This window comes from Coturnix japonica, chromosome 3 (assembly GCF_054131305.1).
Source record: "Coturnix japonica strain WE chromosome 3, WE-NBRP24, whole genome shotgun sequence".
Classification (NCBI taxonomy): Eukaryota; Metazoa; Chordata; class Aves; order Galliformes; family Phasianidae; genus Coturnix; species Coturnix japonica.
In genome coordinates, this window is record NC_140665.1 from 61,771,955 (window position 1) to 61,916,133 (window position 144,179).

The 144,179-nt window shown below is 40.0% G+C and overlaps 2 protein-coding genes and 2 long non-coding RNA genes across 6 annotated transcripts; 2 read left to right on the forward strand and 2 right to left on the reverse strand.

Moving 5' to 3' along the window:
• The first annotated feature begins 950 nt into the window (after positions 1–950).
• Positions 951–25,159, forward strand: HDAC2 (histone deacetylase 2). 2 transcript variants are annotated; one of them, XM_085541804.1, is made up of 14 exons: positions 951–1,078; positions 9,728–9,840; positions 10,367–10,484; positions 11,389–11,463; positions 11,753–11,891; positions 14,604–14,745; positions 17,988–18,080; positions 18,181–18,289; positions 19,712–19,852; positions 21,451–21,559; positions 22,980–23,110; positions 23,572–23,727; positions 24,510–24,567; positions 24,772–25,159. In XM_085541804.1, the coding sequence occupies exons 1-14, from the start codon at positions 1,027–1,029 to the stop codon at positions 24,800–24,802; spliced, it is 1,467 nt and encodes a 488-aa protein (XP_085397930.1). In that variant the 5' UTR covers positions 951–1,026; the 3' UTR covers positions 24,803–25,159. The 2 variants fall into 2 exon arrangements, with proteins under 2 accessions (XP_085397930.1, XP_085397931.1); XM_085541805.1 differs by lacking the exon at positions 951–1,078 and adding an exon at positions 1,380–1,668.
• A 20,100-nt stretch (positions 25,160–45,259) lies between these two features.
• Positions 45,260–63,926, reverse strand: LOC107311773 (uncharacterized). Of its 2 annotated transcripts, none has more exons than XR_001554246.3 (4): positions 63,802–63,926; positions 51,709–51,810; positions 46,541–46,738; positions 45,260–45,353 (listed from the first exon to the last, which is right to left on the reverse strand). It is a non-coding gene; the product is annotated as an uncharacterized LOC107311773 (long non-coding RNA). The 2 variants fall into 2 exon arrangements; XR_014944117.1 differs by lacking the exon at positions 63,802–63,926 and adding an exon at positions 52,336–52,415.
• A 4,478-nt stretch (positions 63,927–68,404) lies between these two features.
• Positions 68,405–72,113, reverse strand: MARCKS (myristoylated alanine rich protein kinase C substrate). The gene is made up of 2 exons (XM_015858769.3): positions 71,552–72,113; positions 68,405–70,531 (listed from the first exon to the last, which is right to left on the reverse strand). Exons 1-2 carry the CDS (start codon positions 71,648–71,650, stop codon positions 69,779–69,781), a joined length of 852 nt encoding a protein of 283 aa, XP_015714255.2. The 5' UTR covers positions 71,651–72,113; the 3' UTR covers positions 68,405–69,778.
• On the forward strand, positions 70,538–75,876 carry LOC146761433 (uncharacterized). Its single transcript, XR_014944118.1, has 2 exons — positions 70,538–71,472; positions 73,854–75,876. It is a non-coding gene; the product is annotated as an uncharacterized LOC146761433 (long non-coding RNA).
• The last annotated feature ends 68,303 nt before the right edge of the window (positions 75,877–144,179 follow it).

A 144,179-nucleotide genomic window follows, 5' to 3' on the forward strand; every position in this document is an offset into this window, starting at 1 on the left:
CTCCCTCCATCTGGTATAGGCATGCTTTAATTTTGGAGGACGTAATTACTATGCACAGTGCTTTGAACTCCTTCTGGAACAGGCATCCTGAGCACCAACAGTGGCAGCTCAGGACACACTCCCAGGGTCACTGCAGGTACTTCTGCAACCTCGTATCCTGTGCACAGGGTGTACAGGGCACACACAGAATCACAGAATGACCCGGGTTGGAAGGGACCTCAAGGATCATGTAGTTCCAACCCCCCTGCCTGGCAGGGCCACCAAACATACACATTTACTAGATCAGGTTGCCCAGGGCCCCGTCCAACCTGGCCTTGAACACCTCCAAGGACGGGGCATCCACAACCTCCCTGGGCAGCCTGTTCCAGGGCCTAACCACTCTCCTAGTGAAGAACTTCCCCCTAACATCCAACCTAAATCTTCCCTCTTTTAACTTAAAACCATTTCCCCGTGTCCTGTTATTGTCAGGGCCTTTCCCCAATGAGGGGCAGCAGAAAGCGTTGGAGTGAGCAGTTTCCGGACGGGAGGGCACAACGCGCACCCCAACCATCCACCTCTGCCGCCATGCGGCGCAGGACGAGCGAGTCCCGCATGCGCCAGGGGGCTGCACTGAGGGGCGGGGCGGGCGGCGAGTCCCGCTCCCTCCCGCCGGCGGGCTGTACCACTGCGTGGGGGTGTACATGGAGGGTGTTTCATTTGGCAGTCCGCTCTCTAGGCCTCCATGCTATCTTCAGCCCGGAGTAAGTGTGAGACGAAGCGATATAGCAAGGGACAAGCGGGCGAGAGCCGATATGTTTAGCTGCGGGAGCGCTGTCTGCTTCCTCCTCCCTCCACCTCCCCCGCCTGTGGCGGGTTGGGCGCGTCCCGCTCCCCCAGCTCTCCCCGAGGCCCGGCTTCGTGAGTTCCCGCTCTCTCGCGCCCGCCTCCTCCCGCCCCCTCCCTCCTCCCTCGGTGCCGGCTCGGTGTCGCCTCGGCCTCCCGTTCCCTCCTCCCCCTGCCCCGACTCGTCCCCGGCTCGGCGGCCCTATGGCGTACAGTCAGGGCGGAGGCAAGAAGAAAGTCTGCTACTACTACGATGGTGAGCGGGGTTCGGGGCGCGTGTGAGGACAGATCGCCGTTACCGCCGCTCGGCGCGGCCTCTTCGGCCATTGCGGCCGCCCCCTGCCCCGCGTAGGCGCGGGGTCCCGGCCGCCATCCACCTGCGGCCCTGCAGCCTGCTGGGCCCCGCGGCGGGGCCGGTGGGACAGGGGAAGGAGAGGAGCGTAGGGGGATGGGGTGGGAGCTGCAGGGCCCGAGCGATCCCGGCGCTGAGCGCTGGATTTATTGTTACCCTCCCCCTTTCCCCCTTCCCAAGAGAAAAATGAAAAAGGAGAAAAGTTGGGACACTCCCCTTCATCCGCTAAACGTGAAGGCGCTGCCGAGTCTGACTCCTCCCCTGAAAAAGAAAAAAAAAAAAAAAAAAAGTTTATAAAAAAAAATAGCGGAGGCTGTGTGTGGGCTCGGCACCTGGGCCCGGTCCTCCGTCTGGGTTACGGAGGAGAAGTGCGGGTCCCCTCGGCACCGGCGGGGTGCGGCTCTGCGGTGCTGAAACCCGAGTTGCTCTCTGGCCTCCCGAGTTTGCACGCTCGTGTGTGTGATGGAGACGGAGCCGCCTGGCAGCTTCGGAAAGTACGCACGGCTTGCGCTTAGGTTCGGATATATGCAGCAACTTGTTCGTGGTTTGCTCTCGCTGCAGCAGAGAGAACTTTTCCTTATGTTCTGTTGAGTTTACGTTTGTTTTACTTTGCTTTTACTTCATTTATTTTTTCCTTTTTGTACAGTAGGTGTAAAGTCGGTGGTCAGAGTAGCTAGAAGATTCAGTTTTCTAGAATTGTCTCCTGTTTTAACCGTTGATTGAAATCGGTGTATCAGGCTCTCCTGAGGCCGAGGCTGTTGTATCCCAGCGCTTTGGAGGTCTCACCATTTTGGAAACGAAGAGCAATCACAAAACCCACGAAGATACCCACAGTGACTCTTGTAGCAAAGCTGCCATTCTTGGGAAATGGCAGAAATGGGGCCTGCCTTGGGCTTGCACTACACCGAAGGAAGCAGCGTGTGGTTGCCGCCCCCTTCTCTTTGTTGCTGGCTCTGGTTCTTTGTTCAGCCTAAAGGGGAAGGGAGGCCCCTGTTAGGGATAGTTTTGGTGAGACTGGGATCTTACTTTACCTAGGCGAGAGGAATCAATCTCTGCCTTGTTGAAGGGAATGCTGAAGCAATAGGTTAGAATCATTCTGCTTGCAAATGTTTGCACCTTTGGTTTTGGATTTTTTTTCATCGTGCTTTTTTTTTTTTAGCACCAGGTGGCTGTCGTTTACTAGACACAAATATCTTAAGTTTTGCTATGGTTTCTGGACTTGGTACTATTTAGTCTCAAGCTCCATAAGCAGCCCAAAATCTATAGTGAGGAAAGAGGTGGGAGAAAGTGGGGAAGGGAGAAGTTTTATGAGAGCAGGATAATGGTGACTTGCAAGCAGCTGGAGCTAATGTCTTGCTCAAATAAGTAGCCTACAACTATATGCAAGTAACAGGATCTGTTGTTAGATGCTTCCTCTGTAAAAGAAATAAAACACGTTGGAATGTTTTGGCTGTCCTTTTTAATTTTTATTGTCAAACAGTTATTTTATACTGATTTTGTAAGCCGAGTTGTTAGAAGAGCTTTTAGAGTTAATACCTGTGGTTAAAATTTCCAGTGCTAATTTATGATTCATCTGGTAACTTTTAGTATTTTGTAACATATTATACCAGCAAAATCTTGAGAGCATGCAGCAGAAAGCATTGAAGAGCATTAGGAGCGTATGTGTGTGTTCTTTGAGATGCAGTAGACTCCTATGTATTCTTTAAGACAATCATTATGGTCGTTGTCTCAAGTTTCTTTTCCACATTAGCCTGTCGCTTACCAAGTCTTGATTAGTGTGTTGCTATTAACATATATCAATAATTAACAGTTTTAACAGCCTTTACTCTGTGCTCACAACCAATAAACTTGTGGTAGATAGGAGCTTGATTCCATTTTTCTATCTTCCCTATAAGGAGAGACTTAGGGAACCGGGTCTGTTCAGCCTTGAGGAAAAGAAGGCTGAGAGGGGACTTGATCCAGGTTTATAAATACCTGAGGTGTGGGAGCCAGAGTGGTGAGGCTGGTCTCTTTTCAGTAGTGCGTGGGGACAGGACTAGGGGTAATGGGATGAAAGTACAGCATAGGAAGTTCTGCACGAATGTGTGGAAGAACTTCTTTACAGTGAGGGTGACGGAGCACTGGAACAGGCTGCCCAGGGAGGTGGTGGAGTCTCCTTCTCTGGAGATATTCAAGACCCACCTGGACGCCGAGATGTGTGACGTGGTGTAGGGAGCCTGCTTTGGCAGGGGGGTTGGACTTGATCTCTAGAGGTCCCTTCCAACCCCTACAATTCTGTAATTATTAGAAAGCATTAGCTAAGTCCACTTTGTGGTGTGTGGCGTGGGTACCTTAGTGACCTATTTCAAAACAGGTATGCATTGCCCACAGCAATGAGGATAGGACCCAGATGGTCTCTCCAGCTCTGTATCTTGTACAGTGGAACACAATTCTAAGGAATCACACAGCAGCTAACGCAGTTATAGTTAGTGTGTTGGTTCTATGCCAGCGGAGTAGCAGAATCACAGAATTATCAAGGTTGGAAAAGACCTAGATCACCTAGTCCAGCTATCACCAATACTTCCCAGCTAAATCATATTCATCAGTACAGCATCCAAATGTTTCTTGAAGACTCCCATGGTCGGTGACTCCACCACCTCCCTGGGCAGTTCATTCCAATGCCTGACTACCCTTTCCGAGAAGTAATACTTCCTGAATCTCCCCTGGTGCAGCTTAAAACCATTCCCTCTAGTTCTATCATTGATGACACGAGAGAAGAGGCCAACCCCCAGCTCACTACAGCCTCCCTTCAGGAAGTTATAGAGAGCAGTAAGGTCTCCCCTGAGCCTCCTCTTCTCCAGGCTGAACAATCCCAGCTCCTTCAGCCTCTCCTCATAAGGCCTGTGCTCCAGACTCCTCACCAGCTTTGTAGCCCTCCTCTGAACACGTTCTATGGCCTCAATGTCTTTCTTGCAGTGAGGGGCCCAACAGTATTGCTTAGATTGCATTTCTTGCACAGTTCAATGTGTGTTTTCAAAAGGCTTTGCCTTCAATGAGAAATTCCATGATCTGCGTAAGAATGTGGTTGGTGCCACCCATAGAGGTGGGACCAAACATGCGTTAGTAGTGCAGCATGTTAGTGTATTCAGATGCTCTTCAGGTATGTTAGTACTTCCAGATTAACTTGTGTTTCTGCAGACTTTAACTGAAGAGTGTTTCATAGAAGTGATGCTTTGAACTGCGGCGGCTAGAACTGCAGCGGTGCCCAGACTATGCTTGAGGCTCAAAAGGCAGAACTCTACCTGCTTAGTTTTAAAAACCAGAGCAGAGAAGTAAAAAACAGCCCTGAAGTCCACGGATGTAGTAGTTTTAAGTCTATTTAAATGCCTTTGTCGGACTCATCAGGCACTGATGATTATTTTCTAGATTTATCTGTGCATGATTTTTGTCTATTCACGTTGCAGCAACCAATCCAAATGTAAGTACTGCTGTTAAGATTTATTTTTCATGTGGTTTCTATTGTAGTGGTTGTGTTTCTGCACTTAAAGCACAAACAATTGTGTGATTTCATGCAAGCTGTGCTTAAAATGAGCAGAAGTATGATCAGTGTGCATAAAAATTTATATATGCCAAAGTTACAGGAGAAGTGATGTCAGAATGTCATATACTGCATCTTCCTTCAGTTTGCGAAGACCTTTTGTAATCAGTTAATTTACAGCCTTGTTTCTCTAAAACACTTGGAGAAGATGATCTTAGCATGCCTGGGGCCTTAGCTGCTTTTCACAGCCTGTTGGGAGACTCTCAGATGTAACTGAAGTTCCTTTCAAGTGTGTAGCTTCTTGTATCTCTCTGTTAGAGACTACTGAACATCTGCAGACCTTGCTGAAGTCTCTGGTAGGGAAGTGTGTCAAACACTTATGCTCAACAAAAGAATCACATGGATTTGTTTTCATTTTGATGAATTGACAGGTTATTAGTATGTTAATGTGTTTGAACCCAGGGCATGACAGCCTGTGTAACAAGTTAATCTTCAGGTAGGTTTTCTGGTCATTTGTTGTTATTGCAGTGTCTATCGTGTGATAAATTGTTCAGGCCCATGAGCTGATGCTTACATTATACTGGCATTTGGTTTGTCTCTTTTCAGTTAAGAACTCAACGTGTTTGAAATTAGGTTGTTGCCTCTCATTACAAGCCATTTAGCTGATAACGTTATTGGTGTAGAATGGTCTTTGAAGCTTTTCTTTGAGTAAAATAATAGATTTCCCTACTTTCTACATATGCTACTTCACACTTTTTCCCTCTGCTTTGTGCTTCAGTTATGTTTTCTGTTGCACTTTCCATGTGTGCCCTCACTGGTGAGTGATAGAATCACAGAATTACCCAGGTTGGAAAAGACCTTGAAGATCATCAAGTCCAACCGCAGCCTAACCAGAATCCTAACTTCAACAACCCTACACTAAATCATATCCCTCAGTACCACATCCAAACGGCTCTTAAACACAACCAGGGATGGTGATTCAACCACCTCCCTGGGGAGCCTATTCCAGTACCTAACTACCCTTTCTGTAAAGAAGTTCTTCCTAAAGAACATAGGAATTATGCTTATAACACTTGTGTATGCTGTTTGCTCTGGTATTGATCACTTTGGCATCAAGCACTCTTGTGTAGTCTGTGGTAATCGTCTTTACTCAGCTCTGCTGTATCTGCTTCTGATGTATGTACATATACGCTCACCATTGCTTTTCTCTCTCTGAGTACTTCAGACTGCAGAGTCTGAATAGAATAGAAAGGGAGAGAAATGTTCAGGATATGTGCAGGAGGTGCCTCCTTCATGGAGTGAAAGGAGGAGACACTTCTAAGCAGCCTTACATAGGATGATGTTTCCAAAATTGTGATAACAGGCTGAAAATCAAGATGCCGGTACTGAAAATGGAACCTCTTGCCAACATATACATCGTAGTAATGCCTTGAAACTTGATGGACTTTTTGTCCATATGTTTGAATATTTTTTTTGTGAGGGTAATACCAAAAATCTTTTGCTGTTAATGATGCTAAGACTTGAAAGACGCAAGAGGTTTTGCTTGTCACTGAAGTGTATGATATTGAGTTCTATTGGTAGTCATTACAGCTGACCTTTAATACAGAAGCATCAGTATGCTTCCACTAGCTATTCGCTAGCAGATCTTCTTTCTCTTAATAAGCTGTCATAAGCTTGCTGAATCTTTTAAAGTTCTACACTGTATTAAAAACATTAAACATAGCTTTTAACTTTTTAAATATGTTTATATTATATATATATATATTATTTTTTCAAGCATACTCTGTGATGTATGATATTCAGGTGATATTTGATTTTGAATGTTTAAATGTTGCTTTTATCGGAAGATATATCCCAAATATACTTGGGATACACAAGTTTTTAACAGTGTCCTTTATGTAAGATAAAATAATAGGTCTTACCTTTCATGGTATATCAATAATTTTCAGTTGTCTGTTTCCTTGTACATTAACGTTCTGAGTATAATGTTGGTGATGGTGACTATGTGGTGTGTAATTAACACTGAGTTGTACCTTAAAAAGAAAGTAAAAACTCATTATGTCACAAATGCATTTTGGGGTGAGGTTTTCTCAAAATCACCGTGTTATTTAAGGCTGTTATTATGGAATTATTGTCTTAAAAACTTCAAAAGTGTTAAGCTCTTGTTAGTTTGAAGCTTTATGAACTTAGAAGAGTAAACTGGTAAAAACAGGGTGGGGATAGTAAATGATAGTAAATGGTTGTTCTTCTTGTAGTAGTTAATTTCAAAGAGTTCTTGAAGCTCTTTGCTAAAACCAAATGTAGAAGGTATGGTTTTGTACAACGTTAGGAGATGTTTTGGTGGGAGGTATAGGAGCACTATTCTCTTTTTTTAATACCTTTTGTTCTTGGCCTGCCTGTGAAAACAGTATAGGGTTGCAGTATCAGCTAGACTCTACGTCTTATTAACTGATGTGCTGGTTACCATTTACATAGCAAAATTAGGAGTGAGTAAAATCCTTTGAAGTTCTTCAACAATAGTGTTTTTTTTCACTAATGTGAGTTGATGAAGAAAAAGACATTGAGTAGTTCTATTATGGCTGCTCCAAAAATAATACCTTGTATTTTATTATATTGGTCTGCATGACAGGGGTGGATGTTGGTGATATGGTAGTAGAGGCTGAACATTCCCATCAATATGAGGGAGCTGGGATTGTTCAGCCTGGAGAAGAGGAGGCTCAGGGGAGACCTTATTGCTCTCTATAACTTCCTGAAGGGAGGTTGTAGTGAGCTGGGGGTTGGCCTCTTCACTCGTGTAATCGGTGATAGAACTAAAGGGAATGGTTTTAAGCTGCACCAGGGGAAATTCAGGCTGAACATTAGAAAGTATTACTTCTCAGAAAGGGTGGTCAGGCATTGGAATGCACTGCCCAGGGAGGTGGTGGAGTCACCGACCATGGGAGTGTTCAAGAAACGTTTGGATGTTGTGTTGAAGAATATGATTTAGCCGGGAAGTATTGGTAATGGTTGGACTAGATGATCTTCTAGGTCTATTCCAACCTTGATAATTCTGTGATTCTGTGTAATATTCTCTTATGTGTTGCTGCCCTGTGACAGATGGCAGCAGAGGGGCTGTACGATAGAATGGCGTCTGACATGGTAGTATGGTGTATCACTAAATTCCACCATGTAGAGAAAATGGCACCCATTGACTTTCATTGCTATTTGCTGAATGTTTTGGGGTACCAAACAGTAGCTGTGAGCACCATGAGGTGGTAGGTGATGTGTTTCAACAGTGATACCATTGACATGAAAGAAAAACAAGCTACATTCCAGACAGTCACGTGCAGCTGTCACACCATGAAATGAAGAGTGCCTGAATCAGCTCATCTACATGATTTGGCTAATGCTCGTAACTGCGTTTGAAAAATGGTATTTCGTAGCTGAGAATTTGTGTTATTACAAGAATCACAGAATGACCCGGGTTGGAAGGGACCTCAAGGATCATGTAGTTCCAACCCCCCTGCCTAGCAGGGCCACCAAACATGCACCTTTACTAGATCAGGTTGCCCAGGGCCCCGTCCAACCTGGTCTTGAACACCTCCAAGGACGGGGCATCAACAACCTCCCTGGGCAGCCTGTTCCAGGGCCTAACCACTCTCCTAGTGAAGAACTTCTCCCTAACAGCCTAAATCTTCCCTCTTTCAACTTAAAACCATTTCCCTGTGTCCTGCTATTGTCAGCCCTTTGTTATTGTGCTCTTTGTATCTGTTGTTTTTTACATGGAAATTAGGGGGCATTACTTTAAGAGCAACTTACATAGATACCTTCATATTACATTATGTTAGGCCATATCTGCTTTGTGAAGTGTCCTTATTTGCCTTCAAAAACAGAAAGTTGGATTTTTAGAATCCTTCGATATTTCTAGTCTTACTTTAGTGCTTGCTCTTCTTGGTGATGCTATTGAAGGCTGGTGTTTTCCCTTCCTTGTGGCCTGGAGCTCACGTTGAAGAAGTGAAACTACAGCTGCTTTGTAGCAGTGCTACTTCTTACCCTTGCCTACCAAAATATGAAAAATTACGTTTTGAAAACAATGTTCTTTCTTTTCCAGTAGGCTGGAAAATTTTGTTGAAAAAAATGTTGAAAATTATGAAAGAAAAATAAAATGTTTTGGAAGGTAAAATCAGTAATACTACCAAGGAATTTCCTCAGAAGGAAAGAAGAGCTATTGCGAATCATTGACAATGGGATAGTTCTTGAGAACTCAATATACCTATTAGGCTTGTCCACATCTCCTGAAACACATGGAGCATAGGGCTTGTTTCTTGGAAATGTCTGTGTTTGGAGCAGAGGCAGGTGTGTTCTCCTTCTGTCCAGGATGGAGGAAAACTTAATGTCTGGTGACAGTAGCCATTCTTTCTTCCTGGAAAGAAGTGATCAATATGTTATGGTAACCATGTGTCTAGTCATTATCCAGTTTGATGAGAGTAGGGTTCATCTGGGTTGCAAGGCAATCTACTGTGGACTGGATCTCTAGCAGCAGGTGGCTTGGAAATGTTTGTGCATGTGATTACAGCAGCAGGTTTGAAGCTAACTTCTGGAATGTAACTGTTAGGATTAGCTAGGAAGGGCAGCAGGGTAAGGAAGTATCTACTTAAAATCAGTTCTTAGAAAATGGTAGGTTTTGCTACAGCTGCTGTTGTGGTATAATGTCACTGTCAGTGGTGGTTTCTGCTCCCTTCATAATTCCTATTTTGTTTCCTGTTATTCTATTCTCCAGTTCCATCCCATTGTTTTCTTCATTCATGATTTGAAACCACTCTAGGCACTTCTGCTCCCCCACTACTGTTGGCTTGTAGTAAAGGTCTTAGTTTTGGTCTTTTTTGCCATCTGCTTACAGCTTTTTTGGCTGTTTGTTTTCCTTGTGGTGTGTTTGAAAGAGCAGTTCGTTCATATCTCTTTTTGGAATCATCATATTTACTTGTCTTTTGGGAGTGATTCTTCTAAGTAGCAAAAAACTTGTTTTGTAATGTCAGTTCATTTCTGTATATTGACAGGTGATATTGGAAACTATTACTATGGACAAGGGCATCCAATGAAACCTCATAGGATCCGAATGACACACAACTTGCTCCTAAATTATGGCTTGTACAGAAAAATGGAAATTTACGTGAGTATAAGCAATGGAATGTTTACTGAAGTATAAGCAATAGATTGTCCACTGATGTATTGGAAGTTGGCTTCAAGTATTCTTACACAGATAAACAGGTAGAAGTGGGAGTAGAAATAGAAAATGCTTAGTGTATTCAGTGTACTTTTACTTCAGATTGAAGTGCCTTTTAATAAGGAATGTTTTTTTATATATGTATATAAAATGTGTGTGGGTGTATATATGTTATAAATATATATATAACCACTGCTGTCCCTTTCTGGAAGGAGTGAAAAGCAGCGCCAGTAGAGGCTTTAATGGTATTTTTATGATTATGTGGGGGTGAGATTATGGTAACTGCACAATGAATTTAGTGGGTTCAAGCTATCAGAGTAATCCTTGCTTTGTGCAAAATACCAGTAGTAGTAGTTTCACTATTCTCCCTTCAGAGCAGGTTAGATTTCTTTCAAGCTGTCTGTTTTAGTTAATTGTTAACTGGTTTTGCAGCAGTGCTCTAATTATTTCCATAACTTACTCTTCTTATCAGCGACCCCACAAAGCTACTGCTGAGGAAATGACCAAATACCATAGTGATGAATACATCAAATTCCTCAGATCAATAAGGCCTGACAATATGTCTGAGTACAGCAAGCAGATGCAAAGATGTAAGTGTCAATATTAAGTAAATTCTAAGTTTGTACGTCTGCTTCATTGGTTGTGGTGTTTAAACTTAAACATTCAGCAGTGTGATGTTACAAATAGTAGCTACATTAATTTTGTGTCTTTTAATAAAAAGCAGCTATGTTCAAATAAATATTCTTGACGTTTACGAAAGGACTTGCATGCAGAATGTCTGCTGGGTGCAAAATAATACTTTTTGTAGACCTCATGCACCGGGTTAAACTTCAGCTGTTAAGCATTTGCAAAACTGGCTTAGAAATACCTTCTAATGCAAATTCTTTCTGAAGGAAAAAAGAATGGCTTAAAGAATAGTAGTAAGATATTAAAATGTGTTGAAGTCAAGAAATCGAGTTGACTCTCTTGTTGGAGTGAGGCGGTGAAAATAGCACGTTATTCACGTTTTCTGTTAAGTAGTTTTTCAGACTTTAGGAGTAAGTTCAAATTACTGTCAGAAATACAGTTTAACACAGCTCTACCAATATATAATATGTGTTTGTAACTCTTTACAGTGCCTTATTCTCGATGTATTTTTCCAAGAAGCTGCACATTTATTAATATGATGTTAATCAACACTTGTTCTAAAGCAGACAAATGATTTAACTTATTAATGAGACAGCTTTCTATGGAAACAAAGAAACAAAACAAGCAAAAAAACCAGTTTGGAGTCATCTTAAATGGTAAAAACTGTGCCAACAGTTGTTTGATTACTAGGAGTTTGGGCAAACTTTATATTTGTTTCAGTGTTTAAAACTTAGCTTGACAGAAAAGGGGAGAGGGGGGTAAAAGTAGTTGAAATGCTAAATGAATTCTGCATTTTTATGTGCTATCCTTGCCTATAGCAATGCTATTAGGATTATGCTTTTGAAAAGTAATGTGTTTCTTGCACAGTTAATGTTGGAGAAGATTGTCCTGTTTTTGATGGCCTGTTTGAGTTCTGTCAGTTATCAACTGGAGGCTCTGTTGGTAAGTACAGGTTGTTTGCCAGATATTTTGTAGCTTTATTATGTTTATGTCAGCTACGTAAACCTTTGGTAATATAGATCCTGAAGCAAATTCAAGTTTGTTTTGCATAGCAACACAAAGATTAACAGTTATTTGATCTATCTCATATTTGATAATTTGTATATCATGAGATCTAGGATTAAGTATGAGATTTAATGACTTAAAAATGAGATACTGTTTCCTTTAACAAATTTAAAGACCTTCAGAAGTTTCTGACTGTTTTGTTTCAATTTTGTGTGTCTTTCTACAGCTGGGGCGGTAAAATTGAACAGACAGCAGACAGACATGGCTGTTAATTGGGCTGGAGGACTTCACCATGCAAAGAAGTCAGAGGCATCTGGTTTTTGTTATGTCAATGATATTGTGCTTGCCATCCTTGAGTTACTGAAGTAAGTTTTATGATAGAAAAAGACAAAAAACAAACAAACAAAAAAACTATTTAAGGTGGCAAAATTTTCAGTAGTTAGATGTTTGAAGATATGGATTGTAATGTCATTATTTGTCCGTTTTTGTAGCTGAGCTTGTACAGTTTCTTGATGAAGAAAACTCCCAACTTTGTTCATTTTGGTTTCAGCAAGAAGTCAGCTAAAATACAGGCAAGGTGGAAAAAAATAGCTATTAGGAGATAGCTTTGAAACACGTTCTTAAAGTACTTTTTAAGCACAAGGGTAGTGAACTTCTAGATATCACTATTACAGGAGCTTGAATGAAGCTGTGGGTGACAGTAGATTGAAAATTAGACATGTTCTTGGGCAGGAGATCTGTAAATGGAAGCTAAAGAGATCTCATTGCACTTAACAACTTCCTGAAGGGAAGCTGTGATGAGGAGGGGCTTGGCCTCTTCTGCCAGCCAACAAACAGGACCCGAGAAAATAGCCACAAGTTGTATCAGATGAGGTTTAGACTGAACATAAGAAGGAACTTGTTTTCTCAGAGAGTGGTCAGGCACTGGAATGGCCTGCCCAGGGAGGTGGTGGAATCACCATCCCTGGCAATGTTCAAGAGGTGTCTGGATAGGGAGCTAGGAGATATATATGGTTTAGTAGTTTTCTGTAGGTATGGTAAAGGGAGGACAGTTGGACTAGATGATCTTGCAGGTCCTTTCCAACCTTGTGATTCTATGATTCTATGAAAGAACCAAGAGGTGATTCACCCTTGAAAAATATCATATGTTGTAATTATAGATGTTGGGTAACAGGTCTTGGAAAATGGATAGGCTTGCTTTCTCCTGTAAAAGCTGTCTTCTGTTGCTACTCATGGAGACAGAATAGTGGTCGAGAGCTCTGGCCTGACTAGTGGGCACTGAACCCTCAGGTGTTTTGTTCTCAGTCATAGACCTATTTGATCTCTCAGTTATGCCCTTTTATTTTCCATCTTTCAGGACATTGCTAATAAACAGGAATTCTAAGGAAAATCATACACTGAAATGTCTTGTGTTGTTACATAAGTTAATGTAGCTGTTAAGAAAACAATGAAATAACAGCTGTGCTGCTTTGGTTGTAGAGTAATAAGTGAAGAGGGGAGTAATGCAGAATTGATCACAAAACTACCTTCAAGCAACAGTGTGTCAATAAAACCTCAAGTCGTTAATATTAGTTACAGTATTTAATGGGACTTTATCTCTTCTAATCGCATAAGGCTTATTTTTTACAAAAAACATTGGCATTTGACTGCTTGGGGGTGGAGCAGCTGAATCTGCTGGTGGCAGGCAGTAGAGGGAAATAGTTGTAACTAGGAAGTAATTTTAAAAATGGAAGAAGTTGCTGGAGGCACAGGTATTTCATATTAAAGCATTAATTTTAATATGCATATATTGAGGATATAAGGAGAAGCTGAGGGAGTTGAGGTTCTGCATTCTAGAGAAGAGTAGCCTCAGGGGGAGGCCTTGTGGTGGCCTTCCAGTACCTAAAAGCGGGCTGGAGGGAAATTCTTCATCAGGGAGTATAGCAATAGGACAAGGAGTTATTAGGAAGAAGTTATTTACTGTCTGGGTGGTGAGGTGCTGGAAGAGGTTGCCCAGAGAGGCTGTGAATGCCCCATCCCTATAAGTGTTCAAGGCAGAGTTGGATGTGGCTTTAGACAGCCTGATCTATTGGAATATGTCCCTTCCAACAGAAGTTGTAACAAGGTGGTTTCTTCCAGCCAAAACTATTGTGATTGTCTCTACCATCTAATAAAAGCAGTATGGTTTTTCTGTGGTCTAGTTTTGAATACTGGTTTTTAAATCTTAACTTGTATGTGAAGGAAGTAAACTTCAAACCAGATATGGGTTATATCACTGCAAGAAGCTATTCTATTTGGTATCTTGTTAAGAGAAAAAGATCTTAGCACACAGGAAACTGTGGCTGCACTGTAGTTTATAGCACTGAAAAATTTGGTGAAAGTGTCTTCTGATGGTGATAGACTTTATTCTTTACTGAACAGCACAGGATTTAAGGGTCGTTTACTGTAGTTTTTAGTGCTCTTGCCATGAAGCAGCTTTCTTTATTCCTCTCAAATAAAATGATCAGAAACTTGCACTATTTAAAGAACTGTTAAGCCATACTGTGGTTTTATGTTAATGGTAAGTACAGTTGGAAACAAGAACATGCTTATATCTTTTAGTCTTTGCAGAGGTGAAAAAGGAGATTTGATGGAAAATAAGTCTGCAAAAAATGATATTTTAATATTTATGGAATATGGATTATACCTGCTCCTGGCACTGGTTCTTCAAAAATTCTTGAAAGGCATACACTTCAAGTTGTTTCATTACAGAATGTTTTGGCAATCATTGAGAAACTAGACAAAAGTGTACCATGAAAGGGGTAAATTCAAAGGATCTGGACAACAGAAATTGGTATGAACAGGATTAAAAGGTAAAACTACTCCTGACTAGGACAACTCAGTTAAATATTGAATGCGTTGCGTGATAAAAATCTCTTTAAGATGAGCTTATTTTTACCATCATCCAAACTGTACTGATAATTCTGAGATTTATGGTAACTTCAAAATTATAAACTTTATCATAATCTGTGATTTATTTCTATTTTTCTTTGGTAGGTATTGATATCTTATGGACATAACAGAAGATTGTGATTTCACATGTGTAATTTTCTTTCTAGGTATCACCAAAGAGTGTTGTATATTGATATTGATATCCATCATGGTGATGGTGTTGAAGAAGCATTTTATACCACAGATCGTGTCATGACAGTATCATTCCATAAGTATGGTGAATATTTTCCAGGCACGGGGGATCTTAGGGTAAGATTGAGCATGACATTTCATTGTGATAAATTCCTTCTTATGCACTTCCGTGTGGATTGTACTGCTTTCACAATTATACTCCATAATAACATGTATTTTCTGTAAAGTTACCATGTTTGTCTGGATTAATAGTTGTGTTGAGGAACCTTAGGAAGAAATACTGGAAGCAATTATGCTTCCCTCTAGATAAGTTAAGCCAACACTTTGACTTCTGGATATATTGTCTGAGCAGTGTGCTGCACTTGTAATTACAGTCAGTACCTTTCAGTTCTGCAGATATAGAGAAAAGTAGGTCTTTGAACATCACAGGGTTTCAAATCTTAATTCAGATCTTAAAATAAATGTATACAATAGTTTTAGTAGTCACAGTATTTTTCATGCAACTTTACTGTGTTAGATTTGCTTAGTAATACAGTTGTTTTTGTTTTTTTTCTTGTTATTTCTTACGTTAATAAGGTACATTTTGAATTCTAATGCTTCCCACTGCTGTAAAACATCAGCATGCTCCACAGGTGATTTACTAACAGTACATTTAACTTGAAGAAGGGAACAACAGACTGTGAAGCATTATTATCTAAGTTGCTGGTGGATCTCAGTCACAGCTGAGAATGGAAAATAATTTGCCTGGCTCTTAAGATTTTTATTTTTTAAAGTAAGTTAAGCCATTCCTTCTATTAGACTCTGTCTCATCAGGACAGGAAGTTGTTCCACTTTGCAAATTGAAATATCATTTCACATATGAAGATTAATATATTCTTCACTTGATACTCTTGCTTTCAGCTTCTCTGTGACAGCACTCCAAGGATAAATCAATTCCTTGTTAACAGCTTTGTTACATTAGTTTGTACATGCACTTATTATATTGGTAAAGTAATAAAAACTACTAAAAAGATCTATGAAAATGTATTCAGAAGGCATTAGCTGTACTTGTTATCTTTGCACTGATACAAGTGATGCAGGTACTTGTCTTTACTGTAAAGTTTCCAGAATGTGTATTGCGCTGTGTAATGATACCCAGTGGACAAAGCAGTAAATCATAACTGAGCGTTAAGTCTGTAGGGTGTTAAGTGTATTCATTTCACTTTGTTTTTGGAGCTGACAGTTGTTATGGTTCTTAAATTTTGTTAAGCTGCTTTATAGATTGACTTAGGAAATCAGACTTGGTGGGTTTTTTAATGCATGTGATTTAACTTGACTGGCCACAAGGTGGTGGTGGTGCTTTAAACAAGAAAACAGCACAGATCAGGATGTTCATAGTGACTAGCTTTTGTTTCTGAAATTGGTTAGGTTTTGGTGTAGCTTTTTGTTTTTGTTTTTTTGTTTTTTGGGTTTTTTTGTTTTGTTTTGTTTTTTGAGGATTAGATATCTTGATGTCTTAAAAGCAGCAATTCCCATTGACAGAGGAGTTTATGGATTCTTCACCTCACCACACCCAGGACGAAGAATTAAAAGATACATGTTTGAAATAATTAGTATTGTGTATTATTGGGATTTTTTTTTTAGCATGGTGTAAGTGACGGGCAGTACCTTAGGCATTGTAACTTGTCCTAGGCTGCTCAATAGTATTTTTTTAAATGAGCATTGTCTGCATACAGACTTAAGCAGGCTTTATTACAGCTAATTGCACATGCCACCTTCCTGCCAGAGAAAAAAAAATACAGGAACGCTTTTTTTTTATATTCAGAGTTTGCAAAACTAGTTGAGCTAAGTAACTTAATTTGTTCTGGGAATCATTATTCTGTTGCTTGTTTCCATTCAACTTGATTTTTCTTTTGGTAATTTACGTCAACTTTAATAGCCAAATCTTAAACTTGTTGTCAATGGACTCTGTTCAGACTTATTTTAGTAATTTTTTGCTGGGTATAGTTTGCTGATCAAGTTATAGGTTTCTGACTTAGAAACAAATCATGCACGAACTCACAATTCTGCAATTATAAAACCACCACTGTATCTGATTTACAGACAGGTTGCCTTCTTCCATTCTAGTTCAGCTGTAATATCTTTTTTTAACTGAAGGGAAATGCACAGGCATTTAGCTTTCTGTGTTTTAGAAAAAAATGGACTTGATTTCTTTGATATCTGAAAAGCAAAGTGCTGTCACTTCAGAGAAATTGGCTTCTGAAAGCCTAGATTCAAATCAGATGTGTTTAGCAGGGGTTTTCAGTGTTGCTTGCAATACTGTGAACTCTTATAACCTGCTGGAACCTGCTTATAACCTGCGCTGGGCTATTGACCAACAGTGAAAGGTGGCTACTGAAAAGGGTACGTTGCCATTCCATTTGCTGCAGAAGATGCATTTTTCAGAAAGAAGAAAAAAATCCAAGACTATTTCAACACCTTCTGTTGATAAGTTTAGTGTTGCTAGGTCATTCTGCTAGGGACTTGCAGTTTTTCAAGGATGTGTGGCTCTTACTGCGTATTGTTATTTGATGGTAGTTTATAGCTAAACTGATTATGTTGTATCTTATTGTCTTCCCCACTACACCTTGATTAGTGGCAGAGAACTGCAGTTTGCAAACTGGATCAGATTCTGTCTAGTTTGGTGATGAGCTAAAGGGAGAAAATAGGAATGTGTGGCATGTGAGTATCTTTAGGTATTAAGCTGGTAATCAATGGAAGAATCCAGAGTTGATTCACTCAATATTTATTTATTACTATTTATATACCAAGACTTCTAATACATATGTTGTCCAGGAATGCCATTTAGATAGGCTGGTGTAGTTCCTGAATTGTTAACTGATGAAACTGAGAATAGTCTGCCTGAGTTTTGGTTGGTTTTTATTTTGTTTTTCTTAATTAGAAAGTATTTCTTGAAGGGATCCTTTAAGTGGCTTCAATTTCTTTCTCCTTTCAATCCAACAAGAGCACTCTCCTATGTTTGGACCTGAGAATACAGCTTTAAACACCCTCTCAAATTATAATCTTATGTATTGTGCATCCTACCTTGCTCTCAGTTCCCTTGCCTTTTGCTGGGCTAAGTTGATTGGTTACATGTCATCTTTTAAGTTTTTCAATTAAAAAAAAATCAAGTGTAATTCCTGCAAGTGTTGTGTTGTTATGTAATTATTATTACATTTCAAAATGGGGAAATCAGAATCAAGTGCAGTATTTTGCCTGTTGTTCCCATCATGGCATGAACAGTGATACAAAATAGCTCATTGTGGTATAGAGGTTTTTTTTCCCATGATGCCATTGTGTATTATTACAACTGTAAGAATATTTTCTGTCTTTGCTTATAGGACATTGGTGCTGGAAAAGGCAAATACTATGCTGTCAATTTTCCAATGAGGGATGGTATAGATGACGAATCATACGGACAGATATTCAAACCAGTGAGTGCTTTTCTGAGCTCTTTGGGATTATGCTTTTTTCATTTTGTGGATTTATTTTTGTAATGTGAATTCACAACATGATGTTTTATATTGATTATAGATTATATCAAAAGTAATGGAGATGTACCAGCCCAGTGCTGTAGTATTACAGTGTGGAGCGGATTCATTGTCTGGTGATAGGTTGGGATGCTTTAATCTTACTGTTAAAGGTAAGCAGAAAAGTGTTTGTTGTCTGTAACTTTTTACTCAAGAGAAACTTCTACCTGTTGTATTATTTTCCACCAAAATTGCGAGACGAGGACTGGAGTTGGAGAGATTTTGTTTGTTACCATGATTAATCACCTCTTTCTTTACTATACAGAAATAGCCAAAAGAGAGACAGAAGTTGTATCTTTCTGTCCATCTAAGAAAGTTAAGAACCCTGGTATTCCATGTTCTTCCTAGCTGATTCAACTGATTCCCTTTCTTCTATGTACAGGCTTTTCTGTAGCTTTAAAGCAGTGTCCTGGAATGACAGGATGACAACAGTAGTCCTACTGCAACACTTACTGTGATGGGCAGCTAACAAAACTAACGGGTCTCTTAGTAGGACTCCTAAACATCAAACATCTTGTTGGGCATAAAATAGGTATTGCTGAAATTAGAATACTGATTGCATTATGTTTGTACTGTTGATTTTTTTTTTTTTTTCTATATACTGAGCCTCGTGGTAGCATTTGTTTCTAATAAACTTTGTAGAATTCGTTGATTTCTTACTATTAATTACATTTCTACCCAAAAGAATGATTCTTGGAATTAAGATGAGATTAATTTAGCAAACAACATAACTTAAAAGGTTAATACTAATATTTATAAAATGTTAAATACATGTTGAATTGTTGGTAAGCCTTGAATCTAGTCTTTTTGAATCATTGATTTTTCTGTTTTTTGTGTTTTCTTAATGAGGCAATTAGAGTTTTGTAGGCAACAGTATAGTGTCTGTTGGGTCTGCAGTGTTTCAGGGTTCTTTTCTTGATTTGCACCAGGTGGCAAAGCTCCTTCAGTTGCCCATACAGATCAGATTTTTTTTCATCTTACATATCTTGGAAACCAAGAGAGCTGCTGCCTCCTACAGATGCCTTTCAGTATGCTGTATCTACCTGGACTGTGTACTGTCTTGGCACCAGTTTACTCTGTAAGCAAGACTTAGCAACCTTTTGTACAGGTTCAAATTTAGAAGTAGAAAGGAGCAAGTACTGATTTACTTTTTTTTCGTTCTTCCCACTTTGTGTTTAGCTGAGAAATTATCTCTAGATTTGTCACTGTCTTTCCATAGCTAATATCAATACAAAACACAAAATACTTGTTCTAAGAGCATTTCAGAACTACAGTGGTAGGAGGCCATCATCCAAAGTCTCTGAAAATGGGGACGGATAATGTTCAGTGTGTTTTATATGCTTCTTATCTGACTTGTGAAATTATGCTTAGCTGTAGAGGGTGACAATTCTGTTTTACTTGAATCAATTCAGTTCTTACTTGATAAGTATCACGTATAATGAACTCTAAGCATATAAGAGTATATACAAATCACTTTTTCTTCTTACTTACTGAATGTTTTGCATATATTGTCAAATATTTTTTGTTTGTCACAGGTCATGCAAAATGTGTGGAAGTTGTAAAGACTTTCAACTTGCCGTTGCTGATGTTAGGAGGAGGTGGATATACTATTCGCAATGTTGCTCGTTGCTGGACGTATGAAACTGCTGTTGCCTTAGATTGTGAAATTCCTAATGGTAAATATTCCACAAATTCATACCTTATTAAGAAATAATCATAGGAAGGTCAATGTGGAAGGATAATTATGGAGATATTTGCCAATTTCTGTGTGTCAGTTTAGAATGAACTATAGAGAAAGCCATTGTTAAGGCTCAGCTGATAACTTTTCACAAGCTTATATACTAAATGAAATTTAGAGGTTTAGGGCTTGCTTATGCTTTTATCAAAGCTTAAAATTATCAGGTCGCTTAGTATATATGTTATCATATGTTTGGCAGTGTTTTTATTATGACAGCACAGACATGTTTAAGCTGGGTAATGCAGATACGGTGTTTATAAGAAAAGTTTGAGTGTATAAGTACCCATTTTGCACGGTAAAACTTTATTTCTTCATTATATCTTTGACCTAAAAGTGTCCTTATTGACATCATCTGTTCCAATTGCCTCAATTTTGGCTATGCAAGCTCTTACAACTTTTAAAGCAAAATAGCAATAGTCAGCTTCTTTTAAATTCTTGAATAATTAAGTAATTTATCTGAGGAATATCTCCATAGAGCCTACACTCCCTGTAATTCTGGCCAAGTATGCTTCTGGACATATTTTTTGAAAGCTTTTCTATGAAATTAGTATTTGAGCTGTCTTGTTACATCAGCCATTGGCAGCTTTCACGTTGGACTGCAGATTTACTGGTAACGTTTTGATATACATAGGTCGCTCCAAAAAGTAGTCTCTCTTATTTCTGTAAAAACTGCAGCATGTACAAAAAGAACAATAACGTTGTTTGATACAGCAAACTCTTAGCTACAAAACACTGTTTTCCAACATAATCACCACTAACTATGAATTTTTAGCAGTGATGAATAAGAGCCTGCATACCACACTTTAAAGTCGGCATCAGCAGAGATGTGTCCCACTGTCTATGTTACCACTGCTGAAACATTCTACCCACCACCTCATTTGCTCGCATCTACTGTTTGGTCTCCATAAATGCTCAGCAAGCATCAGTGAATGTCAGTAGGTGCTATTTTCTCTTCATGCAGAAATTCAGTTCTACACCTTTATTTCATCTGCACTTCATGTCAGATATTGTTCTGTCAGACTGCCCCTTTGCTGCCATCTGTCACGTGGCAACAAAATTTAACAGAATATTGGTGGGAAGGTTCAACTTCTACTATGCTGCCACTAGCATCTGCCTGTGCTGTCATGGGCTAACATCATAAAATAGGAAGCATTACTTTTGGAGCAACCTTTGTACCCCATCATAGGTTTTACTGGAAAAAAATCCTTACTGGCTCACATAAGGTAACTTGGAAGTACCTGTAAATAATATCAGTTAATTGTACCACATCTCCAAAATTAGCTTTTTTAATTATCAATTTTGTTACCTAAGCATTGTCAACATGTGTTCTAACATTATTAAAACTTATTTTAATAGAACTTTATTTTGTTCTTATTGTATTGTGCGAAGAAAGCATGTTTAACTTAATGTGTTGAGTAATTTAGAGAAAAACACTGAAGGATTTCGGTGATACTTCTTGTATTTTGTGTGCACTTTGTATTTAAAATGATTAAAATCACCATTGGGTCACAGTTGTCTTTTCTGTTCTATTTATAGAATTACCATACAATGATTACTTTGAGTATTTTGGACCAGACTTCAAACTTCATATTAGTCCATCAAATATGACTAATCAGAATACACCAGAATATATGGAGAAGATCAAGTAAGTAGTGCTTACCTTATTTGCCAAGTAGGTGTGAGTTGTGCTTCTCTAAAGGTTTAATATTTACACAAGTTTGAGAGTTCCATTCCCTACTACACGCTGAAAAAGTACTGAAAGAAAAGACATTTTTTTCCGTTTTATCAGAAGATTAAATTTTAATTAAAATATCTGTGCCTACAACATTTTCTGTGCTTATGAGTCCTGAGTATTTAAAGAAGAAAGGCTTAGGACTCAGTTTCGGTGGCTTTTTCCCCTTCTTCCAGAAATGAAATTGTTGACTGTTTTATTTGGCTTACTCTGATTTCGTAAGAAATTTATCCTGTCAGGAAAGAAGCTGTGCTGTGCACTGATTATTAGGCTTCCAAATTCTCTACTCCCTTGTCCAAACATGAGTGATTGTCATTCTTTGTAGCTGTCAGCCTTAAAAATAGAAATCGTGTGAGGAGACATTAAAAACTATGGAAAGATGTGTGCAAGCAATTGAGAGACTGTAGTTTGAGTCCACAAGATTTGTGAAGTACTTATTGACAAGCTGTAGATATTGTGTTCTTAGGCTTTGCTTCTTCAGTTTATGCCTACCCACATCATGAAGGTTTGTAAACTAATATTGGTCTTCAGAAATGGAATAATACTTAAGAATAATCAAATCTGTACTCATCTAATAAAGAGATAATTGGTTAACCTGAAGTACTCATTGTTTACAATTGTTTTGTTCCTGATTTGGATTTAGAAGAAGGTCATGTAATAGAAACAGAGACTGTAAGGATCTCATAAAACCTCAGTTGCCATTTCATTCTTTGAATGTGCAGGGGGATACTGAGATAGTTGTCACAAATGCTGGTGCTTGTAACCTGCCAACAATTCTCTCCACTCAAACAGCTTTGGACTGATAATTTTGAGTCCCAGGTTATCTATCCTTGTTCCTGCATGTGTGTCTATGGAGTGTGGGATCTGTCGCATCAGCTGGCTTGGACAGGAATGTCTGTTCTCCCTGTACTAGCCAGTAAGCAATTTGATCTAGATGGATCGCTTTTGATCCTGATCTTACTGTTGCACACAGCATGGAAATAGTCATGCTCTAAGTGTCTGGCTTTCTTCGGAGAATAGTTTATTACCCAACCTGATAGTCTTGTCTATTAAATAGAGTAATACTGTCACCAGGTCAGCCCAAGCGGGAAGGACACCTACTGACCTAATGAAAAACTGAAGATTGAAGTTCCCTGACAGTATATGTATAAAATTTAAGAGAATGTGATATCGAAATAGGCTGTGAATACTGGTGATCTGCTGTGGATGGAAGGCTTTCTGAAGGCTTTCTTAAAGAAAAGCAGGTTAACTTTGAGTGCAGAATTTATCAAATTGAACACGAAATCCAAGGAAATACTACTTCTGTGTAGTAGTAACTTTGTATTAATTACAGGCAACGCTTATTTGAAAACTTGCGCATGTTACCTCATGCACCTGGTGTACAGATGCAGGCCATTCCTGAAGATGCTGTTCATGAAGATAGTGGAGATGAGGATGGAGAAGATCCAGACAAACGCATTTCCAGTAAGGGATACTATGAAGTCCAAGTAGAGTAATCCTAGTTTTAACTGTTCAGAACGTCAGTCTGAAGTGCGATATTGGAAGATGAGCACTTGGAGAACTCATTTACTAAGTAAAAAATACTTTTGCTGTTGGTCTGCCAGTTTTGTGGTTATTAAAGTGGCCTCTGTGCCCATATATGAATCCGTACAGGAGTCTCAAGAAGTGCTCAAGAATACTTGAGTCGTATAGAGCAAGTTGTTGCAGTATATTTTAATATACTCCAGAAGTGTTAGATCAGTTGTAATGGAAGGACTTCGCTTCTGACTTGCTGTTCATAAAAATAGTAATGAATTAAATGTTTTTGAAAGTAAAAAGATCTATCTGGTTTATAACATATTTTTACTAGTTCTTAACTTGGTAGTTCTTTGGTCTATTTAGCCAGACTGTGTTCTGACCTTTTTGTTTAATTTCTTAAATCCTAGTTCGAGCATCTGATAAGCGCATTGCCTGTGATGAAGAGTTTTCAGACTCTGAGGATGAAGGGGAAGGTGGACGGCGAAATGTTGCAGATCACAAGAAAGGAGCAAAGAAAGCTAGGATAGAGGAAGACAAGAAAGAGACAGAGGACAAAAAAGCAGGTAGGATTCTATGGTTATTTTATCCTACCCTTTAGAATAGCAGGCATTTGTCCTGCTGGAAGAAGGATGCATTCTCTGTTAACAGTTATTTCACTATTGAAACTTTTTTTAATCATATTTTAAAAAACTATTTTAAAGTTTAATCAGTTTCATCATTGATTTTAAGATGCAGCTGTTCATCCTGAAATAGTATTTCTGTGCAGACTTGAACGATTGGATTAGTGTTGTTTCTTCCGAAACTCAAAGCTTTATAAGGCAGGGGTTTGTTAGGGTTTTAAAAAAAAATAAATAATAATAATAATAAAAAAATTATCTTGCTTTAAGTATGTTCTTTTTTTTTTTTTTTTTTTGCTTTAATGGAGTAAGGCTGCTGGTTTTCTTCTGAAACTGAAGCTTGGTAGGTTTTTAGGAATACTGTACTTAAAAGAATTTTGGGGCTTTTCAGTAAAAGGCTGTATCATAAGACTATGAGACAGTGAACCCCATGAAACTTTGGGAAAAATGCAGTTTTTGTTACAAACAGACACTCTTTTGACCAGTCAAGAGAAACTATGCCTGACTTGCTTTGAATCACTTGGCACTGTGCCCAGCTAACTCCCCAGGATGGATACATTTAATGTTATATGTCAATAAGCAAGGTTACTTTTTTCTTTTCCGGAAGCTGTTTCTCTTAGTTGCAATTGTATCTATGAAGTATAGCTGTCCCGGATTTTTTTTTCTGTCCAAAGGAAGGTCACTTGCATTTCTTCATATATTTCAAACCATGTAATTTTTATTTTTAGATGTTAAGGAGGAAGATAAATCCAAGGACAACAGTGGGGAAAAGACGGACACCAAAGGGTAAGCAGTTAATTAATATCACATTATTGAAGAGCATCTAGTAACTTAAAGTATTCTTAAGTATTGATTTCTGTACAGGTACTTGATTCTCTCATAATACTAAACACTTTACACTTAGAACAAGACTAACTCTACGTTGCATTTCTGAAATGGTTAATCTAAAAAATCGCGCATTTTAACAGTTTATTTTTTGCTTTTGTACAGAGCAAAGTCAGAACAGCTCAGCAATCCTTGAACAAAAGATAGCCTCACATCAATTGCAGAACATAATGCTAGAATTGGAGAATACCTAAAGGAAGAAGTTTTCATATTGATAAAGACTGCTGATTTCATTTTTGTACTATTTGGCATGGACCGTATTTATTTTCAAACGGCTTTGTTCTGGTTTTTGGCAAGTTGTATTGTGAGTTTTCTAATTATGAGGCAGAAATTCCTTTCTTCACCATGCTTTATGTAATAGTATTTAAAATGGATGTGAGTTATGTTAAATGTCTAAACTGATCTATTAAAGTAATTTGCCTTTCCTGAGCTGATTTTACCTTTTTTGTAATTTTATCTTTATTAAAAAAATAAAAATAAAAAAAAAATTGTACTTGGTTATCTTCTGTCCATCACTGAACTAAAAAGGCAAAGCTCCGTGTAAGTTGAGCAGATTTGCGTTTGTCTCTGAGTAGCAGATAAATCTAGATAGACAGATGGTGAATATTCAAGTTGGACTGTGCTGCTTCATGTGCTTCAATGGCTGTTTCCAAGAGTAGCAACAAATATAATATGAGTACATGAGATTTGAACGAGTTGAATAAATGGGGGAAGAGATATTAGAATAATGTGGTTGTATGAACTTGCATTTTGATACAAAATTTTAAAGCTCAATGATAAAATGCCTTGTAGCATCCAAGAACCTTTCCCACCATCAGAATCTACTCCCAAAACTGATTAATTTGCTGTAAATGAAATTTCTATATGGTCATCTTTCAAAACATACAAGATAAGAAGTAAAGGTTTGGCTGTAATTAATAATCTGTCCTGATTTATTTATTTTTTTAATAGCTATAATCATTATCAAATGTTGTCCCTGTTTTAAGAAGAAAAACGCATAATTTTTTCTTTGTTGATTGCTTAGTTCATTCTGTTGCCTGAACTGAAACACAGAAACCTGAGTATACTTATACTTCTTTTTTCCTCCTCTCAAGCTATCATAGTCTTTGTTTTCAAGCTTACAGACAATTGAACACTGAAGTTTGCAGTATTGCTGTTAATTTCAAGTAGTCTGTGAATTAATCGCTGATCCTGTTGGTAATTGAAGTTATCTATTGTGTGAACTAGTGGTCTGAAATGCACTGTTTAAGGAGAGAAAATACTACTTATATATACCTAAGTGGTAAAATGCTGTTTCTTTGTTTTCTTTGAGGATAGCAAAAGTAAAAATGCAAGGACCAAGACCATGGGTTTGGGTACACTTGTGAGCATTTGTGTTCTCCTGTGTGCATCTAATGCCTTCTAGCTCTCTAGTGCAAAGGATAAAAGTTAGATTTGAGGAAATATAGGGAGGTCACAGGTTTATACCAAAGAGGTGAGAAGTGCTAAATGATGCCAAAGGCATGCCTCTAAGTGCCAAGGAGTTTGGTACTCTAAATTCTGTTACAGAAGTTTTCACATTATATAACTGAAAGTAGCAGATATGTTTGTATTATATACGTGTCATAAGGTGGTGGGTTGATTGGTTGGTGTATTATTATTTATTTATTTTTGAAGTTGATATAACCTTACTTTGTGTCTGTTAACAGGGTTTTTGTTCAAGTGACCTGTGGTCTATGCCTTTGTTACAAGTATATCAAAAAAACATTTCTAGATAATGGTATTGAAAAGCCCAGATTTTTAACTTGGGATCACTTCAACACAAAGTAATGAAATTTAATAATGTTAAGATATGAATGAAACCCAAGAATACATGTGATTGTAAACCTCAACTAGAACTAAAAAATAAGAGTTAATCTTTTTGCCTCATCCTGCATTTTTCCATGAGAAATTACAGTGCTAAAACTACTCTATCCTGCTGAGTCCTGGCAAATTTCTATTAAAGGCAGTTGTACTGCTGAAGTATATGCCTTTGTCTTTATGTAGCCTCACTACCTAAACGTTGTACTTTGGATTAACTGTGTGAATTCTCCAAACGTAAGCAGTTTAATTTATTAATTTTTCCCCTTCTGAAGAGAAGCTGTTGCTAACCCTTCTATAAATTTTGCAGATTTCTTCTGCAAAATGAATGTCTCTTATGCCTTAGGTCCAGTTTTGTTAGACTGTGTTTAAGCCTAGAGGACAAGAGGGGAAAAAAAGCCAAAACCTGTCCTTAAAGGACTGATGTAATTCAAGTGCAACTGGCTTTTAGCTTTACATGTTCAAATGGTGACATTCACTATCCAATTTCTAAAAATCTGGAAGAGTGAGAATAGATGTATTTTGATATTCATGTTATCAGTTCTGAAGGTTTTTTATTACTTTTTTTTTTTTTTTTCCTAGTGTTTATCATCTTGCTGCCATCTTCATTTTACGAATGTTCTTGCAAAGCGTTTGATGTTGTTTTCACTTTTCACTTCAAGAAGTTATCTTAGCAAGAGCTCAGAATACCTGTGGGTGTTTTCAGAACTCAGTCTTCCCATCCTTTAAGTAATATTCCGATAATTTGTGAATGGGCTTAAAACAAATCTGAAAATTCAGAATTTTCTTTGCTCTGAGCCTAGAACTGACAACTTATGTTTGCATGTCTGGTAGTATTCTGAGGCAACTCTTTTTAGCCAAATTTCTGGTGGGATTTAAATAACCTGTAAAAGGAACTGTATTATACATAGCTGTTTCAAACAATTATAATCAGAGACTGTTCAGAACATGGCAACAGAAAAAGTACTTTTTAATAGCTACTGTTTTTTAACTCTAGTAATTTGTAGTAGTTACCTATTGTAGTATTCTCTCGTCTCTGAGAGAGTATGCGACTATAGATAGTTCTAGATATATCTATTATAGAAAGTTCTATAATCTTATTTAAATAATGGTTATCTACCATAGCCAGCAGCTCAACTTTAAACATAGTGTTTAATGCATTTCAGTCTACCCCAGAGAAGATGGTATCTCTTTGAAATGGCATTTATTGTAGATAGATGACTTGGCAAAACTAGATGTCAAAGCTGGATAAAAGCAGGCAGAAGTAGAGATCAACTTCCTACATTAGAAACTTGGTCTAGTGTTTTCCATGACTGTGCTGCCAGAAGAAAAGGAAAAAAAGGCTGCGGGTAAGCTTTAAGTGATTCCATGCTGCAGTTTCCAAACAAGCTCCACATGGATAATGCATATATTGAATGGTTCTCCATTCTTAAAATCTGTTCTTAAAACTTTCTTTTTTGATGCTGCTTTTAACGCTATTTGTTTCAATAAAGTGCCCTAGAGATCTAGCTGGCAGAAGCAAAAACTGTGTTGCTGTAGGTTATATCAAGCTGTGTTAAGCCTAGCACAAAATGGAGTTAATATTGTGCAAGTCTCTTCTGTCTGTCTTATTTTTCTTGGGAGAGCTGGGTGGGGGCTCTTTTGGGTTGGGTTTGTTTGTTTGTTTTTTCAGGCTAGCAAGCAATTGAAAACTGAGGAAGTGAAGATCTGAGCGAGTGAGGAGTTATGAGTCAGAATGCCACACTCTTGTGTGGCTGGCTACGACCTTGTTCGATCCAGAAGGTTTTTAAACACAATCGCAACATTCTTTTAAAGTTTCTATTTAGTATCTTTCTGTGGAGGCCAAAATTATAAGGGGAATTTCTGACAACTCAAACTGGAAGAAAGAGACTTAAATGCTATGAGTTTCTAAGTGGAATCTCTCTGTGTTAAGTCTTCAGCTTTTTTGTGATGTGGATGAATGGGGCATACTTCCCTAAATGCATCACTGTGCTGGGTTTTTTGATTGTTTCCCCTTCCTTCCTTTCATTCTATTTTTTGGCAGTGTTTTTTCATTCCACTGAGAGCTAACAATCTGTGGAATTAGTGAATCCTTGAATAGACAGCACTGCTGTAACTGTACTGCAAACGTTACTTGCCTGATAGAATGCCTGATTGTCAAGAACCTGGATGCTCTCCTTTAAAATAAGTAACAAGAATAAATAATGAAGTGTGGTGTGGTTAGAATTGCTCTGAATAATTTTATAGTAGTATGCTTCCACCTATGGGTGAGGCCTGGGCTGCATGTCGGGGACAGTTCTAAGGCTTCTGTAAGCGCTTCTACTGATTATTGTTTGGAAACCCCCTTCATTCCTCACATATGAGAACACTCCGTATCTAAAGCTCCTTCTACTAGAGGGAAGGGAAGAGCAAATGTAACTGGAGTAGGCTTGGATGGGAAAAACACTCAGTTGCTGATTACTGTAAAGTCTGAGAGGCATTTTCTGTTGTTTACCTTACCAGATGTTTCCTATTCCCAGATGAATGGTGTCATACGTCTTAAAATGATGGGTTAAATTTCACTAAACTATTTTGAGTGGCTAATCGGAAAGACCCCTTTGAGATTTGATGTTCTGAGGCAAACTGTGGTTCTGAAAATCAGCACCTCCAGAGGGAAAGTGCTCAGGCACAGGAGAGCATGTGACCATCTTCTGGTTTTAAAAACAAGGAACTGAAATTTTGGAACATGAGTTCAGCCCTTATGTGACAGCAGCTGTGATTAATTATTGTATACACGCCTCTTTTGAGTTCTTTGTGCTGCAGGAAGGCGTAAATAAAATTATTTACACGCTTGTATTTTTAATATTTAAAATATTTCTGATACTTTTGTAAACCCTCTTTAGCATGAGTGTTACTGTTTTTGTTTTCTCAGACTGCCAAGTTGCCTCCTGACTGGGAGAGCTGTAATGTGGGACTTGGAATTTCCCTTGTGTTACTGAGGCAGGCTACCAAAGAGCAGCAGAGCGTGTTACTGTGGCTAATTTGGCTTTTTTTTATCCCAAGTGATACCAACCTGAACAAAGAGTTAGGGGAGCTTCTGCGGGGAGAAGTGCTGAGACAGAAAACACCTAAGGTGTGTCTCTTGTAATGAATTACATTGAAATTACCTTGCTTACCTTCTAGTGAGGGTCTGGCCAAGATAGAGTTCAACTCAGGTTGATTTAAAATTAGATCTTAGGTAGGCTGAGGTCGTGCATAACTAAAACAATGTCTTTCAGGTGCTGGCTGAATGCATCCAGCAGCCAGGAGCTGAACTAAAGCTTTGGGATTGAAACTAAGGTATGTGAGAGCTGAATACAGCAGTAGCTTATTTTCTGCTGTTCATGTTAGAGGGTGCACCAGGACTGCGGATCATGCTGCCCCAGAGCCACCTCCTTCCCACATCACTCATCTTTGTTTAAAAACAAGCAGGTCCCGCCTTGTACAATCCCAACCATAGCATTTTGCTACTTGCAGTCTCCATTGAGGTGATATTGGAGCTCCTAGGAATACTGAATGCTGCAAGGAGCTTTATGCATGGTGTTTCAGAGCTTCAGATTTTGCACTGTTTGCTGGGATGTGCCTCTCTGTTCCCTTTCTTCCAGTTTCTACAGTTTCCTGGGAGCAGTTGGCTTAGTTCTGCTTGTAATCCTTTCTGGCTGTGGGGCAAGATCAGCCACACAAGCTTGTAGTTGATTATGTGAAAGGGGCCTCTCTACTGCTAAGGGCTGTGGAAGCCAGCAAAGGGGAATCTGTGCTCCACCTTTTCCCCTCTCCCTGGACTGGAAGTTACATGGGAGTTTTACTCTGCTATGGACACTGACTCCAGGACAAACAGAAGAGTCCTGACCTCACCCAACTGTTCTCTCATGCAATGAAATACTGTAAACATGCACTGCCTGTACGTGATGCTTCTCAGTAAACTAAACACAGCTAATACAAAAGATGTACAAGGCCTTCTCAGATCTGTTCAGCAAAACAGCGGAGGGAGCTGAAAATCTCATTAGCAAACGTTTAACTTAAATGCTTCTGAAGCTCAGAAAATACCCACAGAACTCATGCAGCCTCTTTCCCTTAACTCCTGTGTGGTCACTAAAACCATAGCTGCCCTGTTGAAAGAATTGGAAGTGTTTTTCCGATGTGTTCACTGCATTCATATCCTACCCCAGCAAGTAACACCAGAACAATGGAAGTTTTGTTGCCGATAGCTCAGGTGTTGCTTTCTACACTCACACCTCATCCTTCAAGCCAGTAACCCAGACAAAAGGTGACATAACTGGCTTAAGTGATCTGGGACTTGGAGCATGGGTTCATGAAGGGCAGGTCCTGTTTGACCAACCTGATCTCCTTCTATGATCCCATCTGGTGGATGAGGGAAAGGCTGTTGATGTGGTCTACCTAGACTTCAGCAAAGCCTCTGACACTGTCTCCCACAGTATTTTCCTGCAGAAGCTAGCAGCCCATAGCTTGGATGGGTACACTCGGCTGGGTAAGGAGCTGGCTGGAGGGCCGGGCTCAGAGAGTGTTGGTGAATGGAGTTAAATCCAACTGGTGACTGGTCATGAGTGGTGTTCCCCAGGGGTCAATGCTGGGGCCTGTCCTTTTATTGATGACCTGGATGAGGGCGTCGAGTGCACCCTCAGTAAGTTTGCAGATGACACCAAATTGGCTGGGAGTGTGGATCTGCCTGGGGGTAGCAAGGCTCTACAAAGGGATCTGGACAAGCTGGAGAGCTGGGCTGAAGCCAGTAAGATGAGGTTCAGCAAGACTGAATGCTGCATCCTGCACTTTGGCTACAACAGCCCTGGGTGGCGCTACGGGCTTGGGGCAGAGTGGTTGGAAGACTGCATAGAGGAAATGGACCTGGGGGTATTGATTGATGTTCGGCTGAACATGAGCCAGCAGTGTACACAGGTGGCCTAGAAGGCCAATGGCATCCTGGCTTGCATCAGGAACAGTGGTGCCAGCAGGAGCAGAGAGGTAATTGTCCCCCTGTACTCGGCACTGGTTAGGCCACACCTCGAGTACTATGTCCAGTTTTGGGCCCCTCACTGCAAGGAAGACATTGAGGCCCTGGAACGTGTTCAGAGAAGGGCAACAAAGCTGGTGAGAGGTTTGGAGCACAGGCCTTATGAGGAGAGGCTGAGGGAGCTGGGAATGCTCAGCCTGGAGAAGAGGAGGCTCAGGGGAGACCTCATTGCTCTCTATAACTTCCTGAAGGGAGGTTGTGGTGAGCTGAGGGTTGGCCTCTTCTCTCATGTCATTAGTGATAGGATTAGAGGGAATGGTTTCAAGCTGCGTCAGGGGAGATTCAGGCTGGACATTAGGAAGTATTACTTCTCAGAAAGGGTGGTCAGGCACTGGAATGGACTGCCCAGGGGAGTGGTGGAGTCACTGACTCTGGGGGTGTTTTTTCATGAACAGCGTTGAAGAGCTGCTACAAACCACTGTTGTGGTCCTACTACTGCACCTATTCCTATTATTGCTTCACTTCTGTCCCTGGTTTTGTTATGGACAGTTTGTTTGTAAATTCTTTGGTGAGATATATAGGGAGGTGGGGGCTCTTGTTTTTTTCTGCGAGAAATATTTGGACATGACCTTCAAACATTCTATTGTCTCAACCTTCTTGCTGTATGATTATTTTTTCCTATCCCTACTTTCACTATTTACTGTGTCTTTTGTTGTTGTTTGTTTGTTTTCCTGATTCATTATGGAATCACAATTTGACAGCCAAGGAAACAATGCAGAATTATTCACTTACCAGTGTGAACTCTTCTTAGACAAGTTACTGCTTTACAAGACTTGATAGGGTGGCCTTTGCCTACTTTTCACAGGCTTGTTGTAAATTAAGTTCATTCAACTTCTTCCTTTTATTGATAGGAACAGGAAGGCACCAATCATTAATCCTAACCCAATGTAAATTAAAAATAGTGTCTTTCTGATGGTAATTCCCTCTCCCATCTCTTTAAGCTTTCATACCATCACTAGTTTTCCTTTCTATGTCTGAAGCAGAGAATGGATAAAGATCCTAATGAAAATAGTTGTCAGCATGACAAATGCCAAGTACTGAAAGAGCATGCAAAAAAAAGCACAGGATAAAACATTAGCAACTCATATATCCGTGTTGACCTTTGTCCTTTAATGCCAGAAGGCTCTGTGCTACTTGAAAGCTGCATATTAGGAAATAAATCATTTTTTATTAACTCTACCATCACAACACAAATACAGCCCTTCTAGCACAGTGTCACTGTCCTGAAATGAAAGAAAATGCCCTTGCTGCATGCAGGGCTGGGATTTTAAAAGGCTTGGAGTAGACGAACTAAACCCCTTTCCTCAAGCCTCTAAGATAACAAGCCTTCTGGAAAGGTTCTAGTCAAATAACAGGCCAGATAATGTGGACCTACCATGGCTGCTCTGAAAGTAATGCTTAGTATTTTATGATGTCACAGGCAGATGTTGGTGGTATGACAGTAGAAGTCGAACCTTCCCACCAACTTTCAGTAACATGTTGTTGCCCTGTGACAGATGGCAGCAGAGGGGCTGTCTGACAGAATGGCGTCTGACATAGCAGTGTGGTGTAAAATGGAAGCAAAGCTGTGTCATTGAGTTCTTCCATGTGGAAAAAAATTGACATCCATCCAGGTGATTAATTAACACAAACAGATTTCTAAAAATGTTACTTTCTAAAAATCACTGCAGTACTTCTGCCAATGGTCTGTAATCCTCCTTCTCTTATCCAAGGAATTACCATGTTGAAGGAAACATTATTTTAAGATTTTTAATTCAATGTTGGTCCAAGATTGAGCAACTCTTTATTATCTGTGCTAGTACAGCTCCCAACAGGTTTAAATCTACCTGAGGGACACATGCATTATTTTAGTATACAGGATGTTCTGCATTAACTGATCACATTGGTTCTAGGTAATTATTAATCTAAAAATAAAGAATTAAAACATAATAATAATTCAAAACTAAGTAGCTAAGTAATACAGTAACTACAACAAAACAGCTTTCAAAAAGTTAAGCAGAGATGAGAAGGAAGTGCCTCATTCAGGAAGTGGTGGTAAAAGATCACTGAGCAAAAGTCACTGGGAAAAATTCTAAGCTGATATAAATATTTGACAGCTTACATTTATATAAACACTCGGCTATACTGCTGTCAGTCCTACTGAATCCTTGCTATTGCTATACAATATTCACAACAGAAGTAAGCTTATTGACACATTTGCTTGCTGTGTTATTATTTACAAGCTACTTTCAAGCATGCAAGCCTTTGTCACTTTGGTAGCAGTCTGGTTGCATTCTTCTCTGTAGAAGACAGCAAAGCTGTATCCAAGATTTTCAATGGGAAGAGAGTGTTTTGACGCATGTGCTTCAAAGTTGGATCAAACATTTTTTATTCCCACTCCATGCCCCACACTCGATACATTATGCACTGATTCTGCTCTATCTCTTTGCAAAGGCGTTTGGTTCTGGTATCAGTTCTGTCTCCTGTTTGGAGACCTTTTCTTACATGCATGAAGTATTTGGATATGTCTATTTCAGCTCACCAGATTTTTGAATCCAGTATGAATGTCTGTGCTGTTTCATTGAATGACCATAGTAGGTCAGGATTGTTAAGTTTTAGATAGAAGGCATTATCTTTTTCCTGTTTTATAAGACTTTTTTGTTGCTTGTTTTTTGTTTGGTAGTTTTTCTCTTTTGGATATTCTTACTTGATATAATATTGCAATGTGGGTAACTTCTGAGATATTTTCAAAATATTTTTTCAGAATATTTTAGCCTTTGTGGAACTAATGTTCCATTGAAGAAACACCCAGAACCTGGAATGGGTTGGATGTATAGATAAACATTTTCCTGTCATACTAAAATAAGGCCACAAATGTGCATATGTGTGTTGCTCATTCAGGGTACATCACGGTTACCTTCAGTTTATATGTGAGCTTGAGCTACACAGGTTCTAAAGAGTACATTGTCTGTTTTAAGGAAGAGTGACCTATATATGTTGACAGACCAATAGTTAACACTGTAATCCACTTACCTGCAGGCAGCATCATTCTTTCCATCGTCGGTGCTAGTGTGTCTCCTTATCACATAAGGATTTTGGAAGTAATTCAGGAACTCTACAAATGTCAAAGCCTCTAGCTGCCTCCTGCATATACAAAATGTGATTTTTCCTTCTTCAAAGCCAATTTATGTTACTATATCTTAGTCTTGGCTGAATCCCTAAAAACATCACTTTCCTTGTCTGAGTTTTGTTTTTTTTTTCTTTGGCTGGTGGTTCTAATTCCTTAAATCTTTGGCATTCAGAGCTTTACCAATCTATCTGATCCTCTCTATTTTCTCAGCCAAAGAAAACACAACATCCTGCTTGATAGCCTGCTGATGTTGCACATATTGTATATTACCTTCTGCAGCACGGGAAATCAGGATTTTTATGTTTTTGGAAGACCCGGGTTTTCTGTAACTTCATACATATATCTATCTCCAGATCCTGATAATCATGCTGTAGCATTACAGAAGAAGCACATCCTCAATCAAGTTTATTCACTGAGCCTGAAAATAAAGAGTTCATGGAGAAGTTACACAGTTCCATATGTATGATTGTGTATTTGCAGGATGAAGTTCTATTCTATGAAACTGTAAGATAAGGCTCTTAAAACAATGACTTTCCTTTTGGGCTAATTGAACATCTCTACAAATTTGTATTGTTCTGTTGTGTTTGTTCTGGAAAATAGAAATATTAGTACTGTGAAGCTGACGAACATACTTAAATATAACCTGTATTGGATGTTTTCTTCTTGATATTTGACGTATTTTCAGAGCACATCATAGCTGAAAGTACAACATTGATATCCTTGTTTATAATCTTGACTCAGGTAGCAAGATGTAGAATTCTACTGCACAATTTTTGTTCTTTCATTTTACTACATGTTATCAAAAAATATTTCACAGTCAGTTTGATTGACTGATTTGAAGCTAATTATTATCAGGTTTTTCCTCAGTCCCTGCAAACCTTCAGCTTGCCATTTCAAGGGGATCACTTAGACATGCATCAGCTTACACATCTCAGACCACTGTACACAACGGAGCTGCTCCCTTTTTCTCATTGCAGGTATCATGACCTGATAGGCTTATCCAGTCTCACAGTGCTCAGTGAAGTTCTTAGTCATGTCAGCTATTTCTGGACTTTTTTTATTATTATTATTCCACTTGAAAAGTAGGTCATTCTGAGCTACAGTAAGATGAAATTTTTCAGATCTTGTTCCCCAAATGTGTCATTTAAAACTGACTGAAACCATTGTGAGCACTTCCAAAAAAGTTAAAACTGTGCTGAGTAGTCAAATATTTTGTTAACAGTATTTCATACTTCTATTTTGAAGTCTCTTCTTTCATAGTAATCTTATCACCTTTAAATTCAAAAGTAATTCTGACTTAGTGGAATGTATTGCCTGTACCATTTCCTACTTGCAACAAAAAGCAATTGTATTTGACTATTTTTAAGGCTGACTACACACAAACACACCCACGATTACATGTATTTATATATTCACTTTGAGTAATGAATGACAAAACAAACCTGATGATCTTCAGCACAGCTCTGGTACCAGTCCTGGTGTGGAAGGCTGTAGTCTTGTCATCTCTTTCCCTCAAACTCTGGAGTCACTCCTGGTTCTTTTCTCTTAACTAAGGTTAGGACAGGTCTCTGCACAATCTCAGCCATGTGGGGATCTTTATAAGGGTAAATATAATGGAGTATTATATACAAAGTATGAGCATATGGGTACAGAAATATCTGTGTAACCACTTCTGTGTTCCAGGTTGCTGTTTGTCGTTGACTGAGTACAACAACATGAAGCCATTGTTGAACTGGCCCACCTCTCATGTGGAAGGCAGGTACATGAATAAATAATGCTCAGCACACACTTTGTAATTCAGTTGAAAATCTGTATCCATATCTGCAACAGGATCTTTCCTTGAAGAGGGAAAGGAATGCGTGTATGGATACACACATAGTTTTACTGTTGTACGAGCAGCTGAAAAAAATGATAGTCTCATGGGAGAAGAGCAAAATTCACTTGAAATAAGTTTCATGGGAGAAACTTGAGTAGTCCTCCAGGATGTGGCTAAAGTGTGTTCATTTATCATTTAAGGATAATTTAATGTGTCATTTAAGGATAATTTATTGGATAGATTTAAGAATTTCATGTGCACTGAGACTCTGAGCTTTATAACGCTAAAGTAGATTGTACTCCTTTTTAGCAAAAGAAAGGGGAAAAGGCTCAATATAAACCTCATTCTTCTCTTGAACATTAAAAAGCCTGTCTGGAAAGAGTGAGCTCAGGAGACATATTTAGTTGATTGCTATGCTCGTTATGAGAGTGTATTAGATTTGTACTTCAGGAACCATGCTGACTTTTGGGGATGGCAGAGTTAAATGACAATGAGAGTATGAGATGCTGTAGTAATACAAATATCCAAAATAGTATGGGCAGCACATCTGTTCTTGCTCAAAATAAAAATGGAGCACAGACCTACCAAGAAAGGAAAATCTTTTAACAGCTTCTAGGAAAGTAGCAAGAAAGATGTATTCAAGCAAACGTCAGGGTAAGTGAAAATAGCTATAATTGCAGTAGTTTTCATGCATAGCTAAGATCAAATGAAAAATGTGCTATAGCATCCTGTTCTGTCTATAAATGCATAGTGGTGCAGTCTTGCCCATGGTGGGCAGCCACCCTCACAGCATGCTGGATGAAGATGTCCCTCATCAGCAAGCCACATATTTCTTCACTGCATCTTAAAAGGTTTCATGCCACTGCATCAGGCTTAGAGGCAGACATGATGTTTTGTGTTGCTACATGGTGCCCACGAGTGTCACAATGTCACCTGTATTTTTTTAGATAAGATTTGAAGGAAGTACTGAATCTTTCATCCTGCAGATGCTAATAAGTGCATTGTGCAGTGGCTGAGTCGGTGCTTTCTGACCTGATCAATGGTTTGCTGAATCCTTCCTGGTGTAGAGTTGTCCTACATATGACTTGCAGATAGCTCAGTAACACTATTCTTGGATAAGTCACGCAGACATTATGTCCCAGTTGTTTCATAATGTGTCCCAACTTTGTGTCTCTGATATTTGTAAAAGCTTTAACGTTCTGCTCATGATCTGTTTCTGTCACTTGAAATAATAGTGAAGTTGTAAACAAGTTCTCTCTCACATCAGTGTGTGAGAGAACACATGGGAAAATCACAGGAACGTGTTTTTCATTAATTAAAAATGCCCTAAATTCCAGAAAAACAATGAGCTAATAAAAAATCAAATGATAGCATGATAGTTCTTTGCAAACAAGTCATATCTAAAATCTGAAGAGTAGATGTTGATGTTATTAAAAATCATCTTCAAACTGATTCAGAAATTTCTTCTCCAAGGGATACTAAATTGCAGAATTTTTGTAGAATGCTGAACACTTTTATTTGCTTTGTTTGTTTCAGCGAATCATAGAATCCTGCTTTGGCAGGGGGGTTGGACTCGATCTCTAGAGGTCCCTTCCAACCCCTACAATTCTGTGATTCTGTGAATGGCCTGGGTTCAGAAGGACCAAAATGATCATCTAGTTTCAACCCTTCTGCTATGTGCAGGGTTACCAGACACTAGACCAGGCTGCCCAGAGCTCCATCCAGCCTGGCCTTGAATGCCCCCAGGGTAGGGCCATCCACAACTTCCTTGGGCAACCTGTTCCAGTATGCCACCACCCTCTGTGGAAAAACTTACTCCTAGTATATCTAACCTAAGCCTCCCCTGTCTCAGTTTAAAACCATTCCCCTTGTCCTATCATTATCAATCCATCAAATCTAATGCACAGATAACTTTGTCCACCTGATCGTTGCCTTGGTTAGGGCTTGGGAAATGAGCACTATAAGCTCAGGAATGAATCTGTGCTATAACATTAGAAATGGGTATTACCGTCTCCTTTCTGACTCTACACATAAGCATTTGCAAAAATCCCCGGAGTTCTTACTTAGATTTTGTTGGCTTAACTCTTAGTTCCTACTTTTTTTTTTTTTTTTTTCCATGAAAAATCCTGGTTGTTCCCATTCTGCTGAAGGCAAAACAGCCTATCATTCAGTAGAGTGGAGCAATTTAAAGTTCACTGTATGCCTACATCTTAGTAAGCAATTACCCTATTAGGGTATATTCAAAGTTATACATAAGGTGGTTAGGAATCAATGATGTTTTGTATTCATCCTACTATTATTTAAATGTTTAATGCCTTTAAGGTTGTGCACAGTGCAGGCTGAAGTTATCTCTCTTGCTGGAACTGGAGTACATTTACTCTCTCCTTTTGACATAAGTCCACTTTACACTAAGTACCCAAACACTTTTTTTGGAATAAAACTAGAATCTAAGCTTCCCTTATGCATTCAGTAATGGGCAAGATCTGGGCAGCTGAAGTTTATCTGTGCACTCAGACACATGACTTGAAATTGTCTCATCTGCAACTGAGGAGTGCAGTAGTTAGACATACACAATAAGAAGGTTGGTTATCTAATGTCTACATAAAAAAGGATTTCACTCCTCACAGTTGCTGAAGGGGTGATCAAATTATTCATAGAGGTCTTTAGGCATGAAAAAGAATATACAAAGGCTGCTCCAAAAATAATACCTCTTGTTTTTATGCTGGCCCATGACATCAGCAGCTGGTATGGCAATAAGTGCTGAACCTTCCCACCAACACTGTTATGTTTTGTTACACCTCATTATCGTGCTCTTTGTCATAGTTTCCATAGAAATAAATAGGAGGCATTACTTTCAGAGCAACCTTCGTTCATTTGATACTGAATGAGGACTTACAGGTAAATCAGTATTAAAATGTATGAGCCCAATTAGTTTCTTATGCTGATTAAAATTTAGAAAAAAAATAAAATAAAACAACAACTTGAAAATCTAGTAACATTATTTGTAATTAAAATGTGCCAGGCCACATAGCTGCAAGGAAATTGAATCATTACCATTGACTGGTTGTCAAACTGCCAGAAAGTCTGAGAAAATTGATTCGTAATTTTATTTTCAAGAAACGTACAATATAATTGATTATTGCAGTTTTCCCCCTAGGAGACTGTCCTCAGTGCTTGTAGAATAACACCAAGTTCTGAAAAAAAGCTGACAGCTTCAATAGTTCTTTAGAAGCATCCCCAGAATGCACAATCTTCACACTTTAAAGAGCTTGTTGCTTTTCCCATTTTATTTGTGTAAGCAGAAACAAGCATTTACACTATAATCACAAACCCTGTTGTAGGCACGCTCCAACAGAGGATTTATTTTCATTGCCTCTTTTCTTTTTTCCCCCACATAAAGGCTGTCCACATGTAGGTGACAGGAAATGTTCCACATCTCTACAACTCTGAATAGACATCAGGGGAACATTTCAAAGATTTCAGTAACCATTAAGTTTTACTTACTTTGGCCTTTCAAACTGTGTGAAAAAGAAGAAGGTTGATACAGGCTGACTATAATTCAGACTTGTTTCTTTATTTTATTGTCTCTGTCCCATCATTTCTTTCCATCCACCTCTTTTGTTTTTTGTGGAAATGGAGGAGCGTAAAGTTACCCTTAAAATAAGCACTTGTAGATCAAAGCTCTGTTCTACTGAACACCAGGAATCTGCAGATGGCATCTGAGCACTCAAACGTTGAAGAGAATCACAAACCTACATACTAAGAAACATTAAAAAATAAATGAAATGTAGCAGCTATCATTCAACAAGAGCTCAAGGTAAGATCCTCAGTGCTGGTGGTGGAGAAGCAGCTGAGGTGGGCAGAGGTAGATGTAGCCAAGCATAGTTTATGCAAGTATTTCCTTTTGGTGGTATTCAACTTCGTGACAAAAATAAAAAAACAAAAACAAACAAACAAACAAAAAAACCTGCTCCAAAACTTCCAGAGATTTATATTTCTTCCACACCGGCAGAGGGGAATAAGTCTTTCAGCACTCAGGACAAACCACATTTGCAGGCAAGGGTGGAGAGACTGAAGAAAAACACCACGTGAATTGCGTTTACTTTGTTGAGTGAACTGATGGGAATTTGAAGGTTCTAACTATTCCCTTTACAGCAATAGGAAACACAAAGACTTATGGATGAGATTTTAGTCATCCATGTGCGTGTGTGAGCACATGCATTCTGTTCAGTCAACGCAATGAAATTGGGAATGATTATTTGAGCCAGGACTACCTTATTGTAAGAAAGTCGGTTTTGGTGGACAAGTTTGAGGTTGTATTTATTGTAAAGCACATAAAAGAGATGAGAGTGCACAACAGGAAAAAGAAAGCTGAAATGGAGTAAGCTTGTCAACCTGGCTCTTTTCAACAGCACCCAAATTGTCAGAAAAATCAGGTGCTGAGTGACATTTTAACAGGTACAAACTCTCCCAGTGCTGTCAGCATTGGCATTTTATCCAGCTATCTAATAACAACTGTGACAGTACAGCTGGAACTTGGGGAATACAGCATTTTTTACAAACGATATGAAACTGTCTGTATACTTTGTATGAGTCTATTGAGCCTGTGCTACTAGGCTTTTACACATTTGTGCCGGTGTTTCCACACTTAAATGAATAATGTGGCTTTAATTCTTATGAAGAGGCAGGTTTTGTTACCTACCTAGAACACTAGAAGAGATTTGAAAGAAAACAATAGAAATTCGTTCATGCTGTGCCATCAGTATTCCTGCATCCTTCTCTTGTGTGTCAGCCTCTTTCCTGTGGATGCTGCTTCTCTGTGTTTCTGTGTGAGCAGTCATCCCCCATGTAGCCTGAGAATGTGATCACCCAGCCATCAAGTCCCTGTACAGAGATCACAGCTGGAAGAAGAATCTTACAGTAGGGATTCCCTGCCTCAGGGAGTTATCCATCTGTGTTGAGGGAGACAGTGAAGAGGAGCATGTGTTTCTCCAATAGGTGTATTTCTCGTGGGAGTTACCCTGACCTCATCCCACATATTTTACATCAATGGCTGAAAAGTTGTTACTGAGTTAAGAGGGATAGGATCTAACTGGCATGGCTGAATGGAAGGCATCATAGTCCATCCCTATCCCCTTGACTTTCCCAAACATCTAGACATTTACTTTTTAGAGTGTGTAACTTATGTAGGTGACTCCAAAAGTAATGGCTCCTATTTATTTCCATGGAAACCACAGCAGATACCAAAAAAAAAGACCAACAAAATACTCTGTTTGATAGAGCAAATTCTCAGCTAAAACCTGCTATTTTTTCAACATAGTCACAACCATCAGCTGTTTATTTTCATCAGTGATGAAAAAGAGCTTGCATGTCATGCTTATAAAAATCAGCGTGGCCATCTGGAACATGACTTGCCTTTCATGTTGCTATCACCATTCACAAATGCACCATTCACAGCCCCTGTTCCACTTCACATCCACTGTTTGGTCTCCAAAAATATTCAGCAAGCACTGATGAATACTGAGGGGTGCCATTTTTTTCTGCATGGAGGAATTCAGTGCTGCATCTTTACTTCATACGCACTTCCATGTCAGACACCATTTTGTCAGACTGCCCCTCTGGTACCATCTGTCACACAGCAACAATATGTAACAGAAGAAGGTTCAGTCTCTACTGCCATACCACCAACATCCACCTCTAACATCACTGGCCATCATCATAAAATAGGAGGCATTAGTTTTGGAGCTACCCCTTTAGTCTGCTGAACTCATATCAGGAGTTTTATTTCCAGAAGATAAAATACTGACAGTGAAAGTCAAAAGAGGAGCACAGGGAGTCTTCAAAGCCTTCCATCCAAACTGAAGAACCTCCTCCAAGCCCACCACCAACAGTCCTTCAATAAAAACACATGTGCAGAATAATGATCACAATTAGGTTTTGGACTTAAAAGAAAAAAATAGATAAATTATACTTCTAAGAAAGTAAACTTCTTTCACAAGTGCTTTCTACAAACCTAAACATTTTCAAAACCCAGCAGCTTGCAGCTGGAGAAAGAGGACGCCACAATGTTTCTGTGTAGTCATTAAGAATTATGCTAAACATTTTAGTGCAGAGAAAATGCCACTTTCATGAAGAAAAAAACCTAAAGAACAAACCCACGACTTTTGGAAGCACAATCTAATGGAGCAGATGTTTCTGATAAGACTAAATAATTTCATACCGCAACTCTGACCTGCTCAGCTTGATGGGATTCAGCAAAGGCCAGCATTTCTGCACACAGAGACTTCCATATGGCCATTAGTGTCTGCATTTCAAGCTCAATTGCAAATTCACTGAAATCAAGAAACTCTCCTTGTTTTCCAGAGGGACTGGGTTGGGACGTTTTATTCAGCTGGAAACAGCAGCCAAGAATGAAGCAAAGGATTGTTATGGATTGTTTAGGAACAAATCATAAGGCACCATACAGAACTGAATCCTCACCATTAAGAACTGTCAGCATATTTTAAAAATCCAAAATGAATTTTCTATTTCTTCTTTACCTTCTCAAACATTGAATATTAAATGTTCTTGTACCCTGCTGATATTATCACTCAGCTCAGTCCTTGGAGTGATGCCATCATGTTCCCCTTTGGCTTCATTTCCCTTGCAGGGGACAGAGGAAAAAGAAGAGATAGCAACAGAAAGTAAATAACTTAAAAGGACAATATTAATAAATAATTTTGTTTCCCTTGAATCTCAGTGCCAATCAGAGAGAGGCGATAAGTAGAATTGCTGCTCATGTCTCCAGCCCTTGCCCTGGTGGAGGCAGACAGATGGACGGTGCAGGCACATCCATGAGTACAACACAGAGGGACAGCCATCAGTTGCTTATTCTTACAATGCATTTCTCTATGAATAGAAGTTATTTTCTTTTGCAAAGTATGCAGCCCTGATATATTTCTTCTGACACAGAAGCTTCCTGCTCATAAAGTTTGTTATGGTTCTCTCTCCCCCGCTTTGTACCTACAGAAAAATTACCAAGACAACAGAGCCTTAAGGCAGTTCACCTATCAGGCCCTACAGACCTTGATGGTGAATCCCATGAAAGATCAGAGGAAAATTCTTTTAGCTGAGCCCTTGCTTGATGACTGAGCATGCTGCAACTATTACATGAGTAAAAAACGCTCTTTGGAAAAAACACAAGACAGACAGATATTTGCGCTCTATACCTTCTGGTGATTAAGTCTGGTCCTTGGTTTGGTCAGTCACAACTGTCCCTGAAAATGAAGAGTTATTCAGGAGCGGTTTTTATTTTGCATTTATTACAGAGCAAATTTTGGTATGCAGAGTATTGGTTATTAAAACAGTCAAAATGTGATCTCTTCAAGGCAGAAGAGGTGTTATGTACATATTTCAAATGCATAGTCATATCATGTGGCATATCCTTTCAAAGAAAAAGGCATCAGGCTGTGATGGATAGACCAGCGGCACCAGATTTTCTGTTAACAAAATGCAGCAGTGAAATAGTTAACAAGTCTGTCTTTTACATTGTCATAAGCAGACTTCATTGCTAGAGTCCCACTGAGATGAATGAAGGCAGCTTATCTCTAGTGTTATTGTTTCCATGTGTTTGGCTCCAGACTCAGGCCAACATTCCCTCAGTTTATACTTAAAAGGTTATCTCCACAACCAGAAGAGACAGAAACTTTCTGTAAATATATGTACATGTAAAGAGAAGGGCAGATACAGGTTAACTCCACTTATTCAATTTCAGTTTTCCTGAATTAATGTTTTGATAGTTACAGTGAGAATAATTTTGTTTGCAGAAGCTTCTGATTATGTGCACGGCTGAGATGTGCTGTACAACACATTTGCCCCACCTTAAATATACAGGGAAAACTGACAAATATTAACATAATGTGATCCTCTCCAAAGTCTGGGTTAGCTTCCCATCCTCTATGAGCATCGTACCACTGATGCTTCTGCATGGAAAAGTACATGTAGTGCACTACCTGTGCTTCTTTGGAGAAGAGAAGGAATCAGAAAAAGCTTATGCAGATATTATTTTTACCCTGTATTTAAAATTATCCTTCTCTGAACAATAGGTTTCAGCTAAAGGATGATTATTGAAGCATTTCTCTTTGGAAACAATAGAAATGATAGATACAGTGTCTCCAGCAACACTTTTTTAGCAAATTTGCTAGCTTCTTCGAACACAGAATCTCATGCATTTTAGCCACAACACTGTGTGGTTCTGTACTACTAAAAGCTGTAGAAAAATTCCTCTTTAGATTATGAGATTTGTGTTTTATTTTAAAGGTAACATAGGCAGATAGCATTCTATACCCTATCATGCTAGACATCCGACAAGAAAGGAGGCAATATATCAAATATATCAAGTGGCTTTGCAGTGCCTAATGTCAAAGCACCTTCTTCTCTAAAGCTTAGTAAGGCTCATCCACAGGGCCATCAGTCACATGCAGGTGGCCTCAATTCCGGCCTTCTCCTGAAATCACTGTTTCTTGTCAGCAAGCTGCTTAGTACCACCTTGAGGAAACATGGACTTGGGTGGAATTTAGGATGTCTAAATATGGTCCCAGAGGTTTCAGAAGATCAGTTCCTGGAAAGCCAGTCTGCAGAGTGGGTTGCAGACCTGTAAGCTGGTAAGAAATGTGAAAGGGGATTGTGCCTTAAGCTCAGTCTTTTTCAGGAACAGATCCAGAACAGGACATTAATACTTCTGTTCTGTAGAAGGTCCTTCCTGAGTGACTCAAAGTTGTGGTCACCATGTCATTTCTTTGTGTGCCCAGTGGCAGCAACACAGGCTTTCTAAGAGTCTCTATTGCCAAAAACTTCTTATGTAGCCATCAAATGGTCATCAAAAGGAAGGAATAAATCTATTAAATATAAAAACAAGAGTAAAATATGAATCTCATAGTATTAGTTCAATTTTTCCCTGTAAAAGGTTTTGTTTCACCCACCCCCATCATGAATATCCAGTTTTCATGACTGAATTTGCTGAATTTCAAACAGTTGTTCCTCTATCCAGCTTAATCTCATCAAATTTTACTAATGTTAACCAACACAGCTACTTGAGGCCATTAGCAATTTCAGTCCTTTGGCATAACTGGCTGAAGCAACAGCTGCACAGTAAAACTCAAAGATGACTGGTGTTCACATCTTCACCGGTTCTAAACTGCAGTCAGTTCAGTAATAGCACCTCCTCAGAGTCATTAGTAAAAGTCTGAAAGGTCTTGCAGAAAGCTTCTGGGGTCTGACAAGTAGATGCAGATGAGGTATTCCAGAGAAGACAAGCTAAAAACAATGGAGACAGAGCAAGCTGGAAAGGTCCATCCTTTCAACTGTTGCAGTGGTGGCATATTGCTTAAGCAACCTTAATTGCCTCCTAATTAAGGTTTGTTTTGATGGTGAGAGCAGAAGTGAACAGGATTGTTTATTTTTTAAGAGACACTGAAAGAACAGGCCACAGGCAAATTCCACTCGTTAGCTAGTGAAAATTGAATGGAAATAATGAGGTTGAAGGAGCAGCAGAGAAAATTTAGCCAAAGTGGAGAACTCTTGACTGGTAGAGCTATATGGAAATGGGCTTTGTCATTGCAAGCTGTGTAAATACTTTCATCAGAAATATAGACTCACATCAGATATTTTTCCAGCAATGGTGATTCCAGGATAATAAGTTATTGAGATGGACTAAATGCCCTCCTTCTTTCTGATCAGTCTCAATCCCTTAATCCTTATGCACATCATCCCCTTGTCCTTGTATGACTTGAAAAAAAAACATTAAAAATTTTCTCTGGGCAATTTAATGGCCCAGCTTTTACTCTTTTGTTTTCATGACCATGCTCTCTCCATCCTCTGGGACTAGAAGCTCTGTCTCACTTAGCTGCAGAAATTTAATAAGAAGCCAATTTTGATCTTGGTTGCATCTATTCAGTCCTAGGATAATAAATAGTATTATGTGAGTTAAATGGTAATTAGCAAACACAGCTACATTAAGTGTGAGGGAAATCTCTCAGTCTCTCTCACGCTCTTAGGGCTCAGGTTCTCCTTTATGGACACATACCAAGCAATATTATCTTCCCAATGAGAATGCAGTAATCTCGTCTGGGACACAGACGTGAAGCTCCTTTGGCTCCCAGGCATGGAATGTAGCGGCTTGGCAGTGTGGAACCAGTGGAGCAGCAATTTCAGCCTGGATGGTCCTTCCAAGTTCCATGAATATCAGCAATTTCAGCCTTTCAGCTCCCAGATTTGAAAACATCTATTTCAGCAGGAAAAAAAAAAAAAATAGACAACAGAATTGTGTGCAGAAATGGAAATAGTATCAGAAGGGAGGAGAAGAGAATGTGAACAGACAGCATTGCTTGAATATGTGAGACTCTTTACTGTACTTTTACTTACATTAGCTATCTATATTGGCATCTAATAACATAATTATCATCTGATCCTGCACAGGGCTCACCTGAGAGGCTAGGCAGTCACTGAAAGCCATGAAATTAAGGTGCTCCCTAACATTACCTCTTGAGGAACATCCACAGCTACAATGTAAACTATAACAAAAGACAGAAAATTGGGTCATCCAGACTCTGTGGATGCAGGAATTACTTGTGCACAGGATTTGTTACACCTGTAGGTATTAGGCAGGTCACAGAGCTGGCAGCAAGAAATCACTACATGAAGCACTATGGCCACAGAAGTCCCTCCAGCTGCCAGGGAGGGGGCAGTCAATGGGCAGGTTGCTTCTCATCTGAATGTCACAGTTACGTGATACAGAAATACTCCAAAGCAGAAATGCCCTAGACTGCCTTGTGCCTGGCAAATTGCTACAATACATCTGTGTTACCTTCTTCATCCATGCAAGCTGTAGGATATTACAACTTGTCTTAAAAATTTTTGATTCACCTCTGTGTGATATGGCTTTCCCAGGGACCGCGGCTAACACATATTGACCCTGCTTCAGACCTATGAATACTTACACTACAGATGAAAATCCATACAGAAAGCTAATGTTTAGGTCTTCTTATCTCTTAGGAAGACTTTGAGCTTCGGTCACTCTAATTCTCTTCTCTAGAAAATGGAGGAAAGGCAGATCTAGAGGAAAAATTGCTGAGGATTTTTGATGTCCCTAGAGATCAGGTAGAACTGGGCAGATAGAGCTTTCTACTCTGTTTGAGACCTAAGTTGTCTGCTGGAGGTGAGAATGGCAGAAGGACAGCTGTGCCAAATGTAGGTGCAGGAGGTGCCAAATGGCCTGGATGTTGGTGAAGCCCCATCACAACTTGCACTCTCTTGGCAGCTCCCATGTTTGTCAAGCGGGAACTGGATCACCACTGCTTTCTACCTTCTTTTTACTTTGACACAAGTTTGTTGTACCAAAATGAAGTATGCATGGTCCAGCTTTGGTCCTATTTCTCATCAGTAAGGCTGATGAGATTTAAGAAGTAGCTACCAGTTTGTCAGCATCCAGCACAGATGCAAAGGCATTGATATCTTTCATTATTTTATCTACTTTGACCAATGGGCAGGAAGGAGACAAGATACTGGAAGAACCACAGTGATCTCAGTGATCTCACCATTCATTCTCCCACAGTAATCCTTGCTTCTGAGGAAAAAATGGAGCGAAGAAATAAAAGACAGCTCTTCAGGGACCAAAGTGGACATTAAAATCATAGAATCACTGGGTCATCAAGACAGGAAAAGACCTTTAAGATCATTTAGTCCAACCATCTATGTCCAATAACCATGTCCTTCATTGCCTCATATACACGTTTCTTGAACACCTCCAGACCTCCAGAGATAGTGAATTCACCACCACCCTGGGAAGACTGTGCCACTGCCTCACTATTCTTTCTAAGAAGAAATTTTTCCTACTATCCAGCCTTGATTACACAGGCTTTTGCAGGAGGGTGAAGAGCAGTGGAGACTATATGGAGAGGCAGGAGAGACTTCCCAGGCAAGCTTATCTTTCATTAGGAAAATGAAGATAAGCCTTTGCACAGTCATGAATAATCTATTCATCTTAAAGCCTGTTGCACCATTAATGTAACAGGTAGGCTAAACATTAAAAAGGAGAGAGCTTTGGGAGGAAGGAAAGGCATCTATGTGTCCCTCAATTGTGCATGTATACCACCAACAAACTATTTGTTCGAACAAAACTGTATCCATTTACTAGACTGCAGCCCCCATTTTCAAGAACCATTTTACCTTACAAGGAGAACAGCATCTGACAGGATTTTGTGTTGGCCTGATAAATTTTCAACACTGTATTGGAGAAGAAAAAGTCTGCAATCCCATTATTTCTCTGGAGAAAAACTTTGAATGTTGACAACTCTTGGAGTCTTTCCCCACTGAAAATTATTGCAGATTCTTATCTCCTGTAGACTGGACTGGAGGAGACCCACTAATTGGTAACTTGTACAAACTGAAGAAGTTAAGGAAGAAAGGTGGGAAGGAAATCTTGAGGCTCTTCCCTGCTCTGGTCTGCCAGCATGCAGAGCCATACCCTGAGGGCTGCTGGCTGCTGCTATCATGTTTTGGAGAAGCTGGCTGCAGCACCGCCTGCCTTTGCCATTCTGCCTGTGTGCGGTTGTACTGTGTAAGGCACAGAGGAATCCTCCCTGACCCAAGGGTGGGTCTGCTCACAGCCAAGACTGCCTGACTCTGGGCAATGACTGAAATCTTTTATAGTGCACTCTAACATCTGGCCTGTGACATCCTTTTCTGGCTCAGCTGAAGCTTTTTATCATGTGAAAATACTCAGAACCACAAATCCAAAGCTTCCACGTATAATTGAGGCTGTAGCTGTTGTTTCTTTTTTATTATTATTGTTTGAGAAAGCCTTTATAGCTCCCTCTAGATTTTGCTGCTCATGAATTATAAGTCTGCTCTTCAAAGCACAGGAATGCAGCTTGCTGGCACTTAGAGCTGTCACATCTCCTGCAAGAAGGTAGACAATCTGACTGCTCTAAGCTGTTAAGCTGCCATATCCAAAAAGATGATTCACTTATTTTTTCCTTTCTAGAACTCACTGCAGAAAGAAAGAGACAAATTGTCTTTGCACTGTCCCTCGACAACATATTTCTGTGCTGTCCATTTCCCCACTGTATGCTCACAGCCAGGTTAGGAACTGCACAGACCTTGCTGTTGTGTTCAGAAAGCCCAAGCTCTTGTAGGTGCTACCCATGTACCTTCAGGCACTCCCCAGGCCATGAGCGAGGACACTTAGCGAGGAGAAAACTACCTTGATCTCTGTCAATCAGAAGCAGCAGGGAGAGAGGTGAAACTGGGGTATTTTGAAGGCAGAGACCCACAGCTTTTCTGTGAGGAGCAGCTGGCACTGCCTCTCCACGTGGGAGGTACTGGTGGGAGAGCCTGCAGCTCCCTGAGGGCTGGCAGAGCATTGCCCTGCCTTGAGCCCCTGAGCCAGAAGCAAGGAAGCAAGGGAGATGGTGGGTACAGGGATCAGAGGAAGGGTATTATAGGACTGTTGTGGGATGTAAAGTTCTCTTTCTGGGTTTTTTGGCTTTGGCTGCTTTCATCTCTAGGGGCAGGGTGCTCTGTCTATGTTTTCATAGGCTGTAATAACAGATGCCTTTTAGTGAGTGCAGGGACAGACAGCCTATTGTCTGGGTTTGTGGCTCAGTTCTGCATGGTGGGAAGGGCTATTGGCACTTGCTCTTGTTTTCTCTGTTCCTGAGGACATGTGATCCTTAGAAGGATGGGGGCTTTCTGTTTTCCAGGTGTTCTTATGAGCCAGGCCAAAATTTAACCCTTTTTCTAAGGTTAACAAACTGTCACTACTTGAGAAGGATCCCTGTGTGCATTTAATGTGAATGGACTCCTGAGGGTGTCCAAATGGCTCCAATGGACAAGGGTGGCCTATCTATCTGAAAATAGTTTCTGGTTGTGAACACTGCAGTGTAGGCTGAGCTTATCTGGAAAGCCTGACTTGTATGAACACATTTTCTTCTCTTTTAGTCTCCCAGTGGGGTAGAGAGTCCCTGGAAGGCTATCAAGAATGGACTGGCTTTCAGAACTTACTCCTTGCCAGCAGCCTCTCTGTGTGAGGCCAATAAAATTTGTTTGCACTTGACAACAATAGTTTGTTGTTTTTTTTTTTTACTTCACAGTGCATCTCCTCTGGACTAACTGCTGTTTGGGAAGGCCCTTAGGTCTGTCCCACCCTTTTATCCCATGAAGCCACTACCCTTTCATGCCCTGTCTCTAGAAGATGGGAATTGCTATAAATTCTGGTGGGTTTATAGGCTCTCTGGAGAAGAGTTGTTCCCAAAACTCAGATCTGGGAGGGGTGAAAGTGGGAACAGAATAATAGAATCATAGAATAGTGTGGGTTGGAAAGGATCTCAAACATCTGCCATGAGTAGGGCTGTCACCTCCCAGCTCAACTGCCCAGGGCACCAACCAACCTGGCCTTGAGAGCCTCCAGGGATGGGGCACCCACAGCTTCTCTGGGCAGCCTGTGCCAGCGCCTCACTGCCCTCTGTGTAAAGAATTTCTTTCTAATATCTTAGCTAAATCTCCCCTCTTTTAAGTTGAAAGTCATTCCTCCTTGTCTTATCACTATTAGACCATGTAAAAAGTTGGTTTATAAGCTCCCTCTTGTTTATAAGCTCCCTTCAAGTACTGGAAGGCCACAATGATGTCTCCCCAGAACCTTCTCTTCTCTAGGCTGAACAAGCCCAGGATAAAAGCTAGGGAAGTGGAACTTGCCTCTGAAGCCAAGTAACTCATGAGTGCTGGGTCTTCTGTGAAGAGGCACTGAGATATGGAAGGAGTAAGGGGCAGACTGCTATTCCTCCTGTGGTGCTAGAGAGCAGATCATCTATTTTAACCCCTTCTTGTTCACCCTCAGTGATGCTTGTGACCCTGTTTTTTCAGTAGACATGTGTAAAGAGGATCTGTGGATGCAAAAAAAATCATTGAGATAAGCTGTAGATAATGGGGTTGTGAGCAGGTCCAATAGCAGAGACATATAGCAGATGTAGAGACACAGAGCCTTCTTAAGGGATGCTATAATGAACTCTGGGACAGATGTTTTGAGTGAGATGGCTCAAATTCTGTGCCACAGGGACTTGTTCATGGCACTCTAATGCACCCTACAAATCAATGAGTAAAACTCCTTAATGGAGCACACTTGTTGGCACCACAATCCAGACTGCAGCTGGGCACCCCTAACTACAAGGAGAGAGTTACGCTGATAGGATTGCTGACCTGATAACTTGCTGGCTTTTGCTGCTCTCCCACAACATCTTCAATACTTCACACATGGTCTTCTTGCCGTGCCTCAGTCTCAAAGTTTATAAAAGACTTCTCCTGAGAAGGATAATTATTACAAGTCTTATGATCCAGAGAACCCATCTAATAACTCAGATCTACGTTGCCTGCATTATTCTGTAGTGCTAAAAAATGACACTGTCTCTATTTCAAAAATGATCAGAGAGAGTTATATTTAACACAGCAGTTGTTTGAAATACTAAGCAGCGTGTTTCGCTGTATGCAATAACAAAATGTGAATAGCTATATCTTCCTCAAGCCTAACAGCTGGAGTTTGCACTTTTTTTGTTGTTTTTAATCTTAAAAAGCTTGATTTGTCCAATTCTCTTAGCAGACAATTAAACTTCATGACCTACACTTTAAGAAATGACCTGTGACTTTGAGAATTTTCATGAACACTTTCCCAACTTGAAATATGTCAGAGGTGCTTTACTTTCCAAATTCAGGGTGCTCAGTTGTTCTTCAAAATCAAAATGGAAGCACCTCGGAGAGTAAGAGCTTGCTTTTCCTGTGTAGGTGGCTGATGTACAATGAAGTAAAGGCAGTTCTTACATAAGCGTTCACCTATTGGTTTGAATATGTGCAGCTGATGGTGAAAGGTCTTTCTTTGAACTTTTAAACAGGAAATATATATTTTGAAGAAGAAATGAGCTCTTTTAGTTAAAAGGGAACTAAAGTCAGTTTCTGACTACATTTCCAAATTTGTACAAATAGAATGATGTGGCGTTTCTGCTGTAGCTCTTTCATTTCCACACTAGCTAATTTGCATGGTCAGTTTGGTAAAAATTAGAAGCTTTAATGAAGTTTTCTGGATCATTTATAATCTGATGTTTCTGAAAGACTTCAAATTGCTGACAACATAGAAAACCTGAAGGGAAAAAAGAGAAAAGGCAGTAGAAACCATCTTACAACTCATGTGTTTTTCATTGCACAAATGACACATTTATTTCACAAAGTAGTTCATATACTTATTTAGTTTTGGAAAGGATTATTCATTTGAAAGGGGTACAGAACAGCTTTGGCTGTCTGTTACTGATAAATCAACTTTTCTGGACATTGCCTGACTCCTTTGGAGCTCTGAAATGTGTTTGCTTAGCTGAACAAGATAATGAAAAGCAACAAGTCAGGCCATCAATTATATCATTAGAGGTACTTAAGTCAGCATTTACCACACCACAGTGCTGTACATCAGATTTAGTTCTTGCTCCTGTTGCATGCAGTGGTTCCATGTACTGACACTAAAGTTAGCAAGATTATTTCCATGAAGGAAGTGTGCAGAATTCAGTCTTTGACAGGGGACAAAACTGAAGTCTTGCTGTTTATTTCTGACAGTCGTAGCAAAGCCTGAACAAAACTCAGCAAGATAAAATCAATTAGTAGTTGGGGCATGGACACAAAATATTTTTGTGCTAGGGATTTAATGAAATGCTCTCAGTATAAATATGATTCATTCAATTCTGTAACAGCATTTAACAATGGGTTTTCCTTAACAAGATTATTTCTTATATGAGCTATTTTATGTGTTTTGCTAAGTGAAGGCAACATTTGCTCTTGCCAGCCATAGATCAAATTACAAGAAAGCCAGAGAGCTGTGTTTCTGCAGAGGGAACCCTTAGTCCATCACTGGGCTCATGTGAAACAGGTGGCCAAAAGCCAATTGACTGTGCTCTGCAGCAGAAAGGAGCCTGGCCGTATTACATTGCTGGCAGCACACCACATCCCTGTGGAGACCTTCCTGGGAAGCATCCAGGAGCATCCACCACCCAGGATTCCATGGCTTGCTCTGCAGCTGGGGCAAGTTGTGCTGCAGCTCATGGTGAAGCTGGCTGGGAGGTCCCAGAGCTTTGCTGTTTCCAGCCACTACTGTTGTGCCTGCCAGATGCAATGGTGTGGGTGATACCCATCTGATCCTGGGAGTCCACAGGCTGAGGGATCAGCTCATACGAGTTCTTCCTGCAGCACTGTCCTGGTGGTTGTACCACAGAATCAGAGAGTTATTGAAATTGGAAAAAACCTCTAAGATCACCTTGTCCAACCGCCAGTCCATCCCCACCATGCTCCCTAACCATGTCCCTCAGTGCCCAATCTACACCTCCAGGAACCTCCACCACCTCTCTGGGTAGCCTGTTCCACTGCATTATCACTCTTTTTGGGAAGAAATTTTCCTAGTATATTACCTGAACCTCCCCTGGTGTAACCTAAGGTCATTAACTCTCACCCTGTCTTAACACTAGAGCTCTGCTGACTGTCTTAGCAATGTGAAATGCCATGTCTCTGCTTTCTGCTTCACTGAGAGCATCAGGGCTGATGTAAAAGTTCTAAGTTCTTCTTTCTGAAGGTCTCAGTTTGCTGTAGGGAGGAGAACAACTTCAGCTGCAGATGTACAAGTATAGTTGCGTTCTCACTATAGATGGCACAAGTCACTTGCTAAAAATGTCAATTCAGCAGCATGGCACACAGAGCAAATTTTAAAATATAACTTTTACTGCGTACAAACTATGAAGAGATTGTAGTATTATATAAGGCCATGACTTAATAGGGCAGTGGGAAAATGTCTTTCACACTTTCTATTCTGACATCTGCCATTCACAATTACCATTTCCATTGTCCATCAAACATTTTCAGCCATGCTTGCTCTATTCAAAGTTGCAGCTCAAGTTCGTTTGCTTTCTGTGACAATACCTGTCTTCTGCAAGACATGGGTATATATATATATGTATATACGCATACATATACACTATAGTATAACTTAAGTGTTATTACTTAAAAGGCCTGGTGGAACATCTCAAACTCTAGTGGCCAACTTGGAAAGGTTGCTCTCTAAAAGATTTGTGAGTGATTAAGGAGAAGTTTTATGTCTTTTTTCTTTTCCATTTTTTTTTAAACAAAGTACTCAAGATGGTTGCAGCTCTATTAAATAATCCATTCTAATGACTGTTTTGTTGCAGTTTGGTGCCAACTTTCATTTTAGTTTCAGCTTAGCACCTCTCATTAATTTCTTACATTCTTCTAGGGCTGAGGATTTCCATATTTGGTTTTACTCTTGGGTTATGTCAGAAAAGTTTGAACAAAATATCTTCAGCTAAATGAATGTGAAAAAAATTATATATATCTTCCATATGTTCTTGTTGAAATATTCTGTGTCTAGTTAAGTCAAAAATGGCAAGCCAGAAAACTTTGTATTGGCTTACAATATAGCCTGTTCAAGAAAACACACTTGGGTTGAAGAAAATTAGTTAAGTAGTTTTAAATCAACTTGTCATTTTTGCGCATATTGTGTAGACCTCTTTCATTTTTCCCCTCTCCATTTTTCTTAATTTAGTTTTAAATCCTTGTTTAAAATAAGTTTGCCAGGGATGCATTTACTAAGAATATCTTTAATGACATCTCAGTTATGAATACGTTTCTCAAGAACTCCAGATGTTAAGGCCAATTGACTTTAAATGGCTGGGGGGGGGGGGGGGGGCGGGTTGTCATTTCTTCAGTACAGAAGGAGTGAAGTTTAGCTCTCCTGTCAGCTCTCCTCCCCAGCTGATATCAGTTTGAGCTCAGATCTGAAAACCTAAATTAAATTGGTACAAGGCACACCATTTTGCATGCATATGAGGTCACAGCTTGTTTCTTTATCTGAAACAGAGAAGTAACATACAGAAACTAGTCTGAATGTTAGAAAAGGTGACAAATACAAGTCAGATGATCACAAAGGCTAATCACTCTTGCTACAACAGTGCTAAAACTTCACACCCCCTCTATATCCTTACTGAGCTTACAGCCTGCTTTGACAAAAGCCCATATTTAGAAAAAGATCAGGCCTTTAAACTCAACTATTTAAATCCAGGAAGAAAAAAAAAAAAAAAAGACTTAGGCAGATCATTCTCTGGCCCACCAAGTAACTAATACTTGGAACCCAATGGGCTAGCCTCAGTAAGGCAGACATTAACCACCGCCTTTCCTGCTCCTTCTCTTCTACCAAACTGAATGTGCTGGGGGGCAAGGACTCTTCTGAGATGAATATCCAGGTCTCTTCAGCCAGAAGTTTAAGCTCACCAGCAGTTCCCAAGAGCGCTCCAGCTCTCAACTATTGTAAAGATAAACACATAAAACCATAGATAGAAAGTAAGTCCCTCATATCTTCCCCCTTTTTGCTGTGTTTTTTACTGGCTAAAGAGGACAACTGAGAACAGGACACTGAAAATGAACTTCCCAGGTAGGTAGCTTTATCTGCATCTTTGGAAGGATGCCTAGACATCAAATCTATATGTGAAGCTGAGGAGTGCTGTTTGCCCCCTTACAAAGACAGAGCTACAGCACAGAGCTGTGGATTAAAATCAAACCATCTACGACCTCTGCATTCTTCATTCTTGTGTAGAGAACTTTCAATAGCAGTTCCTATAAACATCAAAATAGTTCCTATTTTGTTAGATAAGAGTAGAAAATATTCAGACAACCTGGAAAACAAAACCAAAACCAAACAAAATGGACAACATGTTTCTAAGATTTTGGATTAATCTTGCCCAAAGTTGTTCTATAAACCAGTGGCAGAGACAGCATCAGAACACTTTTCTGTGGGACTCTGGTTCAGTCCTTTAAGCACACAATTCCTTTCACTCTTTTCCTACTGCTTTGTTACTTGTGTTATAAGGATGTAAGATATATCAACATCATTCTGTGCTGTTTTGAGAAACACTACATTACTATTATATTTTCTGATCTACTGCATAAACAGCTATATCTTAGCTGACAACAGACACATAAGGGGTAGGTACTACTAAAACCCATCTACTGGCTGAGGCAGGGACATTACAAAAAATCTTTCATATTTATGACAACAATCTTAGTTTCAATTAAAAAAACAATAAAAAACTTGTCGTTTTTTTCTAAAGGAGACAAATTACGTTTTCATTCCTATTTTAGACAGTTTCTGAACCTTGGCTTTGCACTTTGTTTGCATTTCCTTGTTTTAAGAGGAAATTGGTCTCATAATAGAAACGTAAAAGTGATGTTCCTCTGTGTAGTCAGGTTGTTGTAGCAGATAAATGAGAAATGTTGATACTTTGAAAAATAAAGGACGAAAAAACAGTTTGGTCTGAAGTACTCAGACTGACAGAATTCTGAGATCAGGGAACCTCCATCTCCACCATGATCAGACTGTGGCAATCACTGCTCATGAAGGGGTAGAAATTCAACACACTTCCCATCAGGCTGGGTTTAACTTCAGCATGTGAGTGCATAATGAAAAGATGCGTGCACAATGAGAGGGCTGAATTTTCCATGAAATAAAACCAGTTACACTCATAGGAGAGTGTTAAAACTAAGAGAAGATGCTAAAAGAGAACAGCCAAAAGAGCAGTGTGTGCCCATGACATATTACACAGCAACAGGACTAGAGAAAATGGCCTTAAGTTGTGCCAGAGGGGTTGAATATTAGGAAGAATTCTTTCTCCAAAACAGCAGACTGGAATGGACTGCCCAGGGAGATGGTGGAGTCACCGTCCCTGAAGGTGTTCAAGATGTTTTACTAAGAGACATGGCTTAGTGGGGAAACACTGGTGGTAGGTGGACAGCTGGACTGGATGACCCTGGAGGTCTTTTCCAGCCTCAGTGATTCTATGGTTCTATTAATGTCATGACAGAAACTGTGACAAAAAAAAAAACCCAACAATGCTCCCTGAAATCCACACCCTGCTGTAATGTGGTCAATTCAGAGAGATATTACTGTTCCTTGTAGACTGTGTATATTTATGTGTTTAAAAGAATTATATAGTGCATATGTGGAAAAAGATGTTTCAAACTGTGTAAAACATAGGTTGTCTATTTGGTGGCTGAAGATTAGTCCAAAAGGGACAACTCAGTGAAGAATGAAGAAAATTTCTCTTTCTCTTTGACTAAAAATGCTTTTTTTTTTTCCTGACAAATGACTTCCATAGCTTGTTATGGATGTGTTTGCCATTGTATAGCGTTGTACCACAGACCAGTATCTAGGTATGTAACACAAGTACTGCAAGTATATAATTGTATTTGTAGCTATGTTATGCAGATATGTAAATTGCTATGTTTAGCAGATAGCTTGGTCATCACAGACTTTAAATTCAAGCTAATGAATGCAAAATTCCAAAGAACTGGAGCACTCCTACTGGCATTCCTTGCCATGAAACACGAATGGCAATAATTCAGTGCTCTTTTGCTTGCAGCTTTTCTTCTAAACAAGCTACAGATTTTGATGAAATCTTACACTGATGAAATCTCACGAGGATCTTTGTGAGTGTACAATACCTAACTTAATATGGCCTGCTTCTTGGACTAAATAGTTAATGTATAATGGAATATTATGCAATTATTTTGTAAAATAAATGTTAAAAGCAATTGATTTCTTTCCTAAATCTGTTTCTGTTTAGACTCCTTACTGATAAGCACATTAGGAGTAGTACGTGTGTATTTTTATTTAGTTGGATGTTTATGTACATGTATCTCGTGAGGTAAATTCTGGGCAACTGTTATTGTACCCTCCCTTTCCTGTACACCATCTTAACTTTTACTGAACCACAAGACAAAGCTTTCTCCTGGTCTCTCAAGACCTTTTAAAAACATTGCATTGAATTCACATTCTAAGGCAAGGATACAGAGGTGAGGAAAGAAATTTGAGCTATAGTCTTGCTCACCACTGGTATTAAGGTAGAATAAAGACAGATTGTCCTTTACAGATTATCTATTCTAGCCTCAAACCTTAACAAGGAAGAAGGTTTTCCACTACTTTCCTGTTGTGTAATCTGCTAGACCATTGAGTTATGCTCACAATTGGAAATCTTTTTCTAAAGCTTAAGCAACATCCTCTTTCTCACAAACTATAGTAATTATTTTGGTCCTTTCTCCAGCTGACACGAAGAGGGACTGATGTCTCCTTATTTTAACCTTTTGTTACACTCATAGCCCTCCGAACTTTTCCTTAGTTAGGTTACACAAACCCACATTTTACTTTGTAAAGCCTGTGTATTGCCTTCCTGTGCAATTTCCATACAGCTGAAGATTGCTTGTAAAGCATATCTTTCTTAGAAGTGTGTGCTCATTACAGTGATGTTGAACCCTGGCCTCTGTGCTGTGAAGAAGACTAGTGCTGGGCAGCCACTTAGACCCCAGCCCCTTTTTTGCTGCCTGGGTAGTTCCCTTCTTCTTCTGAATGAAATTTCTTCTCTGCTGAACTTCTGATTAATTTTGGATCATACCTTCAGTTTATTTTTCTGGTTCTCATTTCCTAATTGAAAATATTAGTGCAGTCAAGATCTTGTGTCCCCCTTTAAATACTAGGATGGATATGCTATCAAAGGAGAAAATTACATTGGCCTGGTGTGTTTTATTTCTGAGAAGCTGATCCTGACTAATTCTTACTGCTTTATTTATCTGTATGTGTATTTGCTCTAGTGCAGTTTCAGTTACCTTGGCTGATTTTCTTTAATTCCCTTTGTCTTTGCTTCACAGTGTTGTCATTCCATAACACCCATGTCTCATTGTCTTTCTGTCTGTCCCTCCATTTTCTTTTCTTTTAGTCTCTCTCTCTCTTCCCCCCCCCCCCCTCCCCCATTTATTTTGTGAAACTGTACCTAAAAATGGTATCCTATTTGCTTTTCTCCAGTTCTCAAGACTATCCCTCTTCTTCCTATCAGTCTCTCTCACTATTGGCCCAGAAATTGTTTGGTTAATTTCCTAATGTGTGAATTATTTGACTACTATTTTTTAATTATTACTTTAAAATATTATTATTTCCCTCACTTGGCAAGTTATAGATAGAGTCATCCAAGTTTAACACTCTTGGTAGCAACAAGTGCTATATGTCTCAGTGGTTACACTGGCTGTAACAACTGTAGGGAAATTCCCTCTCATAGCTCCCACATGCTGCTAGCAATATAGAGACCATAAATATTGCCAAACCACAAGTGTTTTTACCACTTTAGCTGATTTATGCAACATGATGGTGAAAATATCATCAGGCAATGCCTGTACAACCAGTCCTGTCTATGTTACAGGAATAGATGGAGAACTTTTTGAACTTTTTATTTATGGGTGACTCTGACAAATGTCAGACAAAAGCTCATTGGGCAGCTGGCTAACAAGAACTAGAGTGTTTCAGATAGACAGTGGTCTGAGCTGATTTCCTAGCAGTTTTTCTCTTGTTTTTCCACAGCAAGTCAGCTGAAATGCAAACATTTTCTCCTGATATCTGTAGTACTGAAATACAGTTTGGACTGAACAAACTTCTTATTAATATTCCCAGTAATCACAAAAAGTAATTGTAAAAATGAAGGAGTTAAGGCACTTTGTTAATAGAAATAATATCCACAAGGATTCTTCATTTCTGTCTTTCAATTTGTCAGCATTTTATAAAGGTGAGGGCATATAGTGATAAGAATGAATACTAATAGCCAGCTCAAAATTTAAAATCGTGCACCTACGTATAAAACTGTCTCTCCAAAGTAGGTACCATCCTTCCCTCCTTCCCAAAAAGCCAAACTATTCCCAAACAGATACTGCTGTCAGAGAATGAGAGCAGCCACTTGAAGGAGCAGAGCTTAGATTACTTTCAGTACACGAGAACGGCCTCAAAGCGTCACTAGAGAGCTATCAGTAATTTGGCCCGAGCTTCATTTTGAGGTTTTTGGGCTTCGTGATTTTTTGTCACTCAAGAACCATACCTAATTTAATCCTTATTGCCTAAAATACCCATCGTTGTCTGTACCTCTGAAAATGCCCAGGCCACTCGGATGTGGGTGGAAGCCTTTTGGAATCACAGTTCAACTTTTATGAAGGCAAAGAGCTGAGAAAAGAAACTAGCAAAGAGCATGAACTAGAAAAGAAACAAGGATCTTAAAAAAAGAAAAAGGAAGTTGGTAATTAATTCTCTCCCCCTTCATAATCTTGACCAAGACAAATAGAAATGAGATTTTAACAATGGTAGGAAGTAAAACTGCCTAACCTTTCTGCTTTAGCCTGGGCGCTTTTTCAGAGCAGAGACTGTCTCCTCAATGTTTACACAGTGCCCAGCACAAGCCAGGCTCTTATTTAATTTGGGCCTTTGGAGCCAACATCACACTGTAAGTTTTTCCTAGCAGTAGTCCTAATGGGAATGTGCTTTTGTTTGTGCTGCTGCTCAAACACCGTCCCCAGCCACACTCCTCCTCCAGGATTCAGTCTTAATTGGACCTTTCACTGCTGTTTACTATTACACTGCCTTTGACACAGCAGATACATGCTAAATGTAGCCTACCAAATTCTTATTTTAAATGTCCAATCTCTCTTGTAAATGGTGCATTTCCTACCCGTATGTTGCTCCGGTTGAATGCTTCTGGGAACATCCTGTGTTTAGCTCCCCTCCACTGTGTTTGTCATTTGAACTCATGGCTTTCCTGAAGAGTTACATTACACATGTTCCTCTTTTTTATCTTTGTCACAGGAGATAAGGAACGTTTTATTTCTCCTGATATCCTCAGGAACACTTTAGCACTTCCATGTTCTGCAGCTTGAAATGACAGAGTCATGCAGAATGTTTCCAGAGCAGGTATTGCTTCTTGTAATTACACCTAGCATGTTTTCTGTAAAGCATTTAGGAAGAGATGAACTTCAGAAGAACTGTTTTGCTTTTGCTTCCGTATATCCAAAGATTATTAAACTAATGACTATCATATCTTGTATGCAATAACAACAACAAGATGCAAGTCAAAGCCCTAAAGCCTCTTTAGATTAGATTAGATTAGATTTGCACTGGGGTTTAAATAGAGAACAGTTGGATCTGAATCTCTGTTCTCAGTTAATTCGAGTTGATGGTCCTATTCTAACATCACTGTGAAGGTATTTTCCCCTTCTTCTCACCTTACTCCCAATTTGCAATTACATCAGAAGCTTTGTGATCTTGAAACAACAACTTTCTGTGTGGGCAACACAAAAGCAAAAGCTTGCTAAGGTAAGACAGAGTTTGGTGGATATCAGTGATCACTCAAATAAACAATTCTGAACAGAAAATAAACTTTTCTGGGCAACACTTAATCCTTTTGAGCCTCTAAATACATTCCCGCACCACCATTTCAACGTATAGCTCTGCTGAGTGTTAGATAGACTTAACATGGAAACAGCAGGGGAGAAGTGAGGTGTGATGAACCTTCAGGGTGTAACACTTAAAAAGATAACAACAAGAGAAAATTTCCAGTGGCATTTCATTTTGATCATTTTATCATTTGTGACAGCACCATGTGTGAGTCCTCCTGCGTACTTTCAGTCTCCTAATTCACATCAATGTGATCAGTTTCCTCGTTTTTCTGTTGTGCACGCTCCATTTCTGACGGAATGCAGGTGAATACAGCCCAGAAGAATCAGATGTATTTCTCTTAGCAATAGCAACATTTAAGGGTGAATTCCAGAAGCACTTTTCACTGCTTAACTTCACTCCCACAGAGCTCAATGACAGAAGAATTAAGCCCAAATGAGTCCTTCTAAAAATTCTCTTTAAGTTTACAAATGACATTGTTTCCATGTGGTCATTTACTCACAAAGCTAGGTATTTAACAGCAGAATAAATGATCAAAAAAGAATTCAAATAAACCTAAATAAATACATTCAGAAAATAGGCTCAAGAGATTTTTTTCCAAGTATTAATCTCCCCACTCTTTTACATTTTCTTGCTTGATATTCATTAGGAACTAAATACATAGGTAAGATACACAAAAATAAACCCAGAGGGTGAAGGGGAAATAATGTTTCTTCAAGTACTGTCAGTATCAGTCCATGATTTTTGTCATTTTTTTCAACATCAACATGGAAAATATATATGCTTCCTGCTCTCCTCAGAGGTATGATGTCTTGTAAACTTGCTTTGACAGGCTCCTAAATGGCAATGTAAGGCTTGTGACTGGCTTAATGATTAATTCCTCATAAATGTTACCTTAATCAATTTTGGATTCTGTTTCCTTAGTGGTTCTCAAAAGGGGCTAGGCTTCACACTCCAGTGGAGACAGTAATTAAATCACATTTGTTAAAGACAGAAGGTGGAGCATTTTACACCTGGGACAGCCTGCTCAGCTTGCTCCAGAGAGTCAGGGAAAGAACTAATTTAGTTCATGAAGTTTTATTTTGGGGGAGTTTTTTTTTTTTGTTTTTGTTTTTGTTTTGTTTTTCTTTCTTCATTGTCATTTCTGTTGTTGTTTGCTTGTTTGCTTGTTTGTTTGTTTTACATATTTTTTGGTGGTGGTATTTCTTATTTTGTGCATGTTTTCTTTTTTCCCTCACTTTCCTTTTATAAAGGTCCTGTCTGTGCAGGTCTTCACTTGCTGGTCCAGAAGGTCTCTTCTCCACTAAGGAGCCTGTTACCAACTGCTCCACAACAGAGTTTGTTTTCTTTGAATAGCAAGCGTGGCTTTTATGTTATCAAATTAATTTAAAATATTCAAGTGGGTCTACATACCAAGTTCCAGAAAGAGAACTAATCCAGAAAGGGTTAGCAAATCACTTTCTTGGAGCTATTGCATCTACTTAGGAGGTACGATTTCCCTAACCAAGAGATCCATAGCTACCTTATTTTCTCTTCCTCTTTTGGAAACTCAGCTGTGAAATTCAGGAGACTAGTTTGGATAGCTTCTGTTTGCACTATACCTAAAAATCAATCTCTGATTACAGTAGTGTCTGATAAGAGCATCTATCAAATACTTTCATAGAGTCATAGAATGGCTTGGGTGAGAAGGAATCTTAAAGCTATTCTCCTGGGGTGGGCAGGGCTTCCAAGGGCCCAATCCAGCCTGGCCTCAGTCACTTCGGGGGGTATTCACAGCTTCTCTGGGCAGCTTGTGCCAGTGCCTCACCACCCTCTGAGTAAAGAATTTCTTCCTAACCTGTTTCTTCTCTTTTGTTTAAAGCAAGTACCCCTTGTCCTATCACACTATCAGACCACGTAAAAGTCAGCCACTCTCCTGCTTATATCCCCTTAAGTAGTGTAAGGTCACAATGAAGTGTCACCAGAACTTTCTATTCTCCAAGCTGAACAACCCCTCCTACCTCAGCCTGTAATAACCCTAGGAAAGGTGCTCCAGCCTTCTGACCATCCTTTTTGACCTCCAAAAGCTCGTCTCTTTCCTGTTCTGGGGGTCCCAGACCTGGACAAAATATCTCACAGGGGCCTCACAAGGGCAAAGGTTATTCTTTGTGAGGGGACAATTACCTCATTCTACCTGCTGGCAACACCTCTTTTGATGCAGCCCAGGATACTGCTGGCCTTCCAGGCTGCAAAAACACACTGCTGGATCATGTCCTGCCTTTTGCACATCAGGACCCCCAAGGTCCATCTCTGTAGGGTTGCTCTCAATGGATTTTTCTCCCAGCCTCTACTCACATCTGGGATTTCCCCAGTCCAAGTGCAACACCTTGCCCTTGGCCTTGTTGAACCTCATGAAGTTCTCATGGACTCACTTTTCAAGCTTTCCAGGTCTCAATGAGTGGTATCCCTTCCTCATTGCCAACAGTATGAGCTGTGGTACTGGAAAGAACTTCAGAAAGCAGCACTGATTGGCTGAGAATACTATCTTTCAAGCTGTCTTCTAGCACAAGTTATCACATACACAAACACAAGAATTAACCTAAGAATCCCAAGTCCTGGCACACTTACCTACTTGATGGTAACAAGGTGTATAACACAAATAACTCTTCCCTGCACTTGCAGATGTGACATTTTAACACTCCATCTCTGTTCTTCAGTTTTCTCCTAGGAAAACTGCCCACTGGTTCTCTACTTCAAAACCAAAAGAACAAAACAAAAACAAAAACTCCAGAACCCACAAAGACACACCTATTTTCACTGAATAATGAATGTGCCTCTTTATCTAAATCCATCACAGCTTTGAGAGCTCATATTCCCCGTATCTTATTTGGGTCTTTCTAACTGTAAGCAGCAATGTCTTCTTTCATCTGGATCTTTGTAGTTCTGCTCTGGACAGACATGTCATCCTGTAACAAAGACTAGAGGTAAAGACGTATAAATATTACTTGTGGTACTCCTTTTAAGACTTCAAAACATTCTGCAGATTTTAACTGAAGCTTTACATCACCCCTGTCAGATAACATCCATATCCTAAGACAGAGGCGTTCAGAAGTGGAGTCCTGTGCTTCCATGTTTCAGAGCTCTAAAACAGGCTGCCCAGAGATGTTGTGGTCTCCTTCTCTGGAGATATTAAAAACCTGCCCGGAGGCTTTCCTGTGTGATTGGCTGTAGTGAACCTGATTAAGCAGGGGGGCTGGCAGAAGGTGTTAGAAGCACACCACCCCAAGATAACGGGGACTTTCCATAACTGTGTACTTCACTGCAGCAGCACCTCCTGCTTTCTCTTATTCAAGTATCACCAGGCCTGCTTTTCTCATGCCAGTTGGATTTAGCTGCAATTTTAACAGTTCCCATTCACCATCAATTAGCTGAGGTCCTCTCCACTTTAGAGGGGGCAAATTAACCTCTTTGACAATGGTATATTAAAACCACAGTTTACTATTTGAACTTGCTGTTTACTTCCGGAAGAAAACTACCTGCTTCGTTCCAGGATAGTGATCTGAGGGTGGTGTAACAGCTGTCACGGCCTGGAAGCAGGCTGCCAGCAGACAGTCGTGGAAAACACCTCTTAAAACCAAAACCTAACAAACACTGAAACGAGTTAGGTACCACAAATGATGACCTTATACCACTCTTTTACTGTACAGATAGTATAAATACTAAATTCACAGGACTCCTTTCACAGATAACCATTAATAGGCATTACAGTTTCTGACTGGCACATGTATTATGCTAGGTTTTGCTTTAGAAAGCCACACGAAAGGCCTTGCGACTTAGAGAAAAAAATAAAACAAAAGCAAAACAAAGAGAGCAGATGGAAACCTTTGACCTTCATCTAATCTTCCATAAGCACAGTCCAAGAGTAGGCTGTTTTGATCATTGTTACGTACCAAAATAAGTTCCAAAATAAAAGTGCTCCTTCCCAGATTCACTTCTGTGTGCAACACCGCATCAAGCATCATCAACAAGATTCTTAGCTAAGTCAGAACTTGGTGTGGAGATGCCTGGTTCTTACACAGTAGTTGTGCACACAGGCGGGAAGGTGAGCACTCCCCAGACAGAAGCCAAAGCCCACACTCAACATCTTTCACCCCCTGCATATTTTTCTTTTCTTTGCCTTGTTTCCTTGCCTGAAAGCAAGGTTTCTACAGTTTCTCTTTTATAACTCCCAGGACCAGATACAGAACTCAAGTACTCGAGGTCAGACACTGCAATTTGGAGAGTCTGAAATCAAGTGTAGATTTTACTTAAGATAGGCATGAAGTCTGAAAGAACTTTTGTACAACCAAGTTTTGACCTCGAACAAGGAAGATAGGTGCCTCTGTCTAAGGAAATAAACATAAAATGAGAAAATCTCTAGAGTCCCTATCCAGGTAAAATGAGATTTCAGTGTTTTACCTAAAATTATGTCATTGTTCCAACACAACAGAAGCTACTTTGTTCACAGAGAGTGCAATGTTTTGCTTAAAAAGAACCCTGACAGCTCACAAGATAGGCAAAACAGCTTGAAATCGTACATTTTAAAGCCATATGCATTTGAATTCCGAATCTGTTGAAATAACACTGCGCTTGGTATTTTCACCCAGGCATAACAGCATGTAATGTAGCAAAGAAAAAAAAAAAAAAAAGGCATAAAACTTTCTTGGTAAGATTAACAGTGTTTACATCAATGAACATCCAGCCTGTTTGTTTTCCTCACAAATAATGAGGATATTTTACAACACTCCCGCATTCTATGGGAGCGACCAGACAGTCCCTCAGGGATGTGGATGCTGTGGCACAATTCTTCTGCCGGAGGAGGCAGCACAAAGCTCCTCCATTCCCACCATTCCAGACCCATAGCCATTCCCATCTTCTTAAATGGCACAGCTGAAAAGTGGCATTGTTGGAATTCCATCCTAACATGCACTGGTCTGCTGCGAGCAGAACAGCAGACCACGGAACTGATCTTCTTAGGACTTCTTGTTGAGACTGTATGGGTATTAGATCTGGAAAGTGATTGCAGGTCAAGCCATGTTAGGGAATTACAGAGTCCCAGCCAAGGAGCCTGGCTGCTGCAGTAGAAGTGATCTTGCACCTCCAGGAACTGGAAGCAGCTCAGGACACAGTACCAGCCACCACAGGAACTGATACAAGAGGTTTCAGCAGAGGACGATCAGAAAAACTAGAAAAGAACTTTACTAGCAATTATTTTCATTTCTATGCATACATCTTGATGAGAAAAAAAGAAAAAGAAGAAATTCAGACTTCGCTTTAAGAATCCTTGGATTTAAATATATATATTTATTAAAAAGAGACATTGACTCTATGGCCAAGACATCATGCGTCTTAGAACAGGTTTTTACAGCCATGTTATAAAAACCCCTTAGCAAAGCAGTTATGCACTAGACTTCAAACACATGTACTCCAAGAATGACACTGGTGTGGAGGATCTTGTTTTACATCCATTTATTTTTGTCCCTCAGCAATTATAGCATAGTTTCAATACATTTCTAAAGCTATAGAGAAATACCAGGGCAACTAGAGTACATACAAGCCAAAGTTAAAATGGTAGACAGTCGAATTAAAAAAAAAAAGAACCAAGAAAAAAAAAAAAGAAAAATAAAGGCAAAAAAAAAAAATAAAGTACGCATTCAGCAGGAAATCTACTATACTTCATTCAGTTTAGGCTTTGTTCTTTAGGGAACAAGGTGCTAACGTGCCATTTTCTCATAAAATGAATCATAATTGCTTCCAAAGAGTTTCCGCTGAAAATTTAGGTGGAAGCAAATAAGTGTAACACTAAACTTTCCTCCTATAAACTTAGAAGCAACACTTTTCTTGAATCAATTTCCACCCTCCAAAAATACCACTAGTGCTTTCCTTACATGAGCCCACCGTTTTATTAAGGCATAATATGCCCTGAGCAAAATGCTGGATATTAGCCAAAAAAGCCTAACAATTAAAGGCAAGCACCAAGTGATTGTTTTTATAGACAAATCTTGGAATTTGTTTCGTTAACTCACCTGCAGTTGGGAGTAGCACTTGAGGAAAAAAATAAAATAAAAGAGAGAAAATATTGCTTTTAATCACCTTGAGCAGAATGGCAGTGTTAATACCCCCCTTTCTCCCTCCAGGCTAAAGTTTTTGAGCTAATCATCTAGGTACCTAAGTAGGGACAGCATACTAAGAGACATAAACAGGGACGTCTGTCCAAGAGCTCGATTTTCAGGCAACTCAGCACACAAAAAGAAACGGGCGCCCCACACTCGGCAATTCCAATTACATCTCATTTTCCTCAAGAGGCCAGAATCTCACGTGCTGGATACCTCTGGTCTTAAAGCAAGATGGAGCCTGGACAGCAACATCACACGCCGTGCGTGCTCAGCCTGCCTTCCAGTTCTCCTATTAGAACCGGGAAAGCTGCAGCTTACCCAGCCCACTGCTATAAGCACAACCTTACAGAGCCTGGGATTAGGAAGGCAGCTTTCAACAGCAAGCTGCATCTCTTTCTCTCTACAAATTTAGGCAACAGCAGCCCATTGAAGCTACCAGAGTATCCATGAAAGAAACACGACCAAATTATACATTTTATTCACATTTATTTTTTTTTTTTTCGCTTTTAGTGTGCTCACAGAAAATTAGAACACCTTAAGCAGGAGTTTAATAGCAATTTTTGTAAGCAAAGTTACATTCCATCTCTAAGTCAAATTGGTCAAAGCTTCTCCAGTATTTACAAAAAAAAAAAACAAAAACAAAACAAAAAACCATGATAGACAAGATGCTACACAAAGAAAAAAAATACAAAAAAAAAAAAAGAAAAAAAAATACCCCGAAAAAAAAAAAATACCCCATTGCATCTGAAGTTTTCCTTTATTTTCAAAGACAACTGGAAAAGAAAAGCGTCGTCTGCTGTAATCAAAAACATACCACAGTATAAACAGTAACCATTCCACTTATCACAGCTTGGTTGAGTTGAAAATCGGTGGTTTAAAAGGTCCAAAGATGACTGCAAGTTTTACAAAAGAAAAACGGGCAGGGTGGAAAGAGTTGCAAACTTCATGTGCTTCTGGATATCAAGATTTGTTTTTTTATACAATAGTCACAGTTAAAAACACCCTGCTGGTAATACATAATTACACTTTATTAAGGTCATAAACCAGCAATAAACAATAAAGCCTATACAACTTGTATTTCTACTTAATCACTGACTGATACAGCTAACATGAGATAAGTGAAAAGTTCCTATGGTTTAAATGAATTCCTAAGACTATGATCTCTTTATCTGGGTATTGATTTTTTTTTTATTTTATTTTTTTTTTAATTTTTTATCTTTTTTTTTTTTTTCCTTTCCTTCTTAATCAAGACTTGTAGTGTTGTAAACCTTATAGAACATCTGCCTCACAAAATACATCGTAATAACTTTCTTTTAAAAAAAGACTAACCCCTCACATCGTGTCTCGTGGCACGTTCTTGGCAATGGATGCGCCACGGATTCCCCACTGTGGCCCCTTAATCACTTCATCGAGATCCCTTATCTGACCCACCCATCTCCTTCATATATGGGCGCGTCCACAGACTTGACAAAAGAAAAGCTGACGTTTCGAATAAAGATGCAAAGTATGCAAAAAAATTTTAAAAAAATTAAAAAAAAAGGAAAAAAAAATATCGAAAAAAACATTTAATACTGATGCAAAAAAAAAAAATTAAAAAGGAAAAAAAAAAAAAAGGAGAGAAGGAAGGAGGCGGAGGGAGGCGACGAGGCCCTCCTTCGCCCGTTGGAATGGTGGTAACAGAATGATTTGAGATGGGAAATCTGCGGGGAGAGAAAAAAAAGAAACGAGACATCTTTTAAATCAATCCCTGGTTGTAGACAAGTTCTCCGAAACCAGTACCTGGCACCACTCCAACAAACAAACAGGGGGAGAAAAGTTCGTCGGCGCGGGGCTGCGGCGGCTCTTACTCGGCCGGTTCGGCGGTGCCCTCCGGACTGCTCTCGGACGGGGCATCCTGCCGCGCCGCCGCCGGCTCCTCCGCGGGGGCCGCCTCCTGCTCGCCGCTGCCCGCCTCGCTCGTGGCGGAGGCGGCGGCTCCGGCCTCCTCCGCCGCCTTCTCCTGCTGCTGCTGCTGCTGCTCCTCGGCCGCCGGGGCCTCTTCTCCCGCCGGCTTCTCGGGGGCCGCCTCGTCCGATTTGGCCTCCTGCGAGTCCCCCGCCTCCTCCTTCGCCGCCTCGGCGCTGCCGGCGGCGGCCGCGCTGGCCTCCTCGGCCGCGGCCTTGCCCTCCTCGCCGCCCGCCGCCTCGGGGGCCGCGGCCGCCGCCGCTTCCTCCTTGCCGCCCTCGGCCGCGGCGGCGGCGCCGCCCTCGCTCTCCGCCCCCTCGCCGGCCTCCTTTTTGTTCTTTTTGAAGGAGAAGCCGCTCAGCTTAAAGGACTTCTTGAAGGAAAAACGCTTCTTTTTTTTTTTCGGGGTCTCGCTGCTGGACGAGGGGGTCGCGCCCTCCTCAGTCTTGGGAGAAGCCTCTCCCTCCGCCGGTGAGGCCGGCTCGGTGCTTTCCGCCTCGGCCGCCTCCTTCTCGGAGGCGGGTTCCGACGAGGCCGCCTCCTCCTTGCCCGTCTCCTCGGCGGGCGCGCTGCCGTTGGCCTGCACCTCCTCCTTGCCCGCCTCCGCCGCCGCGGGGGAGGCGTCGCCGTTCACCTTCACGTGGCCGTTTTCCTGCAAGACAGCGACCGCGTTACCGGGGGGCACGGAGGGGGCCGCTGCCGTTTGGAGCGCGGGCCCGATCTCCCGTTCTCCCTCCCCGCCGCCCTTCGCCGCCCCGCACCGGGCGCTCCCCCCAGCGGCGGGTCGCTCGGCGGGACGGCCACGAGGGGGCGCCATAGTTCCACGCTGCGGCTGCGGCGCGCACCCCCGCCCCCGGCGCGCCCCGTCCGGCCGCCGCGGCGCGGGGCGGGGGATGGCGAGGAGAGGCGAACAAAGCTCGCCCGGCCCCGGCCCCGCGCCCGGCCGCCGGTGCCCCCGCCGCCATCCTCCCGGCCGCCCCCCCGCTCTATTTGCATGTTGCAGGCTCCCGCCAGCGCGGCTGGTTGCCCCGGGCGGCAGCTGCGGGGGGCAGCCCGACAGCCGGGCGGCGTGCGGCGGGGAGGGGGCGGCGGGGAGACCCGGCCGTGGGGAGCAGCAGAGCCCCCAAACCCCGACGGCATCGCACGTTCACCCCCCAGAGGCTTCGCGCCCCCTCGCCCGGCGCCGTCGGAAGGAGGTGAAACGGGCGGAAAAGCCGAGCGATATTAAGGTCCTTCCGTTTAGAAGCCATCGGGACGCTCGCAATACACGAGGGATTTGTCTTTCTTTACGGATAAATAAATAAATAAATAAATAAATAAATACATTAAAAAGGTCCCCCCCCCGCCCCCCATCCCCCGCGACGTAGGAAAGACAACCATTCAAAGAAAGAATCACTCGAAGCCAAACCCGTGATTAAAAAAAAAAGAACAAAATAACCAAGAAAGAAAGGAATCCCTTCGCCTCGAGTCGCAAAGATAAAAAGGACTGCCCGTAATTCTCTCCCATCGAACGTGCCACCGGGGTATCAAAGGAAGAGAGGAATTAAGACAGGATGCAAAAGAGAGTCCGTCGAAGTCGGCTTAAAAAAAGGAGTAGGTTTAATTTTTTGGAATTTCTCTTTTTTTTTTCTCTCTCTTTTTTTTTTTTTTAAAGGTTTTTTTTTTTTGTTACCTGTCCATTCGCCTTGGAGGGAGACGCGGCCACCGCTTCTCCGGGCTTCTCGGCGGCGGCTTCGCCTTTCGCAGCGGTCTTGGAGAACTGGGCACCCATGCTGGCTTATTCAACAAAGAAACTCAACAGATCCAAAAGGAGGGGGAAACAAAGAGCGTCGAGTCGGTATAAATAGCGGGCGACCGGCAGCGGCAGCGACACACACACACACCAAAAGGGGGGTCGAGTCGGGGGGGGGGACGGAAAAAAAAAGGAGAGAACAGAAGCGATTATAACGCACTCCTTCTTTAAAAATATATATATAAAAATTATATTAAAAATATTGAGTTGAAGAGATCAAATAAAAAAGCAGCAGCAGCAGCACAGGAGGGAGGGGGGGGGGGAAAAGGAGGAAAAAAGTCGAGCTTTTTTTTCTAAAAAAAAAAAAAAAAAAAAAAAAAGCCCAAGTTTAGTAAAAAAGAAGTAATAAAAAATCCCAGATTTGTAGCCGTACTGTAGACAAGGAGAAAATGGAGAAATCTCCCTGGTTGCTAATAAGATGCGGAGTCCAACGCCCAAGTGCACAGATGAATGGGCTTCCCGAGCGGTGACGGCAGCCCTCCGCCCGGCGCCGGCCAATCGCCGCCGCGACACACAAAGGGAGGCGGGGCCTGGCCGCCCGGCGAACAATGGAGCCGCGATGGCAGCGGTTTGAAATCAGCCCCCGGCCGATAATGAATGTGCCGCTCCGGAGCGGGCGGGTGCGCGGAGCTCCGCGAGGGGAGCGAACAAAACACCCCAATAAAGCGGGGCGGGCGGACGCGGACAATGGGTGTGCGGGGCGTGCGGGCAGCGCGGAGCGGGAGAGCGAGTGTGAGCCCGTCCGCCCGCCTCCACCCTCTGCCGCCGTGAGAGCAACAGATAGTGTGCGAGCACGGGGCGGGGGGAGCGGGAAGGAGGGATTTTCTTTATTTCATTATTTTATATATATATATATATTTTTTTTTTTTTCTTCCTCCTCCTTTTCTTCCTTAGGTTTAATTGGTCGCGATTGTTGAATCGCCCCCAATTTGGAAGGTATTTGAACCACGTAGATCGGGTTTCGCCAAACGCGATCACGAGGCGCGGGGAGTGGGTCTGTAGGCCAGATGTGGCCGGGCAGCGGCCGCCCCCTCCCCCCCCCAGCGCGATACGAGCTCGGAATAAAATACGCGGCGATCAGCCCGCGGCCCTAATTAAACCCCGCTGTCTGGTTATCCCCGAGTTGTGTTTTCAAAGTATTTTCCTCGGCGGTGACCCACTTCCAGCCCCGCGTTTCCGCGCAGGAGCAGCGGGCGCGCAGCCCCCCGGCGGGAGGTGCCGCGGTGCCGGAGCCGGGGCGCTCCCCTCGGGCGGCGGCGGTCGAGGCGGCTCCCACCGATTCCCTCTCTCGGGGGTGCGGAGCTGCCATCGCTCCGCGCTGGGAAACGCTTCTCCGACCCCCCCCCCCCGTCGCCCCCCTCCACCCATACACCCCCGGTGCCCCCTCCGTTTAAAGCAGCACAGCGTCAGAGCGGCCCTTCCCCAACGCGCGGCTCATCGCACCCCGCACGCCCGCTGCTTATAAGCGCGGAGGGAGAAGCGATTCCCATAACGAAGGGCTGCGAAGCGGGGACGCCCGGCCACGCCGCCCACCTCCCTCCCCCTGCTGATCGCCCGGTGCCGAGGGGCTTTGTGTGACCGCTGCGTCCCCGAAGCAGTGATTTGCAGGGAATCGGTCCAGGGAATATTGGGGGCTGGGGGTATTTTTTTTTTCTTTTTATTGTGGGTTTTTGTATTTTTTTTATTCGGGCAAAAGGAAGCATCTGCCATTACGCATCGCCCCCCGCCCGGCCCCACCGCTGCCAGCCGCTCCCTTTGTCTCGGCCGAGCAGAGACGAGCGGCCCCCGCGGGGCGCCCACGCGTGCCCGCGCCCTCCGTGGGGCGGGGCGGGAGGGGCGGAGGGGCCGCCGCGCCCCGGGGCTCCCCCGGTGCTGGGGCGCTTTCCGTGCCGCGGTCCGCAGCCGCCTCCCGCGGGCGGCGTCACCTGCGGCCCCGCGGCGGGTGGGAGCGGGGTCGCAGCGGTGGCCGGAACCCCCCCCCTCGCCCCCCGCCCGGACACGCCCGCTTGGGGAAGGCGGCCGGGGCACCGCGGTTACTCGGCGGGCGTTTGCGCGACGGAGAGGCGGAGATCTTCGTGAACCACTTCCCGAGGGAACTCCGAGCTCGGGGCTTGGTCTGCTCCCTCTTCGTTTGGATCGTGATTCTTCTTCTTTTTAAAATATTTTGTCTTTTTCACGCTAGTCGAGATACCAGCTCACGGAGAACACCTCCTTTAAGGTGCCAGGACCTCACAGCCGCCACTAGAAGCCATCCGTCCGTCCACCTGCACCGGGATTTCACCTGCGTGGGCATCTACGAGTTCCCTTTCTGCTGTAGCAATGCGTGGATCTCAGAGCGGTGGCACTGAAAGACTGCACAGAGCAGCTGTGGGAGTTTTGGCAGCGTATGCTTTGCAAACTCGGTGTGGTTTTCAACCATTTCTGTTTTACAACTTTGGAATAAAGAAAAAAAGAGAAGGAAAAGTTTTTGTTTGATATTATTCTGGACTCTCAGATCCTCAAGTTGTTCTCCATGAGCAGACAAACAAGAAGCCTGGAATACCTGCAGACTGTCTGTCAGTCCCAGTGCATTGCAACCTGGACAGCTCTGTTCTAACAGGGACCCCTTGATGAGAGGTGCCACCACCAGATGTAACCCTGTGGCTGGCCTATGGCCCAGCAGCGACTGGGCTGCTCGCTGTCACACCACACCTTTAGGACTCCAGCAAGAACAGATACCCTGCAGGGGAGATTCCTCATTCTTAATCTTGCACTTCACTTAAGTTCTTGATCTTTTCATCTCCTTCCAAAGGGGGAAAAAAAGGGAAAAAAAAGATACAAACAAACAAACAAAAAAACCCACCAACCCCCCACCTTGATTGATGTACTGCAGGACTAATGAGATATGAGTGTGCAACGCACCATTGTGCTGCAGCAGCTTCCACACACAAAGACAATAGAATCATAGAATGTCCTGTGTTGGAAGGGACCCACAGTGACCATCTTGCACTGTTTCTCTGACAGGACCAATGATGTACCAGGTGCTTACAGAGGTTTAGCGTATGAAAAAAAAATAATGATTCCACTATAAGTGTATTTTGGCATCTAGAACAAGAGCTGTGTCAGCAAGTAGTTATATCCCCTGCGTGCTGTGGTAACATTTCTAAGAACATCAATTGAGGGGCAGCTCTGAGATGCCCAAAAGTGAACGAGAAAGGGCAGCTCTGGGTTTCCCTCCCATTGCCATAACAAAGGCGATGTCTCACCCTATCCCGCTGCCTGATCTCCAGTGGCACTCTGCACCCCCAAAGTTGGCTTGCCAGCAGCGCTTCCACACGTGACTTCTTGCAGAATGCTTTGTCCAAGATTGGTTTCACGCTCTTCTGTCGGGAAGTGGGAGGGCTGAGATAGGGCTGATGGAAAGTCAGGATGGTGCTGCCCAGCAAACCCACGGAGCCACCGCCTTCCAGCTACAGCTGCTCACCTGTGATGCAGTGTTTGCCGATACTGAGTGTGTGCCTCACAGCTGCTCTCAGAGCCCCAGAAAACCCATCTGTGACGCCCAGGCCCAGCCAGGGTAAAAGTACAGCAATCAGCACTTTTAATTCCAGTTAAATGTTGAAACTTTCGGAAACTTGTCCCAACTTGTTACCTGTAGACAGGACACAAATGTATTTTAACATGTTTGCTGGCAAATGCGCTAAAATGCAACACACCCCGTCAACACTGCGGGTCTGAAATCATGTTAATTAGAAGTTTTTCACTGACTTTTTTTTTTTTTTTAAATATTTAAATACACCTTTATCCTCGTCCAGACAAGCCTTTAAAGGAAAGTGAATCTCAGGGCGGTTTTGGAAGTGGGAACGCAGTGTTTACAGGAATCCTGATCTGGCACATGAGTTCTGGTAGTCCTGGCTTTGCCTCTCCTGTCCAGGCCTTCCCTGAGAGGTGCTGGAATTTCAGGGCCGTGGGGAACTTCTCTCTGCCCAATCAGGGCAGCAGCTGCAGCAAAATGACCCTACCAATAGGCAGCTCTCTCCTGGCTTGTAATTAGGGAAAAACAGTGTAACATAAGCATAAAGAAGAGAGCATCTTGCTTTCTCATCAGGCTGGGAATAGTGAGGAAACTTCTTCCTTGTTTTGCTTTATATACTCTGATAATGAGAGAACTGGAGTGCATGACCTGAAAAAATATATTAAAAAATCAAGTTTTGAAGATAAACACAGATTTACAGAGTAGTTGCATCTTTTCCTGATTCCAAGAAATGAATATTTCATCATGGCCTCTTCAGCACTGAGATTTCTCATTGACCCATCATTTTGGTTTCTTCAGGCTTCATTTGGGCTTGGTACGATGCTATCAAAGCTTTTAACCTTTACATCACTCCCAGCCATTACAAGCCTTTTACTAATATTTGCCAAGCTTTTATTAACTGAATACATTCTACAGTGTTTGTTAAATAGGATCCAGACTGTTTGAACGTCCGGTGTACTGTGAAGCTGGAAACTTAGCACAGCTTGTATGTTTTAAAAGTACCATGCAGTTAGTGTTTTTTTCCTCTCTAATAAAAATGTATACATCTTCCAACCAACCAATTAACCAGGCATCAGTAGAAAGGCTGGTTACTGCTGGGGTAAAAAGAAGAAAGAAAAAAAAATAATAAAAAATAAAGAATAAGAAAAAACAACAACAGATCCAACCCAATCCACGCAAAAATTCCTTAGATCGTAAAAAGCAAAAGCAATCCAGTACAGCAAGGCCCTCTCTCAGGAGCAATCACTCCAAGAAACAACAGCTTCCACACAGGGTGTGAATGCACCACAGAGTGACTGCTCCCTGGTATGTGCTTTTCCTGCTTTTAAGAACTGTATTGCCGGGGCAAAAGTTGGGCATCAGGGTTCCATTGTATCAAGAAATAAATGGGTGAAAAACAGAGCTAGAAGCCATGCAGTGGGGAGTTACAAACATTTTGCATCTGTCAGCTCCAGGGACAGATGTTTCTCTGGCTGCAGCTTCCCAGAAGTTTCACTGAGGCTGGGTTACCGCTGTGTCAGTCCTCTGCTCCCTTCATTCTTGTGCTCTAGCCCTTCAGCTCCACTCCTTCCATTGCTCATGCCTTGGCTTTCAGCTGACCTAATGATAAGCAGTTTCAGAGAATTACACCAGGTGAAAACTTCTCTCACTTCTCTTTCTTTCTTTCTTTCTTTCTTTCTTTCTTTCTTTCTTTCTTTCTTTCTTTCTTTCTTTCTTTCTTTCTTTCTTTCTTTCTTTCTTTCTTTCTTTCTTTCTTTCTTTCTTTCTTTCTTTCTTTCTTTCTTTCTTTCTTTCTTTCTTTCTTTCTTTCTTTCTTTCTTTCTTTCTTTCTTTCTTTCTTTCTTTCTTTCTTTCTTTCTTTCTTTCTTTCTTTCTTTCTTTCTTTCTTTCTTTCTTTCTTTCTTTCTTTCTTTCTTTCTTTCTTTCTTTCTTTCTTTCTTTCTTTCTTTCTTTCTTTCTTTCTTTCTTTCTTTCTTTCTTTCTTTCTTTCTTTCTTTCTTTCTTTCTTTCTTTCTTTCTTTCTCTTGCTCCTTCTCTCTCTCTTTCGTTTGTGGGGAGGAAGGGTTAGTAGCAATTTCCTGTATGTTTAGCTTCTGTACTTGGTGTGGCCAGACAAGCAGCAGCAATGACATGCAGGTGATAACCTGATTTGGCATGAAGGTAAGCTGTAGTCCCAGTGATGTTTGCTTTTAATAGCATCTTTGCCGTGCACAATCCCCCTTTCTCTGCAATTTATTTTCACTTCAATTTTCGTGTTCCTCCTTCCATTTTGCTGGGAGAAATGATCTGAGTGAAAAATACCTTATAACCAGATATTCGTTAGGGAGACGCAGGCAGGTGATGCCTCATAATGTTTTCTGAAAGAGCAGGTGTGCTTTAATGATGAATGCTGTGTAGCTACAGCATTTTTGCTCAACAAGCCAGCCCTGTTTTTATGAATTTCAGCTAGAGTGGGAGCGGGGAAAACTTGAATAAGACTGTCACCATGCACAGTGACAGTAAGAAGTGTCACAAGGTGAGCTGAAACTGATTTTCTCAAATGAGAATCAAGCAAGGGAAGGGCTCAAGCTTGTAGAATTTACAGCCTCCTCTCCACAGTATCACAGAATATCCCAAGTTGAGAGGAACCCATAATGGCCACTCAGTCCAACTCCTGGCTCCAGACAGAACCATCCAAAGTTCAGACTCTATGTCTGAGAGCATTGTCCAGGTGCTTCTTGAACTCCATCAGCTTGGGGCTTTGCCCACTGCCCTGGGGAGCCTGTTCGGTGTCCAGCCACTCTCTGATATCCAACCTGTTATACATCTAACCTTTCCATAGGGATCTTGATGTATGGAGAAAGCCAAGTGCCAGTCTAAATTGCTGATAGGTGGAGGCTGGTATGCTGGGCCTGGCTCGCTCTACCTGAACAAATGCAGTGCAGCCACAGAGTGCAAAAGGCTAAGTCAGTACATGTTTATTATTATTATTACTGTTATTATTATTAATAATAAAAATTATCTTTGCTCAAGAAGGCTTTTGCTAAAGATATCCAGAATAAACACTGTACAGTGTATGCCTAAAGCTCATAGAAATGCATGAGATCTATATTGCCAGGTGTGCTGGCAGGGCGCGGATTTGATATCAAAGATCATCTATTCCCCAGATATATGTAAAGCCATCTAAAATAGGAAATAGGAAGCATTTGTGCCTTCCTCAGAGTCTTGGATTCCTGATGCTGAGCTGCTGGGAAGTACTTCTCCTCACTCAGGAGCAGGCATGCTGACCTCTTTCCTGCCGTGAGGTGTGTTAGCCCCTTTGAAAACTTAAGAGGCAGTCCCCTTTCATCTAGCATTTCAATGGTGGGGCTCAGGAAACATGAGTTTAATTCCCACCTAAAAAAAAAAAGAGAGAGAGAATCCCTTCATTTACCTCCCTCTGCTTTTCCCATGAATTTCTAGGGTGAGAGAGTACGAGCACAAATGTTTTCATTTTCTCTTTCTGAAGCTGTTCAGCAAATGAACAAGAGTAGCTCTTTGGCATGAGGAATTATATAGTAATTGCTCAAAAGAAAAAAAAAAAAAAAAGAAAAAAGAAAAAAAAAAAAAGAGCATGATTCTGCAATCTAATTGCTCACTGTGCACGCCTGGGATCAGGAGAGGGTTTACCTTAGGCCCTTGCTCCGCTGCTCTGCTGAAAATGCTGCCATTTTGTACTTTGTAGGTCTCAGAGGAAAAACTGGCACCCAGGGACCAGTTCTGACTGCAAAACACAATCTCCTTTTCCCTCATCCCTCATACTTCCAGGAAATCAGTTCTTTGCAATGTGGGGCTGGTGCAGCCTTGCACCCTTGTGCTCCATGCAGGGGTAGGAGTGAATTTTGTGCCACGGTCCCTACCCCAATCTGTGATAGGATCTTCTCTATGAGCAGGGTAGCTCAGCGCCCATGGAAGCATTGGGCTGAGATCATTGCTCTGGATATCAGCTAGTCAGGAGCTTCCTCTGTGTTTCTGGGAATGCCTTGGGGAGCTACTTCTGGAGCACTGAGCACAGAAGAGCTCTAAGATGAGATGTGGTTCAGTGGCTGGGCACCTCTGCAAACCATTAGGAGAGTCTAACTCACATATACAGCAAGTCAAATTGTTAGAGTGATATGGATAAGTAGGATGAGAGCCGCGAGTTTAATGGGTAACACAAATTACTATCTGTGTGTTGAGGGGATCGATTCAACATCTTAGTGTAAGTATTAGTATTAGTAAGAGTTAGTAATTTTTAATTAATCTATTTATTTTTTCCTAACAGCAGCTTTAGCCATTTGCTGTATAAATGTTCCTGCATCCGCATACTGACTCCCGAGTATGCAGCAACTGGAACAATGGAGAGGTCATTTCTGTAGCCACTATTACAAGAAACCACAGCTATGAAACCAAAAGCTGCAGGCCATTAAATTAAGGGTTGCTAAAACAAATAGACTAACAATTACAGATTCATTTGTTTAATTTAGAATGGCACATATGCTCAACACAAGAGACAGGAGGGATTATTGGCTAAAGAGCTAGTTTAAGATAGGGATATTTGTGTCCATAATTCTGCTCTGCAAAGATTGGAGTAAGTTGCTTTAGCTACATCTGCCCTGCGGACTAGGGTGCTGGGCATTATCTGTAGTATGTCTTGTGTGAGTACTGGAAGTAGATGTGGAGGTAAGCACAGATTATATTACTCCCTTCATTGATGAAGTAAATTTTCTGCCTTGAACTCTCTTTCTATATCTATGTTCCCAAGCTGCTATCAAGCCTCTGACAAGCAAAGGAAACTGGCAGGCCACATGAATAAACAAGAGGTCCTAACTAAACACAGGCTTAGAAAAGAAGCATGTAATAGGTGGAAACAGGTACAAGTGATCCAAGAGGAATGTAGAAATGCTGTCTAAGTGTGCAGGGATGGGGTTAGGAAAGCAAAGTCCACCTGGAGTTGATTCTGGTGAGGATCAAGAAGATCTATGTGCAGTATCAGCTAGGGAAGACTGGGAAAAGCATCAGCCCAATGCTGAATGGGACAGGGGCCCTTGTAGAAAATAGTGCAGTAAGACCAAGGTGCTCGATTCTTTGCCTCAGTCTTTACTGGTAAAACCAGCCTTCATGAACAGCAGGCCTCTGAGACAAGTGGGGAAGTCTGAAGCAAGAAGGCATACCATTGGTTGAGGAGAACCAGAGTAAGAGATGTTAAAGTAAATTCAATGTGTGCGGGTCCATGGGATCTGTTGTTATGTGCCCAGGAGAGCTAAAGAAGTGCCTGACATCACTACAAGGATACTCTTGATTGCCCTTGAAAGACCATAGTAATCCAGGGCAGGATCCTGCGGACTGGGAGAAAGCGAGTATCTCTCCTATCATTAGTAGGGCAAGAAGAAGGATCTGGGGAAGTACGGGCTTGAGTGCTTCACCTTGATTGTCAAGGAGATATTGTGAAGTGTTCATTGCTGAAGATGCTCAAATGCTGTCTGGACACAGAAATCAGCTCTCAGCGGCCCTGCCTGAGCAGCGGACCTGGACTGGACAGTCCTTACCAGGGCCTTTCCACCTCAGCTATGCAGTGGCAGTGTGTGATCCAGTGTGACACACCATCTTCAATGGGGCTCCAGCTATACCTGTCCTCACTTCAGGCTAATACAAACTTGTGTGCTGGAAGAATAAATACACCAATGATTGTGACACGCTTTCAGTACATGGGGAGTACAAACGCCTCCTTTGTATGTTTATAGGAAAAAGAGACTTTACAATCCTTTTCCCCCGTACAGTACAAATTACACAGAAAAGTAAGAAAACAATATCTGTAGTAATGTTCTTGAAATTAGTTCTAGGAAGCTGAGAAAATCATAGGTTTAATGTGAACCCCCGCCTTTATAAGTTCCCATGACTTCTCCGGTACTACATTAGAGACTATACAGAGTAGAAGAAGTTGTGTCATAGTAATTTTTGTTTATTCCTTTCAAATTACACTTTCTCACACTGTAGTAAGGTTTCCCATTTCCTCCATGCAGCTATAAAAGACTAACTTAAATCTGTTTAGGCTCAAGCAACACACATGGTCTTTTATTGACAAAAGCAGATGGCAATTTCCCTCACAATCCATTTCCTTTCCACCGGTTGGCATGTGAGACCCAGGGAACATACTGGAGGATAGGTTGTCATACCCCTCCTGCCTCTGGGTGCTCTCTGAGCACGGGAAAGCACACAACCCGTGTGCCCACAAGCAATCTGAGTTACTGGAAACTATTTTACATTTGGCTTAGATCTATTTTGGCAATCTTCAGATGTAACCTTTATTTCTTCCTTCTTTGCATGTAAATGTCCTTTTTATAGTTGCTATTCCTACAGAATTTATAGTTCTCTTTTCTTAAAGCTTCTCATTCCCTCTTCCTCATTTTTATTTCAGTTACTCCCTTTTCTTCTCTCAGGCATGGTGCACTGCCTAAAATGTACAGTATGCTTAAGTGCTGAGATCTTGCATCTTCCTCAAGTCATTCTGCACTGCGGCCTCTACTATCCAGTTTTCTGTCTTCAGAGTGACAGTTATAATCTTTTAGCCATTTTGCCTCTTGAGTTTAGGAGGAGCATTATTTTCTTCCTTCCTATGCTTCCTTAAAACTCTCTCTCTACACCTACCAGCACAGAGCAATGCCTGGTTACTTTGTTGACTTCCTTTTTCTTTTTTTTCCCCCTTGGGATCTCTTTGGATTTATCGGTAGTTACCTGGAGTATGCAAGCTCTATGGGGTCAGGCCTTCCTCTATGTGCTGGTGGTGCCTTATCAGTTAGCACATGGACATAAAAAGTGCAGATTTAAGCTGCTGAGGTGCTTTAATCTTGGCAGCTCTTCAGGGTCCCTGGGCACAGTTCCCTTTTTTGCATCTTACTCAGCACTGCCCAGGAGTATGTGCAGCTCTCTTGCTGTGTGGGCATAAAGCCTGTAAAGAGCTTTGGAGCAACAACTGGTTCAACACAGCACATGCAAGGAAGAATTTATCTTTCATTCTTAACCCACTATACATCATGGGCACTTTCATTTATTTTCCTTTAGCTCTGTCAGGATTTTTAGATTGCTTTTCATACAGCTACGTTCAGCGCTGTTTCTTTCATAATCATTTTCATTTAAATTTTTTCATTCATGTACAAAGAAAAATTCCTGAAACAGACTAATAGAGCATCTGCTCATTTAAATGTTTATAAACCTAATATTGCACTCACAGTATTGAGAAATGGTGAAACTGTTTTCTTTAAATAAGAATTTTATGAAACATTTATAATCACAGGAAGTTTTTGCATTCTTAAGCCTTGTGCAGTTTGTACTTACAATAGCACTTGGGATGCAGCCATTACTGCTCTGGAAGGCAGGGAAGAAGCAAACGTGGAGCACCTCCATGCTAGTCAGGGTAGGAAAAATTAAGCCAAAAATGATGGGAAAGCCACAGTTCTTACTGGATGTGCAGTTTGTTTTTTAGTGCCCCCCCCAAAAAAAGAAAAACAGGTAACATCTCACTTCTGGGTAACCTTTTCTAGGCTCTACATGTCTGCATTCTTCTTATGAATACAGACTTCAGCTCCTGTGCTGAGATGGTTCTAGCAGTTCTGTTCAGAAACTCTGGTGAGGGAAACTCCATCTCAGTGCCCCCAGTGGATGTCCTTATGCCCATGGGTTGGTGAGTTGAGGGAGTGGGCATGTAAATTATTAATGGAACAAAAGGTCCCCGAGCGTTAGGAAAAAATAGGCATTCTCACTAGCAGTATTTCTGGGAGCATTATAACATAATGCCTTAAAATGAGGTCTGGAGTGATCTACTATGCCTCTTTCTCAAGCCATCATAAATTGCCATGTAGAGATAGCACCACATTTATCAAAAAAATGAAAGAAATTTTGATTTTTTTTATGTGTATGCATATTTGTTTCTATTTGTATTAAGCTACTTGAACATCTCTTTATATGTAAATACTTTGCACTGTCATTTGTTTCATTGAACAGAATTCATCTCCAGCTCCTTGCAAACATTATACCAATGTGATACTCCTAGCTGTATATGACCAGTTACCAGTCTTCAGGAAAAGTAACAGAATGTAAAATAGAAACATTCAGACTCAGTATTTCTTAATTTTATTTCTAGTAAATGCTGGTAGATTGTGGTCTCAGATAAATATCGTGGAAGTCTTCTGAACAGTGTTTTTACAGTTTGCATTTCAAAACACAAATCTGTATTTGCCTACAAGTACATCTACATGCAGACATATGTTATGTGTTGACTCACAAATCCATTCATCACACATAGACCTTTACAAATATCACAAGGTTGCTGCAGTCAGACAGAGATAAGAGCAACTTAAGTTTGCTTTTAATTCTGCTTTACTCAGCATGTGTGTTTATATATGTCAGCTGTACATTATATTTCTGAAACATGTTTTTGGTAAATTCAGTACACATTTTAAGGTACACTTCATTAACAAAGATATGGTTAAGTATTTAGTAGATCTTAACTGCTGAAGAAATGTATGTATAGGATGAGGAGAAAATGTGAAAGGGAAAGTGCTCACTAATCAAATCACCACCATCTTTGCCAATTTCTGATATAGCAAATCAAGTCAATTCTAGTTTCCAAATAAGTTTTATTGAAGTTATTGTAGAAGTTACTGAAAGCTTCATTTACTGTTGCACTTGGCTATTATGCTTTTGTCAGCTTTTTTAGAGGTCTTACGTAGATGGATATTGTTCTCTGTGAAGCATAGGGTTAGTATATGAAGTATGCGATTTTCTGACTACTTTTAGTGGCAATTTTTAGCAAATATATGGAAATTGTAGAAATTTTCTTTTCAGACAACTGTTCTGTAACCAGGTCTAAAAGCCCCATAGGAGAATCTGTCTGGGGAGGACAGGGCAGCAGGAAGCTCTCTGCAGATGCATGTGTCCTGTGCTTCCGAGGTAGGTTCCTGTTATTTCTAGCAGGTACCCTCTCCTTTACAGCTCAAAGCCATGTGGAAGTAGAAATGAGATGAGTGGAAAACATTACCTTTCTCTTCAAAACCTCAAAGCTGGGAGATCTGCTTTGGACAGCTGGAAGCCTAGCATTACTGCCACCATCTGTCATCTGCTTCTTTTCTTTGTCGTGACTATAGTGATGTTCAATGGCTGTAGACAAAATCCACTGTCTGCAACTGAAGCAGGAGGCAGCTGGGAGGGCTTACTCTCTTCTACTGGCAGATTGAACGAAGAAAATGGTTTTACTCTCTTTTTGCAGGTGAACAACGAAGGGGTTAAATGATTTCCTGGAGGTCACACAAAATGTCAGCAGAAGAAGGGAGAACAAAACTTACTTTTCCAAAGGACAACACTGCACTTTGAGTATAAAATCTCAGCAGCTCTGGTGCGAACAAAAGGAAGTCAAGGAAAGAGGAAAAAGGATTAGTGAAGGCAGAGCATGCAGCCTCACAGCTACTCCTGTGCTGCGTGTTAATGGAAGCTAAGCTTCTGCACAGCAGCATGTCAAGCAGTATAGGAAATGAAAATATTGGCAGAAATGTAGCCTGGGATGATATTTTATGCCCTATTTCTAGGGCCTTATCTGAATGCCTCGTGGTCGTTAGCAGATTTTATCCTCACAAAATCATAGTGAGGAAGAATAGTTTTATCCCCATCTTGGGAAGGCGGAATCAGGCAGGCGATTGATGAAATGTGTTATCTTGGGGTTCCTGGGAAGGCTGAGGCTGGGTTCAGCAGTAGAGCAAAAACACTGTAAGTTTCAATCTATATTCCTCAGTCCCTTAAATCACCTCCTCTAAATTGGATTTCTATGAATCTGAAGTCCACTGCACTATCATCTGTGTTTATATTGTGTTTATATTGCTCTCTGAGAGCTTCCTTGGCCTGCAAATTTGTTAGGATCCTTTTTAGTAGAATTACATATTGGGTTCAGTCCTGCTGCAAGACCAGGGAGGGTGAAGATATTGAAGCCATAGGAACAGTACATCACCAGTTTCAGGGTATTTGGCTGTAGGAGTAGCCTTGGGAAGCTGCTCCTAAGGAGCTGGAGAAACACGAGTTTGACATTGATGGAATGAACATAGAGGGTGGGCAATTGCAAGAAGCAGATTCATAAACATTTTATTTTAGGTAGTGGATCTGAAGGGAGGTGGGCATGGTTGCTCCCAAATGAGACCTCTTTTTCCCAAGCACTACCATCATGTCATGCACTTTCCTTGTCTCTAAGAAATGTTGCTGGATCAAGAGGCTGGTGTAAAGGTTGGAATCCTGCATTTCCCTCTGTAGTCCTCTCTGTTGGAAGAAATTTCAAGCCTCTCCCATATATTTCCCTTGCCATTCCCTCTCGAAACATTTTTGGATGTGTTCTCAGCACTGGAATGTAACGGTTGTTATATGCGCTTGAGATCCTGTGTATTCTTGCCTTTTCCTTTTATACTGAGTCATGACACAGCAATTCAGTTTGCCCACTGCCTGAGCACCCTTCCTCCCATCCCAAGAACAACGTGGCTCACTGTATATAGTTCCCACTGCTTATAAATGCACTATTCCTGAGGCTTCAGACCAAATGACATTTCCAGGTTTAGATCTGTTCTTCCCAAGATAGGGCTCAGAGCCCTGGAACCACTCTGAATGCTTATTAATGGCCTGAAAGAAAAACACATTATTTCTATACCTAACTTCATGCCTAGTTTGCAACTGCTGATAGATCTGTTAGAGTCCTTGCACTGTAGGCCGAGGTGCTAGCTGAAATGTGTAACATTCTGCAAAAAGGACAGGGTACTGTGTGGGCATTAAGTAGACCAGTTAGTTATTTGTAACTCCTTACTAATATGTTGTTTGTAGGTCTGAACTTAGTCATTGGTTGCTTGATGACAACATAGGCAAGTATACATTTTGTTTATTTTCACACTGGAAAGAGTAACTTATCAAGCTAAACAGTGAAAATTTTATCCCCCCTTATCACTGCAGGATCATGCTGTGTCCTGCTAGCTGGTATCACAACAGAGTCTTTGTTTGTGTAATGTTAGACTAGAGTGTTCAACATAATGAATACTCTCTTGCAGCTGGTTTACACAAGGATCGTTGCCATTTTTTCACAATGAGTTTTTTTAGCATATGCCTGTATATAAACAGTCAACACAAACTATAAGAATTTGAAACTCCCATCTGGACAGTGTATTTGACTCTGGTATTCAGAATTATTTATATAATGCTCTTTAAGAATTGTTTCCTAGTTCTTTCATTTTAATTAGTGAGAATATATTTGTATGCTACATTTCATTTTCTTTTGCTTAATGTTTATATGTTGGTGTTATAATTTTATATTTTCTAATTCATTACTTTTTCAGAGCCTGCCAAATTGCCAGTCACTTTTCTCAGATCTTCTGTTCTATAAAGCACTGTCCACTGTGTTGTTTCTTTTTTTTTTTCTAATCTGTGTCATCCCTGGCAAGAGAATAAACATTGTAAGTTCTCAGGTATCTGGTTATCATCAGAAGAGAAGAGCTTTGGCATTAGATTGCTTGTGGTTTTGTTCAGGGTCACAGAATCATGCACAGAAATGAGAGCATCTAATCAGAACTATCTTCTCTTAGAACAGAAGCTACCTTCAAGTAGCATCCATTCACAACTACCCTGCCTGTATAGCTGGTGTAGTACACTCAAGCATAATCAGTATTTTCACCACACAATGGAAGACATAATAATACATTTATGTCTCTACACTCAGGAATAAAAATATAGGGAGGGAAAGGCATAAAGAGGTCATGCCAGTGCTTGAATATACCAGCTGCAAGGCAAATGAGCTGGGGAGAGTCAGTGTCTGCACTCAGAGTTCTGTGTCTCTAATTGTGGCAGCATTCACAGAAGCTGCTTTACAGATTAGGGAATTGCTTTCAATTAGGCCATTGTTTTCAGCACTGACTACCTAACCCTGCTAACCTCAGGGTTAGAAAACACAGTGGTAGAATGGTGAGCCTGGATAAGATTTGTCTGAACATCATCTTCTACCTCTTTGTAGCTCGTGGAGCTGAAACAGAGCCATGAAGAGTCCAGAGGAAGCCAGGACTAAAACATCCAGGACAATCAAGAAATACAAGGCACCACTTCTTATGGATATGTTGTGTGTAATCAGACAGCTGTCATTAGCAGCCAATATATCTGAAAAAAGAGGTCTGCAGACTTTGGCAAAAAGTCTTTTTTTTTTTTTTTTTTTTTACATTTGAAAATGAAATTAAAAAAAAATAAAATACACAAATATATTGGTTTCAAGACTGATAAACTTTTCAGTTCAGCATGAAATTTATGGTCAGAGTGAAAGTGAGAGAAAGAAGATGAGGAAGTAAATTCATATTGGCTACTTGGTACTGTGGTATCCACTAAAACATATATTTTTGCCAGAGGAGAACCTCACTGTCTGTAGCCTGCAGAATCCTAACTCAGATGCTTATTCAGTGCTAGAAAACAAGATTACACCTTGCCATACTATTGTGGAGCGTCATCATCTTTCTCTCGTTCTTTTCTCTTGTATATTTCCAACTCTGTAATTATTTTTGTATTTATAGATAGAGAAAGACAAGTAGTTGAAATTAGAAAAGTTTAATAGATGGTAAAACTTTTACCTGTCTGAATACAGCAACAATGCAGTTTTTAATGAAAGTACACACAAAATTGACTGCTAGTTCTTATTAATATTTTGTAAATTCTCAGCATTTGTCACACTCAATTAAATATGTCCCAATAATCTTCGAAAGCCATCCTTTCCTATATAGGCTATACCTTGATATGCTGTTCTACATCTGTTTTATTAACATTTTCTCTTGATATTTTTACCATCATTGTGCCTTGTTCATCTCTTTTGCTGGTACTCATAGTAGGAAGAAGGTATTATCAAGCTGGTCTGCTGAGAGAAGATGAGATGTTCAGAAGACTAGTCTGCTGATAGGAAAAGCCTTGTGGAAACTGATAAAGAACACCCTTCTTTTTGATTATGTTTTCAGTGACAGCCTAAGTATTAAGTGGGATTTTAATATCTGATTGTACTGGCAGCAATCAAACCACTTCCACAAATCCCAGCCCATCATCATATTTTTCAGATGATGCATCCTAAAAGATGACAGTCATCTACCATATGGAATTTCTTCTCCTGTCTTCCATTAGAGGCAAGCTTACTTTGGACTCATAGGCACACCCAAGATCTATTGAGTGAACTGAATAGTCTCTAGGAGATCATTTTCTAACATGCTAGAAAATTCCTTATCTGGATGCATACCAATTTGAATAAAACTTCTAAGCATGAAATAAGAACAGCATTATTGTGCGAACTCACATGAAAATGATAATAACTGATGTTAGTCTTCCCGTATTTATTCTTTTGCTCAATCTGAACAAGTAATCATCATGAAATTCTTTTCTTGCCCTCAGACTCCTTCCAAAAATAAAAAATAGTGAAGAAAAAGAGCTTTGCTAAGAAGAAACTTAATACTGAAGAGGCTGGGAGGGGATGCTGATTTATGGCTTTGGGTGAATATGTCTGAGGGGATGCATGACTACACAGACACTATGCAGACAATCTTTACATCTTCAGAAAAAAAAAAAAAAAAGGAGTCAGAGGGATAAATATCACCACAAAATTAAAAGAAAAGAAAAAGGAAGTGTAAAAATACTCTCAGGCCTCTGGCAGCCAAAAAGACAGGAGATGTTTGTTCATATCTGGGTCTAGGTATTTAAAAAAGAATAAAAGTTGCCCTCTGAGGATGACAGCTTAGACACAAACTACAATAGGAGTTGTGGTGAGATTAAAGAAGAATACATAACTCTGTGGATAATAAAGAACTGATTCCCTTAAACACTGTGCAAGCTTTAAAACTAGGGTCTCAGTATCTGTCCTGGACTGCATCCTTGGAAGCTATCCAGATGCGATAAATCAGGGAGGAGTAGCTGAATATCTGGGGCCTTTCTTTTTCCTAAAACGAGTTCAAAAACGTTACCCTGAAAGAGTTTGCAAACAGTGACAGAAAAAATGTTGTAGTTAAAAGAAAACCAAGAAAAAAAAAAAATCAACCAACAAAACAACAGAAAAGCAAAGCAAACCAAAACAACAATTAAGTATTTGCATCAGTGAGAAAGGATCACAGACAGCTTTGCTTGAAATGCTTGAATATGGACCTGTAGGTGAGGGAGTTACTATTCAGGTGCTACTGCCCACAGCAGTCTGTTGAGCCTCACATGTAGTACTTGCTCCAGGGATTATGACTGTTGGGATTAATTTACTGTGCCTCTAAGGGGTTAAAACCAAATCTAAATGTCAGAAGAGGGAGCTCAGATGCAGTTGAAATGACAGTGGTGAAGATTAAAATTCAACCTCTGCCCTTGACAAGTCTCTAGGGCTTGGCAGTTTCTCACTAGAAGTCTATAAAATGCTTAGGCATGATTGCTACACTTTGTCGAGAGCCAAATTCTTGAATTCTCCCAAGGGAACTGAAAATAAAGAAATTATGCTCATCATATATATTTCACTCCCATGAGAAGGTTTTTGAGTTGTTTGTATATTTTATATCAATTCATATCACTTCTTAAAGTTGGCAATATAACCCGCGCCAAAATTTTGGCAAGCAACTGAGAAAATGTTCTGCCAGACACCATTAATACAGATCAATCTAGTTTCCTTTGCATGAACTAGATTATTTTCCTGAGGCGAATCACAAGCAGGTTTTTTCCTCAAAGGCTTGCTTTTTCAAGCTTAAAAGATGCCAGCAAATCTAGGATAATTCATAGATTCATAGCAGTTAAGGCCAGAAGGGAGGGTTAGATCATCTCCTCTGACCTCCTCTAGACTTCATAGCTGTACTTTTCACCCAGTGACCCTTGTGCTGTGCCCAATAGCTGGTGTTTGGCAAAAGCACAGCCTCACAGTTATTCACTTTTGATTTGGAGACATCAAAAATAAATAAATGAACAAATCCACCACTCCCTTTGCATCTCCTCTGTTAATTAATTCCTCTCACAGGAGAAAAAGGATTTTCTTTCCAGATTGAATTTGTTTGGCTTCCATTTTCAGCCACTGGTTCTTAGTACTCTTCTCACCACCAGATTAAAGATCTCAGTGTTAACTACTCATGAAGGAATTTATTCACTGTACTTCCCAATCTTTGATATACTACATTGGATTTCTTTAGTTTCTTACTTTAAAGCACTTTAACCAGCCCTCAAACAAATTTTGTGGTTACTTTAGCATTTTCTCTGATTTTAATATTGTCCATGAAAGCTGAATAAACTGTGGTTCTTGTGAATACTGAATACAAAAGAAATGCCCATTTCCCTATATTTATTCACAGTCCTTCCTCTGATAACAGATCAGATTGCTTTATGCAGAGTACTTTCTGACACGATCATAGTGAAAAATCAACAGCCAGGAGATAAACTAGATAGAAGAAACTAGAAGTATAACACAATTCTTCAGATAGAAGGTAGGGAGAAACTGACTTGTATTTAGGATGTCTTCTACTCAAGGCTAAAGGTCTTTCTTGGTCACTCTTGTGACTGCAATTATTCAGTTTAGAAACCTGAACTGACAAAGCTCATGTGGAGAAGCAGAACAGATTTCTTTCTTTTTTACTCCCCGAAACATGAAGGGGCAACACTACATTTCCAAGCAGCTCAGTAGAGAAAATGCATGACCAAGACTACAGTCACTGGATCAGCCAAACAGGACTGTGAAAACATAATTCCAGTAACCACAACTACTCATTTCAACTGTGAAATTCCAGTGTTTATGGAATTTCAGTCCAAACTGTTTCCAAACTGTAACTCAGATTTGCAATTTGTTTTTGAAATTTCAGCCTCCAGTAACTTAAATTAAACATCTAACACAGCAAGACTTCTAGCAACTGAAACACCTCGGCAGTTGAACAAGCTGGAAATACTGATTTGAATTCAATTTTTTTTGCAGAGTTCAGGCACACTCAGAGTCTAATTTAACCCTCACAATCATCTTAGGCAGAGACAAAGTGTATAAAACAAGCAAGGGAGTTTAGTCTATGGAACATTTTTCAAGTAGGGGAGCCGTCTGCAGTCTAATCTGCAGTCTACTGCTGTTACTGTTCTGTTTATAGGGCTGTGCAATAAACCACATTAGTGAAATGATTCCATTTATAGAGACGCAAATAAGCAAATTCTTTGTTGAAGGATGAGGGAAAGTGGAAATTGCTTAATGAAACAATTTGATTAACAAAAGAACAGAACAGAGCAACCACGTCAACCAAACAACAGCAACAATAAAAATGAAAAATTAAAAAAAAAGTGTTTTGGATAATAATTATTAAAAAAATACTTCGTATGATTTCACAGAACATTCTGTCAATGGAGCTCTGGAAAATGCCACAGACTGAGGGACAGGGAAGTATGTTTCAGGGATATAAATAAGTTTGTTAGATGGGAGGAAAATGAGAACTGAAGCACTGTGGTAAACATCTCTGCTACCTGAAAAATGGTAATGTGGAATGACAACCTGATGTGAAGGATCAGAAGTAGGTTAGAAACGTAGTAACATAGCAGTAATAATCAGTAAAAATTGTAACAAGCTTTTTATTCAAGGTACTTATTCTGTTAAAAAAAAAATAAAATTTATATGTATATGTTTATATGTTAGAAAGTTATACTTCAAAACAGACTAATCTTCAAAGCAGGAGGTAGTATTGGTTTTAGTAGTAGGTTGCCACTTTTTACCTCGAATTTGGAGGTAAATTTGGAGATGAGGATGTGGTGGGGGACCATGTCAAAGGCCTTGCTCAGGTCCAGGTAAATGATATCGGTCTCCTTCCTTTCATCCACCAACTCCGTCACTCCATCATAAAAGGCGACAAGATTAGTTCTGACAGCCATTCCCTTCCCTTCCCTTCACCCTCCCCAGCATAGTAACTAGTAGTAGCAAAAATATGAGGTTTTTTTTGGGGGGGGAAAAGTGCACATGCTGCTTCATTTGCTTCACCTCTTCAACAGCAGGCACAGACCCTTGCTTTTCTTGTTGACTATTTGTTTTCTGCTCCTGGTAGTTATGTAGCCAAACTGCAGATGTTCCAGTTTGCTCTTGTTTCTACAAGAAATTGCAAGCAGTTTTGATATTACCCTGCCTGCTTTAAAATTTTCATTTATAAATACAAATAAACTTGTATACACATATGCATACGAATAAATGTATATCTGTGTTTATATATACATAAATATATGCATAAACATGGTCCTTAGAGCAATTCCTCACTGTCTGCTTTTCTTCATGATCTTTCTTTGTGGTCTGCTTTTCTAGAAGGGGATATAGCTAATCTTCAGGTGACCACTTACAGTCCAGTTTTCCTTAGTATGGCCACTGTGGATCAGTCCTCTGTGGTGATAAATCTCATGCTTTGTTCCTCTTTTTCTGGGGGATGCTTTACATCCCTGTCAGGTCTCCTGGAGTTCCCCAGTGCAGAGGAGCACCCTGATGCCCCTGGCCATGCTCACTTATCCTTTCCTTCTGCTATAGACACACACATAGCACACACATCTCAGACCATCTGCCCAGGGAGGGAAAAGACACTGCTGAAACACTGCTGTTTCCAAATGAGCAAAAGAGATCATATTACCTAGGGGACTAGAGAGGAAAAAGATTTAAAAAACTAATTCTGGGGCCACCATCTGCCTCTGACAGCATGGGCCAATAGAATAAAACAGGAGATATTGCTTTCAGGGCAACCCTCACATCATAACACTGTAAAATAGAAAACATGTAGCTTGTATTTTCTTTCCAGAAGTGTGCACAAAAGCCAAGATCAGTGTGTCCCCATATATACTGCCCATCAACTTTGCACATTTCCACCTCAGAAACAGAAACCTCTCTGATGTGTGTGACAAACAGGATCCTACAATTAGAGAGGCTACTGTGTTAAGGGCTTGCAGAGGGAAAGGGCTGTGATTCTGGCTGCAGCTCTAGTGTGGAGGTTTTTTGAGCCATACAATCTCTTTTCCTCATCATAAAGTTACATGTTGGACACAGCAGGGCAGGGAGCACATCTCAGTTTGGCCCAGATGCTGAAAGGAGAGCAGAAGCCTGCAGTGGGGACAGCCACCCAATAAGTACTTGTTCCTCTGTTCCATCTGCCAGATCTATTCCACGTCCTCCAGCACTGTGGGAACTTATAGAGATTAATAAATGAAAAGGAATAAAACAAATAAATTAACAAAACAAAGACTTTTCATCTTCTGCTCTCCATCTCTTCTTCTTGATATTTGCAGTACCTTGTTAAATTAAATAACTTATAAATGAATATAAAAGTGGAAAACATATTTGCTTGTAGCAAATATTTTCACACAGAGAAAATATCGAGGTTGTGAATCTGAGCTAAACTCTGTAATCTCAACTGAACTATACAGGCTGTTTCACCAGTCTGGAATCTGATTCCTAATTCAGTAGGAACTTTATAGGAGTCCACCAAGGAAGTGGAATAAACTCTCAAATCTCTTTACAAAGTTACATCTTCTTTTGCTGCAAACAATCAAACAGGTGTAGTTACTCCTGTCTGAGGTCAGGTGGGTGGAACATTCATCCTGAATTACAGGTGCAGGCCTTGGAAACCACAGTTTGACTCCATGTCTCCTGTCCTACCTTCATTTCACTTATGGCATTTGAGAGGAGAAACAGAGAAGAAGAATAAAAGGTGCTACTCTTTTCATCAGCACTTTTTAATGAACTCCAATTTGTTGTCTGTGGAAGTCATTTATAAAACAAAAAATGAGCCCTCTTGCTAGAATAATTCCATTGTACTGTATTTCTGGAAAGTAGCAAAGCTTATGGCTATTACTGTTATATAGATTTGAACAGGAACTGTAGGATATATAGGCCACTCAGTACATAATTCTAAATGAAAATAACATACTAATGTGCAAGTGATTTACACCAGCATCGTCTGTCTCTGAGAAAAGTTAATGTTTGTTCTCATGCTTTCATTTTCTTGGGTGGAAGATTAACTACACATATTTTAAATTTCTTTCTTGAAGTGGTTTCATATTAGCATAATATTTTTGTTCCCACCATTTCACTCACACTGATTAGTAAGCTGGAATACACTATTTTTGAAATATAGCTCTTATTCATCAAATGTGTTATTCAAACCACTCATATTCACAGCACACAAGTATAACTGTTGCAAGCACATTTTCTCCCTGCTGAAAGCAATATTCTTTTGTTTTGTTTTGTTTTCCTTTAGATAAGAGCATAAGGCTGTTGTAGTGATTTCATTCCAGGGATTAAGTACTAATGGTATTCTTATGTACTGGATAGTATATGAGAACTGCAAGTAGGCCTAAATACAAGAATAACTGTCATGACAAGGAACAGAATTTAGTCCTGTGTAAGTAATGATTTTTGTACGTGCCATTAAGGGAGCTGCTTTCAAAGCCATGTGAATGACTGAATGCCAAGTTACATGAACATGTTGTTGTGGGTTAATGAGATATCCATGGATCCAGGTGGCTGTGCTTCTTGCCTGTAGCAAAGGAAAGCTAATTGCCCAAAGTGAAAAACTTTGTTCAGAGTTTTGCTCACAGAGTGCTATACTGAAAAATATTTTAGACTTACTATGGGTAAGTGAGAAACTTCCACAATTTATCCAACTTTTAACACTTTCAGGAGCAGAAATGATTTGCTGAAACATACCTCACATAAGAGTCCTTCACTGGCACAGAAAGAAGGTCTCGCCTTTTTCACTCTCTTCTCTCTATCCTTACTTACCTGATTTTTTTTCAGAGTGAAAAAGTTTCAACAGGATTTGGAAACAATCCTTTTGTCTCCTCTACTCAGCCCCTAAGTAGCTGCAGTCTGATAGTCGAGGATTTCTTGTAGAAAAAGATGTATTTTTTTTTCTCTACTCTTATCTCCTCTGAGATAAAACAGGCAGTGGCCCTATCTTATTGTACATCATACTTAAGCAAGAGAGTGAAGGGCTGTTAATTTCAGTCTTCCATGGGCTCTGGCTGATGCTTAGAGCTAAAGCTCTACACAGTCTTCAGTAGGACAGGATTTAAAACAAATCCTCCCCTTGTGAGTTTCTAGTGACTAGATTTGGCTGGCTTGCTCTACTAACCACAGAGATGAATCTTATGAGTTGGCTGTGTCCTATAGCTAACATAACTCTCCTTGCCTACAGAGCTGATTGCCTTAGGAGCTGAAATGGGAGTGTCACTTTGGTGAGGGTCAGTGTATCTCAGCTGTTGGTGGAACTAACCACAAGGACTGGTGTGAGATGGGTATATTAAGAGCACACGTTGCTCTATTTTTCTTCACTGTAAGGAAGGAAATCAGCAAGGATCATCTGAGCTCCCAAGAATCTATTAAAAACATACTGCACAGGTAAATAGTAATTTCACAGAATCACCTAGGTTGGAAAAGACTTACAAGATCATCCAGTCCAACCATCTGCCCATCACCAATAGTTCTCCCTAAACCATGTCTCTCAACACAATGTCCAAGCGTTTCTTGAGCTCCTCCAGGGTCGGTGACTCCATCACCACCCTGGGCCGCCCATTCTACTGCCTGACCACTCTTTCAGAGAAGTAGTATTTCCTAACGTCCAGCCTGAACCTACCCCGGTGCAGCTTGAAGCCATTCCCTCTAGTCCTATCACCAGTTACACAGGAGAAAAGGCTGACCCCCAGCTCACTACAACCTCCCCTGAGCCTCCTCTTCTCCAGACTGATCAATCCCAGCTCCTTCAGTCTTATAAGGCCTATGCTCCAGGTCCTTCAGCAGCTAATTTCCCTGATATTGTCCTATTGCTTATGATCCTTTACATTCTAGAGGCAAAGGAGAGGTGCAGGGTCTTCCTTATGACCTAGTACCAGACTTCTTCCTAGAACTTCTCATGGATGTTTTCTTGCTGGCCAAAGTTTTTTGAAACTAGTTGCTACAGAAGTCTGATTATGACAGTTGAAGAGATGTTGCTCATCTGATAACATCAGTGTAATTTGAAAGATCAGGATGCCAAGTTAGAGACATGGAGTTATTAAAATGCATGGAGTTATTAAATGCATGGAGGAGTAAAAACTTTTGGCAGAAGAGGGAAGGATAGAAACTGTAACAAAATTTGAGGTGAGTCTTTAGGGTAAATAAGATTGGCAGAAGAATTATTAGACTGGAAAATGGGATTCAGTCCTAAGCTTTGGTTAAGGAGAGTTTTCCAGGCACTCATTGTTAATAGAAATAATGATGTGGGAAAATAATAAAAACTAAACTGGAAATGCTGAAACCTTCAATAGTCATTTCAGTGCTGGCACAGACGCTAACAAATAAGAGATTTACTTATGTTCAGTTTTCTGAAAACACAACAGCTATTTGAGTCTCTTAAATGCTTTCCCTTTAATGAGCACTCAGGTGTCTAAAATGTTACAGGAGAACTTTGACTTCATCCTGCTACTGAATACAAACCAGGAAGCATGAGGATGTCAACAGGCTTGTCTCCATTTTTACAAGCATTTAAAAAGCAGTTATCTCTTTCCCTGCCTGCAAATGGCAGAAGAACATTTTTATCTGAGATTGTACTGCTGTTCTCAGAAATCTGTCCCTACTTATCAGGTTTGATCGTTGCCTTTCACTTAAAGGAGTGCAAGAGACTGTTAGACCCATATTTTCTGATCCAAATGAAGGAAGATTAAAAGCTGCTTAGGTGTACCAGTGACTGGGGGAAGCTCTGAGGAGTCTGTGCTGGGGTGTGTCAGTGGAAATAACATCTTGCCTGGGGAAATGAAAGACAGCAAGACAGCACAGCCAGGTAGGCTGAGGGAGAGGGGTGCAAGTATGAGCACTTTGGCTAAGCTGCTGGCTAAAAGTGCAGGCACACAGTGCTGTCATCCGTCAGGTTTTCCACACTGAGGGAAATGGAAGTACTGTGAACTCCTTCTGAACAAAGTTGCATCAGAAAAACAAAAACAAACAAACAAAAAACCCAACTCAGTTCATCAACAGCTTTTCTCATCAGCTGGAAACTTCTACAAATAGCTAGACCTTTGGATCAAAGGAACAACAGTAGTAGCAGAGAATTTGCAAATAGCTTGAATCAAGATAGAGCATTTTTATTTATTAACTTACCTATTTTAGATCTAAGCTGCTGCAAATAATTTTGTGAGTGTTTGATTTGGGAATTCCCTAACTAGGAGTTGTCAAAATGGCAAAACTCCCTAGAATTTTTAACACTTGCTCATGAGCCAAGGTGCAGGCGGTCTTTTGAAGATCATAGTTCTACCTTCAGCTGTGGTCCATTAGTATATTGCTCACTCCTGCTGAAATGCGAATCCTGCTTCTCATTCTCTCTTCCACCCTGTTCTCTCTTCTTTCTGTGTTTCTTGGTCCCAAGTCATACCATCTTATGTACTTTTTTGATAGGTCAGTTTTCATCAAGGCTACCTCAAAGCACAGAAAGGACCAGTGGGCACCAGCACATAGGATGGGACAGAAGCCTGCCTGGCTCTAAGGCTGAGGTATACTCTGCTGTTTTCACCTGCTCTCGATGAGTGATGATGTTGGTTCACTCTTTATATTGTTACTGTTTGTGAGAACAGAAATATACTCTTCCTTCATGTTCAGTAAAAAAGGGTGGAGTTACTCTCATCTAGCAGCTGTGAAAGATATGTCCATGATAGACAAAGAAAGGTGTTTACTTTGGGTTTGCTCAATGTCTTCTAGTGTTGCTACATCTGTTTTATGACAAGTAAACATGAGTGAGCTCAGAAAAGTAGCTAACTCTCACACCTCACTTGTTGCATTGAGCTGATGAACATTGTCCTCATAAAACGCAGTCGGGTAGAAACACACGCAAGGCTGCACCAGGCCTGCTTGGGAGGCACGACCCTGTCAGCATTTGCATTATAGTGAGGGAGGTACAGTGGCAGTTCAAGGTGTACATTTTTGTGACATTGAATTTTATTCACTAGGAGTTTGTCATCTAGATTTCTGCTCTTTGAACACAGATGCTATCGGAGGAGACAGGCAGTCTCCCAGGACAGTTATGTCCTGTCTGCACTATGCAGGCAACCACATGTAGCATCTTTTTTTTCTTCTTTTTCATGCAAGATGTAGCTGCTCTGTATTGAAACCCCATCTTTCTGAATGGAACAGAGCACTGTTATGAATGGTTTGCTAGAGGCTGCTCTACTTCAAGCTACTAAGGCAAGTTTAGCCAAGCTCTATTGTAACAGATAGGATTTACAAAAAGATTTTAAGAGCATTTTTAAAATTTATTTTACTGTTGTTAAAATACAGATGCAGGCGATCCACACAAGAGCCTAGATGCCCAGCAGTTATAAGGTGGCACAGATTTAGTGGAATTAATAGCAATACATTGATCACAGGTAGAGGTCTGTTTGTTGTGGTTTTTTTTCAGAAGCTGAAGTATTTCACAGCACAAGCTCCACCACATGTCCACCTAGTGAGTGTGATCCTCTGCAGCTGCAAGGAACGACAGCTTACACCATGTGATTCTTTCTAGAAACAGTTCAAATGCCTGTGCTAACAGCCTTCTCTATGCAGCTAGTTCTCGCCATCAGGTCCTGTTCCTGAGTAAATCTGAGCTGAGCTGTACAGAGCGTGCTGGTAGCCCACCTACCCACTGACACGAGCATTTTTTCTGGTTGCAGGTCTGTCCCATAGGATTTGTTCATGTTTTGCTCATAACTGAGCCTTTGGCAGCTCTAGGGGAGCCATGTGTTTAGAGAGTGTTCTCAGAGTCTCTCACTCTTTTAATGTTTCCAGAAGTTATTCTCCCAATTCACAGCAGATGCTTGTGTTACTTGCCCATAAATCCATGGCCTTGTTCTTAGTGTCTTTTGCATGTACTCTAGTATATTGCTGTTGCTCTCAAAGTCATTCAGTTTTCTTCTTGAGCTCTTCAGCATCTCCTGCTTTGAGGATGTCCCTAGTTTTGCGTCACTAGCAAATTTTACCATCATCCCTCTGTTTTCTGTGCTGAGTGAAAATATTAAGCAAGATTAGTACCAATCTTATGCAGCTAGAAGAGTTGCTTGGATCCAGACTTCCAGAAGTATTTCTGTGTCTAAACTGAAGTGGAGTATGTTTCAGGTTTCCAAAAGCACTTAAGGTATTGATGGGTTGAAAAATGCAGTGAAGTTCTGATGCGTAGCTGCAAAGCCCTTTCTCTTGCTGGAAGATGAAAAGCAGTTATTGTGAGTGGAAATAGCAAGTATGTACAAACACAAACATGTCAAATCTGCCTGTGTTCCTGTCTGCATCTTTAGATAGTGAATTATTTTCAAAACTGTGGAAGGGAGCATGTTTCAATTAGATAAATGCTATTCATGGCAATAGCTGGGGTAGGTGCTACAACGAAAGGTTGGACAACGCAATCCAGTTAGAAAATTCATTAATATAGATTTCTGTGGATCAGTTTGGTAAAGAAGATAATTTGGCAATGGCAAGGAAAGCTGCTCCCAGAATATGAGAAAAATACAGTAGATACTCACCACTAAAGAAATGTGATTTCCATTATTAAAAAGATGCTTTCAGTTTGAGTGTGGTGGGTAAGACATGCCTTACTGAACATTAGCTGAAGCAAGTAGATGGAAGAAGTAAAAACAGTTTGGAAAGCAAAATGTGCTGTAGTTCCTTTCTTGAAGAAGTTCATTTCTCACAGATGAAAAGGTTACTTGGAGCTACTATTTTCTGCTCTGTGTGGTTCTTTGAACTTGGCGTACAGCACATGTGGATGACAAAACAGGGCACGCTGAATTTCTGAAGTTGGGCTGTGCTACTGCTGAGACTCGCTTTGTTACTGGAGCCAGTTCCCCCACATGCAAACATTATAACGTGGTTATTAATGGCTGAAACACTCTGTTTTTTTCCAAAGGGCTTCTCCAGCACTCCTGGAGCAGCTTGGGCAGTGCTCATGGTGCAGGCAGACAGCCCATGGCTTGTTTTCGCCTCGCTGTTCTGTGTGTGGCTGCATGCTTTGTAACCCTGCTTTAAAGGCAGAATTACTAATTTCCATATGGGCTTCCCTGACTGCCCTGTGAAACTGTTTTCTTAGCACAGGCTTTTGGAGTTGGAAGGTTTATTTTTTATAAAGAACAGAGAAATTAAAATGAAAGTAGCCATTGATTTTTGGTGTCCAAATGGAGATCATAAGGAGCTGATTTTTCACAGTACCTTATGCTATACCAAACTATCTATGTTCATGGTTCAGCTTCTACTAACTCAACTCACAAGGCAAGGTGTTCTTGTGCATAGGATCCCTGGTACCTGTCTGGGACAGGCTTGGATTTCTTGCTGTCACTAGGGTGGGAAAAATTCTCCAAGAGCAGCCTCCAGCCAGGGATGTGGGATGGCCACAGGCACCTTTGGTGTGGTGTTTGCTCCCTTGCCACACAGTACACATGCTGTCACTAACACCATCCAGAAGGACGGAGAGGAAGTTTTTGTTGCATTTCTCTTTGTAGGTCTCTGTTTTTTCCCTTGTGTACATATAATACGGGGCATTTTTGACATCTAAAAAAATATTGTTAAATAGGAAAAATGCCCCCTGGTCCAGGCCTACTCTTGGTTTACACTCTCAGGACTTGCATCAAGGGAACACCCAGGCTGTACACTACAACAGATTTCTACATAAAACAATGATAACTGCAATGGATTGCTTCACTGAGTTGTCCCCATTTTCATTCCTCCTTCCACCATTCTTCCTCATTTTCTTTGCTTGTGGATGAAAAGGAACATTTTTCTCTTTAAATATTCTTATGAAACTTTTCTGGGTTCTGTGTTTGAAGTATGTCATATTTGGAAGCTTGTCATGATTTTCCATACTGTAAAAATTATATACATACATATATATATATATATATTACTGCTAAGCCATTCTATATGAGTTAAAATTCTTACATTTTACAGTATTTTAAAAGAGATAATTTTGTCATTAGTCCAAAAATTATGCAGCAGGCTATTTTTCATACCACATCACAATTCTCCTCCTACTCGTAAGGGCAATCAAAAACCCCAGATGTTTTTCCTGCAACATCTGGCTCCCTGGCACAGGCTTCTAAAGCAGTGTTTGCAGCCCTGGAAGTCGTGTCTTGGTTTTGTTATTTAGTTTATAGATAGGTTGTAGGAGTCACTGATGGTACAGAGGTTGGTGAGTTTTGACAGTTCTTTCAACCTAAAAGCATGAAATGTCCTTGCAGGACTGTAGTGATTCTTCTCAGAAATTTTTGGTACTCAGGAATGTGACGAGCTCAGCTGCCTCAGCTTCCTGTCTTGCAGAAATACGTGCAGTGGGATAAATGCACGTGGACACAGAAGTGTTCCCTGCTCAGCCTCAAAAATGAGGAAGTTGGCTTAGTGTCCAAGTAATTAGCTGTGTTCCTGCAGAACATACTGTCAGGCTTTCAGAGTAACTGTGCCAAAGTCTATCCTGGGAGAGAGAGAGGGACAAAACAAACAGGGAGGGAGCTGGAAAAGGCCATGCTGCTACAGCTGTCCACTTTTATATGTATGTATATATATATATATATATTTGTATGTATACATATATATATTAAAAATGTACATAAAATCTTAGTTCTCTCACATCCCCCTGAGCTATGTGGCTGGGATGACTTTTGACCTGTCTCTCACAGAGTGCAGATAATGCAGTAGGTTTCATAGGACACCGGACTTCCTTATATCAATTGATAGGCTGAGTCTCACCTCATATTATACTGAGGGGTTTGACAGCTAAACTTACATCCCAAGTGAGTGTCCTAGCAATTGGCTCTTAACTGTTTCAGAAGAGGAGAAGCTCTCTCTTTCTTTCACATCCTTTCTACTCCTTTAAAAATCCAGAAGTGTTCTGCATTCATTCCAGTGTTGGGAGAAACAAACACTGCAATAATTTTTTATTTTTTTTTTATTTTTTTCCTGAAAAAACACTTCCTATTTGAATAGTAAAGCTGCTGTTACCAAGTGCACACGCTCCTGCCCCAAATATGTCTCAGCTGAGGGCAGAGTCTGCTCACAGCCTTTTAAGCAGCAGATGGAAATGTCTGTGGGGCCTGTTAAACCTCTGAGAATGGCTCTGACTTTCCTGCTTTGAAATATTTTGCTACTCTGGCAGAGTGGTTCTTGAAGCTGGCATGAGGCAACCACACCTCTTTTCTGGCCTCCAGGACGCTTTCCCATATGGGCAGGATGTGGCTCTCTGTGTTCTGTCTCCTCCTGGTTATTTATTTGTGAAATTAAGTCTTTCACATTGACATAGCACTCTTGCATGCTTTTAAGTGAGACATACTGTATGCCATCTGAAAATACCATCGATCCTTTGAATTGCCATGTACGTGCTCTCCTGTCTTTGTTGGTATTACCTGTGCAGTAGTGTAAAGCTTTCAGAGAGGTGTTATTCTGCTAATGTTAACATGCACTTGTGGCTGGGGTTGGGTTACATCTTTTCCATAGTTGTTAACTGAGAATTGCAGTTTGTACAGACTGGCATATTAAAAAGAATGGCAAAAACTGGGATTTCACCTGCCCAGCATGTACGTTGGAGGCTGTTCCTGACTGCAGAATTTTTTGAATGACTTATGAAGCAGCTCTTGAATTTAGCTTGTATTAACAAACTTGCTGGAGACACTGCAGCAGCTCAAGACCTGGAGAAATTCAAGGTCAGGTGCATGCTCTGATCAACCACATCTGGCTGTAGGCATTTCTGTTCACTGCAGGGCAGTTGGACTAGGTGACATTTAATGGACCCTTCCAATTCAAATGATTCTACCTGCTCTGAGTGCAGCCCAGCTATCCTATGAGAGCAGCACCCTTCCAAGAAAGCATAGGGCTGATGGCAGAGCATCATGCCTGTTTCAGGTATGTGACTTTAATCTCCTACCATGCCTGGATAAGAATTCTTAAAAGTTTTACACAATTGCTTAGTTCTATAGCAAAAACCCAACAATTATTTATGTACTATATAAATGTTCACTAACAAGGCTTCTGTTACCTTGATCAAGCACAATATGTGAAGAATGAAAAGAATCAGCAAGAGAAAATGATGTTAGAAGCCAACATAGATGAGCAGGGGATGAAAGAAAGATGGAGGCAGAAAGCATAAAGAAGAATGAGGGTGCTGCCATGAAATCCTTTGAGGGTAGATATGAACTTGTTCTGTGTTCCTTGGCCTCTGGCCAGGTAAGTCACTACTAAAAGTTGTTGATTTTTAATGCAGCCAAAACCTTGGTGTGTATCATTTGGAGAAAAAATTGATACATTTTGCCACCTCTGAATAAGCATAAACAGAAGTCATTGTCTGACAACCAAAGTAAGCCGAATAACTCACCATGATGAGTGGTAGTTTAAAGTCCTAGTCCTCACTTAGGACCAGAAGTTCAAAACGAGTTTCTGCTGTGTTGCAGTATTTCTGCTGGACACAACAGAGTGGGACACAGACTGGGATCTCAGCTGGGCTATTCAGAGGCACAGTAAAACATGCAAGGTACAAGTTTGCTAACAAAAACAGTTCCATCAGAAGATGTGTGTGTAAGAACAGGAAGAGTAATACAACCAAGGAGGCAAGGAGTCTCTGCAAATAAAAAAAAAAAAAAACAAACTCTGCAATGTAGATCTGAGTGAAGACAGTGAGGAACAGTTTGTGCTCTTTTACAGATTATGGAGCTTTGGTACGTTGTGCCAGTATTTATGTACTGTAGTGTCTGTGCCTTTGTAAGATGTGTGAAACGGACTGGTTGTTTTACTTCAGCACATAAATCAATACTGAATACAGTTTTTGTTTTGTTCAGTACAGATAAGGAGCCTGCCACTAATATATCCTAGGGATGAGTCAGGGTAGTGATGTGACTTTTTTTTTTATCTATACCACATACACATAAAAATGTCCATTTCTTCTGAACCACAGCTACCAAAAACACTGGGATGCTGACTCCATCTCTCACACTCAGTGTTGTATCAGTTATTAGAATCTCTTAATTTCAGCAGATTTAATTAGTTTGTTGCTAAAAATGGTGCTATGGCAACATGCCTACCCTAGGATTCCCTATGCTGCTAGGCCTAGTATAGGTGAACTAATCGACAAGGCTAATGGCAAAGCCTAATGGCCATGTTTAATCACCACTCATTTAATCTGATACTACACAGGCTGCCGGTTGCTTCCTTGATGCGTATATGGAGTAGTTAAATGCAAAATAAAATTTGCAGTCCTTGGACTGCTTCACAAATGTTCTGCAACACTGAAAATTTTCAGAACTTCCTGAATATAGTATTCTACAAGTGATATCTGACTGGCTTTCCCCCTCCCCCTCAAAAAAGTTGAATGTGCACATGCACTGCCACGATGCATAGGAAAAATCGTATGGAGCAGTCCAGCATACACAATCTGTCAGACCAAGAAGGAATAAAGATCTGTTGTTAATTCAGACAAATGGTCAGCAGCTGCAAAATAGTTTCCACAAGAAACAGAGCAAAACCCTCCCAGTCATGGATAGAATTTTTTACAATATTCTGTTGCCTTTTTCAGAGCCAAAATATACTCCTACATAACTTTTATGCATATTCTCTGCTAGATCAGAGCTGTAAGCCACAGCAGAAAAAAGCCAGTTTAAGGGGAAGAAAAGCCCTGTGACTTTTATACTGCTTTTTGATTGCTTTATACTTCTGTTTTAATTGCCCCTGTCATAGGATTAGAGAGAGCAAAACTGCTGCAGCAGTCCAACTGAAAATGGGTTCTGCAGTCTCCTGGTAATACTGGGCCATGGTGGCTGACATGGATCTCTGGTTGCAGGGGTTGTACAGTCATTCAGTTAGAGCGTTACCATCATAATTTTACCCAATAGGCCAGGATGGCCCTCAAAGACCATTGGATCACTGAACATAAAAACATTCCTGTTCCCATCTGTATTCTGATAAAGGCCATATAATCTGCGAGATTGATAATGTTACTGAAAACACAAACAAGAGAATAGTCCTTAGTTGTACACTCAAGATAAATTCAGCTGAGGTCGGATGTGTTTGGATGTTCAATAGAGACACATTTCCTCCAGTTTTAGGGAGATTGGGATAATTCCCTTGCCTGCTGCTGAGTACAGAACCCAGCAAATGTAAGAGTAGCTACCTAAGATACAGGATGCAAATGCTTCCCTACCATCTATGGAAAAATTGTCAGGAAAGTTCTTTGAACTGAATTTGTTGATACAGCAGCAGAGAGAAGCAGACTGTCAGAGGTACATGGAGAGATGAAATCAAAAGGACTAAAGAAGAGCTTAATGTTTAGTTGAGACTGAGGCGAGTAAGCTGCAAACACAAAACATTTCCAGAATTGCATCCCTGTGTCCCAACACCATTTTTGTAAGTTTTATCATTTATCACCGCCTATTTTAAAGAAGATCCCCATTTTCATATGAAAGAAACAATGTCATGAAAGCTACACACCTGATCTAAATATTTGAGAGTGATCCTCTGTAAACTGTAGGTGAGAATATGGAGTCCTCTGGACAGAGCGGGATTTATAGTGATGCACATTTGATACATGGATGACACTACCAGGGAGATGTACTTTGTACTTGTGGAGCAGAGGTGGTTATGTGCAAGCTCCCTGAATGCAACTCCACAAAAAATGTGATCTTTGATATGTGCAGTTCTCATTAAAAATCTTAAGGAACATGAAAGCGTGGCCTGTTTCAATGTTCTACCCAGGAATAATAAGGAACGCTATGGAAATAACATACTTGAGTGCAAAATGAACTTCTGCTTACTTACTCACCGAGACTCTAATTTAGACTTACTGAATGCCTGTGGTGGAGGCCTCAGAGGTTTAAGTCAAGATCATCATTCCATTTCTTTCACCCAGTTGTGTGTGTTGTTTTCATTCTTGAAATATTAAATAATAATAATAATAATTAAAATCATGGATGCCTTTCTCAAAAGATGGGGTTTATGTTGCTGAGTTCCTTGTACTTTGAATGTGGAACAATCTGCAATTGATCGGATCTGCAATAGCCAGTATGCTTTGCTGAAGAAGGGCTGAGGTTGCTGTGCTTCTGAAGCTCTTTCCCTCAGAAATTTCACTCAGTGTTAATACAAGTAACTCGGTGAAAATGGACTCCATGCCTGAAACCACTTCCCATACTTTAGTATCCAAGACAGAAGTCCTACTAGTTCTTTTCAAGGTGGCACTAATGTTGTAAAGGTGTGAGAATGTAATGGGCAACCTGTTTTATTTCTGTGAGTTGTGATGAGCCTGGAAATATGTAATCCTTTCTCCCCAGTTGGTAAAGAGTGCTCAGTTGGTTGCAGTTTCTTATGGGACTTCCCTTTCTCTCTCTTTAAGGGCTGGGTGTTTAAACCACAGGACTTCCCAGTCATTTCTCAACTGATCAAAAAAAAGTAAGCTTTCCTATTTCTGTATGAAAAAAAAAAAATCCAGATACAGTCATTTTTGTTTCTCTACTCAGAAACTACTCAGTTGTTCTTTCTTCACAGAGAAAAATGGAAATGAATTCATGCTGAATTGTTTCACAGGAGACTGCAACTTTCAGGAAATCTTGTGGCATCATTTATTCCTTCTGTTGTCATTACATGGAGCTGTAGAGAAGAAGGTGCCCAGCAGCAACAGAATAACACTACCTCTTTTTTACTGTTTCACTGAATATTGTGAGAGGAGTTAGAAAGGTTTTTCTGCAGTAATGATCTGACTCAGAAATGACAGTGTACCTAATGCTGGCATATGTCTGCTATGCTGGGAGATTGTGACCAGTTAGCTGTGTTATTTCTCCCTGTCAAAGAATAAAGGCATATATTTGAAACATCAAGTAAAATAAACAATGATCCCGCAGCAGGTCACACTGACTTCTGTAAATCAGTCTGAAGCAATGGGATATCATGCAGTGGCGGTACAGCCAGGGCAGCATGTGAACAGGAGTGGCATGTGGCCGTGCTGAATTGGAATTTCCCACAGAGCAGCTGGAGACAAAGCAGGGGAACTCAGGATGAAATCCATAATATGAAATCAGATAGCAAGCTAAAAATAAGCAAATAAAAGTACATCCCCCTCTGAAGTGGAACTTTTGTAAAATTTGTGATGTTTTTTTTTTTTTTTTTTCTTTTTTTTTTTTTCTCAAACACTTTTTGTTTGTGCCCCTGGCGAATATTTTATAACAGTAAAAGATTTTGGTGACTTAGGAAATTCCAGCTCATGTATAAACAGTCAGATTTTGTCCATGATTCAGTTGTTGTTACAGAATCTCATTGAAGTCACAATTGCAATTTTTCTATAAAAGCATTTTGAACTGACAGACAGAGTCATTTGTCTGATGTTTTCTCATTCTAAGGGGTTTGCTGTCACTTACCTTACACCAGTACAGGCATTTAGTAAGCTGAGTATTTCAAAATGTTCTGGAAAGAACTGCTGGATTTGATTTTAAAGGTTTGTTTTTCACCCACAGTGTTTCAGTCTCTTCACTACTGCTTGAAGAGGAACAAATATGACTGTCCTGCCCTACAAATTACTTCTTGATTTAATATATATATGCTGCTTTAGCTTCTAGTATGGATGAGCAATAGGTGCAGTAGATATTTGGAAATAATTGTATTAGACATCTTTCAGACCCCACCCCACAAAAAAACCTTACAAGACCTGCAAAAGTTTAATCAAGCATAAATAAATACTCTTAATTAAACACATTGTGAAGTTAAAATAGTTGTATAGCATTTACTGCAGTGCAGTGGATGCCTCAGTATTGAATAAGAAGAATGACTCTGGATAGCACCTACAGTTGAATTATGTTAGGATTTTTGTAAATCATGCTTCACAAACAGGCATGCTGCGAGCCACAGCTGCTTCACCCCTTCTCTGAGAGCACCATCATTTGACAGAGACTTCTCTATATTCATATGCGCCTTTGCTTGACATGGCTCCAGCAGATCAGCTTGCCTGGTTTCACCATGGGAGTTCCAGACCCTTTCGCATCTGGGTATTTGGTTGGCCCCTGTTCCTCCATCAGGGAGCCAGCAGCTGGGGGCTCAGACCCAGAAGGGCAAGCTTGCAGTTAGATCAATGTGCCTTCAGTAACCTTTGGAGCTAGGCCAGACTTTTATCAGGTAAAACATATGACAAAAGCCTCATTATAACAGCTCCAATAGCAGGGTCCTACATGAGTGACCTTCTCTATGTGAAAATATACTTTCCATGATGGTTCCTCAAAATATTGCCATATCAATGTATTCCCTATGACTGCCCAAATAAGTTGAGATGTTTTGTTTATTTGTCTTTGCTAATTTGTGCTCTACAGTGTTTCCAGAAAATTGATTCAACTGCTAAAAGCTAATGGAAATTCAGAGGAAAAACATATTCATATTTGTGAGACCTCTGACAAAGCCAGAAGTCAGCCTTAGAAAGCAAAGCTTTTGAAATTCTTTATAAAAAGAAAACAAAGCTCTTATTTGCTTTTCATGGATATCAAAGGAATTTTGTATGTGATTGAGAGCATCTGGCTCTAATTGTTTTAAATTGCCTTAAGCACCTGACTTTAACCATAGAAGCTCAGAAATTCCATTGTGGGTCTTACTTCTTCATACACCTTTCAAGCGCAGAAGGAATTGATGTGCTGCTTGTGTTTCAGCAACCAGCCTTAAAAAAAGAGAAACGTGACAGAAGCAGACTATTACAGTAAGTTTTGATTTTGCAACATATAACATGGATCAGAGCAGGAGACTGGTACAGAAAATAAAGTCTCCTCTCAAAACAAACTGACTTGGTCTTATGTTTTGCATTTTCAATGTCAGACATTGGGAATGTGGAGTATTACATATACTTTTACACCTATTTGTTAACAGTATGAGTAGCAAATGCTATACTGTGCATGATTTAGGTTTCAGATCACACGTATAGTAAACCTGCTGCTTTGAATAATAGCTTTTCTGTATAATTGAACTGTATGTGTGGCTAGTCCTGGAATTGTGTATTTTAGGGAATTATTTTTATGACTAGGATGGAGGGTCAAGTGATGGGGAGGAAAAAAAAGAGTATAAAATAAACTTTAATGACAGGCTGCCTTTTAAGATTAAGCATTTTATTGCAGTTTTCATTCACTTCTATGAAGCGTGAGTAAACAGAAAGGAAGTAGCTTTTGGCATGATGAGCACTGAGAGGATGTTTCTGTACAAAAATACTTTGTATGCTGCACATCTAGACAGTTTTCATTTCAGTGGCTGGAAGAGATTGCCAGGCATTAATGTTATTAGTGAAAAATGCTGAAGCTGAATAAGATAAATCCTCGCATAAACGTTATAGCTCAAGCAGTTGAGAAGTCCAGTGAAACTGTGATATAACTTTGAAGGAAGGAGAGCATGTAAAATGAGTTTGTAATCAGAAACTGTCACGATATATAAATAGTTTTAGTAGCCCAGAATTATACCTGCTGCAAATGTGTTCAGCACTGGCTTCTACAAATTATAGCACACAGTGGTCCTGAGCCAGTAAAGATTCTATCATCTATGCCCCACTGATACAGTGACTTACAGTCTTTATGTACAGTGGAAAAGCTGAACAGCACCAAAGGCTTTCTGACACTGAGCTGCTAAACACTGGACTGTGTTAAGGCCAGCTTTGAGCACAATGCTCAATCCATAAAACTGCCTTTCAATTTTAGAAAAAAGATCCTGAGTTTTATGCATAGCCCAGAACAATCCAAGTGATGCTGGATGGTGGAAATAGAAGAAAATGAGGTCTGACTGCATGCTAAATTATTAAAATTTCAAATCACTGCAAAATGATTTAAACAAAACCAACAAGATATTTTTTCCTGTTATTTAGTTTCACATGGAATATCCTTTGTGTTTTCAGTCTGCTGTTCAGACTGCTCAAGGCCGATCTGGTTGTCCTTGTGGTATTTTAGATTTCACACCTTGTACTGTAAAACTTTCCAGGACCAGCTCTGTGCTTTGAAGTATGTAATGTATGGCAGTAAACATTAAAGAGTCAAACATATTTAGTTAAAAAATGTTTTACAGATTATACTTGCCTTAGTCTGTATGATATTGTTCATTATCCTGTAATTTCAAGAATGTGTCAGATGGCAGATATCAAGCCAGTCTGATTTTGAGCTGAAGCAATTAGGCTTAATGGATAACTTTTGTCTTAAAAGCTTAAAATAAACAGTTAGATATTGAAACAAATTATGGTGGCCATGTGTTTCCTTGATTGGGATCGCCAGTAGGTCTTTGCTGCTTCTTAACTGTGAATGGATCCCTATTCAAACTGTCAGGACAACAAACAAACTGAAGAATGTGAAACTTAAAATAGTGTTGTCTAAAAAGCTAATATTTCAGTGAAGACAATGCTCACCATCTTCTGTTAAGGGCTAGTTTAACTAAAGCAGTTTGTAATTGCTTGCTCTGGATGCCAGGTCTCAATGTATGGATGCTGCCTGCTCAGTTACACTGAGCTGGAGATAAACACGTGACACTTTGTAGAGATGTTTGCTGTATAGCAGTGTATGTGTGCTGAGCCACATTTCTGTGGGCAGTGTGTCTACAGAGATGCACTGAGGCAGACCCTCAGAGCTGCAGTGACGGAGGAGGCAGAGGGGCACCGTCAGTCAGGGCAAGCTCTGCTGGGGGAAATCCGCCTCCTTCACCTAGATAGGAGAGGATGGCTCTGCACTGTCCCTGACATACATAGAGAACACGGGTTGACCTGCTGTGCAAAGTGAAAATGCCAGATTGGTCAGAATCACAGCCATACTGATTTCAGTGCCGGTCATTATGGCTGGCTGACTCCTGCCTACTGGTGAAAGGTTTCTATAGCCTCTGTGGTAAGCTCTGAACTGAAGGTCACCCTGGGGCTCAAGCGTTTTCCTTCTTGCTGTTTTCTCATAGCCTGAAATGGCAGTGACATCTCTCTTAGCTCATTCTGCCAGTGCATTCTTACTCCTGTTTTTCACGTCATCCAGCTTTTACTCCTGAGCCCCTGGGTAATGTTAAACATTCTGCTTCCTGGCTTAATTGGTGTGGCCTCCTCACACTTATTTAAGGTTTTACTCCTGTGATTAGAGTCTTTGCAGGCTGGCTTGAGAGATTTCTGTAGACTTGCTGGGAAAAAGATTGGCCCTCTGCATGGGTCCACTTGCAGAATTATGTATTAAGTGCAAAATCTTCATAGAAAGAAACAGCTTAATTATGACAATAGTGCATAATACTAGAAAATTGGAAAAGTGCATGTACATATATATGCAAATACGTGTACTGAGGTGTATATATAAGGAGCAATTCTTCCCACAATACGATAACAAGCACAAGAGATTTATTTTTTAATTGCAGTGTAAAACATTCCAACATTGCCTAATTGATGGATGGGAAACTTCAGCAAATTGTTGAACATAAGGGAACCTGACATTAAATGTTTGGTATGCTGCCATGACATTTGCTGAATTTTTATTTTTATGCCAAATTTAAACCATCAGTGCGGCTAAATTTGATTCTTAGAGGAATAATGCAAAATAATGGAAACAAAATAGAAAAGAATGCAGCTCCTGTGAATGTGGCCAGATACTATGTTTTGTATTTGTGAAAATGTTCAGAAAATACTTTATTTTGCTTTCTAGTAAGCCTCAGAGCTAGGTGTGCTTAGTGTTCCTTCTAACACACAATGTCCTTTCTGGAATACTTGGAAGTACACTAAGGCATGTTGTTTACCTCATACACTACTTCCCAAACGTGAGAATCTATGCTCCTTGCTGACTGTTTTAAGAAGTGATTATGTGCTCTCTGTTAGGAAGGCTAGATTTCACTCTCCCCTTGCTTTCTCGCAAATTCCCTTTCTCTGCTTTCTACCAGTAGATAACAGAGAAGAATAGTTTTGCACTGTTGGGGAAAGGGAGGGGCATTGTGGGGAGAGAGGAGCAGGGCAAGGGAGGGAAGGGTTGAGGGGGAAGGATTTCACCCAAGCTCCACTGTCTTTGCACAGATCCTGGTATAGTGCTACAATGGAAGTCATCGGAGTGATGACAGCCTTACTTCTTGAAAATCAGTAAAAGACAGACTCTCTACTTAAGGAATGATGTTCTCAGGATCTTGCTGAGTCCCCAGGCATCATATTCTTAATCCAAGTGAACCTAGTCTAAAATAGCTAACATGGATTAAACCACCAATGAAACAGTCTTTAATTCAGGTTAGTGGCTCAGATTCTGCTGTATTCAGCTGCTCATTCGGCTGCTTTGCATTATTCCAGCAACACAAAGCAGTCAGTGAATATGTCGCAGTATATTCCTTGTGAAATCATGGATTTGTTTAATAATGCTCAGCTAGCTTGATTTGCCCCTTTCAAGAGTCACCTCAGCAAGACAGCAGTAAGCTGGGAAGGTTTGCAGTATAGCAGCTCTGGGAAGATTTTTGACTAAGGGAGCATCAAGTGTTACAGAAGTCATGAGAAAAGCCAAACCTTTGAATGTTTTATTCAGTTTGATTGCAATTTCAATAGTGCTTGCTGCAAAATATGCCAGCCTAATATTTCTCCAATTTTCTATGGGACTTTCTTCTCAGCCCCTCTCACTGTTTTACCTCATGTTAAGTCTATCAATTCCCCCTTTCAGGTTGTGGAAAATCTCTCCAGAATGAGCACCCCATGGAGCCAATTATTTGCATGATTTGAAATGAGGAATTTGTCAAACGTAACCCTTTTTTCCCATCCTTTAATAGACAAGCTCCCACAAATATGTTCACTGCCTAAAGTTGCCTGTCAATGTAAAGAAGTCTTGTTAACAAGAACTACTGGAAAGAACCTTGTAATTTATTAAGCATAACAAGCTTTAGGGATGTCAAAGTTGTGTGCCATATGTACTTTCAGTTCTGGTACAAGTTCTGTCTTATTCCCAAGTCAAGCATTTCCCAGGACTTGCTCTCACATAGCAAAATGTTTAGTGCAGCACTTTAAAAAGTGGTGTAGGCAGTAAAAATGACAACGCATAAAGACAGCTTACAGTAATATGGAACTAATTTATTGAACATAACTATAATTTTCCATACCATACGTGTTATAATTCAGCAGTTTTAGAAACTGCATATACAGCAATAGAAGTAAGAATGTGATACTCTACTGAAATTAAAACCAGTTTTTCAGTAATTTTCATGGGAAGTTGAGGCCTGGGATTGTTCTTTAAGGACTACTGATAAACAGAGAAACACATTCCAAAATGATGGTTGAAGGTAATTGGTACACAGTGGGTGTATGATTTGCTGAGCTTAGAAGTTTAAGAGTTTAAGTGCAAATTGTATTTACAAAAAGAAAAGCTGATCTTTAATCCAGATAACATTGATACCTTTATGGAGATATCTTTTTATACTCCTATTAACACTAGTCCATGAACTGTTTGTGAACTGATGAGATGTTACGACAGTTTATGAATACATGATAATCTTCTCGAGCCACTTTTGTTATAGTTAAGAATGTAGATGTATTTGAACGATTTGCAGTGCTTAAATTAATCAAGTTCTATAGTGCAGCCATTAAATCTGTTAAAAACCCCAGGGTATAAATAAACTTTAGGATGCTGTTTGATGATGCGTCAGAGTAGAGGCTAAGTTCCTCTGTTACTACTGGCAAAATATGAACTGCACGGTGTAATCTCTCAGGATAAACACATTCTTTTGCAATTAGGATTGAAATTGATTTGTGATTATAAAGGATCTGTAGTATTAATTTTCTGTAGAGTGGTAAATACAGTAAAAAGAATTTCCTCTAGGAAGGGAAATAATGAATGAAGTCTAAGACATTTTACACAACGTTTACAGGCTGAAAAATGATATAATTTGACAATGCAGAAGGTACACTTAGAGGACAGAAAGCAGAGGTTTTATTCTTAAATTTCCTTCACATTAATTATTTTTCTCAACTTTAAAAGACACAAGATATAGAAAAGATAGTACAGGGATACTGACTTCATTTCAAAATATTAATTCTTGGCACATCCAGGAATGATACGTGAATTTGTGAGAATGTATTTCTTTATAAAAGCAAGAACTGGATTTGACTTCAGAGTAAACTGCAGGTTGCGAGCAATAAACCTAAAATTCATTCCTTTGTTGTTTTACACTAGGCACTTGAAATAGCCAGTTTTAGGCTGGGCCTACACACCATATTCATTCTGTGGCTATCTTTGCTAAATTTGTTAAAAATGAAATGTGTTTACCAGTTACCCAGCTGTCAAAATTGGGATTTGTATGAATAAAACATAAGTTATGTTTATCTTGGTTCTTGGCTTCTCCTCTGAAATTGAGAATTAGAGTATTTAAGAATAAGGGCTGTTCTTTAGCAGAGCAAAATTGAATTAGGACAGACGCATATGGAGTTGTAATGCACACGTTTCAGCAGTTGTTTTCAAATTTAAGGTGATGATTTAGAAGCAGTCAAATTAAGAACAAGGTTCTTACTGAGTAATGCTCCTCGTATGTTCAAGAGAATGCCCATATAGGGAAGTCCTGTATTAACCACAATGTTTTAAATTTATTTTAGTAAGGTAGTGGTTTTTAAGCAAAGCTTACCTTCTTCAGCCAATAACTAGGGAGGAATGGTTTTATCAGCTACAGAAAAACTAACCATGTAACTTTTGGATATTCTCAGCTTCTGTCATTGTGAGGTTTCATGATACCACTTCAAACTCTGCAGTCTGGAATAGTATTCCATACAAGTTCTGTTAAATCTAACTATTCTAATAATTATGTTTATTACCAGATATTTTAGGTCAGCAACAAGCTATGTACTGTGAAGAACCATGACCATTGTCTCTTCAATAAAGCTTTATTGAAACAATTTCCACTGTACACAGTTTGGGTAGAACAAAGAAGAATTTATAGGTTTTACATTGACTCTGTATGATTACATGTAATGGAGTTAGTTTCTCTATAATAAAATACCTGCTTGCTCATACATCACTACATGAATGCCAAAAGCAGTTTCCCGTTGTATAGAATACAGAACATGTGCAGTTCTGTTTAGATTGGATAAACTTTTTAAAACATTTCTTTAAAAGGCATTGTACTACTTAAGCCTCACTGCTTTGTAGTTTTAAAAATAATTGGTTTTACTCCTTATTTTTCTTATATTTCTTTTCTTTTTAGGATAAAACACCTTTAAAGAAAGATCAAAAAGAATGAAAATGATGATAAAATGAACATAACTTTTAAGATATTTGAGCCAGTAGAATTCACACACATCAAAGAGCTGAGAATAATATACAATTTAAGTTACTTGATTCCCATAAAATGGATCACTTGAATTAACTGCACGTATGTTAATGTAGATAAATAACCTTGCTATGTGATGGTTTCTTTATTGGAAACCACTCAAATTTCTCTGTATCTATCCATAGCATATATATATAGAGAGGGAGAGATGTCTGAAAATGTACATAAGCATTCAATGTTTATAGCGTATATACAATATGTATGCAGTGTATTGTATATTACTCTCAACAAGCAGAAGGAATAGTAAGTAACATGGAAGGCAAAGGAGCAAGCTAGATGTCAAATATAAGATGAGGGGCAATATAGTTATGACATGCATAGCTTATTCTAGGCAAGGCCTAAAACAGGCAGAATTTTAAGTTTATACATTAAAATAAAAACAACAATATACACGCTGTATTTTCTGTATTTCATGTCAAATGTGATGAATGCAGAAAAAGTGAAGACACAAGCAGTGGTATCAAGTTTTAAAGTGGCTTTCAGACCTGACAGGAGCAGTTAGATGTGCACTGTCAAATGGCTTCTATGAAATGCATGGGTGTGTAAAAGTAGACATTTCTGAGGCATTCATGATGAAGAATATGGTGTTAAATGTGCTATGAGTTTCCACTCTCTAGTCACTTGTATTTGTGTAGAAATATCAGCCAGTTACCTGCTGTGACACCTATTGTGTGAACTCACCAACTGCATCAGGTGTTAATTTTCTGTAGCTTTTCATGGACAAGTTGAAGAGTCTTACTCTACTCCTCTACTGCATTTTTCCAAAGATAGTTGCTTATGATGTTATTTGTTTGAGAGTGCCCTGTGCCTATCAAAACTTGACATAACCAATGAATATCAATTTCCTGATCTCTCTGATAACATTATAACATCATACAGTGTCACTGAGCCTTTTTTTCATTATTTCAGGAGGACATTTAATGTACTCTGGGCATGTTTCAGCTTTTGGTTGCACTAATTCTGATCAGTCACATGTAGATCCTAGAAAGAAATATTTCTTCTTTGAAATGCTGTCATTAAAAAATGGTCATGTTGGACAGGAATCAAGTCAAGTGTCAATACAATGTATGAAATACACACATTAAGTGAGATCTGAAACCCAGACTTTTGAGTAAGGCTCTGATGTGATGATTTTCAGAGGTCCTGATGGAGGCTATGCCATTGCTGAGTTAAATGGAAGGTTAGCAGTGCAGTGCAAAAAGCCTGTTCACTGGCTGTATTGGTTGTGCTGCATGGATACACACTCTGCCTCTACTGTTACTGTCTTGCAGCCCGTGGGAAGAGGTGTGAACAATTAGTTAATGAAGAGCACACTATGTCTAGACAGCTAACTGTTAGCACATGATTGCTGTTTATATTTGTCAGTATGCTAAGTGACATGAGCAAGATAGAAGTGCATCAGGAATAGATATCACCAGACTCCAAACTACTGTCCTTGCTGCATTTTTTTCTTCTTTTCTTCATTCTCAGATGTGCACACCACGCTGAATACCTGATTCATTGATTCTCCAATGATAGACATCGTGGTCAGTCCTTTGAAATATTTACCTACTGCACAAGATTTCCTCTTCTGTTCTTGTGCTCCAAAAATAGAAATGGTATTTATTGCTTTTTACCCACTAAGGCTTAAAAAATCCAAGCTTACATATTGTATCAAAGGCACTATAAGAAACCTTACCTAGACAAGATGGTAAGCTCTAGGTATTCAGGAAACAACAGTTCCTGTCTTTATCACACGTTTCCTGTTTGACCTTGGTCAAATCATTTTGCTGCACTTCACTGTGCCTTGCTTTGTTATCTGTAATGTTTGGATAGAAGCGCACTGTGCAAGGACAGCTGTGTGAAAAATATTATTTTGCTGCATTTGGGAGAAGGACTTAGCAGAAATTCCTATCAATGATCTTGTGTGTGGACTTTTGTAGTGCGTTTTCTTTTACACTGTGACTTTGTGAAAGATAGACCCAGGCAAAAGTGAAAGCATGGGAATAGTTGTTTGTGTCTTCCATCTTTCTTGCTGAAGGCAAGGCTGTGGAGCTTGACTGCTTTGTTATCCTACAAGTATAAACCAATATTTAAGTAAATCATATAACTGCATTGCTTAAGTTGTAATGACAAATGGAAGCCATTAGGAAATGTATCTACTAAGTAGAAGTAGAGTTTTAGGTAAAAATAAGACATTTATGGTTCTGTCTGCTTTAAAATGAAATGGGAAAGTTTTTAAAGGAGTTGCTATTAGGAAACATTTTGGCTTTTCTTTCTAGCTATAAACAGATGTTTATTCATATTATGCCAGATTTACTAACTATGGCTGCTCTTCATCAGCAGTGTGTAAATCCCTCTTGAGTAATTGGGAAGGCACAACAAATAAGCTGGCATATAATGGGGAAACTTGCTTACTGTCTTTGCACTGATCTTACAGTCCTATTCCTGCAATATGCCTGTTGACCTTGGTGGTCCTAATTCAGTTTCTGTGATCTGTCCACAAGAAGAAAAGCTGTGCTTAGTCTGCTAAGCACAGAGCTGGATGTGAACTCTGTTTTATACAATATAAAGCAAAGGGACTGAGCACACCCTGTCTATTTTGTGGTCACATTTCCTTGAATAAATAACATGGAAGAAACAAAAGAAGAAGGAAATGTTATGATTCTGCTAATGCGACCCTCCTCTGTCTGTGTAGGTTTTTGAGTAGCTGTCAGTTCAGTCCTCCATTGTTAGGCTTTACCCTTGCCTGGGAGTGCTCTGAAAAATGATGAAGCAAAACAGAACATCATAAATCCTTAACAGATTGATAATGACTGAAACTGATCACCTCTCTAGGGATGCTCTTGTTTATTATGTTGTCAGATTTCTGCTTTTCACCGTTTTATAAGACATAGTGGCATTTTAGAATGTGGTAATGCAAACCGACCACCATGGAGCCTTCAAGGACAGTCCTTAGAGATGGAATTTCAAAATTCCTTTATTCCCTGGTATGGTTTCTTCTTCTAAGAGCTTCTTCTAAGAGCTAGAGCATTTCAGCTGATTACTGGGACTTGTACTGTGGTAATACAGACCATGGATATCAGAACTGCTTCTGTACCTGTTATGCAGAGTGAAATTCAGTCTCAGTACTGAGATGAAAAAATTAAGTTTGGACATTTATAGATAGATGCCTACTTCCTGTGTTGCCACCTTCTGCTGCTTCTACAGCTTTGTGAAAACAGAAAGTCACTTTTAGGTTAAGACCCACATGATTCACGCCTCTCTGTTAGTGTAAGACAAAAATGAAACTAGAAATCCTATGTTCTCTCTGTTGATGGTGAAGGGAGCCAAAGGTGACTCAGTAAACTCAAATGTCAACACTAAACACTTCCTCTAGATTAGACTGACACTCAGAATGTTGTAAATTCTGCAGAGTTTGAGAATCATGTGGATTATGTGTCCTTTTATGACCAATGCAGCTTTCAAATCTCTCTTCCAAAGGTCACAGTGACAACTGAATTAAAAGTCTTGTTTAAACTGGGAGGACATCTCTCTTGCTTGCTGTGCAAGATGAAGAGTTCCACTCTACATGCTCATTCAGTCCCTGAGATTGTTAGAAGACCTGACACTAAAATTCTTTCTGTAGATCGGGCTGTTTGTTTGACAAATCTCTGCTTTGACTGAGAGGAACTGGTTTTTTAAATGTTGCCAATTTTGCACATTGCAGAAGGGGTAGAGAGAGGTCAGCTACAGTTCAGTAGGAAATAAGTGGAACGCTACTGGACTCACTTTACCAAGGATCCCTTACAGACATTTAATCGGAATGGATTTTTCTTCAGTCTCGTCAAGGCTAATAAACTTCATGAGAAAGCCAAAGCATTTTTCTGATATTAAAAGCCTGAGATTTGGAAAAGACTAAACGAAGGGAACCCTCCTTATTTGTATTTATACAGCATACACAATGAATTATTTTTAGCTTTCATTTTGTACTCTTAACACATTTGAAGTATAGAAGTGGAAACTGGGAATAATTTGTCTGTGAACTACATGCCTGTGGGGTGTAAGCTAAAATGCTTTCTTTGATCTAACAATGAAATGAATTTGTGTCATGGACCACACACTGGAAGCAAGGCAAGCAGTAGAAAGATAGAGGAAAGGGTTCAAACATGAATTGTAAGGTCCATGTAGAACATGTCTTTTCCTCTCCACTCTGCCCTAAGATTAAAAGGCAGTTGCTGGGGCATTTAGCAGAGTTTTGTGTTGCTATGGAGCACAGCAAGACTTTCAGCTTAAAACTAATGCTCAAGTGGAAAAAAAAAAATCCCTTATTGCTATGCTGTTGTCTGCGTTACAACAATTTTGTTGGCTTTCTCTAAGTTCTCTTTGTTCAGAGGTGGGGGAAATCAGTTCATTAGGTGACCTCTTTAAGTGAGCTGCTTTCTACTTTTTTTTTTTTTTTTTTTTTTTTCCTATCTGACAGTGTAGTAGATTTCAGGAGTCTTACCCGATTTCCATATTTGTCACAGACTAGAAGTGCATGTGGCTATGCAGGATGCACATATCCTGTAAAGATGTTTGCACTGAGAAAAACAGAATAAGATTCAATACTATTAATACTACTTTTGACTTCATTGAGGTTACATGAAGGTTGGGTTTGCTTCTGCATAAGTCAGCTGATGGTTTTCATCATAAGGAAGAGTCTGAGTGTATGTGTTGCTTATTTGGGATATTTTGCCTTCCCCTTCTCAAAGAAACAAAAACGTTACCCTGATAGGGATTTTACCATTCTGCTTTCCATTAGTTACAAGCACTATATTGCTGACATGAAATATTGGATGGTTTTTTTTCATAATAAATTGAGCATAAATGAAATGGTATCCTTATTCTGGAGTACAAATGGAGAAGGATGTTAAGAGTGTTCATTAAGAGTGTAATCAGTGAAATTCTCAGCCGTCCCAAAGTGACTTAGACTAACTAGTGTAATTAGTTTTTCACAGTATTTATGCTCCTAAGCCACTCAGTTTTTTGGAAATCCAACCTAGTCCCAAGTGCAAGTACATGGAAATAAGAACTCTGCCTGACTCACTACAGTAAATTAAAATCAGATGTCTGAAAACAGCCTCAAGCTTTCTGCCATGCCTGTCTTCTGGATGGTGTTGCCCACAAATTGGGGATCTCCTATAAACAAGCATCTGAATTGCCACATCAGTTTGTGCAATACACTAAGATAAACTGAAATTCATATGTGACCAGCTGAAAACAGGAGATGAGTTGTGAGCAGTTCAGATGATTTCATCCCAAGGCTAGCAGTATTCTCCTCAGGGCTAGGGTGGACAGCTCTGGGAGTGAACAGCTCAACAATTCAACTTGAAAAAGTCACAGGTTTGGGAGAAGTTCTAATTGAAAAAGAATAGCTTTTGACATGCAGTAACTGCTATTTGTAAAGGAAGCCATCATCTTCATCAACACCATCATCAAGAAGGCTTGGGTCTGGTCTCTTGCTCCCTGGCTGAAAACAGTGGGACAAATTTTGCCTAATTAAGGACATCATGGTTATGTCTGAGAAAGAGGGCAGAATAAAATGTCGGATAATCTTAGAAGGGCAGAAGACTTTCCTCCTTTGTTGACAGCTTTTGAATCAGAGTCTCGGGTGAAGTAAAATAACTTCAAGTACTGACTGTTTCATCTTGATGCAACAAGATGGTTTTATGGTTTTATGGTTTTTGTTATTGGTATTCCACATCAAAACATCATGTAATGCACTGGGAATTAAGGAGTTAATGCTCCAGTTCTGTGGATCATGGATAGTACTGGGTGCTTAGTTAATTAATTGTCAAAAATCAGAGCAGTCAAAATTAAGGAACAGCTCTAGCTATTTGTTTTCTTCCATAGGAGGCCATCAACTGGGAAAAAAAATACATTTTGTCTTCGTCATTCAAATTAGAACCTAGAATCTGTCCAAGCTCTACAGCTAACCCTAGAACTAACCTCTGAATTTGAAAGCCTCTCTAAGACTGAAATGAATCCTGAGGTTTAACATAAAAAGGTGGAATCATGGTGCTTATATTGCTCCTTGTTTACATGATTTTCATGTAATTAAAGCTGCAGGTGTGCTTTTGATTATGCAGGTATTCCAGCATGTGTTTCTTACTAAATAATATGTTTGCAGTGCTTGCTGGCACATTGTTCATTTTGTGCTCATTTATTTGAGTTCCCCTACGCAAATAAACAGAGGCCAAATTCTGGGCTAGTTTTCCTTGTCTTGTAAGAAAGATTTCACATAAGAAGAGAAGAACTATTTTTCTGAGATCACAATTCTCTTGCTTTCTTTTCATGATGTCAGAGATAGCAACATCTTCAGATAAGCAATTCTTGAGAACTTTTAAAGGAGTCATGAAGACTGCTCTCTTGAGTTTTCTTTTTCCATATAGCTAAGAAAGTGGCTCTGTTAGAGATACAGATATGTTTTTTCCTGTAAAGTGAATCTGATAATTTATGCTATGTAAATTGTGAGTAACAATAAAGCCCATGGGCTTGATCTGAGATGGAAGCTAACCCCTTCAGATGTTCTACTACTTAATTAAAGATACTTCATTACTTCATGTGGAAGAGGGAAAAAAAAAAAAAAAAAAAAAAGGAACGTATGTTGCTTGCTTGATTAGACTTATTTGTATGTTCCTGAAAAGCTTGTACCTTGTTCTATAGCAGTGCCTTAATTTCAGCCTCTAGCTGTACATGTGTTTGCAGGCAGCATCGTGTTCTAGACCACAGCATACCTTTTGCATAATACTCAACACCCAGTGCTTTGGATCATCTGACATTTAATAAGATGTATTGTAGCAGCTCATAATTCAGTGATCTAGATTTAAGCATGATGATGTGGCCTAATATCTGAAAGCTCCATACACCAGTATGCCTCATCAGGAGCATATTTTTTTTTTTTTTTGTTGCTTTCATTCTTACTGTCTCTCCCCTGTCCCAAAAAGGCATATGATGCAAGATTAAAAGCTCTTCTGTTAATTAGATTCAGATCTTTTGACTATTCATCCTGTCAGTCCATCTGAGAAGAGACCCATTCCAACATTATTTTTAAGATCCAGTTTAAAAGTAACCATCAGTTCTACTTCTGAGACACCATGAGGAAAGTACCCAGTTAACGAGCTGAGTATCAGGACCATTAATGCATATTATCTTTTTGGAAGGTGCTGATGAAATTCCTTTTCCATTGTCGTTAGATACTGGCTTTCTGACAACCAGTTAATCATGGAAATAATCTTTTAAATATGCGTTAAACCATAGCTATGCCTAATCATCCCATTAAACATCATCAGGTCATTCTTTGCAAAAACAAACAGCTTAAGGAGCATTCTTCCTTTGATCATGTTATCCTCTGATGTTTTTGAAGGGAGGGTGAATGTATCTGTATCCTCCTGATTTCATCAGTTCTGATCTTCAGCAAGCTTCTGCATTGTGCTTGTAGTTTCCTCAGGTGACTGCTCTGTGCAGCTCTTCACATTCTCAGGATGAAATGAGCACATGAGCATGTGTTTGACTACTCAGGTTCTAAATCCTGATCATTCATCTCTGATCTGGAGGGGATACTGGAGCACATTGGTAAGAAAGTGACTCCCCTTATGTTAGTAAGAATGTGGCTAAATTATTAGGAATGAATTCATCTCCTGTTTACAGCATAAATAAAACTGATGCTTTCCTCAGGAGTGAGCTGGACCTCCAGTGCCTGAAGAGCTAACCTACCTTATAGCTCAATGGAAGATCTGTAGAAGATGTGTAGAGGAAAAAGACATGGGGATGCTGGTTGATGCTCAGCTGAACATGAGCCAGCAGTGTGCCCAGGTGGCCAAGAAGGCCAGTGGCATCCTGGCTTGTATCAGAAATAGTGCTGCCAGCAGAAGCAGGGAAGTGATCATCCCTCTTTACTCAGCGCTGGTGAGGCCACAGTACAATGTTTTGTTTTGGCCCCTCACTGCAAGAAAGACATTGAGGCCCTGGAGTGTGTCCAGAGAAGGACAACTAAGCTGGTGAGGGGTCTGGAGTACAGGCCTTAAGAAGAGCATCTGAAGGAGCTGAGACTGGAGTAGTCTGGAGCAGAGGAGACTCAGGGGAGACCCTATTGCTCTCTATAATTGCCTGAAGGGAGGTTGTAGTGAGCTAGGTGTTCTTAGTTCTTTTCTGTCAATATCTGAGGCATTTGTTTTTCTTTTCAGTGACCATAAGGGGCCGAGGTACCAAGAATAAGGCATACTCAAAACTCACGGTGGGCTATTTGCCTACTGCTAAGGATCACAGCAAATTAAGCTTGGGGAGAAACAGCTTCTCACCCTCTTTTATGTTATTCTGGATTTTGCAACTTCCTAGGTACTGAGAGTTGAGGGAATGCCATATCTTGAAGGGTCTATCTTAAGTCTCAGCCTCCAAGAGGCATCCTGTCTTGGGGCTGTGAACAGAGTGAACAGCTCAGCAGTGCCACTTTCTATGAAATGAAATACGCAAAACTGGGAGTTTGTTTGCCAACAGCTTTTGCATCAGGACCGATACCCCTGGTCTGTACTATTGGGTGAAATAGGGAAAGTTAAGGTATTTGACTTGTGTAGAAGCAGATGTCACAGTAAACCCTTCTGGCTACCTCAGTGCGAGGAATGTGAGCGTACATTCTTTATCGATAAGGTACAGGATGGTATGTGGACCTGCTTTCAAGTGCCAAGAAAGAATACAAAACAGAGCTAAGATTATGACAGAAATTATTGCAGCTTTGATAGACCCACTTAGAGCGTTCAGTGCAAATGCAGGCACTTTCAGACACTGATTTTGAAAGGACATTACTACTGGCTCTAGCAGCAAGCCTGTCTATGCTCCTGATGAATAATCCTTTCAGGGCACTGTCATACAGCTTGAGCACACCATGACAGGCACAGCTCTGACTGACAGGAAAGATCCAATCCACCACACAGACACCAGTTGTGTATTGCTCAGTGATGAATGTCTAGCAGCTTGGTGGATGGTTATGCCTGTGTGTCAAGGGGAGGTAATTACTCTATTTTAGAGGCTTCAGAGCTGCACTTGAAAGTACCACTGCCCATCTGCTTTTCTTTGCAGTTATTTTATTGATGTGTACACGTAAGAGCAAAGGTTTACTGCTTGCATCTTTTATGATATATTCATTATTTTACAGCCCTGCTTGGCAGATTGTAATAGTAGTTAACAGCAAGGAAATTTCCCTTTCTGCTTTCAGCAGGGATTTTGAAATAGGAGATTTTTCTTCATTGTATCCCAGAGCATTAAATGTCAGCATGGCATAATGAAAGTTGAAAATGGATCTTTAGGAATGCTTAATTAACGCTGTGTGGGTCAAACTCGCCTTTTTCATTAGCTAACAGCTTTTCATTGATATGCATTCAAGGTACTTTAAGCACTAGATTAAGGGGTGCTTGTTTAAATAATTTGAGTGGCAACGCATAGAGTATGGTGTTCACTAAAGTGTATTAGGAGAAGCATGGGTTATGATTAGTGGAGGCATTTAAGTCTGAGACATGAGTCAGTACATGTCTGAGTTCATTTGGCTATAATTTCTGGAGAATGCACATGATGCTGTGCAGTATCTCATGACATGTTTGCAATTCCTGCAAAGATGACACCAGAGAGTACTTGGTTTTGCCTTTGTTCCTGCAGCAGGAAGCCTTGCCTTTTTTTCTCAGGCTATTTAAAACTTTTCTATGATGACATGATTAAAATGGTACAGGCTCTTTACTGCTCTGTGTAGAAAAAAAATCACTGACTTTTTTTTTTTTTTTTTTCATTTTTCAGTTTTCACCTCTGTCTTTACTGCCGTACATGGAAGATGCTGCTTAAATGATGACCTGCCTTCCCCTTATAACCCTACCCATGTGTTTCTGCAAACATCCTTACACGCATGCTAACAGCCACGAGGCTGGACCATGAGCTGTGTCAAGGAACTGACCCCAGCAAGAATCTGTCAAAACCAGCAAAATAAATAAATAATAATAATAAAAGAAAAAAAAATTGAAGCTGCAGCCTGAAGGCTTATATCTCTCAGCTTATTGGATCTAAGTATGAGGAATTTCACAGCATGGACAGTTGTTTTTCCCTTTCAGTGCTAGACAGTAATTAAATTCCAGGTATGCAAAGTGATACTAGTAATAACTTACATTTAGCTACAAAATATGTCAGGAGTGCAACCAGCATCAGTGTGAAACCTCTTCATATGAGAAGAAATATTTTAGAGACTGAGGAGGGAAGAAAATCATTTCAACAATAATGAACTGGAATCACTGTCTCCAACTGTGTCAGCTAAGGAAAAATCCATCTACTCACATGCTTTTCTCTTTTTCACTCACGGTTTTCTTTAGTTCAATCTCAGAAAGAGTGTAAGTGTATATAATTTTATACAGATATATGTATAATGCTTGCCATACCTCATTACATTTTCTGATTTTCCTCTGTTATGTGTTTTGGATTTCCTGAGCAGGAATTTACACTGTCCTTTAAACTTAATAATTCACTTTCACATTAATTTGTCTATCAGCATCTAATGCTTTTCCTACATACTAACATTTAAACACTTTGTGGTAGTGGTTGCTACACATAATCATTTAATATATAAAAATAAAGGTTTTGTGCTTGTTTCAACCTGCTGCCTGATTTTATTAGGTTTCTCCTATTTCATGTTTTACAAAAAGCTGTGAGTGATCACGCTTAATTAATTTTCTCTATTCATATTTCTATCAAGCTCTGACAAACTTTCTGAAGTAAGTTGAAGCACCTCAGCCTGCTGATTTTTCTTAGAACATAAGCAACATGACACCTCTGCATCTTGTTTGCAAGCTGATCTTTTTTTTTCTTTTTCTTATTTTTTTTTCCTTACTTTTTTTTTTTTTTTTTTTTTTTTTTTTTTTTTTTTCCCAAGACTGTGTGGACTGCACACAGTATGTGAAATCTACGAACCATGAATGATGCAATGAATCTGTAAGCTGTCAAGAGGGTATCTTATACTTTCTCCATCATCCTTTTCCTGGGGATTTCACAGTCCTGCTCAGCATTTGACTGACTTTTTCTAAGAGCTTTAGTGGGGCTTTCCAGACTGCATTCTCAAATAGGAATAGTGCATTTGGATCTGCCACTGTGTTCAAGCAATGTGATTTTTGCCTCTGTCATCATTTTGTGTTTATGAACACTGAATTTTATTTGTCATTTTATTGCCAGGTCACACAGTAGAGTTCTGTGTTGTGACTGCACAGTTGTACTGAGAGTATGGTTACAAACACACATGGTTTTATTTTTGAATACCATGAATTACTTTATCATTAATGAGCTTTTGCAAAACTGTTCTCATCAGTTCCATGTAGTTCATGAACTTAACAAACATACGTGAAGAGATTCTAATACAGTCCGTGTGTACAAGCAGCATTACTGCCAGACTCCAGCTTTTATGAGTACTGTCACCAATTACTATTCCTGCTTTCTTAATGAGTTATTATCTTTGTCCCATGATTTATTTCCTTTTATTATATGGCTTCTTAGAGCACTGTTACTGTACTTCAGTCACATCTGAGGTCTGAAGACTTGCTTCCTGTTTTCACTTTTTGGAAAAATGCAGCACATTCTTTCTCAGAATCTCATTTGACACCTTTTCACGCCTTATACCAACCTTTTCACTCTTCTGTTTTTCATTTCTTTCGTGAAGTTCTATTTTTGAAAGACATCATTATTCTTTTAATAGTTTCCCTATTTTCCCTCTTAATTCTGCTAACATTTCTAAAGTTTTATTGTAGTATACATTTTCTCTGAACATTTCATTTTTATTTTATGAAATGTTTCCATGGTAACTGTATGCATTTTTATCCTTCTAGTTGCTCCTTTTAATTTAACACGCCTCTTAAGTTTTAGTGATTCCTTTTTCTGAAATATGCTACTACAGCTACGGGATTTTTATTTTATTATATTTTCATTTTTTTTTCTTGTGGGTTCTCTGATTAGTTGCTTCAATAAGCAGCTGGTCATAGATTCCAGAAAGAAATTACATTTCTGCATCACCATATTCTGTGGTAGCACCTGAAGTCTATGTCTGTTATATCTCACCCTGCTCAGTCAGTAGCATTGCTCTGATATATGCACTTCAGCATCAATATATAATTTTTACATACATGCATAGAGGTGAATAGGTGTTTCCTATGCTTGTCAATAAATTGAATTTACTCATTTCATCAGTTAAAATAATGCATTCTGCCCAGCTTCACAGCACATTCGTGTACTATGTTACCCTTATATCAGTATCAATGTTAACAGCATTACCCTTGTATCCTACTGCCTTCCTCTCACTAAGTTTTCTGAATGCCTATTACATCCAAACAGATGTTTGAGTTTACTTCTTTTTTTGTGTGTTCATCTTAAAGCACTCACCAACCCTTTTTTCATCTATTACAAATAAATTAACTGACTCCTGCAAGAAGCACACTTCTTTGTGCACCTATAGCTTTCCCTTCCTCTTTAGCTTAAATTCAGCCTGTCAGCTGTTGAATTTCTGAGGCCATCACTCTGGTTCCAGGTTGTATTGCAGATCTATTCCTTTTGAACACTGGAAATCTGTTTTATGCTGCTTTCCCATCTTCGGGACTTCTGCCTCATCTGTAGCTTAGCACTGCTGAGGTAAAGAGCTTTATACTATTCGCAAACATGAGCTTCCAGTCTTTTGGCCATGGAGGAATTGTTCAGAGAAGGCAGACTGCTTCTGATATCCACCTCTGCTCCTGTAACAGTGCTAAGCCTCCTCCTGCATGTTGATGACAGCTTCAGCCTAATTGCCGGCTATGTTTTCTATGCACTGCTATTAAACAGGCCCTGTTTTCCAGTGGGACTGCAGTTGCCTGGCATGTCAAATCATTTCTTTACAGCAGAGCTTATCACTGTGTCACCTATACAGACCCACTGATCCTTCCCAAAAGTCCTTTTAGCACATGTGCAGACTTATTTCCATCCCCTGATGTGCTGAGAGCAGTAATCGCTGAGGCGCGGGGTAGCTTGCCATCCTCCCAGTCTGCCCAGCATGCTATGATGGGCAGATCTGGCAGCTGGGTTATGGCATATGTAGCTGGGGGAGGGCAGCTCCTGGGTTTTTTATTTACTTGACACTTCTGGTGGGATGTTAGAAATGGTTGAAGGAGAAGTGACAAGGTGTCACTGTCTTCACGGCCTCAGCTGCTTCTGAGGGCTTATGCAGCTGCACAGCTGGATGTCCAGAAGATGAAATGGAAGCTCTGCTGTTGGCTCCCTTCCAATTGGCTCTAAATGCACTTGAGAAACTTCCATGTGATAGTTAATGTAGCACCTGCTCAACAAACAAAAAACAAGTTTCCCCTCTGCTGTTATACTGTACATCTGTTATTTTGCTGACATGGAAACTGGCGTAAAAATTAGATTCATTTACTTGCCCTCTAAGTTGTTTCCAGCTAAGCTGAAAAGACCTTAGTGTGTTAGTCTGGCGATTGTTTAGGCAGCAACACAAATTAAGGAATTCTCCCTCCAATGAGATTCGTTTTACTCTGTAATTGCACTTGCATGTGCATGTTTATAATCTAGGTGAGACTGAGAAGCAACATTTGCCTCTGTCCAAATACAGATTCCAGCCCTCAGCAGAGTTGTGTTCGCATTTGGAGTTCTGGATCCAGATCTAATTACAGATCAGAGAGGGCAAATATGCAAATGCTTGATGAAGATATCCACATCAGAAATGCATAGATACACAGAGCCAACCACCTCTTCACCTGTCCTCTGCCCTTTAAGCCTTCTCTGTTGGGACTAAGCGGGGCATTCCAAGTATCTGAGCAGTTTCAGACAGCTGCTATTAACAAAATAATGTGCCAGAGAAATGTTTCCTTTTTCTTCAATAACATGGAATTTCTTCCTTCAGAAAATCATACTCATTCAAGGTCAGGACAAGGGTCATTCCTGAAGGAGTGGCAAGGTTAAAGTCCAGCTCCTTACTCAGTCCTCAGCTCCCCCACAGCTTTTACTGCTGCTGTGTGACTTTTAATAACCTGTCCAGCAAAGGCTTGCATTCTGTAAGGTTACTCATGCTAAGGACAAGTACATGCATAAAAGTGGAAGCTAAGTGGTCTCTTTGTAACTTCTCTGAATCACTTGATATTTTTGTTGTGTGGATTAACCTCCTTTTGAGATCATTCCTTAGCTTCAGAATTAGTGCAAGTAAGATAATACCCTCAAGCAGAGACCAAAAACATGCTGCAATTCATTAGATATTTATTTCTATACACTGTGTTGTGTATGGTTCCCTAGAATGTACATTGTTCTGAAGCTGATGCTTAGCAGCAACCTTCTGCAGGATCTCCCATTCAGCGTATTAAGAAAGACACATGGGTTTTTCTATTTCCCTTTATTGTATTACTTAAATTAGCATGGTACAAAATGGCAATTTTATTCTGTGCCCTCATTAAGAAATTATCACAAATACATTTTAAATGACTTTTAAATTATCACAATATTTTCAAAAGGTAAACAAACCCACTAGAATGCCAACTTTTTGTTCTTATTACATGCAAGCAAAAGAAATTCCTAAAGCCTTTCCTATGTCTGCCAATTAATAGAATACACTAAATTCAATGAGAGCTCTTTGCTGAGCATACAACATCTCTCTTCATAAACTCTGCATAGCAAGGAATGTGGCTGAGCATGAATAGCTCTGTATTTTACAATACTTTTTCACTCATGTATCAGCATTGTTTTCCTCTATTGCCTATTTTTGGCTGGGCTGCCCTGAGCCAAAAGCTGGAGTGAGACATCCCTTACTACTCAGAAAGCTGCCACCACGAAATCACCTACCCAGGATCTGAGTCTTAATGCAGCCCTAACATCTAGTAAACAAAGAATGTATCTGATTTTCTGCAAGCCTTCATCTGTAATGAACCAGCTCCTGTTCAATTTGTATTCCCTTCCATTGTAAATCCTGAGGCTTGCTTGTTTATGAAATATTGGGCCACCATCAGCCCAGGCAGGCACTAGGAGTCTGTGCGCTTTATCTCATCTTCAAGACACTAACTCACCCCCAGTGGGAGAGTGAAAAATTTCTGGGAAGGCTTCAGTTAGGTAACAGCATACATCTGCCACTTTGTGACTCTTGTTAGCTGTGATTCTACATGATCCAACTACTGCCCAAGGACAAGGGGGAATGGTTTGAAACTGAGACAGAGGAGGTTTAGGTTAGATATTAGGAAGAAGTTTTTCACTCAGAGGGTGGTGATGGATTGGGCCAAGTTGCGCAAGGGGACTGTGGATGCCCCATCCCTGAAGGCATTCAAGGTCAGGCTAGATGTGGCTCTGGGCAGCTTGGTCCAATGGTTGCCAACCCTGCACATAAAAGGGGATTGAAACTAGATGATCATTATGCTCCTTTTCAACCCAGGCCATTCCATGATTCCATGATTCTGTGTGGTTTTATCTCCTTCCTCCCAGTAAGACCAGTGTATGGTGAAAGGGGAATTAGATCCATAAATGCTTTCCTTTTGGAGGCAGGATTCCTTCAGACTGTGTAGGAGGTGTCCTACTAAACTGGAAACATCTTTCTTTCTTCCTATTTTTTTTTTTTTTTAATTGTGATGTGTAATAGCAGAGCACGAGCCATCTGTCTTACAGTAAAAACTTGTTTTTACTCAGGATGTGAGGCTTAGTTATTCAGAAGAAAGCAACATAGAGCTTTGCATAACTATTGAGGTTCTTTTCAGAGGTTAATTTGTTACATCACATAGATTATCTACTCAAATACTGTACATTCCCTTACCCTGAGGCACAGAGGTTCATTAAATGAGCTATGCAGTGAAAAAAACCAGCCTTTTTCTAATACAGTTTCTAAGCCTTCTGGCAGTTCTCTGCAAAACATCCTTACCATGCTCTCAGTTATGCGCAGTCTTCCAAAGGGGACCCACTGTGCATCTGTCATAAGCTTTTTCCAGTGTCACTTGTAATAAGGATTAACCTCCCTATCCCTAGATCCTGAGAGCTGGCTTTTTGTGAAGACGTAAAGAATGTCCAGGGGCAGAACGCAAGGCTGCATTGGTGCAGTATCCTTGGCTTTAGCAGTCGCATCACCCAGTGGCTTGACAGACCCTGAATTTGTTGACCTTCAAGGTATGGTGAAAGGCCATTCTATTTACTCAGCTTTGTGCCTGAGGGAGGTAGTCTTAGGAATTGGAAACATATTAAACAAAGCAGAGCTCAAGGATGAGACACTATCTAAGCTGACATTTTATCAATTATGCAAATTGTCTGAAAGTTTTTGGTAAGTGAAGGGAGTGTGTGGGGTGAGTTATTCAAGCACCCAAACAAACAAACAAACAAATAAATAAATACAGCTGCATGGTCTAATGACAGAGATGGCAGTCAGTGAACTCCTGATGAACTGTTAGAAAACCACTGGAGCAATATTATTTATTAATAGGCAGCACACAAAACTGCACTGCTGCAGCTGTATTATTCTAACCTACCATGTGGTATTTATAGTGGGCCAAATTCACTCTCTCCTGGCACAGAAGCTTAACAAAATGCTGTCAGAAACTGATGCTTCTGATGATTCATCACCTATTGTCCTGGCCTTGGTTGTTCTCTCTCTCAAACTGTGGTCTTATATTTTTTCCATGTTGTTAGAAGAAAAAAAAAAAAAAAAAAAAAAGATATTCCCTACAATGAAGAAAGGCCCAGAAAATGCTGGATGTCCAGTTCTGTTCACTGGTAGGGTTTGCACACGCCTCCCACTGTAGATAGGAACTTGAAGCCAGCCTTTGGGTTGCTGATGGACATGCTCATTTTGTGCACCTTTTTTTTGTTGCCCCAAGACAACACTGCCATTCTTCTCTGTTGTAGCCCAGAATAGGAGGGGAAGAGCAATTTCCTAAAACCTCTACAGTCTATCTCAAAGCTTGGCGCACTCAAACACTTTACTCAAGGATGCCCAAGAATTACTCTCTGCTGCTTCCAGGGTACTCCATTCCTCCTGTTGCAGTCACCTGTTTGTTCTTCACCCACACAGGACTCAGCAAGGTAAATGCTTCCTCCCATGGACCGCTTGAGAGGGGCAATGAGAAGTACAGTAGGCATCCTGTCTGCACTTCTTCACTGGTTTGTGAAGTAGCCTTTTGGGACAATCATCCTGTTAGAGCTCAGCTCTTGGTTTCAAAAAGTTTTTTGTTGAGTCTTTCAAAAAATATTATTTATGAAACAGATGATTTTGCTTTCTTGAAAATATCAGTTATGCAAGCAGAAGTAACTTGTACTGTGGCAACAGAGCTGTTTTGCACAAATGTGACCTAAATTTGTCTACCCTGAGGCTTTTGGCTGGTTTCAGTGCATGTACCTAAAGGCAAAAGGAAACCAATGATGTTTTTTGTTGTTTTATGAGGTATTTTCACCTCTTTAAAATCCCATAAAATAACTTGGGCCTAATGTATAAATGTAACAATGCAAAGCTAAAACAACGCAAAGGAAAATATATAATAAATTCCAGTAGACGGTAAATAATATCCATGTAACTCCTCTTACTTCTGAATAAAGGTGGCTGGGATAACCACAAGCAGGCAGGGAATTACATTTTGATTCCATGTTATAAGTGTTATGTAATAAGTATTAACAGTATTCTGTCTTTCTGTCATAGAGGAGTACAGCAGTGTTGCTAGCTGTTGCACTTCTCATTGGCAACTCATCTCCAACTCAAGTGGAAGAGTGGAAAAGGCTGAAATAAAGAACTCTTAATTCTTTATTAATTCTTAATGAATTCTCAATTAAGAATTAAGAATTATTTATTCTATCCTTGCTTATTGATTTGTTCTTTTTCTTTTCTTTCTATTACAGTGCTCAGTATATATATTCAATGATAAGCATTCAAAGTGAGGAGTTTTTGTCCTCCATTTTGTTATAAAGTTGCTAAATGCAAACCTAATTAAAACAGTTATTTAACATCTGTCTGTACAACGTGAGTGAGACAGATTGATATAGCTCTGATTTTTAAAGAAACATATGCCTTCTATATTTGAATTGACTACATGGGAGTTAATGCATACAGAAGTCTTCAGTTCTTTACACTACTTTGTGTAAGTAAATGCATGTTCAGCCACCACTGTGTGAATGGATTCAAGAACTACTAATGATTTTGGAATTAGTTTATGTACTGGAAAGCATGGACTTCTTTATTTACTGGAGTGGCTAACTAATAGGTTTTGTTAGCCTGAAGTCTGTGAGCTTTTGTGTGTGCATGCACTAGCCATCCTGTGCAGATTCTCAAATTGCGTTGACTTTCTTGCCAAAATGGCAGGCAGCTGTCAATGTGAACATTAGCAAACACAGATGGAGCAAGTCATTCAGGATAGGATGCGATATTTGCCAATTCAGGCTTCCAAGGAGCTTAGCAGGTCAGCAGCTACCACAGCCCTACGTTGTCTTATTCTCTCAGATCAGCATAACGAATCATGCCTGGGAGACCAAGTTAATCCCTTTCAGGTTCCTTCGACTGTAGATCTTTCTGTATTTTCCTTTCTTTAGCCCTTTGTTTACCTCCTGCTTTGTACTGAAAGTTAACTTGAACAGCAAGAATGCATTAGGCTACTTGGAATATTGTCTTCAATTCATCCTGTCCTGCTTGTACATAGCTCAAGCTGCATCATGAAGAAACCACTGTCTCACTTCTGGAATGAGTCAACAAGGCATTTTATAAAATGCAACATTTATGCACACACATACAAACATGAACACATAAGTTGGAGTTGCCCTTGTTCTTGTTTAAGGGCAGATGCAAATCCACTATCTAAAGTCACCATTTGCAAAAGGCTGCACAATCTGCTACCGTCAATACAAGGAGTTATTAACACCTTTCTGAATATTTCCCCAGCTTACAGTGCATGGCATGCAGGTGGCCTGTTTCAGCACTTCAAAAGCAGTTACACTGCCCTCCTCTGCACTCAGCCAGAGGAAGAATGCCACCCCCATTCTATTCCTGGAAAATTTGTTCAGACCCCTAGCTTGGGGCACTCTCCTTGTATGAAGAACTCCCATTGTGTCCTATAGGAGGGGGTATGGGATGTTTGAGGATTAATCCTGTCTTCACTAAGGCACATTTGTTTTCATTAGATCAGAGAAAGAAGCCTCAAACACCCTTTGCAGTTAGGGTAGTCTGTCTGTGCAACTATATCCTGCCATGCAATTAGGCCTGTCCTCTTTTTACTAGACTCATTCAAGAGACTTCTCCTAGCCTTCTGACTGTCAGATGGATTATAGGAAGTAAAAAAAAAAAGGAAAAAAAAAGTGTATTCTCTTTACAACTAAGTATCATGTGAGTAAGTTTCTCTGGCTGGGCAAAATACAGGTTTCATCACACTTTGTCTGTGTTTCTATAAGCCATCAGCTGGAGATAGGTGCTTCTATATAACAAGTGTTGAAAAGATTAACTTGAATTTCTCATATGTAAAATATGAAGATACATAATTCTTAAGTTAATCCTAGATTTGGATTATTCTATAAAGATCAAAATTCATTTCAAGCCTTAGACTATATCAGCACAGCTTCACCCATTTACTTAAGAGCTAGAACGTTCATGCAAATATTTTATTCTTTATACAGAATGAACCTGTTCTCATTTAATCTGGGTTTGAATCTGGTCATGAATATTCAGTGGCCAAGAAATATTTGTTTTTCCAACAAAAATAATAGGAAGATATGTTGTATGCTACGTGAACTGTGTTTATTAAAAAGAAAAAATCCTAACTGTGCCCAGGTGAGATTGTAACTGATGAGATTTCATACCACTCTTACAGTGCTGCTAACTATAAAGATAAACATGATGACCTCGGATACACTGTGAACAATGATAGTGCTCTGGAGCTTTGGGAATCTGTGCTTTCGACAAGGTTACCAGAAATCCTTTCAGATCTCCTGAAGCATTTAGTCAATAATATTATAACATATAGGCAGTGCACAGACTAAGTGATAACTTTTATATATTGTTGTAATGACAGGAAAGCTACGGTGAAGGTATTAGTGTTACAAGAAAAACTATTCTGTGCAGAAACTCTGAAGAAAATAAAGAAGACCTGAAATATTTTCTCAAAGGTCAAGGAGTCAGGCAATGGGAAAAAAAAGATTATGCATAAGTAACAGGGAACATTTGGTGTGTAGTTTAGGTAGTGCCTGAATTTTGGAACACATTCATTGGTCTTGCACTTAGTTTAATATCAATTGCTTATGTTTGCCTATCACCTATAGAAGAATTTTAAAAGATTTGTGACATATTTGCTTTAGATCATCATCATATTGCCACCGCTAAGGCATTCAGTAAGGCATACATTATTATTATTGTACTGAATGTATAAAACACTGCAAGTAAATCAAATGTTCTTTAAAATATCCCCAAATCATCAGGTGTAATTTTCATGTCACTATTTCATTTATGGCTAATCTGATTCAGCTGTTCCCCTTTACACACCTCTGTTTCATCTCTAGGTGATAAGAAAAGCAGAGGAGAGAAAAAAATGATGGAAAATGGGTAGAAGGGTGAACATAAATAAAGGAAACTGATAATTTCAGGAGAAAGAGATTTATTGTGTATTTCAGAAATCTTTGGATAGGAGAAGGCAGCAAAATCTTTGCAGATGAAACTAGGGCAACATGAGCAATTGATTTTATTGGTTCAGCAGTGGAATTTATAAATAAAAATAAAACTAGAACACATCAAAAGGAATGAAAAATTCAGTTTTTACTTGACAAAGCAAAGCACCCAAAAATGTCAGTTGCATGGGATGTTCTGTTCCACGTGGAATTAAATACTCATAATCTTCAGTTAAAAAAGAAAAAAAAAAAAAAAAAAAAAAAGCAAAGAAGGATGCTTTAGAGTTACAAAATGATCAAAAAGAACTGCCTAACTCCAATTACAAGAAAATGGATCACAAGCATAGAATGCAGAGAATTGGTAAGTAACTGCCAAAACCATCTCTGAGAAAGGAGTGGGGAGCAAGCATTTAATACTATCACACTTGATTCACTGTTATTTAATATGTAACCAAAGCATAAGAATGACTATTAATACCACAGTTTTTTAAAAAATTATTGTTATTATTTTATAAAAGATAATAAATAAATAATAATTTGTAACAGCAAATTTTCCTATGCAGTGTTTGGTAAAATTTTCCTATCTCCAGTTAGCTAGCAGACCAAGTAGACATTTTTTTTCCCTCTAATTGTGCCTTTTTCCCTAAACTATTTCCCTAGTAAAAAGAGGGGGAAAAAAGTTTGTATTTGAAACATCAGAAGAATAGGACTTGTTATCAAGCAGATGCCACACGTATGTCCAGGTGGGTGGTGGCTGCTATGAACCTCCTTGAAGAAAGATTTTTAAAGTTTGAATAAAGATTTTGCATTTTAAAAAACCCGTTTCAGCACTGCATGCTGCGAGAAAGAATCGTAAGCCACATCACAATCGTCTAGGACTGAAAAAATTAGCATACCCATAAAGCTATCCTGTTGTCGTTTCTTATTTATCATCTTGTGCTAACAGATGAGGACTGCAAGCCTGTTCAGTGTTGTCTGCTGCCTAATTTTTATTTAAGTTTAAATTTTGGAACTGTGTGCCGATAAGTGTCTTCATAAAACCCTTAAGTTATCTCCTCTGGACCCAAATGGCCCATGTTGTACCCGGGATAGCCAAACTGTGGTACTGACAACATATTGTTTGATGTCACTTTTACAGAGTTATTTGCTGTGCATTTAGCTGGTTCCGCTTCTTTTCCCCTTTTATGGTTATTGTCTATGTTAGCTTTTGCCCATTTTCCTTCACAGAATCTGTAATGATTTTATGCCCCTTTTGTTTGGAAAGCAGACTGTGGGAATCTACCTCAGATGCATATTGCTATGTGAACATTGTACCATGTGCAATTATTAGACTAGATTCATTAGTACAAGTTTGCAGGGCAACAGCTAAAGGGTTCTTAAAGGCTATGCTATACATGAGTATAATCCATATATTAATCCCTGGTAGCAGCTAAGATTATTTAATTATTCATTCCAGTTTCAATAGATTGTTTTAAGGTTTGAGATAATGTCATGGATAGACCAAAGCTTAGCACATCTGGAGTTAGTGATTTGATCAGCAAAGCTATTGTACTTGAAATTATGAGTTAATATATTGTAATATTCCTTCTATGACTCAAGCCTTTAATTTGTTGAAAAGAGTGAATTGGAAAATTTAGTCACAAGACAGACAGGGCAGGGGAAAGTTGTCAGGTTTCATCCAAGAACTTTTCAGATATGGTGATACAGTTCAAAAGGAGGTTACTTGCAACTACAGTGAACAACTCAAAGTGTCAGCAGAACTAAGGGAAATAGTTCTGCATTCATTCTCATCAGGTTTTGTCCCCTCTTAAGGATGTAAAAAAGTGTCAGAAATTGTAATTTTATTAGTTTGTCTCTTACATAATATGTATCTTTACAAAAAGGGAAAGAATGAAGGCTGTATATTAAATTGACAAGAGTATCACTATACTTCACCATTGTGTTAAATGTTGATAGCTTTATTTCCAAATGTGTGGGGAGTCAACAACTGATTCTAGTTCCACTACACAATAACATTTTATAGAAATATTGACAGAGCTTGGCTGCTCTTTACATATTGTCTTACTCAGTAATTGTTAGCTATCAAACTAGTATTTACATTTGCTGAGACAGATTTCTTTTGGGATTTCTCTTCTTTAGAAATATATCTAGCAGGAAAGTAATTCTCTCATAGTCTTAATTATGCTGTATATCAATCCCATAACATAAAGCAGATTTTGAAGTGAAATGCAACCATTATTTATAAATCTTCTGAATGTATCACAGAATCCCAGTGTTCTAGAAGGTGGTCCCACTGCACAAGGAAGATCAGCTAGAGTAAGTTCCCTTTGATCATGTGCAGTCTTGTATTGAATATGCTCAAGAGCGAAGAGTTGATAGTTTCTCTGTGACAGCCTTTTCCAGTGTTTGATGACCCTCAGTAAACATTCTTCACCCAAAGAATGCTGACATTCATTTGTATGTTTCCCATTGAGTCCACTGCCTTTTGTTCAGTCACTGGGCTTCACTCTTCATCGTGTACCCTATGCTAACTAAAGATAGGATCAATAGCAGCCTAAGTTAGTCATCTAAAAGATAGCTATATTCATCTCATATTCTGTTTTATCCTAGAAACAACAATGTGTAAGCAACATGTTGATAAAGATCATTTATATATGGAATATTTATCAGTGACTATCAAGGGGATCTATAGTAGCAAGCACAGACAGAGGTGTCTAAATCCTATGGAACTGAAGTCTGCTTTAAGTGAAGGTAGCATTTACATGTTTGTCTTTTTGTTTTCTTTTCATTTGTTTGTATCTTGTATAATGATGACCTCATGTAAATATTTGATATTTATGACTATTTGCTATCTTTTGTTACAAAAAGCTGATTATTACTTTTCCAGTTTTTAGCAGTTAGCTATGATTCAGTAAATGACACTCAACCACATTTGCTTTTTTTCCCCCTGGATGACAGTTTAAGGCAATTGGGAGTGGCCTCAAGTAGTGCCAGGGTAGGTTCATGTTGGATATTATGAAAAATTTATTCTCCAAAAGACTGGTCAGGCACTAGAATGGGCTGCCTAGGGAGGTGGTGAAGTCACCATCCTTGGAGTGGTTCAAGAAACTTTAGATGTTATACTAAGGGGAATGGTTTTGTGAGGAAATATTACTGGTAGGTGAACAGTTGGAGTGGATGACTCTGAAGGTCTTTTCCAACATTACAGAATCATCATCATCATCAAGGTTGGAAAAGACCTAGAAGATCATCTAGAATCATTAGTGATTCTATGATTTTATAATTCCAGAAAAAAAAATATTGCATTTTTAAAATATTTTTTTTAACATTGGAACTGAGATTTTAGAAACACTTCTTATCTGAGAGAAACAAAGGACACAGTGGTCTACAGATATGGGTTTTGCGAACTAGCTTGAAACAAAACAATGAGTTTTGGCTACATTGCCCACCTCCTTGGCCACACCACACAGGCTGTAAGAGAAATAAACCAGCAGAAGAAAGGAACACTAGCTATGAATGTCATTCCTTCAGATTGGGGTGAATAATCTTATTTCTCTTTACCCGCATGTGTGTGCAGGTACATACATTTTTGTACAGAAAAGTAAAAAAGAAGGGTATAGTGGGGCTTTATGTATTATGATAACAGTGTTCATTTCACTCACATTTGGAACAGCCTTGCTGAAATTTTCATATCTTCTGGCAGTTGTAGAACCTATATAAAAACTTTCAGGAGATAAAATCAAATTCTGAAATGTAAAAAATATTTTTAATGAAAAAATATTCTAAACTAAGTTTTCATTTGTATGTTATGTGGAATATATCTTTGAATTAGTCAGAAGCTAGTGCTCTATCATCTGCATCAATCTTAATATCCAAGATAATAATCCTCTTCTCATTCATAGCTGAGATATATGGCTTACATTTGTTTGAATGATGGCTTCCATCTATACATACTTTTAACATATATAGGTCACACAATGTAGCTGTCTGCTTCTCTTAGGGTATTTTTTCATTTAAAAAAGTGCTACTTTGTTGAAAGGTATTCAGTTCACATGTAGGGTTGTGCAGATCTGCAGAGTTTCAAAGAAAATAACGGTAACAACTATCTTTTCAGATGGACATGAGCGAACAGTTTCAAGGCCTACAGTTAGCACTACATTGTTGTAGAAACTAAAGCTATGAACAGAATGTAATGAGAGCCAAATATATTTTACATGTGAATGTTTTCTAAGCACCTTATCAAAATTATTCATTCCCAAGGATGATAAAAAATTGTTTGCATGTGTGTAGATTGCCATAGTCAAACAATGCTGATTTCTAGTGGTATGTAATAAGCAGCAACATAAAATCCCTGGAGGATGATCACAGTCAAATGCTAAAATAATATTAAAAGCCAGATTTACATCATGTGGTGTTGAATCCTTCTCATCTGTTTGGAAAGTCTCTGAATAGAGAGGAGCTGCTGAAGTCTGGCTCTGTATCCCAAACAACAACAACAACAAAAACCCACACCACACAAGGTATTAGGTAGATTTTCTATCCAGTTACTTTACTGAGTCAAAATTCATCTCAGGGACAGCACAAACAACTTCTCTACGACTCTGTCTGAACAATGACAGATTTTAAGCACAGACTGCTTTTCCATGTGTTATTTCCCACTTGTCACTGAGATGAAGTGACACAAGACAACATGGTATGACCAGGCCTGTGTACTATTAGTGATGTTTTTCCTCAACTGGAAATGGACATGGAGTTCTGTGAGGTTGTAGAAGGGAGAAGTAGGCATTTTGGTAAGCCTGAAACCCTCAGGGCCACCCTGAGCCTGATTCAGATCATACTGCTCGTTTGGGTAAGAAGTGAACCCTGAATGTTTCTACAGATCTGCACAGAGATTTAGATTTCTTCCTCTTTTTTTTCTTTTTTTTTTTTTTTTTATCCCAGATCTTCCCTGGAGTCTTCAGATGGATCATTATTTCACCTAGTTCTGCTGCAGTATATGGGTCATATCAGTCTGAAAGAGCTTAATCAATCAACACATGCAGATATGAAACCTATTTCCTGTATTTGCAAAATTCATTGTGACTCATTTGTTTGAATAATACCAGTCACTGATCAGATATTCTCTAAGATGAATAGCTGTGATATAAAGCTGCTGGGTTACTAGGCTATTAGCAGTTTTATAATGTCATTAGAAGAAACGTCTTTCCATGTTGAGCTAATCTCGCTAGCTTTTTGCTTGTGACATCAGGTGAGGGTGTGGATCATGTTTCCCTGTAAGCAGCCTAGGTCTTACTTTCTGCTTCTATTTTTCAGAAGCTACCTTCCAGTTCAGTGCTGGTCCTGGCTCTGAGCTCCAGCCTGCAGAGTGGTGACCTTGGCCTAGTCTTTAAAGCCTTACTTTTCTACCAAGCTCAAACTTCTCTGATTACTCTTTCAAGAATTAGATCATCCAGTAAAACAAAAGTTAAACTCAGTCTACAAGTATCTGATTGTTGGGACAACAATCTATTTTAGACATACTGGCTGGGTAATTAACAGCCTTTGAGCTGTTACCCTTGGATTTGTAATCTTGCCTCATGTTGACCTTTGTGAGACAAGCAACTCTTTCTTCAAAGACTGTGTTGTGGAGCTGTAAATGATTAATTCAGCAATCATAGTTAAATTTTGTTTGCAGAGGACACACCTGAAAGAGTACACAACTGTAACACCGAAAAGTAGATGAAAAGTTGCAATGCTATTGAGTTAAGTAGGACCATAGTTTTCATGAGATCTGTAAATATCAGATGACTTGATGATAAACAAATTATAAGTATGGATTATGTTCCTAACATGAGATCAACCAAAATGCATAATCTTTCAAATGAAGATTCTAATTGTGGTTTTACCTCATGACATGAATTCCAGTTGTGATGGCAAGGTTAATATGAGTCACACTCTACAGGATTTTTGTTCATACGCTTTGATGAAGCAAACATGACAACAGTAGCTCTATCATATTTTGAAATACTCCTATGCTGGTTTAGATTTGCTGTCTGAACTGATGATGAGGACACTGTTCTTGTGATTGCTCTCACATGGGGATGTCTATAACCCCTTAGGCCTTTTGTTGCCTCTCCTGCAGCCTAAGAAACAAATCATATGTCTCTACATTTTTAGCAAACTTGTATCTCAGACTGAGATATCTGACCTTTCATAGAGGAATGGCACTGCTTACAACATGCTTACTGGCTGAATTTTGATGGAAGAACCTACTTTGGGATGTTACTTTTCTTTTACACATTTTCAGAAATTAGTTTAAGGTGTAACTGTACTTCCTGTTCTGTTTGACTTCCAAAAGCACTTGAATTACCCTGGGAGGAATAACAACTGCCAAAACTAAAATTGCAGCCAGAGTATCACAAAAATCTTTTACATAATTAAATATAGAAAATAGTCATCATGTCGCATGTATCAGCATGAGTCATTAAAGTTCAAAGCTTGGAGAAAACACAGCTAAGGACTAATAAACAGCAGTGTGCTTATAGTAGCATTATGGAGAGCAAGTCACTTGCTCACTTTAAATGCATTCAATCTAGGAACAGGGTTGAAAAGGGACAGAGTTGAAAGTTGGTTGGGCAAGAAGCAGTAATACAATATTAGCAGCTGGATTGAAAATACAACATATTTTGCTTTTCAGTCATTCAAAGCTCATCTTGCTGTTCATGGCTGTAGCCACAAACCAGGTGTTCTGGAGTGGGCTTTCTGGCTGGATGGGTTCCCAAAGATGGTTCAGGGTCAGCCACCTGTGCTCCAGGAACCCTTGGTAAAAGAATAAACTGCAGGCAGCCCTCCTATATAATGTTATGAGAATGTTTGGGAAAATAGCAGTTAAATTAAGCAGATGACATTACTTACTCAACTAATAACTACATGTCATTTTACCTATGAAAAAGGTGATTTTTTTGAAACCAAACATCCTGTATGTCCCTTAGGCATTTTTATAACTGGATCTTAATCAGTTTTGAAGCATTTTTCATAACCAAACGATTGTGCTAGCCTGATGTTCTTCCTACAGTGGAATGGAGTGCTTGGAGAGAAGATCCTGCTTTAGTGATGACAATAACTTGGAGATCAGTTTTGACTGTAACACTTTTGGGTTAAACTCTGCTCCCTCCACGAAAGAGAAAGCAGAACTGGATTAAGTGAAATCCCCACCCCAACTTTCATCTCCTTAAGGACGTTTAGATGATTCCACTTCAGTAATTACTCAATACAAACCACATCTCATAGCTGCCAAAAATTCCTGAAGACAAGAAATGAATGTGCAGAGTAAGCACATAGGACTCAGGAGAATCACACCCCAAGCAGGGAGAAGAACCTCCATGTATGAGGCTGTGGTTTTAAACAGGCAGAAGTACAGACTGCATTCAAAAGGAGCAACATTTCTCCTTTTCTTTTCTCTATTTTCCCAAGGCCCTAGACGTATACTGTTGCTACATCCCTGGTGCTGCTACTGGTACTTCTGAGGACATCCACTTGTGTGGAAATCTGATGAAAATACCATTTTTTGTCAGGTATATGATGATATTTACTCTGTGGCCACATCTCAGGGGCTGAAATGAGAGGTTGAAATGAACAGGAAACTGTTTTAAGAAACTATAAGAACAGGATCACACAACACTTTTGATTCCAAAAGGACAAGTATGGGAGTTAGAGATGATCTCATGAGAAAGGCAGAGTAACTAACTCAGTATTACCACCTAAATATCAGAACCACTGCTGTTTTGGTTCTGCAGAAAAGCAATTTCTCTTCACATCCAGATACCTCAAAATATATTTTCCATTGTCAACTGAGAAAAGAATAAATCTATATTTCAACTTTTAATGAGAAATGCAGCTGGAATGTTTTTTCTTTCCTTAGTACATTCCCCGGTTTCTAACCATGGTGCAGTGCTGCAACATTCATGGCTGCAAAACATAGTTTTGATTTGCCTTACACCATGTCAAATTTAAAATAAATGCCCAGAATGGCTCAATGAAAAGATAATGCAAGAGCTTAAGAGAAGATTTAACTGGTTCTGAAGAAGAACGGTAGTCTTCAAACTTTCTTCTCTGAGGAACAAATACAGAGATGATGTAACTTTTGGAGATCACAGGTGTGTCTTAATTAA

What these genes read in the sequence shown, in the direction of transcription:
- HDAC2 (XM_085541804.1), top strand. Translation starts at nt 1,027, where the DNA reads ATGGCGTACAGTCAGGGCGGAGGCAAGAAGAAAGTCTGCTACTACTAC. An exon ending in CAGCAAGCAGATGCAAAGAT is followed by an intron (nt 10,485 to 11,388) that starts GTAAGTGTCAAT and finishes TTTCTTGCACAG; the next exon opens with TTAATGTTGGAGAAGATTGT. An exon ending in CAGGCACGGGGGATCTTAGG is followed by an intron (nt 14,746 to 17,987) that starts GTAAGATTGAGC and finishes CTTTGCTTATAG; the next exon opens with GACATTGGTGCTGGAAAAGG.
- MARCKS (XM_015858769.3), bottom strand. Translation starts at nt 71,650, where the DNA reads ATGGGTGCCCAGTTCTCCAAGACCGCTGCGAAAGGCGAAGCCGCCGCC. An exon ending in CCTCCAAGGCGAATGGACAG is followed by an intron (nt 70,532 to 71,551) that starts GTAACAAAAAAA and finishes GCTGTCTTGCAG; the next exon opens with GAAAACGGCCACGTGAAGGT.